The sequence below is a fragment of the Centroberyx affinis genome, unplaced genomic scaffold, assembly GCF_046629955.1.
Source record: "Centroberyx affinis isolate AG114_WGS23_722 - 3 ecotype Tasmania unplaced genomic scaffold, CSIRO-AGI_Caff_v1 ptg000893l_1, whole genome shotgun sequence".
NCBI classification, from domain to species: Eukaryota; Metazoa; Chordata; class Actinopteri; order Beryciformes; family Berycidae; genus Centroberyx; species Centroberyx affinis.
The window spans coordinates 291,549-399,918 of NW_027279481.1; the positions used below are offsets into that span (position 1 = coordinate 291,549).

Below are 108,370 nucleotides of genomic sequence, written 5' to 3' on the forward strand. Positions count from 1 at the left end.
AGTTGCAATTACTGGAAATGTATTGATATGTGTAGGCTAGATTAGAGAAGACACAAAGAGGGTAAATTACATAATGATACAAGATTGTGAAATATAGGAAATAAGTTCCAGGGGTGGAGATGTTTGTAATGGAAAAAAAGGAAGTAAAGGAACAAATTAATAGCAACAGTGATGATGGTTAACAGCAACTTCATGTTTTTTTGACAGCATCCAGACGTCCAGCATTCAGATGTTTATCCAAACATGCTGCATCTCTATTTGCGTAATCTCAGTTGTAAGAAAAATCCTCATAATTCTTACCATCCACTGTTGCCACCAACATGAGACTCAACACTATGCTGCTGGCAGTTACAATAACCTTGTGTCTGATTAAAGCCTTTCAAAATACTGGTGAAGTTATTAACATTTCTCCTGCTTCTTCTCCATTTCCCTCTCTATGGAATTAATCACCCTCATACCCTGGACTTTACATACAATGGTTGCCACATATGTTTTTTTTATAGTAAGCTTTCAGATTTCAGCTCCCTCATTTTTGTAATTACAGTGTAAATATTAAAAGATCTGTACCAAATTACAAGTTGTTATCGAGAGGTTACTAATATTTCAATCAAAGTTGGAAACTGGGCACTAATTTTCAATAATTAATAATTAATTAATAATAAAGTGGGAAAAAACTCAACATTTTAGCCAGAATTACATTACAGAAGAAGCAGCCCTGTCAAGTTTTGTTACTGTCTAAGTACACTATTTAGAGTTACACTATTAGAGTAAGGGAGCTCTAATCAAGAACATTAACCATTTAGTAAGGGTGCCATGTTACCAAATCTCAGAATGGTATTGGCAAATCATAGATTTTTTTTTAGCTTAAACCAAACCCTATATTCGTTGCTCACCATCCTCCCATTCTGATTGCTAATTTATGAGACATTGTTGATTTACATAAACGGTATCTTATGGGTTCGCTGTGGCTTCACATCTTCAGTCACTGAAAAATCTCCCAAATGATCAATATTACTCAGATTTCTTATAAAATAAAAGGGTTATAATTTATAAGTAATCTGAGTTATAAGTCATTTTGATAAATACTAATAAAATAATAATAAACAACAAAAAAGTCCAAAATGTTTAAGATAAGATAAGATAAGATAATCCTTTATTAATCCCACAACGGGGAAATTTATGGTGTCACAGCAGCAAAGGGGATAGTGCAAAAGCAAGTAAAAAAAAAAAGGCATCAGTAAAAAGCAATATATAATAAATAAATAAATAAGTAAACAGTTATTGAAGTCACATTATTGCACATAGGGAAATATTGATATTGCACAGTTGGTATACATTCAATATTGCACATGAGTGAAATTGTCAGTCTCGGTGTGTGTGTGGTCTACTGGGAGCAGTGTTGGTTGTAAAGTCTTACAGCAGTGGGAAGGAAGGACCTGCGGTACCTCTCCTTCACACACCGCGGGTGAAGCAGCCTGTCACTGAAGGAGCTGCCCAGTGCTGGTGGAGGAATTTCAAAATGTTCCTTGAAATTTCCATGTAAGCCTTGGTGAGGGTGCAGGTGGGGAGAGGTGCAGGCATGCAGCCGTCCTGGCAGCCTTTACACGGCCTCCTGGTTTGACTCTGCACAGAAACAAAGCAAGAGTGTGAGCTCTAGCTGGGCTGGCTCTGCTGTTGCTCACCTTTGCTTTGCCAAGACGCTTGCAGATGGGCAGCAGATGTGATCAGTGGCCTTCCCCACTCTCCCTGGCAGCCTAGTGTGGCCCTGGTGCTGAATCTGCACCGCTGTGGATCCCTGGGGACCCCAGTGGTGAAGAGCTTTGTCCCCACCTTCACTCCCTTATCTCCTGGACATGTTTGCTGAGTGAGTGGTGAAGAGAAGGCTGCTGCTCCCACGACTCCTTTGCTACATCTATCAGGCCCTGTAGAGCCAGCTTGAATGGGGACAAGACTGCGGACACCTGTGGCACCTCCTGGACGGCAAAGGATGTAGGGGAGCACGAGGTCCCAGTTATCCACCACCTTCTGCAGCGATCTCTTCAGGGTTTGAACCTTTCTATGAGGCTGTCAGTCTGCGGGTGGTAGACGAAGTTTGGAGGTGATGTAGCTTGCACAGGTTTGCCATTTGCCAGGAGACAAAGAGGGGCCTATTGTTAGTGAGGATATCCATGGGAATCCCCACTTGGTAGAACAGCAGCACCAGATCACGGGCTACCTGGTGCACATAGTCTGAGTGGACCGCCTATAGGTACCAGGATGCGTAGTCCATCAGCACCAGGATGTACTTATGTCCTTTGGCAGACTTCGGGAGCAGGCCCACCAGGTCCACGCTGGCGGGGGATGGTTTGGCACGGTCTTCTGGCACACTGGACACCAATGGCAAAAGTTTTGCACCTGTGTCTCCATCTGTTTCTGCTTCAGGGTCTTCTGTGGTCTCAGGTGGGCCCCGAGGGATGGGAGTGGGCCAGCTCCATGGTGATGTACATTTTGGGCCGAGGCAGCACCAGTAGCTCCTGTTCTATCACCCCATTGCTGTGCCACGTAATATACAGGAGACAGTTTTTTTTTTACCTGTGGGCAATGAAATATCACCTCCATATTGAAAGTGTTTGCCTGTGGGGGGCGTGCGCTCATACTGAGATTTAATTTTTGCTACAAAGATGTAGATAAATATTTAAATGAAAACACTAAATCAAATGATCTAGACTAGCTTATTAGACACAGCATAAATACAACTTTCAATTAATGTAAGTTATAGTTTATACAAAGGGTGATTCATTGAGCAACAGCAAAAAGGGTATGGTTGCAAGGTACCCAAATGGGAGTGGTTATGAAGGGTACTCGTTCTTCAGCAAAAAGTGGTGCAAAAATAATCTTTACCTTACTTTGGGTAGTTAAGCTATTTTCATGGAATGCCAATTTAACATAAATAGCACAAAAAGGAAAAATAAAATGTAACGTGTTCTGCTCTTGTCCGACAGCCTACTAAGAGTTGCTGTTAATTTTTTTGAGCCATGTGAGCAGAGGTTCTATTACAGGCTGTCTGATTAAAGGATGCAGTTTCCATTTAGCAATTTCAGTTGGCATGTCCAGTAGGGATTTATGAAGGTGTCCATTGGAACTGAGAAGTTTCTGTCTTGAGCAGAGAACACTATTGTCACACAGGCCTGAATTAGGTGATACAATACATTACATTTGCAGTATTTTTTTTTTTTTAAATTTGGTTTCAGTTTGCGAGTTTGTGTTCTCCCGAAACAGTTGTCCTCTGCTTGTTTATAATATAATCTAAACTGCCTTGAAGATTGGAGATATCCTAGTTTCGAAAGGTTCTGAACGCAGCATTTTCGTTCGAGTTTAGCAGCATTCGGAAAATCCACAGTTCCGAGGTATTTTGAACGCAGCATGACGCCGCATGTGGTGGCTCATTACATTATCTGGCAACCGGAGTGGCAGCGGACAGAAGAGAGGGGATCCCCGGGATTTTTTCAGCGAATTACGGGTGTAGCTATCTTAAATACTACGTCAAAACAATTGAAAAACTTGGGTGAAGTCGGCCAGGCTGCTCCTATACTCCGTAAGTTCACATATTCAATTAACATATAAACTAATCAAATCTTTTAATTTCCAATTTAATTAAGACGACGACGGGAAGTTTTTTTTTCTCTCCCGACGTTAGCCCAGCTAAAGTAAGCTAGCTAGCATAGCTGTTTTGGCTAACAGCTAATGTGCAAGGTACGGTTTGTGTGTCGCCCTCAGCTACACACATACACACCTACCGAGTACCGACTGCCAAGAACAAACCGCCTCAAAAAGTCGAGGAATAATATAACTCTAACTTCACTATTAAAACTTGTTCCAGGATGCTTCAATAGTAAGATGAATTCTTCATTTTAGTTACCCATAATGAATCTACGAAACTCTTAGGCAAAACTTTCAGATTGTGTATATCATTAAGGTCTGATTATTTGTGAGTGAATCTGAAGCGACTGTCTGGCCAGACTAGTGTCCAGGGAGTTAACGTTAGCAGGCTAACTTAGCTAGCTAGCTAGCCTGTTAACACAAGCGGCTCTCCGACATGGGGTCGGTTTCATTGTCTGTCGTGTATCGCTATTTGGACAAGTATTAGGATTCTAGCTAAATATCATCATTGTAGTTCAAGGTGTGTATGTTCCAACGTTCAATGATTTTTGTATAATCTATGTAACCGCTGGTAACCATAAATGGCTGTTAGCTAGCGTTAGTTAGCTCTTGGTTTTGTAGCTGTACAGATGGACAGGTTGTTGTTGGCAAGCCAAGTTAGCATGAGATAGCTTGTTGTTGTTGATGGGTTAGTTGGAAAGAGGTATTCTGTTGGGCAAAGTTGCATCACTAAAGTTTATGAATATGATAATCGTCTTACTACCGGATATGGCAAAGCCGGCTATTCCTTATTGACTATGGATGAATATGATTATAGCTTAGTGAGCGCTTGATTTCAGAACTTTGTCAGATTAGCTCAACCATGAAAAGCCTTTTTATGGAGGCGTAATGGTGGACGGTGGTGCCTCCGTCAGGGTGTGTGTCTGTCCGTCCACAACCGTATCACCCACCCAAAGCCATAGACAACTCAGCGACGACTTTATATCTCCCGTAATATTAAGGCTCCGGTAATGGTAGTACCAGTTAATTTCTATAATATACCATCTTACCCTCAAATCTTGAGGCATGCTCTGCAACTACTATTGAAGACACCCCTGTGATATTAAATATTCAAATTTACATTTGCTCATTGTGAGCTATGCCTGAATCATTAACCCTTTTAATGACTGTGATGGGATATAGTTAGAGGAAATGTTTCTTAGCTTATCCACTCTACTTCTACAACAAGATGAACATTCATCAGATTGACTGAACTTGGGACACCTTGAGAGGGCTGCATACACCTGTCTTTCAGGTGTATTTAGGCTGAACAGCGGTGTTCATATCCCTTTCTCTGCCAAGCAAGTGCCCTCCATTGAGAGCAAGCAGGCAGTGGGCACCCTCAGCTAGTGATGGGGGACACATGTCGCTTTGCATTTTATGATGGGCTGTGGAGTTGCCGGAGGAGTGGTGCCTCTTGTGAAAAACCCTCCTGAGAGTGATGTGACCAGACAGGCATGACTCCACTGACTTGAGATCCACTCTGCTGTTCTGCTGCATCAGGGTTGCAACTTTTTTTTAAAGATACATCTGTATTTTCTACCACCCGTTAGAGTCGTATTTATTTTTGTGTTTGTAGGTCCCTCTTTATGGAATGTCGTCTATGTATAGCGTTTTTTTTCCAGTTGTGCTGCAGTTGCATTATGTGGATATAGTAGTGTAATCATGATGTTGTGGAATGCAAATGAATTTGAAAGATCAGAAATTAATTTGAAAGAGCAGACAATAATGAAAGTATCCTACTGCACAATTAAGAGGCTTCAGACCCTTTTCATAATTGCATTTTGTTAATGTAATATATATCTAAACTGCAGCAACAAAATATATTGGCACCGTTGCATTTTGTTGTTACTGTGCAGATCCATTAAACACCATCTATGGATCTGAGAGATATTAAAGTGGAGATCCCATTTGTTTCTCACTGCCTTGACAGAACATAGGCCATATACCGATTTTACCAAGATATTCTTTTCCCTGAGAAACAACAAAGGATTTCTTGGATCAGTCTTTTCATTCTCACCTGCTCTAATTCGTCACAGTGAAGACCTAATACAGACCACAATTCTCTGCAGAGTAGTATTATAGCATAGCTCTTATTGTTTCCATCCATCCACATGTCTGGCTGAGGCGTTATCATAATGGCATCTGTGTAGCGCACTGTGGGGCACCATTCAACACTGCAGTCAGGGTCTGTGGTAGACTGTGAGCCCAAGCAGAGTTAAGGCTAGGTCACACTAGCTGATTTTAATGCAGATTCTAAGCCCGACTGGACCGTCCAGACCACCGGGGTGAGTTGGGGCTTGAGGCTGTGATGATTGGGCGAGAATGTGCTGTAGTGTGAACGGGCTTAAGACCGTCTGCCTTGGCTCTCCTGATGAATCCTGAGCCGGAGCCTGACAAGATTTTATTCAAACGTTTTTTATTTAATCAAGCCCAGTTTGGCCAGGCTCATGTAGTGTGAAGCAGTCTGAGACTCGCCAGGACTGAAATCTGAAAGTGGTCCTGGCAACAACCAATGGGAATTGAGCTCAAGGGGGAAGAGAAAAAGAATGAACTGGTAGAGAAGCCTCTTCTAACAGAAACAACAACAACTCCCACTCATGTAGATTGTTCACATCAGTAGAGATTCCCAAGTCCACTTGCTCCACTCTAGATAAGTTGCAATACCGTTTTATTTGGAGAAATATATCTCATATACAATGGTATAAGATGGCAACATGCCTGAATCAATCCAAGTCTCATAAAGAATTTTTCATCAGTGTTATCCTTATAATAATGTCACTTCAGAACACATTTGTAATGTAAATGTAACTTCTCTACCATGAATCAAAAAACGATTGACATGAAGATGAGTGCATCTTCATGTGTGTAACGCCTCATCTTTGCTCTTTTGCGCAGTGTGCATTGTTTCCCAAAGGGACAGAAAGCATTTACTCAAGACCAGTCGTTCGCTCTGAAATTCCTCCATCGGACAAGATTTGAACAGGGTTTGGCAGATTAGTCTCTGCGTTGCTGTAGTGGTCAGCTAAAAGTGGTCGGGTAAGAAATGCAGTTGGGAGATCCATATTTGTCCAGATGAGGAGATACAGAGGGAGAGAGACTTACTGCTACTAGTGTTTTATTCTCGGCTCCAAAAATACATTTGTTATTTATCCTGTGATTTAGTGAGAGAGTTAGTGGTGATACATCCTCTCAGCAACCATATCTTTATAAATCTATGGGCAGCCAAGCAGTGGACAAGTGGTGTAATAATACTGTGTATAAAAAGTGTGTTCAATTAGCAGTGTCAAACTAATACAACTGAAACAGGTTGTATTAGGTCTAGATCTGATTTATAACGGCCTGCTAGCTGCTGATTTCTCAGGGTGGGGTGCTTGTTGTACACCGTCATTGTCAAGAGGTTAACAGGAAATGCTGGCGGAACTGTGAGGTTTTACTTACCCTAACTAGTCGCAAGGCTTCAGTCGCCTCGCTGGGTTTCCTGACAATGAGGTAGGCCTGGGCTAGCGTCAGTGGAGGATTTGTTGTTGTTTTGAGGGATGTGGGACCCGGATCAGTATACTTACATTTTTTAGTGATTGGGCCAATGCAGTGTCCTCAAGAACACTGTTTGTAGGATCTTGGTTTAGGCTCAGTCAGGCGTTTTGTATGTTAGAGGTAGAGCAATGGCTTTCAATAGCTGCTTGATTGTCAAATTAGATGCAAAAGTGAAAGCCACAGCAGCAAGTGAAAAAGGACCCTCATGAAGGCCTAGCTAAATTTCAACATTCTTTTCATGTTGTTGCCTCCCAATTACTGGTAAACAATATTGTGCTTTTCAGCTTGCATAATATTTGGCGGAGAAACATGATATATGGTCAGTTTGTCGTCGTTCTTGTTTTAATTCATGAAACAGGCCTTGCTTTCTTGTCATTTTTGGATAGTTGAGCGACATACACTGATTGCTACATATACTGGCTGATTGAACTAGGCCCATTACCTGTTTCTGAAGGCATGCAAGTAACAGGATGTCATGGCTCTGTTTGGTTGATGTAGTGTCATGTAGTGTTGTCTCCACTGTGAAGACCTAGTTATTAGTTATTTTCAGGATGTCAATATTTTTTGTGCGAATAAGTTTGTGTGTCAGTTTCTGTTTGTAGTGTGCTAAATACCTGAGGACTGTAGTAGTTGTACTGGCCATGGGGTCCCACCCTAAGCCCTCGGGCAATTCTCAAAGGTGGAGGAGAGGAATCCTCCAGTGTTTGATTGACTGAACCATTTCTTGTTTACCCTGTTGGACTTCATATTGACTCAACTATGTGTACCAAGTTTACAGTTTGCCTAACCTCTGTTAGACAGTTTGAGGTGCATGTATGTGTGGATGAGTTTGGTATCTGGTTCAATAAAGCTAACCTCTTGGAAAATTTCAACTACACTACAAACGAATCAACACTATATCAGGCCTGTTCATACCCCTCCCCCATACTCGCCATACTTCATGCTCTCCTCTTGACAGCACCATTAAAACACATATCAAGCATCATGATTGCCTAAGGTCCAACAGCCAGCTAAGCTTAATTGAAACACGTTACTCACTGTGTAGCTATAGTTTGGCTCATGCCCAATGAAACACTGCTGTCTTTTTCAACATGGAGATGTGAGACTGGCCTTGCGTCATTGTATAGGTCTGCATGGTATTCCTTAGGGAAATAGCCACCTGTTGACCAGGTAGGCCATATGGCTAACAATGATATGGCCCTTGAAGAATAAGTAAGAAATGGTGTCGTGGTTAGGAGAGTGCCCTATATATTTATGGAGTCATTACTTTTTATGAGGTAGATAAATTAAAGAATTAATTCTCCCTCACTGTGAAAATATTTTTGCTTCTTGTTTTATGAGCTGTGCGGTCGAGATTGGTCACTATAATAATGACCGCCTGACATCATAAAGCCAAGGCTTATGTGCATGAAAGCCGTTGAACCCATGAGATCCATTGCAAATTAACACACATATTGTGTAATAAGCCTTAATAAATGTGTTATTACAGTAATTCATATGCTATTACGTTGGCAGCCACACCTTTAGATGTTATCATCCATTGCTCCGTTTTTCCAGTCGGTGCATAACAATCGCTTCCAGAGTGTTTTAACTGGCAGTGCTGACATGGCAACTCTGGAACTCTCAGTGCGGCAGGCAGGACAGCCACTTGGATGGATGCAGCATCAAGGCATGTATCCAAGAGGGGACCAACTGTCCCCTGCCTGTCTCCATGCCACATGGCTGTTAGTGTAAATGTGCGTGTTGCATGACAGTATTGTCATGCACAGCCTAAAAAGCATCGTACCTAGAGTTTGTCATTACAGATAAAAGCTGAGGTAACAAACTGGAATGACTGAAAGGGCTTCACTGACTTTTTGGGAGTTTTCAATATCTGGCCTATACCTAAGTGCTAGTTGGCAATTGTTAATTAACATACTGTATGCTAAAGCGTTAGCATGTGCACCAGACAGAGCCATCTACCGGACACAGATATAATTTTGGTGACAATCCTCTCAGCACATATTGGGTAAACTCGTAAAGTCAGATTTGAATATTACTATATTAAAATCTGACAGCGACTATCCAAAATCAGTATGTAGCATGCTTCACTGGATATCCCACCCATTTAACCATTCAACTGCTTATAGTTACTCTGACTTACCAGGATGGTGTGTGTGGGTCTTGTCTCTCTCCCTGGGATTTATTCATGATGATGTAAAAACAAATAAGTATGGAAAAGAGTTGATTTTCTGTGTGAGTCAACTAATTGTCTCAAGAAGTTGCAGCCCTAATCTCAGAAATTGTGTTCAATGACCCTGATAACTGAGTAGAAATTGTTGTGTTGAAGTAACGGGTTGATACTCTGAATTGGTTGATGATTCGAATTATTTGGGTACTCGTTGTCAGGTAAAAAGTAAATCATATAGCTATAGCAGTTAACAATGCAAATTAGTCTGTAGAGAAACTTGTTTAACACCTGTAATGTTTTTTTTTTGGATATGTCTTTAGCATTTACATATTTTACAATTTATCACCTGTTATAACAATGGCACTGCTGAAACTAAATTGACATTGAATTATCATTATCATTAGTGAGCAGAACAAGTGCTTGCATATGCCATCAAAGATTTTGACAACTGTGTATTATTTTTTTTTTTCCCCATGTGTTTATTGATTTTTTTCAATAATAACAAAAAACAATGCACAGCACAACAACACATTGCACATCTGGAGACAAGGGAAAAAGGAAAAAATAATACACATAGCACATCCATACACCTACACTCAGCACACACACGCAACATCAAGCATAGTCCTCGAAAGGCACAGTCAGAGTGATGCGCACAAGGAATGCAAACAAACAAATACACAAAGACAACCAAAAAATGTAAAACAAAAGTTTCTCTTATTCTATACGGGTAACCATTGGTCAAAATGCATAAACAAAAATCACCTTGCAGCCCCCCCCCCCCCCCCCCAGAAACTTGTTTAACACACAGTAAGCAGAACAAGTGCTTGCATATGCCATCAAAGATTTTAACAACTTTGTATTCTTGAAACAGTTTTGTTTTCAAGTTCATTGCATCTACAGCTGTCCTTGTTGCCTTTGTTGCAGATGGTGTTTTGTCATGTGCATTGTCTGAGTGCGCCTACCTAAATTGTAGACGCCTCTTCTATACTTTGAGGTCATACGCACAATGGCTTGGCCTAGATCAAACCCTGCTGATGAAGTTTTCATGAAAGTTGTGATTGCTGACCCAAACTCAAAATAAAAGGCGACTGGCCTAGTTTACCCTGTTGTGTTCTTCAGCAGTACTCAGCTGTGATGTGCTCAGCTCCCGGTTGTCTTGTTTGGTATACTGTACTCCTTTGCACCCTTTGGGCTCTTTGTATTTTCTTCCACTCTAGTCACTTCCTGCTACCGTCCATTTCCAAGAAATGTAATCTGATAGGAGTCTGCGTGTGTCCTGGCCCTCCAGTCTATATGTGGCTATGGGCTTCTGGTTTTACAGGATTTATGCAATAGACATTTGGAAACAATTTGTCTGAAATTGGAGATTATCCCTGTCAAGGATATTTTAAACAATTTAGCTATTCCTTTTTATTATAGCAAGTAAGCTTTTGTGGTTGAAAACATATCCAATGATTTTGTGATTAGAGGCTCAAGAAAACAACTGGAGGAGGTTGACTTGACTTGGCTGCTCAGTGTTTAGGACCTTTTTAATGTAGCTATATAGTGGAAAAGGTCAGCCTTTTCAGTTTTCCCCAATTCTCACTTGTACCTACATTGTTGTTTTGAGTCAGGGGTCAGCAAATGAGCCAGAGGAGATGTGGGGTGAGAGAAAGCCCTGTGCTTATAATTTATATGCTAGTTTGGTATGTGGACTATACATTAGCAAGCATGTCGGTGTGTGTTTGTGTGTTTCCTTTTTAAAATATTTTTTTAATGTGACCGTCTGGCTGTGTGTGTATGCATTCCTGTGTGCTCACGTGCAAAAGTCTGGCTTGCACTTCCTGGGCTTACTGCTGTTGTCGTTGTCACGTTGCTGAGGGAGAATCCAGGTGGAGCCACGCACACACATACACTCTCACTCACACACACACACACACACACACACACACACACACATGCACACAAACAGACACAGAGGCAGTCTGGCATATTCAGGGTTAAAGGCTTCCATTTTGTTAGGTAACACCCTAATGGTCTGATCTGTCAGTGGCGTTAAAATGGCAGGGGCTTAACCCTTGGCGTTCAGGACACAACCAGTAGGGGCACACTCGCTAGGCTGGCCCAGCGGACAGCAGAAGAACTGAGAACGGGGGGGGGGGGTGAGTGAGTGAGGGAGGGGTAGAGGGGAAGGAGGAAGAGTGAGCGAGAGAGAGAGGGAGAAGACAAGGAAGAGTATTTTTCAGTTGGGTACAGTTAGATTATGGCACAGCTAGCAAAACACACGCTCTAAGCCCCTTTCCCTCCCCCAACCGTGGCACCTCCTCAGCTGGGTCCCTGCCCCCACTCTTAGCCTGGTGAGCACAGATTAGGGTAGGTAGTCTATTTTTTCATCTAGATGATATCCCAAAGGGAAAGAACTTGGATGAGTGTACTCTTTGATAGCCTGAATATTTCAATTTGTGCGTAGCCGATGACGTCACCCCTAATACAAACAAAGCAGTAGGAGGAACCTTTATGATTAATAGTAGGTAATCAACTGGAATTTCAGTCACAGTCATCTAGTCATATCCGCCAGTAAGGAATTTGGCAGTTTGAGCGATTAATTCAATCACAAGGTCCAGTCCCATTAGCCACATAAGAAAAGGAGTTGTTGCTTCGTTGTTTTTTATTGGGCAATAATAATCCATAGTTGTATTGCTTTTATTGGACAGTATAATTGTTGTTTCCCCTCACACTGAACCCCGAGGACTCTGTTGAAAAGTCTCAGTATGTTTTAAATGGCTGTTAATGTGTTGGCTGGCTGGGTCCAGTCCCAGTGGGGAGATCATTACAGTGCTGCAGATGAGAGGCTAGTCCGCTACCTGAGGGGATGAGCCTTTACCATTGATCTGCCACTCTCTATGAACTACTGGCCACAATGGGAGACTGACTGAGAACAAAACCCGTAGTGTCAGTCCAGCTCACAGGATTTCCATCTGCTTTCAGGCAAGTCCATCTTGTCCTATAATACTATGGAGTTGGCTGGAAGTTTTTTTTCTGCTTTTATTTCATACACAGGATGGCTGGGCTAGTGTCGCCTGTACGATCCAAACAAGGAAATGCAAATTATTAAATGTATTGATTCATGCAAGCCTTCTATGAGGCTGTTTCAGTGCAGGAAAGTGAACAGCATCTATTGTGGTGTGATTTAGAAATATGAAGAGGTTTATACCCAATGAGACATTGTTGTGCATTTTTACATGAATTTGAATGGGCAATAGATGATACCTTCTCTCACTCGCCCCCCACCTTCCTCTTTCTAGCTAAGATCTTCTCTGCCCTTAGGCCTTATTATTCTGAGGAAAAGGAGGGGGACATGTATCTACTCCTCCTCCATAGTCTCTTGAGAGAACATGCACAGATCAGTAATCACAAGCTGTCCTTTGCTCTCTCTGTCATCCTCTCTTCTCATTTTCCTATCTGTTGGATATAATGCAGTTGTATGTAAAAGTGATGTATCTTTGAGTATCTCTGAGGCTGAATAATTACAGTGGCATACAATAAGCTCTATATTGTAGAACTTCATGCTTGTTCAGTATATCACCAGCATTATGCAAATGTATGGATGTAAATGTCTGGTAATGGCTGTGTACACATGTACCATTGTGTCAGTGCTATCCAGTAAGATGAGAGGTGTGTGTGCTACTGTGTTTCATGCACATTTCCCGGCTCTGTCAAATAGCCTAGTCTTTTAGATCCAGTGTAGTAGTGTGATTCTTCTCCTAATGCAGTTTGCCACTTTCTGTATGTCACCTTTTGCAAACCTGACAAGTGTCAACACCCCCCTCTTCATGTGAAATGGAGCTGACTGTCAACTCTGAGTTGGATTGTCACCCTCCTCCCTTACTAGACCATGGGCTACGTGGGGTAGCGTGAATCAGAGAGCTGTAATGTGACAAGGCTGGCAGGCTTGTTGGTCTGAAATGGATACAAGACTGGGATCAGTGCCTGTCAAGCCTCGTTGAGCATGGAGTGCTGATCCAGGATCATGGACTGGGTCCCCTTCGTCGTTTGTCATTATTAGGTGAAAGGCAAAACTGATCCTAGAACAGCACTGCTACTCTGAGATGGTTGCTCAATCCCAGGCTGCAAGGTTTGGGCTACCACCTCCTTCTAGGCGTCTCCCGGTGGACATGCTGCTGATGGACAAGCCAGACTTATTGGTGAGATTGTTGTGTCAGTTTCAGTAGGTCTTTACAGGCTGGATGGATGGTGCTGGAGCAGCATTGGCTCTGTCAGGAATGCACTGATTGATTCAGGATCCATTCTCGGTTGACTGCCTGCACCTAGAATACGAATTCCCGTTGCTTTCCTAGTAGTTACCTGATCTTTCAAACCAGATAGGTTTTTATTTGAGCCTAACTAAAGGCTACTGGAGAAAAAGTATGCCCATTTCAGTCATTCTGGTTTGAGGCATATTGGTTTTCAAAACCAGTGATCCAACAATCATAGACTTGAGTTCCCAGGACTGTATTTAGGCAGAGAAAGAATAGCTCAGTCTCTATCATAACATGTTTTCATTGCAGGCTCTTTGGACCTGTGTTATATCTGCTTGTCCCTCCTCTGTCTCCTGCCATCACCTATACTCTGAGCTGTCTCTCAGTGCAACACTAGCTCGGCTTCTGACAGCTTGAAGCATTGATGCCATGTTTTTTCTGCCATCCATCCCTCTCATGTGTCACTCTGAATGGCATGGCTTGGATAGACTCCTGTGTTTGGATGGCTAGGCTCAGATAGACTTCCATGTAGCTAAGATGCCTTCTCCAGTTGAGTCTCCTGCATGTTTTTCATTTCCACCTGTCCGATAGCTCTCAGTGTGAGTCTCTTACATCTCTTAGCCCTGGGGTTATGAATGACCCCATATCACAGAACAGGCCTTTGGTGCTCTTGTGGCGCTGAATACAAAATGGGCTCCAATGAGTGGTGGTGCTTCAATGAAGGCTAAGTGAGATGGGAGTGTGATGTAACAATTGAGAATGGGCGCACACATCCCTCTCACTTAAGTGTGTCTCAAGTGTGCACACAACACACATACTCACACAACATGTACACACACACACCAATTCCATTTGGTTTCCTCCCCACTGTTGCTTAGCAGCAGGGCATACAGCACATTGAATGTTGCATTCATGATGCCATCCATCTCTTCTGGGACAACACTAGCCATGCGCCTGGAGACCTGCATACATGCAAGTACACACACACACACACACACTCACACACACACACACACAAACATGGATAGTGCCTAACCAAGGAAAGGTCCCTTGGAGAGGGCTATGGTAGGTGTTATCAGCAGGGAAACTGGCAGCCATTGCAGCTCTAGTGACATATAGATCTGAAGTACCACTGACGCTGCACTGTCCCACAGGCTTACAGTCATTTTGTACCCTGACGGGAGTTCACTGCAACATTGTTACAGCTAGAGCATTCTGCAGTCACCGTTCCCACAGTCATGCTAGGTAAGCTATGGTTTCTGAAGCACTGTGTGTAGTATAGGCGACTGTGCACACACAAATACAGGCGAACGTACGCTCACACACCCACACACAAGCTGGCATCCCTTGCAGATAGATGGCCTTTGTGTCTAGGGATGGTACAGCAGGGCACATCTGTCCTTGTTATGTACCAGTGCAGGGTGTCTCTGAGGCCCCACACACGCACTGGGCTTCCTCACTGTACTATCAGCACCCATGCACACACATACATATGCACACACACACAAGGCTGGATGTTTTGGCTTTGTTGCGGTTGTTTTGTTTTGGATGTGTTGGTTGGTTTAGTTATTGCTATGCTCTACATCTTGCACAGGCTCAGGGACGCCTGTGCCCTATCTTGAGTAAAAATAAAACTTGGCGTAGGCTGAATGAACAGATGTGGATGATCAGGACTAATTCGTACTGCAGCCGGACTGCAGATACTGATTTGGAGAAAATGCTGAAAAGCGGTTTCCATCTGCCCCTTGTATTGCAGTGCTGTGCTTTTCAGATGACAAACTCATATTTGGAGGAGCTTTTGTGTAGATTGTATCCCGGTGGTGAACTACTAGATTAGGTAGGCTTATCAATCTTGGGAGCCCTAATGGATGGCAGAGCAGATGTTTTAAAATGTTTATCGTATTCAAGAATATTGAAATAACGTTAATCTTCATTTAAGAGTATCAAATATCATGAAGGGAGGGTTTTGGATGACTGGCTTTTTAAGTCTCTCAGTGGGTGGTGAGGTTTGACCTCCATAGAAGACAGTAATGTCAATGATGCTTCCAGTCTCCTGTTGTCTGGCAGACATGTGTTTGGAATGTCCGGCGACGGCATCATTTTCTCTTCCTCCCTCCTTCCTCCCTCTCTGTGTGTTGGAGGCGTCTGTGGCCTCCCCGTCTCTCTCCCTTCCCTCTGCCAGTCTGTCTCTCCAGGGGTTAAACCTGCTCCAGCCTTCTCTCAACCGCAGACCAGTTTAAACCGGTTTTCAGGGAAGTGCTTTGTGTCTCTCATGGAATCTTGGGAAGGGTCATGTGGAGCTGTGATGATGTCACAGCGGACTAGAAAGACCTTGAGTCAGCTTTCTGAATCAGAAATACAAGATGGTGTGTTTGTGCATGCATCTTGAATAGACTGTCCATTTCAGTCCAAATGATTAGGCTTTGATATCTGTATTTTAAAATGTGTACTTACATGCTCAGTGGCCACTTTTATTAGGTGCACTCCGTTTTGTCAACACAACAGCCTGAATTCTTCGAGGCATAGATTCAACAAGGAGCTGGAAACATTCCACAGGGTTTTTAGTCCATGTTGACTTGATAGCATAACACAGTTCCTGCAGATTTTTCAGTGGAACATTCATGCTCCGAACATCCTGTTCCACCTCATCCCTAAATGTGCTCTATTAGGTTGAGTTCTGGGGACTGTGCAGGCCATCCGAGTAAACTAAAGTCACTGATATTCCTGGAACCATCTTGAGAAAATGCATGCTTGGTGACATGCCACATTATCCTGCTGGAAGTATCCATTTGAAAAAAAGTTACACTGTGGCCATGAAAGGATGCACCTGGTCAGAAGTCATTTGGTACTACAGGGACCTAATGTGTGCCAAGAAAATATTCCCCACACCTTTACACCACCACCACAGTGTTTCCCCTAGGATTTTTTTCCAGCAGTTGTGCGCATGCGTTTTGCAGGGGTACTGAGGTTTACTGTGCACACACGCACACGCACACGCACACACACACACACACCTGTGTACTAAGACAGTGTCTAAAATCCAAAACTTTAAGATCTGTCTACAAAAATGTATTTTGGTGTCAATTAGATCACTTCCTATGAAACCAATGAAATGGACGAATAGAGAGCATAGTTGGATTTCTCCCTCCTTTAGCAGGCTGTTTCGGGCGAGCTACTTTGTAAAATGTAGGGTAGACACTGTAGTATACAAATATCACATTCAAAGTCAATTAGATAACGCATCTTGCCTATTCTGAAGTTTAGTCGTCAAGGAAATCTTTATGCAGCGAGGTTTAAAAACGTTTTAAAACATAGAACAGCAGAAAAAAATCATGCAAAAATATAAAACAATCATAATACAACATGATTATAAACAGCTATGATGATTCACTATCTGAAGGAGCAAACTGTTCAGGTAAATTGGGAGGTAGGCCTAAAAACGTTGCCAGTGAGTATCTGTTATCCATGTATTGTCTGTTTATCTGAGAAAGGTAACCCCACCACACACCCATCCAGAACACACAGTTCGGAACTTTGATTCAAGTTTTGAGTATGAATCCTACGTTGGTGTAGTTGGTGCAGTTGGTGCAAATGTTTGCTCAATGTTGGTGCGATTTTTTTTTTTGCTGTGTAATAGGTTTTCCCAGAAAGCCAAGTGGGTCTCTCCATCCTGTGCTATTACTGTAACGACTGGGATTTGGGTCAGCATCTGGGGCACTGGCAGTAGGACAGGAGACGCCTGTACACCTCAGGGCTGTCCCTTTTTACAGCTGGAAATACCAGCTAAATGGAACACTGGCTACATTTTCATGTACCCAATACTGTGAATGATCAAATTATGGTGGTAGTTCAATTAAAGTGTTTGCATGATTTGAAATAAATGCCATTTCCCTCAAAAACCTGGGTTTACATGGATTTACTTGGTAGCCGGGTTACGTTACTCGGAGAGGGATGTTATGTAATGAGATCCAGTGATCATCTCAATAGCAGATGAAAAATTTTGAAACATCTTGACTAGGGATGTACAAAAGTGTATTTTTTTCCTGGTTGACTAGTTGGTGGGTTGTCTGAATGACTAATCGACTAGTTGGTGTGTACAAAATGCCAAAATTTAACATAGGCTTATTGGGCTATGGGCAAAATAACTCTTAAAACTCTTAAAAAATAACTATTAATTAATATTACCATAAAAAAATAAGCATGAACTGTGCGTTTTGACTCATATTTTGTCTTGGGAATAAGCAATTTTAAAGAATGCTAGGTCTATGCCTACATAACATGGCAGAAACAACACAACTGTAGGCATTATCTCCACCTCCTGAAGAGGTGGGCCTTTAGTGCTAAATAGATAATCATTGTATACTTTTTGAAAGATGGAAAAAGCTTAGTGCAAGACTATTCAAAATATTTTTTAACATTTCTGCGTACAAAAGACAGTAATAGCCTACAAATAGATATAAGAAACAAGCGCAAATGTGCAAAAAATTAAAGTACTAAAAAAACCCAGAAACAATTGACAGATTTTTTTTCATTCTTTTTTTTGTTCCCATTTTTGCACTTCATGACCACCTTGATGTAAACTATATTATTCTCAATGTTATCTGAAAGCAGAAGATGCTATTTTTTGTTCCCATTGTTGCACTTCATAACCGCCTTGATGTAAACTATATTATTCACAATGTTATCTGTAAGCAGAAGATGCTATCATGTACCCACGCAGCGTGTGGCACATTAGTGTTATCATTTGTCTAATCAGGCACTGTTTGCACAAATGCTGCTGTATCCGGGCAAACCTCTTTTTTGATAAATGTGTAAATTAAAAATGCTGAAATTGGCCTAAGGTCTATGTGTGTTACTTGGGTTATGCTTACATAAATTCTTACTCTGATTGAATTATTCAGACTAAGGTGTTTTTAACAGTTGCTGTAGTCAGTATTGACTTAATCAGGTTAAGAGTGGATTATTAAAGTGCATGTACCCATGTCATATTTGTATAGCCTGCTTTAAGTACCCCATTACACCTAGAACACCCAAACCGTATCCCACTGTCTGTGTGTATGCATAGTTTAAGTGAGTGTTTTTGTGCTTGTTTTCAGTATTTCTTTTTCTGTAACCTTAATGTATTCTTAATTCTGTCTCCCTCCAGGGAGAGAGCAGCCATGTCGGAGGAGGCAGTGCGTCAGACGCGCAGCCAGAAGAGGGCCCTGGAGAGGGATACAGCTCCTGCTGGGTCCCTGGGGGACATGGACAGTAAAAGGGTGAAGTTGGAGAAGGGCGACACAGCTGGAGGTCCCCTGTCCCTGGTGGGATCTGGAGCTGAGGGTGTGAAGGTGAAGAGTGAGCAGGCTGCCAAAGTGGCAGCCAGCATCCTGAAGGCTGGGGAAGTGAAGGCCACCATCAAGGTGGAGGTGCAGAGTGGAGATGAGCCCGTCGACATGAGCACATCCAAGAGGTAAGATGAGGAAAAATATCACAGGGTTTGATTTAGCCATTATCGCCATCTTGTGTATTGAGCTTTTGAGTTAATACTAGGAATGTCTTTGGATGTTCATGTGTAGGGGCAGGCATCTTGTTGGTCAGAAGAGAGACATGATGTTTATGTAAGTTTGCATGGAAAGTGAGTTTGTACTTGCGTCTTCCTTTACCATGGGTCTCAATAGTGCAAGCCAGCCAACCTTATCCACAATAAACCCTTTATAGTCGTAAAAGTATGTCCAACTGGACAAAATCCACCATTATCAGCGTTGACGCACTTAGCACCTAGTTTGTATCTGTGAAAAAAAAGGATGCCAGCAACAGTGTGCTGGAGCAATGCTATTTGGTGATGCTTAATTTGTGTTGATTCGTCATTTGGGTGTAGTGGGGGAATTTCTGGATGGCAGACAAAACTTGAGACAAGCTGACAACTGAAGCAGAGCATTTGTGTACAATTTTTTGTATATGGGTTAGTGTGTGAATACTTGTTTGGATTCGTGCACGCACGCACGCAGCATGCATAGTGTGTGCATAGAGTTGTGTCTACTGGAGTTTTCACCTCTCCACTTTTGCACTAGCTAGTGGTCTGACAGGAGTCACACAGGAAGTCACTGTGTGCTTGTTGGTGGCCTGCCCCCATTTTGAAAAGTTTGAGGCTCCTGAGGCCTGGGCTCCATTTTCTCCCTCGGCAGCACCTGAACTCTGCCTCACACTTCACACAAAATGAAGGCTATGTGTCACAAACTGGTTCCAACTGGCCGTTGCCATGGTTTCCACATTGGAAGGAGCAGTTGGAGGAAGGAGGGGCGAGCAGGGGTGGTGGGTGTGTCACATGACCACGCAGAGAAATGCCTGATGTCATGTGATGTGTTTGGTAGAGTGATAAATACACACACTGAGGTGATGGCAGTAAAAAGGAAAGGGAGAGGTTACTCAAATGAAAGGGTGTGTTGCTGTGTTTGATCTGTGTTGATATATCACAAGTTCACTCAAGTGTCACCTTTGGCCCCTGTTTAACCCTCAGCATGTGTTGTTTGCCCCCCAACTCCCCTTCCCTAGTAGTTACAATGCTTGGTGATGCTTTATAGGACTGTGCACCATTGAAGCAGACTGTCTAATGTGGCTTGGAATGCAGGTTTGCGCCGCATTTTGAATGGAGTAGCCCACCGCAGCCAATAATGTCTGATTCATCATTACTATAGTGGAGTCAGTGTGATAAACATGGAAGCCGAGGCGTGCAGAAACACTGGACCTTACATAACCAGGCTGGTGCGTGTTGTGATGCTTGTGTAAGCTGTTCTCAATCGAGTAGTAGCAAACACCACATCTTGATAAGCCAGTCCATCTCAGTTTGTCAGAGAGGCTGGGATCTGCTGCGATTAGTTTTTCCTTTGTGAAAGATGAGTAATGATGATGATGATGAGAAAGCTATTGATCCCCTCCTAGTGCTACTGGTGTGTCGGATGTAGTTTGTAATATTATGGGCGGAATGTAAACAGAGCCAGGCAGGAAAACTGCTGCCCCCTCAGGCATCAGCTGTGGTTTCAGACAGTAATATTTCTCTAATGGCAGTATTCTAAAAATGGCAGGACATTAGGCTTGTTTCTACATTTGAATGAATAGGCATCAGGGAAGTGCTTTCCAGGAAGTAGTAGCATAATTTTAGTGTTACAGGAATTGATAGTGTTTTTAACAGTTGGGGAAAGTAATAACATTGTGATGCTAGATGTATGTTGTGGTATGTTGAATTTGTCATGTCTTGCATATGAGACAATTCTGACAAATGTAAATGACATGCTTATCACATAGTCAACGCTGTTGAACTGCCTATGCTAGGTTTGTGAGTAGAGTTGTTGGACGGCCCTTGTCTGTTGCTCTGTCCTACCCTCTGCACAAGTCACAAAGCAATGGAGTCTGGAAGGAGAGGATAGGGGAGAAAAGTGTTTAAAGACAGGAGTGTGTAAAAGGAAGAATGGTGGAGGAATAATGGGTGTGAAGAATTGAGTGAGTCAGTTGGAGAATAAAGGATGAACAAGTAAGTAAGGCTGGGGGAGGGGTGAGTGAAGTAGTGACTGAGTGAGTGAGTGACTGAGTGAGTGAGAGAGAGTGTACACAATAGGTTGGCTCCTGGCCATGTATTCCCCTCCCCCACACTGTCACCCTCTCCAGTGTCTCCAGCGGACCTCTGCTCCGCTCAGCTCTGCGACTCTGGTGTCAGCAGCTGGGAGGGAGGGGAGAGTGGAGGCCCAGGCTGTGCCGATCTGGCTAGGCCCTAGGCCTCGCCAGGGAGGTAGGAGAGGGGTGAGGCCCTGCCTGGGTGGTAAACTGGGCCTAAGCCCAACCTTGAAGCCTCTTGCTCGACAGATCCTGAGCAATTATATAACTTTGCTACATTACTTCAATGCATGTATATACATAACTCCAAATATTAGAGACCTGAATTGATTCAAGCCACCAAAGCCAGCACAAAGTGTTAACCCTCAAACCGCTTCCTGTCACATACCATCACATACCTCTCTCACTTTACCTCACCTTCCACCCTGTACCCAGTCCTCCTTACTACTCAGACTTTTCTTTTCTAGCCCCCCAACTTTTAGGACCTCATGGGATCCCTGCTGTGATAGAAGCAGATTTATTCTTACACCGTCATCCCCCCACCCTGTAAAATTACAACCACCCTCCACCTCTTCTCTTCACCATCTCTCCAGATTGATGGTTACATAGCTTACCAGTGCTCATCTTTGTTCTCCTCAGTCTGTAGGAAATGCAACTCTAGTTACTAGTCCTTATTTTATCAAAGGCTTGGAGCTGCTTCTTGCCCTTTAAAAAAGAAAAACTGCCCTTGATTTGCCCTTCGTTTGCATGTAGTTTTAACTCAGACTTTGCTATCTCTGGTGGAAAGGAGGGAGTAGGAGGTCTATATCTCTGTGTTGCCCCTCACTGGAGATATGGAGGTGAAGCGAGCTTGCCTTGCTCCCACTTCCCCTGCCGCCATTACACCACTATTGATCTCTTGGATCTAGTCTTCTTGTGTGTCCCATTACACATTTGCCCTGTCTTGGTCAAGGTAAAATCATTATTGTATAACGCCATCTACTGGATATAAGACAAAACTACAAGTTTGTCCCAGGTGATGGTTGTTGTGATACATCTAACGTGAAATAGAATATAGTGTCACAGTGGGGTTGAATAATAAGATTTATTCCTAATAAAGTTTGCTTTTTCTTTGATTGCTTTTCCCCTCAGTGACATTAAGAGAGAGCGCCAGCCCCCATCGCCAGATGATGTGATTGTGCTATCAGACAATGAGCCATCCAGTCCCCTCATGAATGGCCACTGCTTCACAAAGACTGACACAGATAAACTCATGGTAAGACAACTGAATCTAAACTTCGCACACAACACAATCTTATCACTTATCCAGTCCATGGGCACAGAAGTCTTTATCCCCACGTTATGATGGGTGCTGGGCTAGAAAACAAAACAGAATAAATTGATGGCTGTCACACTCAAATGGTCCTACTGCCATGCAGACGTTTGTTGACAGATTCAATATGAAATATGAAGGCATATGTTTAGACCAGTTCACTCCTGACATTGATTAAAATTGTGCCTGTATTTGCACTCTGATCTGTCCTCAGTTGGATTGGTCAGATCCATCTGTCACAACTCATCTCTCGTCTCTCGTCTCATTGGGAAAAAAAATATTAAAATATTAGGCCTCCTAAACCTCCTCTCGTTGTTGTGATGTGTATAGAAGAGCAGCCCTGAGGAGAGGGAGCGCATCATTAAACAGCTGAAGGAGGAACTGAGGCTCCAAGAGGCCAAGCTGGTGCTGCTGAAGAAACTACGACAGAGCCAGATCCAGAAGGAGAGCACTGTACAAAAGGTACAACACAAATAGAGGAAAGAGATTATTCACTCTTACACATGTATGCTATGGTAACCCATAGATGCAACAGGGATGTGATTTCAAATTTTATGGACACAACTCTCACAAGGATCCATGTTTTCTTGATTTTCTCCCCTTTTTTTGTTGTTGTCCTGATGACATCATTAATGGAAGCACGTAAACATGCTTGCATGCTTGCTCATCCCCCTCAAGCTCAGAAAAACATATTGACTATATACACTCTTTATTTTCCAGTCGACTGGCTCAGTGGCTACTCCTCCTCCTTTGGTGAGAGGTAGCATCCCATCAGGCAAAGGACCCCTCCAGGTAGCTACTGCATTTAACGACAACCACCTAGCATCTCTGCAAACTCTCCTGTACTGTAGTGCCTTGGTTGATACATGATGTAAAACTAGATTCTCTTATTGTGGCAGTGTACAACTCATACAAAGTGGATACTGAGCAACACAAGTCCGGGGCAGTTGAGTTGTACTTTCTGTGGCATTCACAAATTCAAAGTCAACTGCACTGCTTTTGTAGCGTAATGATGTTTGATATGTTTACTGTGTCTTTATATTTGCTAACATTGTTGTGTTTACAGGTGTCGGGCCGTAGCTCAGGCACGGTGATCCCTCCTCCATTGGTGCGGGGTGGACAACATGTCCCGTCCAAACACAACTCCCAGATCGTCATGCCACCCCTGGTCAGAGGAGCCCAGGTTAGTGTCGGGCTTCCGAACCATTCGTATGATGAAGATAATGCTGACATCATGCCAATGAATAACCCACTAATTTAAATAGTTACTACTTGAAGTATTTTAATTTCAAATACTTTTAAATTTGCAAATGTTATTGTTTTATTTCAACTGGTTTAATTTTTTTCTTGATAAACTTTATTGATTTAAAAGAAAGCTCACTGAACTGTTTTATAGAGTAGGCTTACATGTCACAGTTTAGCAGTGATAATGAATTTTGACTAATTCTCACAATCTCTTCTATATCTCCACTGTCCTTTTATCTTTTGCTTCTCCCTTCCTCAATTTTCCCTTTCCACACTTGATCTCTTCGTGCCTCTGGCTCTTTGTCCTCTGTGATGTCTGTTTCTGTGCTCTGGCCTGTGTGCTGCTGTCAGCCCATTGCGGTAACTCCCCAGCAGATAGCCAGTCTGCGTCAGCAGCAGCAGCAGAGCGGTTCGGGCCCCCCTCCACTGTTGCTGGCTCCCAGGGCCTCAGTGCCCAATGTCCAGGTGCAGGGCCAGAGGATCATCCAGCAGGGACTCATCCGTGTGGCCAATGTGGCCAATAACAACGTCATGGTCAACATCCCTCAGGTGAGAACACAGTATGCACGCAAACACTCTGTACACCCATCTGGAGCACCATTTTCATAGTTGCCATCACTCAGGATAGATATGTAGTCTAGCAATTAATATAGCTGTATTATTAATTAATGTAGCTCTATATGGTCAGCCTTATCAAAGGTAAGCTAAGAGAACACCATCTTGTGTAGGCACCGAAGCTGCTTCTCACTATACTGCCTGCTCATCTTTTCTGTGCTTGTGTCCAGGCCTCTCCGACCAACCTTAAGGGCTCTTCAGTGTCATCCAACTCCAGCGTCAATGAGTCCCCCGCCAGTCGGCAAGCAGCCGCCAAGCTTGCGCTGCGTAAGCAGCTGGAGAAGACCCTGCTAGAGATCCCTCCACCCAAACCACCCGCCCCTGAGTTCAACTTCCTGCCTTCAGCAGCCAATAATGAGTTCATCTACTTGTTGGGGTTGGAGGAGGTGGTGCAAAAACTTTTGGAGATGCACGGCAGAGGTAGGTAGATCTTTGCGCTCTGATAAGCTATTCTGGGGATGATGTAGTGCAGTGGTTGACCTAATGGTAGAAACTAAGGGTATACCTCTTGTCTGAAGTTTCTCTTCCCTTTTCTCATCACACAGGTAATCTGGGCCCAGCTGCGGCAATGGCCAACTCCATTCCCAAAGAGCCGTACACCTGCGCCCAGTGTAAGACAGACTTTACCTCCCGTTGGCGACAGGAGAAGGCTGGGACCATCCTCTGTGACCAATGTATGTCGTCCAATCAGAAGAAGGCCCTGAAGGCTGAACACACCAATCGGCTGAAGGCAGCCTTTGTTAAGGCGCTCCAACAAGAGCAGGAGATTGAACAGCGTATCCTCCAGCAGGCTGCCTCTTCATCCTCTTCCCCCATCTCCAAAACCACCTCTTCTTCCTCTCCCTCACTGTCCAAAAGTGAGCAGCAGGTGCTGGTGTCCCATCAGTACAAACAGGTCAGGGCTGCCATGCAACAGCAGCAGCACAGAGGGACACCTGTGGCTCGCCACCACTCCACCATTAAGCAGGTTAGCCTTTACCTTAATGCTATTGGACCAACATTACACTTGAAGTTTAGAACATTTTTTTGGGGAAAAAAGAGATGCTCATGTTTTATTAATAGATATTAGCAGCCAAAAAGTCTGCACGTTAATTAACTTGCTCCACAACACCCTGTATTCCCCCCTCACTTACTCTCTCTGCAGAGTCCTGGTCAGCTGTCACGTAGCATCCAGTCTGCAGTGAGCTCTCGGGGTATGGCCCACTCCTTCTCCTCCTCTCAGCTTCAGAGTGCGGCGACGCTGGTCAGCAGGCCAGGTAAGCATGCTGCAGCACGCCCGCTGCAGCAGGGGGCAAAGGTCAGCGCGGCCGGCAGCAGCAGCAGTAACCAGGGCAACGTGGCTGCCTGGAGGAAGCAGAGCGGTGGGCACACAGGTAGATAAACGTGAGACCAGGCTAGCCTGAGAACGCACTCCGCCAGTTCTTCCCTTCTGTTCCACTTGGAGTAGTCTATCCTAAGGTGGATTCCTCTCTCCCTCAACTTCTCACTTGTTCTTTCTCCCCATTCCCTCAGGCTAGGCTTTTTCTTTTTAGTATTCCTTTCTGGTTCTCCTTGTATCTTTCTGTCTTTTTGATCTGTTTCAGAAATGAAACCCTAAAGTGGTGCAGTTTTTACAGTTTGAGGGGTGAAATGTTTTCCAGTCAGTACATCTCGCTCTACACCAACTCTTCCCTTCTTCCATCTTTGCCTCCTTCCTTCACTTGATGATGGCTCATGATATTGTGTTAGTCAAGGAGTATTGCCTGTTAGAGTGAATCTTTGATCCATTTGAATGCAAAAGCAGAGCTTGACGTTGAGGTCTCCAGTGTATTGACCGCTGATTTATTTGTTTCCTGACAGGTGTGACTATGGCCTATGTGAACCCCAGCCTGTCTGCCCATAAGACCACCTCTGCTGTTGAGCGTCAGCGAGAGTACCTGCTGGACATGATTCCTTCCCGTTCCATCTCCCAGACAGCCAACACATGGAAATAATACAACCTTATTCCCTATTCCCACTGTAACCATCACCCCTCTCATTATTAATAATATCAATAATAGTCATTCTCATTATCAATCTAACAATGGACTCTGCCTCCTGCCAAAATGATGCCGGGGAGAATCTACTTTTTGACCAATGTTTGGGGGCAAAAAAAAGAAAAGAAAAAAAAAAGCCTCTCGACCTCTTCCCTTGCTCTTTCTGCCGCCATCTTCCTTTCCTCGCCTGAGCCGTTCATCCCAGTTTGGAGTTGTGCTGCAACAGCCTGGGTTTCTGGGATACAAGGAATATTTCCTATAGAATTTGGGCAACTTGGGGGCGGTTGGGCTGACATGGACGTATACAATTTAAAACCTCTCCAGTGACATTGCCTCTCCCTCCCAGTATGTCAGTTGAACTTCATGTTTGCACCGAGAGTGAGTTGTCACAAAGTCACTGAGCTCCCCTGCCTCTGGTTTAGGCAGGGAGAAAGTCATAGAAAGTCAAATCATACACCGTAAAAGATTCGCCTTACTTCTTCCCCCTCTCCAGTCTGAGACAGTCAGACTCAGGCACATGTGGTGGCAGAACCGAACTTAACTGAAGACCTCATTGCAGGGATTGTGGTTGAGCTTCGAGGACCATCCACGAAATACTAAGAACTGCTTCAGCTTTGCAAAAATGAATATAATTAAAAAAGAACTGTAAAAATGATCTCTATCCGCACACAGACTGCCTCTTCTCGCTAACCTATAGCGTGTATAGTAGAGAAGTGGATGTGGTGTGTTGGATTATTTTGTATGGCTGAATGTTAGGATTTTGTCTTCTTTCTTCTGTAAGTCATATACTGTGTTTGAGATATTGTGCTCCCTGATATTTTGGAAGTGGCCTCTTGTCGAGGCCTGAATTTACAGGCTAATGTTAACTGTTGAGGTGGTTTTACATCTGCTGGGTTCCGTGTTGTGGCCTACTTTTAAAGACTTTGTTTTTTCTAAAATGAAGAGGAAAAAAACAGATTAAGGTTTCACTCACTGACTAATGTAAAAACACAGACCATATGTTTGGAGGACTATTCTTCTTGAATATTGTAAAAACCTTCCAAAGAACTAGTGGAGCCCAAATGGAATCCCTTCTGCTAGAAGGTTTCTAGTTTATTTGAACCCTCTCTGGATATAAAGATGAATTCATGCTAAGCGGAGGGGGTGTAAGGAATGTCATATTTTATGACATTGTTTTGCTTTTAGTCATAGATTGTGGTGCATTATTTTTCTTCTATAGACAAACTCTGTCTCTGGGTTTATTTATAGGGTCATGTTAGTTAAGATATACGCTTATGCCCTAAGTTTGAATGGATCTCCACTTAAGATTTGTTTTTCTTGTGTGTCCAGTGGCTCCTACGCACCCTTTAATTGGTCTAAAAGAAGCTGGACAGCTTTCAGAATGTAGTTATGCAAAAACCCCTATAGCAACACATGACATGAATTTCTTAGTCTTTCTTTTACATTGAAGTGTGTATGATTTATGTCAGGTCCTTGAAATGAGCTATCTATGCCTTTCATGTGAGCTGTAGTGCATTTTTATCAGGTTGCAGCAGCACAGGATAAGCTAGTGGTGAAATACAATATGTCCTATATGAAACGGTGACAGGCCCCATGCGTATGGAACTTCCTTATTTAAGAACCAAGTACTGTGTTCTTAATTTGAGTTCTGATGTCATTGAGGTGGTCCAGTTGCTTTAACAACGAGTTTCACTCTGACCATACCCACAACGTGTCTGTGGCCTAGTAGAGATAAAGTAGGCAAATTGGAAAGGATAAAATGTTAATGTATTGAATTTAAGTGGTAAATCAAGTTCTTACACAGACACTTTTTAAAAATGTTATTTTCTTCTCAAATTCTGATGTTTTGCCAGCAATATGCATAATAATGCAAACTCAACAGATAAAATCAGTCATACTAACATAGGATGTTGTCTGTTCCAAGTTGTGCATTCTTACAGAGCCTACTGGTACAGATGAGGCCAACCACCATCAACAATTAATTTCTCATTACACCAATCCAGTTTTCATCCCTTTATATTCAAGCAATATTGTTGATTATCACCGGTTTGTATCATCGGTTTGTAACCAGAAACTTGGAGTCTTGCTTCCTTATCACCCCATTCTTGATTCCATAATATGTTCTTAATGTGATAATCTAAACAGATGCAATCTTACAAAGATTTGAGACCTTGTTGAACTGTATTGCGCTCTTCAGACCAGAGCTCACAGAGTGCGATCAGGCTCTGTACTAAAAGGTAGTGCACTGCATTAGGCAATTGGGTGCCATTCGCCCTCTATTCGTTTTCCAAGTCCTGGGGTGTATAGCAATACACCTGGGTTACATTCAGGATGGTGCAACACTGCTGATGGAAATACGAGACTATAAACAAAGTTTAGATTAATTTAAAATGCTCAAGATGTTATGTATTTCTGTTTGAAAGTAGCATTGGAAATATTCCAGGTTGTCTGTACATTCCAGACGGGCTGAAAGTAGCAACCCGTGTCTTGTGGATGCAATATAAGCAACCTGGAATGAGCCCACAATGTTGTGCCCTGCTAAATGTAACCCTGTGCTGTCCTGACTACTGCCTGCTGCTGCTGTTTGACAACAAAAACACCATTCCGTTTCCCTGGGATAGAAGCACTGTTGAATGCAATGCAACCCAAGTGGAAAAGAAAACGATGTACAAGAAATATGTTTGTTTTTGGATTTTTTTTCCTGCTCTATCAAGTAATAATAAAACTAATTTTAACCCCTCTCTCCCCTCTCTCATGCATGTTTGTATTTATTCATGATGTTTAATAGGGCTGAACAATATTGACAATTTAAATTGCAATTCATATCACAGGTTTTTTGTTTTTTTTATAACTTTAAAGTATTTTAAAGAAAAGTGATTTTGAAAAAAAAAAAATGGATGTCACTGCAGAATTTACTGAGTTTGACTACGATGAAAGGTTTTCACCAATACTCTGGTCCATGAATCAATTAAAGATTGCCCGCATCACTAAAATACCTTGTTCAGAAAACCATTTTGGATACCCCTCTCTCTTGAGTAATTAATTGCACAAGTTCAATTTTGATTTTTTTCCCGATTGTTCAGCTGTAATGTTTCAATGTACACTCACTGAGTACTTTATTAGGAACACCTGTACACCTTCATATTCATGCAATTATCCAATCAGACAATCATGTGGCAGCAGTGCAATGCATAAGATTGTGCAGATACAGGTCAGCAGCTTCAGTTAATGTTCACATCAAACATCAGAATGGGGAAAAAATGTGATCTCAGTGACTTTGACCGTGGCATGGTTGTTGGTGCCACACGGGCTGGTTTGAGTATTTCTGAAACTGCTGATCTCCTGGGATTTTCACACACAACAGTCTCTAGAGATTACACAGAATGGTGTGAAAAACAAAAAACATCCAGTGAGCGGCAGTTCTGTGGAGGGAAACGCCTTGTTGATGAGAGAGGTCAGAGGAGAATGACCCGACTGGTTGGAGCTGACAGAAAGGCTTCAGTAACTCAGATAACCTCTTTACAACTGTGGTGAGCAGAAAAGCATCTCAGAATGCAAAACGTTGAAACTTGAGGTGGATGTCACTTTGGTAGCCGGTTTACACTGAGCTAAAAGTTGATACCTACCCAGTATTAGTAAGGTGTTCCTGATAAAGTGCTCGGTGAGTGTATTGTTTTACAGTTGGTAACCTTTGTCTATTGGTAGCCATTTGTAGCAATTACATCTCAACCAGCTGGTGAAGACAATCTCTGTACAAGACCAATGTCTATTGGTCTTTGAGACTCTGGAACACACATGCTTACCTTTGTACATGTAGTCACATTGGAGTATTAAACATGCATCTGCACACTATGACTCTGATCATGAGGTTCAGCCATTTGTACTGTGATTAGAAAAGACAAAATTAGTGAGAATCTATTCTTCATACCACTCTAATTGAATCACTTTGTTTATCTGATGTAGCCCAGCATACCTTCACTATGTTCTGCAAAATACAGAAAAGCTTTAGCAAGTCACAATTTCTGTTTCACCCTCTCTGAAAAAGAGGGTGAAATATTGAAATGCCCATCTTCATATTTTACTACCGATAATAAACATTATCATGACATCATCTTCACAGGGACTGTTGACAGACCTACTATCTAATTTACATATGACATTTGGTGGACACTTTGATCCAAAATGGTACCTTGTTGTTCAACTCACTGAGCTACACAATCACAAATTTAGTTGATCAGGTGATTTTCATTCTACTGGCTGCCATTTAAGTTGATGCATGCATCCTTTCATGTCATGTACCAAACATTTCACAAACAGTAGGCTGTTCTGATTGCACATTCAGGCATATAGCCTAAGTTTTATTGAGTCACAGCTTTGTTATGATCACCGGCCTTTTACAGCCAGGAGTGCTGAGCCACCTCTTGGATGCTGGGCCTGGTACAAGGATTGAAGTGCAGCAAGAAGGAGATGAAGGCTCGACAGGACTCCGGCAACTCCACAACTTCCGGATACTTCACAGGCCTACGTTGGATCTTTGGTAATTTGGCAACATTGGAGTCATCATAAGGCAGACACCCTGTGACCATGGCATAGAGGATGACACCCATGCTCCAAATATCGTGTTTTTTGGGGTTGTATGGAATGCCTCGCAGCACCTCTGGTGGGGCATATGCAGCGGAACCGCAGTATGTCTTGCTCAGTTCAGCGGATCCCATTGCAATCCTTGCAAACCCAAAGTCACTGATTTTCACCTGGTTACCCATCAGCAGCACATTCTCGCACTTGAGGTCTCGGTGGACGATATTGTTTTGGTGCAGATAGCTCATAGCGTTGACCATCTTGGCAAACATGGCTCTGGATTGGTCCACTGGGAATCTGCCGACCTCTTGGATCTTGTAAAGGAGGTCAGTTTCTGCGCACTCCATCACAATGCACAACTTTCTGTCACAGAGCTCTATAAATTCATACACACGGATGATATTTTCGTGTTTCACTGTCTTCAGGATGTCCACTTCCCTGGGTAGAAACCTCTGGACAAAGTCTCGAGGAGCAGTTCTGCGATCCAAGATTTTGATGGCAACTTTGTGGCCATGATTCTGTGAGCTGGCCAGTTTGACTTTAGAGTAAGCTCCCTCGCCTAGCAGTCGCTCAACCTCGTACCCCAACGCAGACAGAACCCTGTTGGTCATATTTTCAAACTGTAGTGTTGCTGAGTTAGGCTATTCTTCAAATTCTGTCTGGATCTAGACCAGTCTGAAGAAAGGTGTGATGTTTCTGCTGCAGAGGACAGTGTGCCACCTCGCATTATGACATCTGACCACAGTCAACATGACCAAGAATGCTCTGACATCATAGATGCCTTACTAGTAAATGACTGACATTCCAAAATAAATGACCATCAATTGGGTATGGAGAGGTATACCACTTTCCATACATAACCCTTAGTGACTCCAATTTTGATATTGTATTTTTAATCATTTTAAGAGCAAAGATTGTGCAAAAATTGCCAGAAATATATTTGTAAGCCAGTCCCACGGTGCCTGTTAGGTGTGCAGCATCAAATGTTGCTGTAGCTGAAGTTCCAGTCCTGTAATCAGGATAACCACATCAATCACCAATGAAGAACAGATCCACTACTGCTACGCTGGGGTAGCTGTCTTCATTAGCATTTCCCAAACTAATAAATTCCACAACTACTACACAAAAAACTGCTCTGCTAGCTCAAGCCAGTTGTAACTAAAACATTTGCCAACAAAAATATAATTTTTTTGTCAGCATTAATTAGTCTCTGCAGTTACAAACACACACTGTGACATGAACACTGGACAAACGAGCTTCACTCAATATAAAGTGAGAGACTGCTGTTTCCTTAGCATTGGGCAAACCTAATTATTCAAAACCCTTTACACAAAAAAAAAACTGCTTTACTAGCTCAATCTAGTTGTAACAAAAATATTTGCCAACAAAAACATTTGTTATGAACACTAGGCAACAAAAACACCATTCCGTTTCTCTGGGATAGAAGCACTGTTCAATGCAATGCAACCTAAGTGGAAAAGAAAACGATGTGCAAGAAATATGTTTGTTTTTGGATTTTTTTTCCCTGCTCTATCAAGTAATAATAAAACTAATTTTAACCTCTCTCTCATGCGTGTTTGTATTTATTCATGATGTTTAATAGGGCTGAATGATATTGACAAAAAATCGAATTAAGATTATTTGACAGAATATTGCAAAGGCGATTTAAACTGCAATTCATATCATCACAAGTTTTTCTAGTCATACATTTTTTAGAAATTTAAAATAGTTTAAAGAAAAGTGATTTTGTAAAGAAAAGAAAATAGATGTCACTGTGCAGAATTTACTGAGTTTGACTACGATGAAAGGTTTCCACCAATACTCTAATTGATTCATGGACCAAAGATTAGCCGCAGCACTAAAATACCTTGTTCAGAAAAATGTTTTGGACACCCCTCACTCTTGAGTAATTAATTGCAGCCTCAGCTATTTGGAGAAGTTCATATTGCAATTTTGTTTTTGTTTTTCTATTAATTGTTCAGTTCTAATGTTTAAACATTGTGTTACAGTTGGTAACCTTTGTCTATTGGTTTTTGAGACTCTGGAAGTGAACACACATGCTCACCTTTGTACATCCAGTCACATTGGAATATTACACAATCATCTGCACACTATACCTCTGATCATGAGGTTCAGCCATTTGTACTGTGATTGGAAAAGACAAAGCTGGTGAGAATTTATACTTCATACCACCCCAATTGAATCACTTTGTTTATCTGATGTAGTCATGCATATCTTCACTATGTTCTGCAAAATACAGAAAAGCTTTAGCAAGTCACAATTTCTGTTTGAAAAAGAGGGTGAAATATTGAAATGCCCATCTTCATATTTTACTACAGATAATAAACATTACATCATCTTCACAGGGACTGTTGACAGGCCTACTATCTAATTTACATATGCCATTTGGTGGACACTTCTATCCAAAGTGGTGCCATCATTGCGTATCATTTTAGCATGGGTGGCCCCAGTGGGATTCAAACCCCCAACCCTGACAGTGTTAGTGCATTGTTCAACTCACTGAGCTACAAGATCACAAATTTAGTTGATCAGGTGATTTTTATTCTACTGGCTGCCATTTAAGTTGATGCATGCATCCTTTCATGTCATGTACCAAACATTTCACAAACAGTAGGCTGTTCTGATTGCACATTCAGGCATATAGCCTAAGTTTTATTGAGTTACAGCTTTGTTATGATCACTGGCCTTTTACAGCCAGGAGTGCTGAGCCACCTCTTGGATGCTGGGCCTGGTACAAGGATTGAAGTGCAGCAAGAAGGAGATGAAGGCTTGACAGGACTCCGGCAACTCCACCACTTCCGGATACTTCACAGGCCTACGTTGGATCTTTAGTAATCTGGCAACATTGGAGTCATCATAAGGCATACACCCTGTGACCATGACATAAAGGATGACACCCATGCTCCAAATATCGTGTTTTTTGGGGTTGTATGGGATGCCTCGCAGCACCTCTGGTGGGGCATATGCAGCGGAACCGCAGTATGTCTTGCTCAGTTCAGTGGATCCCATTGCAATCCTCGCAAACCCAAAGTCACTGATTTTCACCTGGTTACCCATCAGCAGCACATTCTCGCACTTGAGGTCTCGGTGGACGATATTGTTTTGGTGCAGATAGCTCATCGCGTTGACCATCTGAGCAAACATGGCTCTGGATTGGTCCACTGGGAATCTGCCGACCTCTTGGATCTTGTAAAGGAGGTCAGTTTCTGCGCACTCCATCACAATGCACAACTTTCTGTCACAGAGCTCTATAAATTCATACACACGGATGATATTTTCGTGTTTCACTGTCTTCAGGATGTCCACTTCCCTGGGTAGAAACCTCTGGACAAAGTCTCGAGGAGCAGTTCTGCGATCCAAGATTTTGATGGCAACTTTGTGGCCATGATTCTGTGAGCTGGCCAGTTTGACTTTAGAGTAAGCTCCCTCGCCTAGCAGTCGCTCAACCTCGTACCCCAACGCAGACAGAACCCTGTTGGTCATATTTTCAAACTGTAGTGTTGCTGAGTTAGGCTATTCTTCAAATTCTGTCTGGATCTAGACCAGTCTGAAGAAAGGTGTGATGTTTCTGCTGCAGAGGACAGTGTGCCACCTCGCATTATGACATCTGACCACAGTCAACATGACCAAGAATGCTCTGACATCATAGATGCCTTACTAGTAAATGACTGACATTCCAAAATAAATGACCATCAATTGGGTATGGAGAGGTATACCACTTTCCATACATAACCCTTAGTGACTCCAATTTTGATATTGTATTTTTAATCATTTTAAGAGCAAAGATTGTGCAAAAATTGCCAGAAATATATTTGTAAGCCAGTCCCACGGTGCCTGTTAGGTGTGCAGCATCAACTGTTGCTGTAGTTGAAGTTCCAGTCCTGTAATCAGGATAACCACATCAATCACCAATGAAGAACAGATCCACTACTGCTACGCTGGGGTAGCTGTCTTCGTTAGCATTTCCCAAACTAATAAATACTACTACACAAAAAGCTGCTCTGCTAGCTCAATCCAGTTGTAACTAAAACATTTGGCATCAAAAATATATTTTTTTTGTCAGGATTAATTAGTCTCATTAGTGGCTCTGCAGTTACAAACACACACTAAGGCAGAATTTTCCCTGTAAGATATGTCCCTGTGCAAGAAGGTTTGGTGATCTGCTACCACATTGACCAAATCATATTTTTCAGTCAACAATTATTGTTAGTTTATGAGGTTCCATTCAGAAGCCTTCAATCTTTTCTAGCAGCAGTTCTTTTTTTTTTTTTTTGGAAAGGAAGGCACTCCCTAGGTTTAAGCTGCAATGACAATTTAAATCCTCTGGGTGGCAGAGTTCACCAACAGTCCTCCAAGCCCCCTGCACCTGTATCTGCCTCCAATAGGTAGGAAGGAATTCGGCATCCCAACAGGTTGATTCGAATAGCCCAATAGGAAAACAAAGACTTAAATGCTTGTTTTTTATGCAAACACAATGAAAATGTGGTGTTGTAATGAGTGTAATGAGTGGTCATGAACTCTGAGCAAACTGGAGAGAGAGAGGGAGAGATAGAGTGAGAGAGAGAGAGAGAGAGAGAGAGAGAGAGAGAGAGCTTTATAGAAGAATGTGAGCCATTGTGTGTTGCCACGACCCACTTAGGACCTTCATTCCTTGGCAGCCACTGATTCTCACTGTGATACATATTTTGTGTGTGTGTGTGTGTGTGTGTGCGTGTGTGTGTGTGTAGGCCTATGTGTATTTATATGTCCGCATGGAATTGTAAGTTAGTGTGTATTCATGATACAGTAGTACAGTGAATTTTTTTCTTTCATGTTTTTTCTCAGCTGCCCCAAATCCATATCAGATCAGTCAGATAAGTCCATTCATCAAATCCCATTCATATCACCCATCTTTCATCCTTTGTGTTGCACAGACACTACAAATTATTGCCACATACTCAGGTATTACAGGGTTATTATCTCAGTTTTGTTAATGTGTTTCATTTACCTTCCCCCATCAGATAAAGGTGTTGCTGTTGTGTGTTTGTTATTCAGTGAGCAGTCAAGTGTTTCCTCACTCTGGTGCTTGCTCTAGATTCTCCATCAAGGGATCCTTTAGCCACCATGGGGGGAGGAGTATGTGTGCTTGTGCGTGTGTGTTTGAAGGGAGGTGGGGGGTGGGTGGGTGCACCCTGGCTGCCTGAGCGGCGATGATCACGGCAGCCTGAGCCAATCAGCAAGCTAGCACCATGCCTCCCTGATTCTTAATTGGCTGGCTGTCCCGGCGAGCGCAGCTGATACACAGAGCCAGCTGGTTTTATCAGAGAATGAGCCGGGGCCACAGTGAGAAAGAGACAGATAGACAGAGACAGAGACAGAGCGAGAGAGGAGGGGAGAAAAAGAGATACAGAGGCAAGATTCAGAGTCGGGAACAGCCAGTAATTACCTTCCAGGGTCTGAACCAATCAAGAGCAAGAGAGAGAGAGAGATAGAGGGAGAAAGCCCATTTAGATTCCCAGTCTATTCCTGAGCAGAGAGATAGACAGTGTGTGTATTCGGTCAGAGTCAGAGAGAGGGAACAGGAGTGTTTTCTTTGGAGCGGTGCAGCTCATCCTTCTCCTATTTGCCGAATCCTGCTGGGTGAAAACAGACGGACAAGATGAACCACAGCCCAGCTGAAGCAGACTCTGAAACCATCGAACCACTGCGTTACCTCAGGTAGGCACCTGAGAGCAGGACCTCAGATCTACTATGATGGGTTTCTGTTGCATCTCTCTCTCTCATGGTTTCAATTCTATTCTATTCTATTCTATTCTATTCTATTCTATTCTACTCTATTCTACTCTGCTGTGTTCTTTTCTTTTCTACTCTATTCTACTCTGTTCTGATCTGTTCTGTTATGTTTGGTTCTACCCTATTCCATTCTGTTCTGACCTGTTCTGTTCTCTTCTGTTTTGCTCTATTCTGTTCTGTTCTACTCTACTCTTGTTCTGTTCCGTTCTGTCCTGTCCTACTCTATTCTTCTCTATTCTGTTCTGTTCTGTTCTGTTCGACTCTATTCTTCTCTATTCTGATCTGTCCTGTTCTATTTCTGTTCTGTTCCATTCTGTGGATTTAAAATCACACTAGTTCACAAGACTGCGCGCAAATCAATACACAGTAGGAGAGAGAGAGAGAGGTGGCGGCAGGGAGAGACAGAGGGGCACGCACCGGTCTTCTCGCTGGAGGTTGTGCTGGTGTAAAGACAGACACACAGTGACACTAGATCAGACTTTTCAGGCAGCATATACTGCACATATGAAGTTGTACTTTTTGTGCAACAGCTATCATAACCTGTGGAATGTAACTCAGTGACCGCTGCCTCCTCTATTCACCACACTGTCTGTTTAAACCTGAGCATGTTTGTGAATGAAAGAGAGAAGAGAGGAGTAAGATGCGGATGCCTGAAAGAGATATCAAATATTTAAGTTGAATAGCTTGACAGATCCCACTTAATTGGCAATGTTGATGATAATGATGATGAGGATGATGATGATGATGGCCATAAAAATACCTTGGTCTATCCCCAGGAATTCCTATCATTCTTTGCCAGTTTTCGAAGTCTTCCCCTGCTCTTTTCCCCTCCAGTGAAGCCGCAAATTGAATTACAAATATAGGCTGTGTTATTGAATCAGCGAGGCCCATGTTTAATTTGGCATTATCAGGACCCAGGCTGCTGACTATACCCCAAGCCTCATCTGACTATCTTGTAGATCAGACGTTTAATCAGTTTGTTATGCATGCAAGGGTTAGTGTGGTGTACCTGCTCCTGGCTGTCTCTGGAGCACCACAGGGTTTCAGACAGAGGGAGAGAAACAGAGAGAGAACGTATGGGGAGTGGGGGTGAATTTAAGGGATGCTTGTATGTGCAGCTGTGTCCTCATATACATGCACTAAAATAAGGTAAGCAGTTTTCCCTCTCATGGACACAGACAGGCAGACAGACAGACAGACAGACAGACAGACAGAACACACACACACACACACACACACACACACACACGCACACACACACACACACACACACACACACACACACACACACACAGTAGACACATAAAACCCCCCATACTGACAGTGAAGGGTGTTAAATTATATAGTGTGAGCTGCCATATAATGGCAAGATTACAGGTTTGGACGCAGGGAGGATTTCTCTTTCTGTCCTTAATCCAAATGGGAAGTCTTGTCACTCACAGGAAGCAGCATTGATGAGTAGTCTAGTTCCATCATTGCACTTCAAATTGAATGATGTGCTTAAAATGTTCAGCATGTAGCCAATTCTCTGGTTGATAATTTAAATATATAACTGATTCTGTAAGCCCTGTTTATTGGATGGATTTTGTATTATGGATGTACATACCTGAAGGTATGCGCATATGTCTCCATGAATCATATCAGTTACTCACATGAAGAGCCTTAGCTATGCCTCATCTATTTACAGCAAACAATTCTACACTCACAGTCGTGCTTGGTCATTTAACCGTGCCAATCTCCTGATACCCATCATTGTCTCCGTGTCATTGCCATGTTTATCTGTGTATGTACCTATGTATTAAATTTATTCCAGACGCTCCTTTTTGTGCTCTTCTCCATACAGTATATAATTACACTCATTACACGGACTGCTTTTACATTCCTCTCCATGTGCCCTCGATGTCTGAGCAGCTGAGGCGGGCAGATTAACTATCACCCGAGAGGCTTCGCCCCAGTCTCCAAGCTCTGTGATCTCCACAGCTTGATTGGGAATGGCTATTAAATAGAATAACCCTGGCAGTCAATTAAGGCACACAGCTACATACATATATCACAGGGATAACAGATTATGGAGCTTCTACCACCACAGGTGTGTGTGCGTGCATATACATGTGTGCGCACATCCTTGCATATGTGTGTGTATGTGCGGGCACATGTGCATGCTGGTGTATGTGTGTACATCTGATTCCTTCAAATAATTATCCTATGGTTCATTTTTGAAGCAATAATTCACTCAAGAATGAACTGATGTATACATTTTTAGCCATGGTTTACATCAATGTACTTGCCAGCTCATATGCAATCGTCATAGCAACAGGTTTAACCAAGAGCATGGTGACAATTCTGCGAACATGGGAAGATTAGATGGAGATAATTCTGAACCTTGCACTGTAAGCTCTATGCTTGATATAAAAGATGTATTTATGGGAGATAACACTGGCTCCTAGAAACCAATTGATAAAGCTGGTCAGGGATCTGATACAATTATTATAGAACTTAAAAATGTAAAAAATGCATTTGCCAGAAGTAAGCAGAATCCAATTTAGCTAATGCATGAAATTCTCAATAGGTGGCAACCCTGCTGGCTCAGTTTGATAATGTGCAGGCTGTGTGGTTCTGACTGTAGCAGGGTCAAAACTCATCCCATGCACCACTCACTTCTTACACTGCTGTCTGTCTACACTTGAAGATTAAACATAGCAGACTATGAGCTGTCCTTGACACACACACACACACACACACACACACACACACACACACACACACACACACACACACACACACACACACACACACACACACACCAATAGGTAAAAAGGAAAGAAGCAGTGTTTGTGTAAAATATCACAAGCACTGCACTCTCATGACTTTGTGCTTTCGGTCTGGTTTCTGCTATGATGAAGGTAACAGAGTGTGTTGTGAACTTTCCTTTCCCTGGTGATTGGGTTGGGATGAGTTTTTGGGCTGTTACTCTGCTGGATCTTCTGTCTTGTTGCATTAGCGTTCACTCGGATGTATGTGTCACCCAAATTTTGGATGGCCTCTGGGTAGAGCAGACAAAAACACACGTACCAGTGACAGATTGCTGGATGAAGTGCAGGATAACTAGGGAAAGAAAACGCTGCCAGCATACTTTATAGTCCAACAAATATAGTAGTTTCCACAAAATAGATCTGATGGTTGGACTAGCTGTTATCTCTCCCCTTTCCCCATCCGGCCCTTCTCTCTTCTCATAATCAGCTTTTTCTCCAGAGCTTTTTCTTCTTTTGAATGAAATGAATGAGAGCAGTACATAGGAGAATACAGACGTGTTTGTCCCAGAAATTTGTTTGTGGGGAGCAAAAACCTCTAAAGAAGCATTTTGATTGCATGACATAAATATTCAATTACAAATGATATTTGTTTGTTTTGAGTCCAGTGTTTTCGATGGAAAAGCATTAGCATACAATAACTGCACCAGTTCCTGAGAGTATATACCAGGGTTGAGGTCAATTCATTCTTAATTGATTCAATTTAAAATGTAAGGGTAACTGCCATTCAGTAGTTAATTACAGAGCATTTACGCTCAATTATATATCTCTAATAACAATTAAACAAAACAAAACAAAATCCACTCCCTGATTGGTTATGTGTGCCATCACCCAACATCCAATAACTACGAATTAAGAACCATAATTAAGAACCATAATATCCCAACGAAGAACAAGAAAAGGTTCTTGAAAGGTTCTTTGTGGAACCAGAAATGGTTCTTCCATGGCATCACTCTGTATAACCATTTTCAGTTCCAGTTCGCGCCTTTATTTTTCCTGTGTGTATTTTAGTGCAGACCCCGCCCAGCCACTCCAGCCGGTGTGGCGGCTTGTTACCTGCGTACTGTAAGGAGATAAGCTGTAAATGTCAGCAGCGGTTCGGAGCTAAAGGTCAATGCTCTTTAGACACTCTGCTGTTAATTCTTTGTGACCAGAGACATGTTCCTATCTCACCATCACTGGCTGTACTATTGTATCTATTCTTTGCTGCCAACTAACCTCCATGGTCTGCTAAGGGGGAGGGGGGTTGAAAATACCTTGGTACATAAAGAAAAATAGGCTTGTATTGTATCTTTCTATGGGCTCATTGCCATCATTTTTTCACAGCTACCTTGAATTTAGAAATGTTATTCATTGGCAATTTTACCAAGACTGACTCATTATATCATGCTGGATGTAACATCTGCTAGCACAATATGTCATGTTAATTTTACAGTTGATGCTCTGCTAAGTGTAATTAACCTAAGTGAGACACCATTCTCCTTTTTGATCTTTCCTATCTCGTTTATTCCCTCCCTCCGTCTCTCCCGACGCTGATGGCTGTCCCGTGTCTTTTCTCCATCTCCCACCCCTTTTTTGCCCATGACACTTTTCCGCCTCCTGTCTGTCTATCCATTTGCTGGTCTGACTACCTGTCTGTCTGTCCGGTTGGCAGCCTGTCAAGCTGTCGGACTCTTTCTGCTCTGTCTACATTTGTCCTTCCCTGGCTGCGATGCACGGGGCTTATTGTTATTCGTTGGGCTCGTCTCCCTCCTTCCAGCTCCCTGCCACCAATTCCCATGTTGGCAGCTCCATTTGCCTGTGTGACAGCTGAGGCATTTATTTATAGGCCAAATGTAATGATGGGGGCAGAGAGGTAGAGAAGCAGAGAGGGAGAATGGAGGAGAGCGAGGACAAGGAGCGAGATGATTTGCTACCAGGAAATGGTTCGGCCATAATTTTCCTCCGCCATTAAAGCCGGATTAGCCGTAAGAGCTCTCCATTTACCATGTTTGAAGGGGGAGCGTGTGAGGGAGAGAGGGGTGAAGGGGTCGAGGTGAGGCGGGGTGAGGACTGGATCAATTGAATTATGGGATCTAAGAATGCGGAGTGTGATCCTTGTTTCATATGTGGCATGGTATGGCTGTGAAGTGGCAGATAAAAACAAACTTGCACGTGGTAACTTAAGCACGCATGCAGGCAGACTTACTGTGGGATGGATTACAGTACAATAGGTGAGTGGACAAGACATTCGCTCACACACACACACAAAGACACACACTGCATGTGTCTATCGTAGCGGAGCAGTTAGTCAGGTCAGTGTCCTTGGATCCCTGGAGGGCCTTGGCTGAGCGGTGAGCTTTTGTTTTACCTGTTTGTGCTTGTTTTTGTCAGGTCCTGTTTCTTTTACTGACCACTCCAACGTAGAAAAGCTGTGCTGACTCAGGCTTAAATTAGTCTCCAGGCAGCAGCTTGTCCAGGCATTGTTAATGTAAAACACAAGGGGGCAATTGGAGAGCAGCTGAGGCAGGATTGTGCCTTTATTAGGTCCCCACTGTGAGTCTTTTTGGGGATTTTAGGGGAAAAGGGAGAGAAAACAATATTCTCCCTCAGCCACCGCCCCCCTTGTTAATTTGCTTCATGCTCATGCTAAGAACGGTGGATTTTAGTGCAACTTCTCAAAGCTAATCTTGTTTTACCAGTTGGAATTAACAGTCATGAGGGCAGAGTCTAAACCAAATGACCAGGGAAAAGGCGAGACATTTGCTGCAGAGTGAGTTTGTTTTGTTTGTCTTGACCCAGGGTATTACAGTAAGATTTTGTTATGACAAGCTGTATACAAGGCCTGAAATAATTTAATCCTTTCAACTTGATGACCTGCACAGCACCAGCAGCAGTAGCACAATGCGTGTTTGTGTGTATGCATATGTGTGTCTGTGTGTGTGTGTGTGCGTGCGTGTGTGTTTGTGTGTGTGTGAGAGAGAGAAAGAGACCAACCTGTGACTTCTACTTTGCTGATATAATAGCTGATCATGTGTGCTGAAAATTTGACAGCTGAAATTGGGACCGAAAACATCAATTATTTATGCTGTTTTATTTCACCAGTCCATGTGTGTGTGTGTGTGTGTGTGTGTGTGTGTGTGCGTGTGTGTGTGTGTGTGTGTGCATGTGTTATGGTAGTGATACTTTGTTTACATAAACCAAGGTTGTTTGATTTTTCTTTTTTACCTTCTTTCTTGCCTCTTATTGAGTGTTATATGTATGGCTTACATGTTTTTGCTCTATCCATTTATTCTTTTTACTTTGTATCTTTATATGTCTTTGCTGTGCTTTTTGTTTTTTCTCTATGGTGATGTACTCTATTCCATATAAAATTCTCTTATAAAACAAAATAAATAATAGTTTTTAATTGATAATGCTGAATGAGCGTGCTGAGACCCAGCGGGATACTTTGATGTGTAATCTGGACTCTAATCAGCTTCTCATCTCCTTCACACCTCTAATGACTCTTAGCTTTACAATGAGCTAGAGAGACAGAGAGAGCGAGAGATTGAGAGAAAGAGAGAGAGACAGAGAGAGAGAGCGAGAGAGAGAGTGAGTGAGTGGGTGTTAGCGTGTGTAAGTGCGCGCACACATGCACGTGTGTGCTGGGCCTGCAGGCAAGCTTTGATGGTTAGGCTTTCGTGAAGAAATAGCAGCTAGATGCTCCTTGTCCTTGGAAATTGAATGTGATTGAGATGACCTTCAGAAAATACCCTCTCCTCCGCCTCCCTCATCTTCCTGTTCTTTCTCCTCCTCTTCTCCACTCTCATCTCCCCTCTGAAACACTGGGCTCGTCATCAGGCTTTCTCCTATTAAGAACAAAGGGAACAGAAGAGGTTACAACGCTCTGTGGACTCTGCACTCCTATGAGGCGTCTCCTAACCAAAACAGAACCCATGCATTATTCTTTCAGGCTCCTCACCATCGGCAGTAATTGAGATAGAATTGTACAGTGGTGCTAAAAATAACTTCAACATTATTAAGCTGCAGCAGCAGGTGAGATGAGACATTTGTTTTTTCTTTTTTTGGCAGAATGAGAACTGAGGTGGTACGGTGGGAATCTGCTTTCACGTTAAGTGGAATGAATGTGAATGCGAAGCTGTGCACAGTAAAAGCACATTTAGTACACCGGCTGCACTGGCTGTGTGTTTGGCTGTGTGTGTGTGTGTGTGTGTGTGTGTGTGTGTGTGTGTGATTGATTTGGCAGGATTGGGGTGAGCAGAATATCGATGCTGTCTCTTTGATGGCGGCTGAATGCGCTGGGAGCTTAGGATCTCTTGAAAACCCTTGCTTTTTATTTTCCCTGCCTCCAGGCCACTCACTCTGGTAAATCCTCATCAAAGAGATGGGCGTAGTGACACACACACACACACACACACACACAGACTGACACATACACACACACACACACACACACACAAACACACATACGTACGTACGTACATACATACAAGCAGCAGGATCACTGCTTTAGACAGACTACCCCAGGCCAAAAAGACATCTGATTAACTGAGTGACTGTGAGTGTGTGTGTGCTTGTGTGTGTATATGTGTGTGTGTGTGTGCGTGTGTTCTTATGTTCCCTGATAATATTTACACAGTCTTTAGTGTCTGCAAAGAGGATACAGTGTCATTTTGTGTGTGTTTGTTCGAAATTTTGCCCACCGAGCCAAATTTGGAAAGCTGAGAGGCACGAGGGAGGGAGAAACAAAAAGACTTAGAGAGAGAAAAAGAGAAAGGGATTGTGGAAGTGTGTGCTTGTGCTACTTACTGTATCCCTGTGTGTGTGTGTGTGTGTGTGTGTGTGTGTGTGTGTGTAGATGAGGGTGGTTATACGCAGTTGGGGGTTTAATAAGTAGCTATTGTGATTGCCCCCCTGTCGTCCTCGCTCTTCTATTTCCATGACAACAGTGAGGGTCAAATTTCAACATGGACAGTCAAGGAACACTTCAGCTGGCCCCCGAGTTATTTTTGGGATGGCTCTCTAAAACATTTAGACCTTGGATTTATCGCAGCCAATAATTCGGGCTCATCTGTAAGCTCTCCTGTTCTTCAAAAAAACCTTTGTGTTTGAATTCTGATGAAAACATTTTTAGTGGAATTTAGCTGCAAAGACGGCACACAGCTTGCCATTTCATACAATTTGCTGGTTTATTGTTTTGCTCAAGAGAAAATCATTTTGTTTTTTTATGTACCTGCATCATTGCTTCTCTAAAGCCAGCATGAGCTCTAGTCTTGTCTTGCATTATTAATTTAAAGTGTAGGTGGGGGTGAGAAATTGATTGTTGTGATTGTCTATTGGTTTTGCTCTCAAGCCCTGGCTGAGATTTGTACCCGTGGGACTTAAGGAAATCAGTAAGTGTGCCCGAGCTTGTATTCAATAGTGGTTTTAACACACAGCAATCCATTAAATCTCTTCTACCCAAACAATACTGACAGAATACTCAATCAGGGAGATTTATGTGGCTTAAAGATTTATTTATGTCCAGATTCTTGCAATGGTCCCATCAGTGAATAGCGACTGATAAAGAAAGAGAAAGGCAGCTTAAATCATTTCCTCAGTGGCAATTTATTTCCTTATGTCCTTGTAAGAGGTGATGAATAGACTATATAGTAGACTTTTACTCTCCATCTATCTCTAGCCAGTGTCTTTGCCACCAGTTTATCACCAAAATAGGCATTCTGACTTGTCCACATATCTCGGCCTCGCCTACAACAGTCTCACTGGAGCTTTTGAAAAGCCTCCCCAAATTGGTCACACATATTTGAATTCTCCCCATCCAAATGAACCCCGCAGCTGGAGCCCGGTGCTGTGGGCGACACTTGCCACCTCGCTGACAGGGGTCAAAGCCTTGTGAAGGAACAAGACCGGAATGAAGTCTTCTCATGGTGACAGAATGGGAGCGATGTCCATCAGCCACTTGCCTCAGTACGTCTCCTCCGCAAGAAAATGAGAAATCAATGTGGAGAGAGAGCGATAGAGAGAAAGATGCAGATAGAAAGACACCAACAGACAGAAAGAGAGGGAGAGAGAGAGAGAGAGAGAGAGAGACACAAACAGAGAGAGAGAAAGAAGGGGCCTCTTCAGCGGGAAGAGGAAGAGAGGAGGCGGTGAGAACCAGTAAAAGCATAATAAGATCCAGAGGGGGTGATAGCTCAGCACTCACTTTTCTGTCAGCTATTATCAGTTGTCACTCACATCTGTTTTGTAGCCATGAGTCGCCATAGAAACCAACGGCAGCTATACCCCGGCAAGGGATGCCGACTGACTAACGGACTGTCTGTTATGTGTATATGTGATGTGTTTGTTAAAGATATTAGAAGGGATGTGACGCTGATTTGAGTAGATATACTGATTTATTCAGATTGATCTAGTCATTAAAATAACCTCAATCACAATATATGTATGCGTGTGAGAGAAAGAGTGTTTGTAGTGAAATTGTACTCTGTGTATGCCAATAAATTATTGAAAATGAAATTGAATTTGCGAGGGAGACAGAATAAAGAGAATATAAAAGCGTATAGGACTATAATATCCATTGGAGTTGACTTGATATAGGTGCATGCCCTCAATTTACTTTATTTGCTTTGCTGCTTATCTTCTCACTCTAGTATCTCAACTGTTTATCTCTGCATATGTGTATTTTTGTGTCTGCATGTGTCTGCATTCGTGTCGGTGTATTTGTGAGTGTTAGAATGGAAACTGAGTGTGTATGTGTGTATATGTCTGTGTGGATATGTGTGGGCAGGCAGTGTGCGTGCCGCTAGAGGCAGTCTGGAAGGCTTTCCCAATTTTCAGTAATTGGGTTCACGCACACGCTCTGCTGAGTCTTGATTGTCGTTCTGTTCTGTTCCCGTCCGAGGAATACTGTCACTGATTTTTGATTATGTAAATGGCTGTCTTGTCTTTTTTATGGCTCTCTGTTGTTGTTTGTCGAAGAACACACTGGCTGCCAACACTGTTAAACACACCTCCTCTCTGTTCACTGATGGATTACACAAATACTGATAACAGTTTGCGTCTGAGCTTCATTTTAATACCCCAGCCCAACACATTCGTCTTTTGTGCGCAAACAGTGTGTAAACACGGTGTTTTCAGCCAGTCTCTGCCAGTCTCTGCCTAGCACACAGTTTTGAAAGATGTGAAAAAGTGGGGTGGGGAGCGAGAACGAATCACTCATCTCTGCTTGGAGGCGCTAACGTCTGATTCAAAAGCATTTGATGCTGCAGAAGACAAATACCTGCCTTGACATCACTGACTGAGGTGTGGCAAAAGTTGTGGGAAAACAAAGTTTCAGCCCATAGAGACAATTTTCTGCCCCTTGAAGTGGATATAGGACTTAATTTGAAAAATGATGAAATTAAGTACAGGATTAATGCTATTATATTATCATTATCATCATCATTAGTCATTATTGTCATTATTATAAGAAAGATGTATTGAACACTGATAGCCAGTGGACAGTGGAGGCACAGCAACACACACACACACACACACACACACACACACACACACACACACACACACACACGGATACATGGGAGGGGATGGGATTAATTTTCTGAAATGTTGGTTAATTGATGATTAATTTCTTATTACATGCTTTGGCAATATTGTTTGTTTGTAAACAATCATGCCAATAAAGCACATAGAATTGAATTGAAATTGTATTGAACACTGTCTATTCTATTCTACTTGCTATTCTAAAACACATCCTCTCAAACCTAGGCTAAGAACTACCTCTTTTTCTTCCACCTATAATGAAACGCTCAGTGGAGCTGCTGGGAAATTCTTGCCTCCTGGATGCTTTGATGGACAGTTGCTAAGGCCAGATCCCACAGTGGCCAGTGAGGCAGCGGGGAGGGTGATGCTGAGAGACCGACATCAACCTGGCGAGCCAGACAGAAGATGAACAGACATTCGAAAAAATCTTTGGTCATAGAGAGCCAATCACGCCCCTGGAGAGAGGAGGAGGGGGAAGGAGAGACAAGGAGAAACAGAGAGAGAAAAATGTCAGAAAAAGAAAATGTCAGAGCCAGAAAGACAGAAGCTATACGGTTACACCTGTCATTTCAAAGTAATTTTTGAGATCTGATTCTAAAGTTTGAATTGTATGAGCTCACATCTCTGAATGTGTACACTTGGTCTGAAAATGATGCCTCATGTGGCTGTGTTTATTTAAATATGTGTCTGCATTGCTCGCTCTCCCAGTGCAAAATTCGATTTTTAAGCATCCAGACTTGTCACTCAGTGCATCCTGGCATGATTGGATGAAACATTGAAACAAGCAATGTAATCATAACCAGAGAGAGAGACGAAGAGAGAGAGAGAGAGAGACTCAACATGAGGCTCTCCAGCTTTTGCTTTTCTGTCAACTCACTGTAGGTAATCAGTAAATATGAAGCCCAGGGGTTTCCAATGGCTACGGGAGACTAAAGAGATGAATTTGATGGCACTAAAATTGTCAACACAGAAGGTATTTCTCAGGAGGCTTTATGTAATGCAGACTAGATAACATTATAGATGGACTTTTCAAAGTTTTCTGTGCAGGAAACTTTGGAGTGGGGGTAAGAGGGTAGAGATGTGAGAGAAAAGGAAAAACCTGCAATCCCACTATATTTATGTTACGTAATCTCAGAGTTAAGTGGAAAACTGCTTTCACATTTCACTTCTTGTAATCACCATTAAGTCTCCCTCTCCTCTTCCTCTTTTTCTCTCTCTGTCTCTCACTATAAAGTAATTAGAAGTTGCACTGGAAATATTTCTAAGGAGGCTTTATATAAAGCTGCCAAACACGGCCGATATCCAGTTATATCTTTCAATATTTTTCTGTCTGTGGAGAGGAGGAAGAGAGAGGCACAAACAGAGATTATGTAATCTCACACTTGAAAGCGAAAAACTACTTTCACATTTCAATTTTTAGTGTAGTCATAAAATGATCAGAAGTTGAAAGCCACAAACTTTGGCTAAGAGATAATACATAAAGGACTAAGGTTTGTAGAAATACCACTTACTCTTAGCATTTCTTCCACCAAAAGTTCTAAAATTGGACTTATTCAAGAAATGAAAGCACAGCTAGTGGTTGCACTTTAACACTTACAGAGTTTTATAATGCTAGGTATCCACGAATTAAATGGCACTTATCACTCTGACTGGAGCTTTACTCCATCGATGTATTAAAAAATAACATAAAGGCCTCTCTGAAATCATAGATACAGCTGCACAGGCTGCATGCATATAGTAACCATATGTAGCTTCTGTCATCCCCATGATGACCGTCAGTTTTTGGGGGCAATGCAGTGTGTTAGAGTGCTCACATTACTGTGTTGCGGTAACTAAATTAATGTGTTAGTTTTTCAAATCTTGTAATCCGTTATTAGTAACTTGAAACTCGAAAAATTGAATGCAGTTACTTTTATTTTCCTATTGTTCATTTTTATTAATGCAAATAAAAAAAAGTGAAAGTCCTGCAGCATCTCTCGCAGACAACATGATGCTAATTGAAAAATATTTAAGTATGCGCGATATAAACGAGACTGGTTTAGTCTTGTGTTGTATTTTAAAACAATGATCAATGCCATATTGCTCCAGCATGTTTTTGAAGAGTTACTTTTAATGAAGAGTAACTTTGTAATGTAACTATTTGTGCTTTTTAAGGTAAGTAACAAAGTAAAGCAATTACCCAACACTCATAAACTCTATTGGCTCGGGTTCGGACTGCTTACCCTGTGTGGTAGCTAGAGAAGCAGTGTTTAGACATTATTTTTTACTTAGCCATGGTGCTGAAATGGAAAATCATGACTGCGTGTGTGTATGTGTGTGTTCACACATGCGTTTGTGTTTATATACCCACTGTAACCAAGCCTCAGTGAAATGGTCGATAGACTGCTAGAGCGGATCTGTGAACCGGGAGCTTTAACTTTAGCCTCCTGGCCTCTTCTGCTGCAGTTATAGCTACATCCATTAGCTCCAGTCCTACTCACTAATCCTTCAGTTCACACATAACACTGATACACACATACACGCATGCATAAACACACAAAAACACATAAATACATGGATTTTCACACACTCCTACTCAAATACACAAATGTCTTCACTTGAATCAGTAACCACTGCATCGATAACTTTCATCTCTTTCTTTAGCTTCTGTTTTCAAGCTATATCTCCTTTAGCTTCTGGTTTGTTTATTCCTGCATTTGCTTCAGCCAGGGGATTGGCACAAATTTGGCAGCAACAGTTACATCCCAGCTTTGATCAGTTGTTTTAAATTTAGGACTGTTATGAACACGTGTGGACCCAAACTCAGGACATGGACAGGGTGGTGTTGGTAAGGAAAAGGTTTTATTGTAAGGGAGGATTTGGATGAGGGGCTGATGGCAGGGAATGGGAATCCGGTGGCAGCAGGGGTGAGTGATGATAGGGAGGAGCGGGGCTTGGCGTGAACGTGGGATGAGGGGAAGCGTGGCAGGCAGGGGTAGCTTGGAGGCTAGGAGGTTGCTGGCAGGCAAGCAGGGAGGGAGACAAGCAGGAAGACAGGCAGGCGGTGATGATCCACTGAGGTTGAAACAACAATCTGGCGAAGAACGGTTGAAGAGCCGGGGTAGATATACTGCAGGCAGATGAGCTGATGAGAGGCAGGTGAGCAGACTGGGAGAGGTGATGAGCCGATTGCAGACAGGTGTGCAGGATGAGCAGAGCCGGGAGCCAGGAGAACAAGGAATACACACACAAACAAAACATTGACAGAGAGAGAGACAGACAGGGGAGCACTGGGAACACAGGGAGGGGGAAACACAAGGAAACACTAGGGAATCTTCTGGGGGTACAGCCACGGCCGTAACAAGGACCATTTGATGGTGACTCATTTTCTGTTTTATTTCATTTCAGCTGGCACATCTGTGTGAATAAACATCACACACCACAAACCCTTAAGTAGTAGACATCAGTAGATCTGGTATTCATTGCTCACAGGTGGTGAATGGAGCCAGAGATAGTTTCTTCTAGGATGATGATGCTTTATCAACAAACTGTCATTCATAGTCCTCATTCTGTGTCAAGATTTCCCTCTGCGACTGGGGGCTTCAATATGCATCCACTAATTAAAATTTTACATTTTAGGAATTTGGCTGACACTCTTATCCAGAGTGACTTAGAGAGCAGCGGAATAAACTTCATTTACTAGAACGCCAATAGCAACCAATAGTAAAGAGTGCAAGGATTAGAGACACAGGAAGAAGTGCCAAGAGAGAAGCATAACTTCTTTTTTATGTAAAGAGCGAATAAAGGTTAGTAGAGGAGGAATATGGGAGAGAAGATATGAGTCAGGGGGGAGAGGGGGCAAGTGAGGCACTTCTTGAAGAGATGATGAAAGAAACTTCCTGAGGACAGAGGTCACTTTTGCTCCGTCATTAGCATTATTTCCTCCATGGTCACGCTCAAGGTCGGTGTAATAAGATGAGCCAGACATTGCTGGGATTTAATAATGGTAATCACGTGCTTAGTTATGCATAAAAAATTCAAAATACACGGCGCTGTCCTTGCCTTCCCTGTTTATATTTGTTTCAGTGTGGGTGAGATAATAGCTGGGGTATAGAAAAACAACTTCTGACATCATCTGAGGGGTCAGTGTCTTTTGCCTGTGTATAAACTTGTTGTGGAAAGTAAGGCTTCAATTAAAGGCTCAAAGGATCATCCTTACGTACCTCTTCACCTCTGGAAAGTGCTTGGCATGCAACAGCTTTGCCGTCGACGAGTAGTGAAACAAACCGGTGGGGTAAAACAGAAGCGTTGGTGTTGATTGTGGTGGTTCATGAGTCATATGTGTCTGACCTGTGGAGGGAAGAGCGTCGGAGCCGGGCTCTCTGTGGGGGCTCTCCATCAAGATCCCACCTCTGCAGAGTGAGGTGCACAATCCTGCAGCTCCTTCTGCTCCTCCTCCTGCTGTTTCACCTCCGAATCATCATGGAGGGAGGTGAGGAGGATTAACTGTATACACTCACATGTACACACTCACATGTGCGGCACAGAGACAAAGACAAAGACAAAGACACAGACACACACACACACACACACACACACACACACACACACACACACACACACAAACCCACCAACCATCACATACACCCTGCCTTGCCCCCCAAGCTTGTGACATTCTGGTCTTAATGTATGGGAAATGCCACATGTGCATACATTATAGCTAAGCCTGTCAGGCTGTTTGTGTGAATGCAGTTAGCAGTCTGTTAGGGGGAGAGGAGGAAGAGTGTGTAAAAGCCAGCGGTAGCCTGAGGTTAAGGTTGAACACAAGGACCTTCAGCAGACAAACTCTTCTGTCAGTAAGGAAGAAGCTGAGGCTGAACAGAAGCTGGCATTTAACACGTATTTCTGAAGTCCTAAGGCTGTTACAAGCAGGGGGGGGTGTCAATAATGTAACACCGTGCCTTTGTGGCTGGATAATTGGCACTTGACTTTGGGAACAGTTTCCTGATTGTGTGATTGACTCACGTTACACTCTCCATCTCAAGCCTCAGCTGAGTCTTTTCTGTCTCATCTTCATCCAGGTTAACTATCAGACCCGTCATAGCTCATCAGAGACATCAGAGTCTCTCTCTCTCTCTCTCTCTCTCTCTCTCTCTCTCTCTCTCTCTCTCTCTCTCTCTCCCCAACCTTGTTTTTTACTCTTTCATCTTCATTGTTTTTACATAATGTGTCTCTGGAGAATATTCTATCTCTCTCATCTCTCTGTCACCAGCCTTGTTCTCTTTGCAACTCTCACCCATTTCTCCCTGCCACCTGCCACCCTAGCGGCACGCACACACATACAAACACACACACACACACACACACAAATATATGCATGCATGCATGCACACATGCCAGTAGCTGTGAAAGGTCGGCCGAATGCCAGTTTAGATGCGATAGGTCCCTGGTCCCTCTCATGGTCCCCCCCTACTGCTGCACTCATCAATTATACACTGCCTACACTTTGTGTGTCTCTATGTGTGTGTGTGTGTGTGTGTATGTGTGTGTGTGTGTGTGCAGGCGTGCAGGTGCACTCATGTACGCATGTGTGTGGATTTGTGTCAGAGAGAAAGCCCCACTGGGTGTGAAGACTTTTGGCGGAGGCCGAGGGTGGGAGACGCAGGGAGACTGTGGCATTGTGGGTTTGAGGCTGTGTTTACTCATTAATATGCTCTTGGCTGTTAGTGGGCTGTATGTTCTGTATCTTACTGCCTCTCTGCTGACCCAGTTACCCTTCCCTAATGGAGCATTCTTCAAAGACTGCCCAGAGAAGGAGAACTGTCTGACTCATGAGAGAGTTAGGACTGGATCCCGCTCTTACACACTCACACACATACAATGCAAAGGCAGGCACTCACTTTTGCAAATGTGCATATACAAACACACACAAGACGGTGAGAAATAAAGCGAGTGAGGTGTTTATGCGAGGGGAGTTCAAGGTACGCCTTCGAGGCTTTTCAGCAGCAGCAGCATCAGCCGCAGAAGCATCGCTCTCTTTTGTGTCGTCCCCTGGCTTTGCCTCAGGATTCTCTCATTTTGCTCTTTATTGGAGATTGCTACGAAATAAAGCCATAAAGCAGGAGAGTGGGGAGGAGATAAATCCTTTTATACAGAGGAAACTAGCTGTGATGAGGCCCTGCGCTCTCCTGCAGGGGCCATGGAGCTTGTGATGAGGACACTTGCTGAAGCGATAATAATAATGATCAAAGAATTACGAATGAAATTACCATGCCAAGGTTTTATCTTCAGTTTCACCCGGACTAAACAGCAAACCAGGTGGTTCCTCTTCTTCATTTCCCTCTCTTTTTTGAGACTGTGTTTTTGTACGCTTTGAGTTTCACTGTAGAATAGAATAGAATAGAACACAGTAGACAAAGAAAGATGTGACAAGTCAGATGACAGTGATGAGTTTAGACTTCATGATGCGGGGCATGCAGACCTGTTGGTGGGCCCTCTGTAAGTCTTCCATGTGACAGCTGAACCCGCCTCACTGCTCCGCTGTGGGAGAAACTGGCAGGGGATAAGAAGCTGCCACAGCTGATACCAGAGAGAGAGAGAGAGAGAGAGAGAGAGAGAGAGAGAGAGAGAGAGAGAGAGAGAGAGAGAGAGAGCGATGCAAGAGTTACAAGAGACGTGCCTTGTGGTTTCATAACATCTCCACCCCTCCAGCATGTTCAGGTTCAGAAAAACAGCCATTTATAGCTTTTTGTTTTTGCCTCAGTAGAAAGCAGTGTTGTGTGTTTCATCTTGGGACGTCACAGCAGATTAAAGCCTTGGATCAGTTGAATTAGTAAATGTTTCTCCTGTACCGTTCAGGAGTGATAGCTCAAAGTTTGTTCTATTTAGTTTCTTGGGTGTTTATGTGCACACACATAGACAGATGCAAAAACAGAGACACACACACACACACTGAGTGAGCTGCCGAGCATAGAAGCACCTTATTGGTTGAATGAAGAGGTTCCCTCCGAGGTTAACGCAACCTTTAGCTCAAGTCAGGAGATGGAGCAGTGAAAGGCTTGAAGACAGAGGTGAGATGAACAGCGGCTCCCTTGCAAGTCCAGGCAAAGTTCAATGGATGGAAAATGACTTCTGACTGACTTTCACTGACTTCTGAAGGTAGAGTGTAGATTTTTAATGAGTGTTCCTAGGGGAGAGACTGGCGAGACTGACAGCATAGCAGTATAAAACCACTTCTAATTATGTAAAGTGGATTGGATTGGATGCCGTGGGTGTGTAAATAGGCATGCAAATTTGCAATTTGAAAAATTTTAGCGGTCGCATTAACCTGAGTGCAAAAATGTTCAGTTTTAAACTTGAAGATCCTCTGAGAGTGCAAGAGAGGGAGAATCTAATCAGCTGTTCCTTTGCCCAAGGCCTGTCTCTCCACCAAATTTCATACAAATCCATTCATACGTTTTTGAGATATCCTGCTGACAGATAGACAAAAACATAACTTCGACAGAGGTAAAAAACAATTCGATTGAACATGCTCAGACTTGCCAGAATATGTTCCCTCTAAATGTTATTTGAATCTTAACTGTCATGTTTAAACCCTAGTTACTTCTTATGAAATGACTGGTAAGAATTAAATGCAAAAATATCTGCAAAACCCACACATACCAGTCAATTGCAATGGCTTCCACTAAGGGGAAATGTCTGATGTTAAAGGCATTGGTTTGAGAAGCCAGGTGTTTTGCTTGATCAGTAGGTGAATGAATGTTATTTAAATCACACAATCAATGACTCAAACCTGATTTTACCTATACAGCACTTTTTTTATATTGCAATGCAAAACATTTCAAGTTGTAAAAGTATAGTTTTAACAAGATTATGCATTTTGGCAAATGGCAGTTTTGGCAGAATTGTTTCTATGCACAGGCATTTTCTTGCCAAACATAGATTCTGCAGTAATCTGCAGCATGTCTGTACATCTGGGTTAGTAACTAGTTATCAGCCTACATGTGTTTGTGAATACATGCATGCATGTAAGCTATGTAAGAGAGACAACAGTGATGAAGAATAGTGGAACATTTGTATCTTTGTAGATTATTCTAAGCGTATATTGTGTCTTTGTCTTCTCTATGTCTTCTTTATACAATGAAATCTGAAGGAAGGCTGAGGAGCCAGTGTTTCTAAGGAGATGTTTTTCATGAAGGAGTCTATGCTTCAGGTTCAACTCAATTTTTTATGGTCTGTGTATTCTGTGCCTTCCTCTTATTTTCAATTTTCTTTCCTCCTTCACATTTTTCTGTCTGATATCTTCCCCAGCAGTCTGTTGCCTCATGCCTGCTAGTTAACCAGCCATGACATCTGGAGCCAAGTGGGTAGAAGCTGCCTCATGGGATTACAGGCCGGTGTGAAATACAGCAAACACCATGGGATTCACTTTTAATTGGTTTCAGTGGTACGAGTTATCAGCCCCCAGCCAACATTAGCCACATGGCTGTGTAATGTTAGATCTCTCACGCTGATGAAAACACCATCTCTTGAAGACATAGTAAATTATCGTGCTATTAGTTTGTAGCCAGGGAGCAAAGTATTTGTTTAGCTCCATATAGCAGCATGGAGGAGTTGGCTTGAGTAGCTCTGAGTCGTCTTCTTAATGGCAGGGTTTTATTAGCGTGATTTGTGTCTTTGTCTCCTCTGCAGAGCCGGTGGCAGAGGTGTTAATTATGCTTGAGGTATTGTGTCACTTTCTTCTCCTCTCCTCCGCCCCTCCTCCTTATTCCCCCTCTCTGCTGCATCTCCACTTCTCTCCTCCATCCTTCACTTAGTTTTTTACATTGCCATGGTAATCCAGCCCTCTCTCTCTACATCGCTGCCAGACTGCAGTTTTTCTCACTTTTCGCCTTTATTGCAGTGCTGCACAACTACATCGCGGGTTGACAAAATAATAGAAACACCACAGGAAAAATGACTTTTGCTTTGTAGCAACTAAAGCACGTTTACAAAGGCAGCTAGACAAGTGAGTCATATTAAATTGAATGACAATAAGCAGCATCCGTCGGCTTTAAAAGAGGTCTGACAATCATCACTTTTATATGTGAGTTTTCAAAGCAATATGAGGCAACTAGAGTTACAATGACGGCAAATTTCAGTCACAAAACCTGCTAATTTATTTAATGTGGAAAGGAGAACAGTCTCAAAAATTATGCCAACATATGCCAAACATGGACAAACCGCATCAGCAAGCTCACCAACAGGGATAGATGGACACTTAATGGGATAGCTGCTAAACGCCACAGAACTACGGCCTCAAAAATGACCATATAATTGAATAAAGCTCTCTGTCTGCTGTATTCTATTCAATTTTATTCTCTTCACAAAGCTGGTGTTTATGGCAGGGCTGCGATTTGCAAATGCTTGTGTCTAAGACCAACTCACAAAGACACATAACATGATGTAAGCAGCATAAAACCTGGACCTCTGAGCAAAAGAAAAAAAAGTAATATGGTCTGATTCATCGTGTTTTACCCTTTTTTCTGCGTCTGGGTGGGTTTATGTTTTGAGAAAGCCAAAGGATGCACAATATTTGTTGCAGCTGTTAAACATAGCAGGGGATCTGTAATAGTGAGCAGCCATCTTGTGGGAGTCATTAGTTCCGATGATTTCTCTTTGTGGTTGTATAACAGCCAAGCAATATAAGACCATTTTGCAGGTGCACACACTGTTCTGCCTTGATATCCCCATATTCCCGGATGATAATGCTTCCATATAGTCTCACAAACCAGACGAGTCCTGCAAGTTTATCACACTTCAAGACAAGTCTAGCATCCCTCCCTGATGAGAGGCTAGGAATGAGGCATCCATAAAGTGGACGGTCCCACACTGATGATGTCAAAAGCCTTCTATAGCTCACCAGATCTAAAAATCATTAAACCTTTATTATGGGACGTTCTGCAGAGTGTTTAGTAGGTTTCCACCCCCATTCCTCAAAGAACTGGAGGCTTTCCTTCTTGAGAAATAATCCAATATCTCACTACGCACCTTCCAATAAGACTGAAGTTGTTCTGACGGCAAAGAGTGGCACGTCTACATACTGATATTCATATATATCATATATTGTTAGGTATTTTCATAATTTTGTCCGACCCCTGTATTTTCCCCACTGCTCTAATTGCAAGTCTTCATTATTTGACAATGAAAAACACCCTAAGAAAGAGCTTTTGTAGATAAAATGACAGTGTTTTATTCAGTATCAGTCTGCAATTAGAGCATCACATGATATAATGTCTTTTTCCCCAGAAAGTTTGCATTCCTGCTGTGTTTAGTAAACACTAAAGTCTCCACAGTGGACTGATTGTGACGCTTCTGGTTGCTGGTCTAGGGTCAGATGTGGTTCAGCTGAGGTCGTTGTGTGGCCAAGGGACCAGCTATAAGCCTTGAGATGCACACACAAACACTTCTGCTGCCCTCCTCTACCATTGGGAGTCCAGGGAGGAAAGAAGGTGAACAAAAAAGACAGGGATGGGTTACGCCTCGGAGTTGCCAAGGAATAACACAGTCTTCTACTCTTGGCCACTAAGCGCCTTCACTTGAACAGCTGGGGATTGAGTGCCTTGACTTTTGAACTTTTGAAGGAGGGAACTGGGGTTTTTGCTCATGTTTCCCACAGAGATTTCCACTGTTGGTTTGGGGAATTGAACTGGCAGGCTTCTGGTCACAAGGCTGCATCTCTAACCATTCATGCTCAGTAGTTGAAATGGAACAGATGTGGACAATTCAGTTTGGTCCCACTTTATTTGGATAGTCCAATGTTGACACTCAACTCCCTATTAAGTGACTATAATGTGTCGCTAAAAAGTTTCAAGTGATACTCATTACTGTGTGAAAAGCAGATATTCTGATCAAAAGTGGTGAACAGAGCGACCGACCAACCAACAGATATCGCGATCCTTAGAACCCCTGCTGTCGTGGGGCTAAAAAGTGGAAAGAGAAGGAGAGAAGTCAGAGACACAGAGAGGCTCGCCTCATATAAAGCCTGATCCAGTCAGAATCTCTCTCCAAAGACAAGCTGCTCCTCCTAAACCAGAGGGCAGCTGATATATTGTTGTTATTAAGCTTCAGGTCAGCCAGTTACACAGGCAGGTCATCAGTCTGCTGTGTCCAGGCCAGTGGCCATATATATTGCGTTAGCTATCCTGCTCTGCCTCCTGGAGGACGGGACCTGGCTCAGTGGAAATGAATGGGTTGTGACAAGAGACGCCCTGTAATTTGTTTTGCTGATGGCTCCTAGCTTCGGGCTGAGGGATGGGCTTAAAGCAGGGTGCTGAGACAGCGGGTATAAATGGATGATCCGGATAACTTGGTGAAATGATTAAAGCCCAATGAGGGGGCATGGGTTGATATAACCTGTGGGCATGTGTGTGTGTGTGTGTGTGTGTGTACGCGTATGTCTTGTTCACTTTATGTCTATTTGCGCATAGATTCATCTGTGTATGTGTGTGTATATGTGTGTGTGTGTGTGTGTGTGTGTGTGAGTGCATACGTGTGTGGGTGCTCCTCTACCCACATAAGAGTCCTCCTGTGTTGCATTAGGCATCCGAGCAGACGGGCAATGGGTAAATTTCAGGCAGAGTGGCCACGTGGCATCTATAAATGAGGGATAAGTAGACCTGACTCACTGACTGAACATTATTTATTAGCTCATCTGAACACACACGCAGGTAATAAACGAGGAAATGAGCTCGCCAGCACCTGTGGCCTAAGGTAAATGAGATCCGTGTCCATCATTTATAGGTCTACAGGTGCATGATGAAATGATTTATGAAAGTGAACTGCAGGCGGCACCGGTTGGGAGCATCTATAGGAGGTCTGTCTCATCGTACCGGATGTAGGGAACATGAGCAGACGGCTAAATGAATCAACCCTGATTTGAAAGAAGGATGTTACGGGAGACAGTCGTGTGGATGTGATTGTGGATCTCTCGCTCTCACACACACACACACACACACGTACACACACACACTACATGCAGTCATCCTAAATTATAGCCCAAGGAGACATGAAACAAAGTCAGTCATGCCATTATGATTAGATAAGAATTGAGCAGCATGAAGGTGCCCATGCTGGCCAGTTAGAATGGGACCATATGGAGCCACTAGGCCGGCCCCTATCTGCCAGCTGTGACTGTTTATGAGACACTCCTGCTGCTTCAGCACCTGATCCTGCTACCAAAGCCATCACGTTACACACACACACACACACACACACACACACACACACACACACACACACACACACACACACACACACACAAATACACATACACGTGTACATGCACACAAACCACATATTTTTTCCATGGTGATGATGTGGACATCAGGAGCCAGAATCAGGTCAGTTAGTCAATCAGTCAGTCAGTCAGTTGACTACAGCAACAGTTGATGCTGCACTGGTGCTGCATGTCTTTATTTGATGACCTGATTGTTGTTTTGTTTGCGTTTTGGCTTGTTTATTCTTTTATGGCAAAAATAGTGAGCACCCATGGTTGGTGTCTTTCAGAAAGTCCTTCTTTGATGCTGGCAGCTCTCAGTACATGTTCCCTTGGGTGCCTCTCAGAGTGGCAAACTCATTTAGATTTGTTTGGCGGTGGCAGAATTAGTTTTTAGTTACTTTCTGAGCAACAGTAGTTTAATTAGTTTGTAGGAAATTTAATAAACAGACACACACACACACGCACACACACACACACACACACACAAAGCTGGATATATCTGTTCTACTCTGAACAGTTTCTACACCATCCCTCACTCCTCTCTCCATCCCCCTCTTACCACCCCGCTCTCTCCTTTCTTGTCAAATTTATTCCTCCTCTTTACTTCTCTTTACATCGTATCTCAGCTGCGTGCTGCAATACTTCCTGCATCCACACTCCAGGAGGCTTGACTGATGATGAAAGGTGTCCTGAGATGACATGGATTCATGCATGCTGAATTACACACTCACACGCCTGGAAATACCAATAATAATCTGGTTAAAATGGCAGGGGGAAGCCAACCATCAGCAACTACTGTATATGAGCAATAATGCTAATAGCACATAAACTGTCCATGATAAGCCAGGTAGAGCATGGTGGTGCTCTTAGTTGCAGCCTTAACAACCATAAAGCTTTAACAGAGGAAAGACCACCTCATCTCCTCTCTAAGTGATGCTCAGTTGTAATATTCTATTTCACCAGTGAGACAGCAAAATTATGACCAAAGCCTTTTAGCTGGAACAAGGCTGAGTGCCCATAATGGGATTATCTTCAAGCTAATGATGAAAGTAAGGTTTGATATGAGAAACGATGGCTCCTCCGCCTTACCCCCTCTACTTATATAGATGTATTTAGTTACATTTATATTCTGAAGGTTTGCTCAGCCTCCTCTGAGGGCATTCCTCAGGTCCCCAACCTGTTCAGAAATATAAAACAAGAGCTCAAGTGAAGCAGGGTGAGTCATCTCCCATGTGCTACTTCTCTCTCTCTCTCTCTCTCTCTCTCTCTCTCTCTCCCTCTCTTTCACACTTCTCCGCCTGTCATCACTCTGATTTAGCGGAGTGTGAACCTTCATCAGAGCAGCAGCGATGGAGAGACGGAGGGTGATAGAATAGGAGGGGAGGGAGTGCCTGTGGTAGATAGAATGAGAAAATAGAAGAGGTAAAATCAGGTGAGAAATAAGGCGAGATCGATAAAAGTAGAGATGAAAGGACGGAACAATAGAGGGAAACCAATAGCGGGTTGGGTGATGCAGAGGGGACAAAGGAACAGAGGAAAGTAGATTTAAAAAAGGGTGCAGTGTCCCTTACTGCCATTTTGTACCTTGTGGCAACTCTGGCCATGGAAAACACATTTGAAATTGGAAATAAAGCACCAAGCTTGTCAGTAAAAGTTTATTTTACAGTTTTTCCTCAATTGATTTGACACATTTCTCCAAACTCATGCTTGCAAAACAGTAAACACAGCCACCACAACACTCATTTTGCAAAGCCCAACTCCACTGCAAAATGAAGTGCTTCTTTCCTTTCAGATCACATCTTTATAAAAACCAAATACTGACATCAAAACTACATACATCATCTATTGATAAGATAATGCGTTCAGACATATTCACACAAGAATACTGATGATGAAACATGTTTATCAGAAATTTCCACAATGCTTTTCCATCATATGATTTTACGGAATTGTATAATTTGTTGATGAAACATTTTCCTTACAGTAAGCAAAACACTTTTGAAAATACTATAATATGTAATATTTCACAATTTGACAGGAAAGGGATTTGTCAATTTTAGTGATGTCATAGGCAGAAGTGTTAATGAACATGATGAATCACAATTTGCTTTTACAGTAAAAGAAACCACAAACAAGTTTACTATTGTAACCAATGACTTTATTCCTCATCAACCTTTTCATTTCTGTCAGGCCAGAGGATTTATGGTATATAGTTTTGTAATTTGTGTCAAAAATGTATTAGACAATTAGTTAAAGGTACTGTTCACTGTATCAGGAATCACTCACATCCTAGCTTTAACCATTTATCGCAAATAGAGATGGCAATACAGTTTGACTTGGTGGTATGGTGCTACTCTTGGGGATGATCTCTGCTACAGTAATATAGCATAACCATACTAATACGTAGCACATGATAAATAAGATGCAGGGAGCATGCAAATAATCCCCCGGCAATAGAGACCCTCTAGGGTGCAGAACCAAAGCAGGTGGAGGCTGGGGTGGAGGAGGCTCTTGTAAATACCAGCAAGCACACAACAGCAACGCACTTATCAGCAATGCACTCATCAGCGCACAGACTGAATGTGAGTGTGAAGGCCTTTAAATAGACGACCAAATCAGTGGTGTGAGATGTGATAGGTGTGGCAGCAGTCAGCTGAGGCAGCATAGCATGACCTGGAGTGTCCCTGCTAGAACTAGGTCATTTTTACAAAATTATCAAGGGTTTAGATGGCTGTGTGAACTGTTTTGAAAGCATGGACCTTTAGATTGGACAAATGTGTCAAATCAATTAAAGAAACTGTAATAAAAAAGGGTGAATGGGAAAAGGGTGAATGAGGGAAGAAATGTTAGGCAAGTGAGGGGGACCAGAGAGCAAGAACACGGCTCCAGGCGCTGCAGGTCGGGTCCATTCCTTCAAAGTTCCCCCCTGGTCATTTCCTTCCTTAACAGTTCCTCTTATATAAGGTTTCAGTTACACAATCATAATTTCCAAGCACAAAGCATCCATTCAAAGGTCAGTCTTGCTGGGGGGCCAGCCTCTTACCACAGCGGAGAGTGAAGAGTCACTGTGTCAGGGGAGACGACTGCTGCTCCGAGCTAGAGAGACTGACAGGCATAAATAAGCAGGTAACCAGGTCAACTACAAGCTGCTTCAGGTGTGTGTCATCCCCAGGGGTGAAGAAGGGGTGGCTTCCTTCTTAGCAGTATGTTATGTTTGATGTGATTCTTAATTTCCTTCATGTGCCTGAATCATCATTAACATTTAACAGTCAGAGGCACTGCATAACAGAGAGAGACATAGAAGGACATACAAAGAGAGAGAGAAGTGGAGGGATATTAGGAGAGAAAGTGAATGGCAGAGGACTGAAGGAGAGGGAGCAGAGAGGAGGGCTGAGGACCTAATAAGTGGTGGATACTCTGTTATTTCTCTGTCCTCTCCCAGGCAGGAGCCTGACTAATTGTTTCCAACCAGCACTTTAACAGACCAGAACAATTCCACTCACAAACATGGGCTTCCACTTTTGGGAACGGTTTAGTTAATCACACAACGGTAAATCTGGAACGGGCAGCAGGAAAGAAGGAAGGAAGGAACAAAAGAACGAAGGGACAGAGGATGGGAGGTAGGAAGAAACATGCTAATAAAACCATTCATAGGAAATACTCCTCCTCCTTTATTTTTGTATATGTTAAGGTATTTCAGTAGTTTGACACAGGAAAAAAAACAGTTTCCCCCCTCCTACTCACCCACCCACATGCCAGTCTAAGCAAAATGAAAGAAGAAGAAGAAGAAGAAGAAGAAGAAGAAGAAGAAGAAGAAGAAGAAGAAGAAGAAGAAGAATCTACTGCATTGTTTTTACAGGTCATTAGGTCTAATATCCTACTGGCATCACCACAAATGGCAAAATACTGATTGAAATCACCAAAGAATTGTAGTCTCTACCTCATCTGGGAGCAACAAAGCTTTTATGACCGGGTTTGGTGTTCCAATATTATTAACAGGGAATTTAATCCTCTCTGTGTTGCATTATTGTTAGAGAGAGTCATTAGTGTTGCCTAACCATTGTAGTCTAGTGTTTGAATTTGTGCCTTTATGTTTTTGTTCAATTAATGTCAGGGGTATTTGTGATTTGTTTGAACACAAAGCTATTTTTCTGTACTGTTCTACAGGAGACACATGCTTGCTCTTGCAATTCAGTTTTTTGGACAAATCAATGGGGTCACGATATTTGGTTCTATTATGGCCACAACAGCCACTCTGCTGGAGTGGCAGATCTTAATGGCAGCCTTTCATCAGTAAGAAATCTTACAACTACGGAAGATGGACAATCTTAACTGTAAATCTAACCAGTGAGCATTTGGAGAGCATTTATGCATCAAATTATAAATAAAAATTGTGTTTCATTAGTTTCTAATGTGATGATTGATAGATTCCCCCCTCCAAAGGGCCCAAGCTCTGTAAATCCAGATTTTGATCATCTTTGTGCTGGTCTTGGTCTGTAGGTTTAGATAAAAAAAAAAAAAAAAAAGTTCAACTGGTCTAGCAAGGACATGCCAAGGCAATGAAGGACTGACTTTTGGTTAGTCTGTACTTGTTTAGATAATCAGGTCAGTAAAGTCACCATTGATAATCAGGTCAGTAAAGTCACCACTGATCCCGCCATTCTCGCTGATCACAAAATGAGTTATTTATCTATCAATCTCAATATCTCTGGAGGTGATAAGCCAAACAAAGGCTATTGCAAATGAAATAAACTTTTAAAGCGATTATCCAGGAACACTGGAGGAAAGCTCAAGTACTTTAAGTCTTATGGGAAATATTGTGAATTTATGAAGTTCAAAGTAGGACAATCAGAAAAGTAAAGAAATTGCTGCATTAAGGAGAATAAAAGAGGACAAGCTTGAGGAAATAGTTTATCTCTCCTCTTCTAAAAAGGATTTGGATGGATAAGGAAAAGTCAAGCTCTTTTCTTTGCAAATAGAACTTCAATCAGATATATAAAGAAAAAGAAAAAGCTGCTTTTATATGTTCAAGACTTCGATGGTTAAAGGAAAGGGAGAAAGATACAAAGTATTTTTACAAAGAAGGCCGGATTTACCTGTCTTCACAAACTCAGAACCCTAAAGATATTTCAAATCATTTTTCAAAATTTTACCATGCAGCAAAGCTTGATCCACTAGTGATATGTCTGCCTTTCTTAATCTGGTCAGACTAAATATGCCTTTTTTTTTGTTATTATAGGTATTTAAACATCCCTTTATGTATTTATTATGTGTCCTGTTGTATTGTTTGTAAACAAAAAACAAAAAACAAAAACACAACCCCAAAAAACAAAAACACAGTTATTAATTTCGTTGGCCCGGGCTGAACCCGCAGCCATCAGCCAGCCAATCAGATTTGCGCGCTTCCTTGTTTCCTCACTGATCTGATTTAGTTCCACGAACAACAGTTCCGCATGGCAAGTGCAAAATGGACGAGAAGTTGATTAAAGCCATTCAATCCCTCAGTTATTTTAATCAAGCTCCTTATCTCTGGAGCAGATCACGCTGGATAGGCGGAAGGAGGGAAAGTGGGAAGGAGGGGGTGGAAAAACAGCTATTTCTGTCTTATTGTTAGAAAGACAGAAGCCTATTCTATTCAGCTCTGACTGTCGTGGAAGTATTATTCCTCGCCTCTCCATAAATAGATGATTGAGACACAGGGATGCTCCACAATAACCAGACTACATACGGTATTAGTCACTTGAACATATTGATGCTCCTTAACAGTGTTTGGTGACAATGTTCGTTAGCAGGCTCTGTGGGACGGATTCAGGACCTTTGTGTGCTGCTCTTTTCTACTTTCATCACAGTTCTGCTGCTCCCATAATCATCTGCTGAGCTTTGTGGGAAGTGTGTGTGTGTGTGTGTGTGAGTCATGTAGTTTGAGGAGGTGCTCATGTGCCATTTGGGTATTTATATGCATATTCTGTGTGGGTACAGTATATCTGACAGTATCCTACTGATGTTGTAAAGGAGAGCGCTGCTGTGTGTGTGTTTGTCTCACTACTTACTCAAGTACTGTGTGTGCGCTTTGTGTGTTTGTATTTATGTGTATGTGTGCCTTTGAGTTTGTCTATCCCCTCAAAGTGTGTGTGCATGTATAACTGTATGACCATAATAACAATCAGTAATCATAAACAATATCAGTAATCATAATCATAAGCATAATCAGCAATCATAACCAGAGTACAAGTTGTACGTTCTATTTATGGGAGAGAGAGAGAGAGAGAGAGAGGGAGAGAGAGAGAGAGAGAGAGAGGGAGAGAGACCATATGCCCACATGAATGATGGACTAAACTCAAATGTTTAGACATTAGCTCACTTCACTGGCACTGTCTATACAAACTATACAAACTACCAACAACATACTGTATGTTGGTACATTTTCTGCATCTATATATTGATGTTTTTGTAATTTAAATGTAATTTTTGTACTTTCTTTCATACTGAACATATTTCACATTCTACTACTGCTGCTATTTTGCACACCCTCCTACTGCTGTCTATCTAAACTGTCACATTTCCATCCCTAAATATCTACTTAATATCTTCTAGTGCTGAAATTGTTTGTTAAATATGTTTCCATAACCACCATTTTCTCTATTGTTATTCATGTTCTTTGTTTCTCTGCTGTATCCTTTTACAATTTGCAGCTGCAGTGGGCCAGTCTCCCCACAGGGATCATTAAAGTTTCATCTTACCTTATCTCATGTGTAAAGGTAAACAGACTCATTAAGGGAGATGTGATCACAGTTGAGCACCGCTGCAGCAGAGGTGACACACCGCAGGCACACGCAAGGCACAGCATGGGGAAATTAACTCTCCCTTCTGGGAAAGGCTACAGGGACCCCCAGCCTGCTACTGTCTCATCTGAGTGGTTGGGCGGCTGCTGTTGCAACAGACGCTCGTAGATGCACATAGATACAAACATAATTTTTTTTTCTTTTTTTTTTTTCAGCACATACGCCCACAAGTATGACAAGTGTCAGGGATATGAATGCTTCCATAATTGCTTTACTGTGGCGTTCTGGAGGATTCTCTGGGTTTTTTCCACATCTAAAATTGCAAGAATGTATACATATAATTGGTTTCATGGGATTTCCAAGTACTTATAAACATATTTGATGCTTCAGTAGTTTCAGGTGAATAGATTCTTGATTTTAAGAATTATAATAAGCATCATAAGAGCTGGTGATTGGGAAGAGATAACGTGACATGAAGCAGCCATGTATCATCGGTCTCACTGACTGTCCTGTAAACGCTCGGTGCTGCTCCCTTGTGGTCAGCTGGAAAGCCCATAATGTCTTTTCTGTGGGTAACGAAAAGAATAAATAGTAATGGCCAGTTCAACAGCAGTATCATTACAGGGTAAGAACAACCATCAGGACGGAGCTCAATGTTCCCAACCCACCTACAAGAGCACCATGAACCTGTGTGTTTTTTTACACACATGATATTGAATTGCCCTCTCCGTATTAAAGGAGAGCAAACCAAATAGCCCATCCACAGGGCGGAATCAATTCAGCTCAATGGAAACCGTACGGAGCGCTGGTGCTGCTGGGAGCAGACAGCGAATAGAAAGCGAACCCTGTGGACCGAGGTGAACTTTCCAAAGATCAACTTGTCACAGTGAGTCAGGAAAGATCCCCGAGGCGAGCCGTGGGTGACAGCTGCTGCTGCTCCACTGGCACAGGTAAATGCCAGCAGCCCTGCTCAGATACACTGGCTTGCTGACACACACACAGGCACACACACACACACACACACACACACACACACACCTCTGCTTTAAAAGAAATACCAGCAAGCTCAGCATTAGTCACCCTGTCACCATATAGAGAATGGAGAGGATTGGCACAGAAACAATGGATTCAGAATGAATGTGCCCCCCCCCCCCCCCCCCCCCCCCAGACTCACACACATACACACACACGCACACACACACACACACACACACACACACACACACACTCACATATGCTGTGACACAGGATTATCACAATGACCCTCCTCGAGACCTTCACTGTAATTGCTGAGCGTTCAAGTAACAGAAATAGTGTGTGTAATGTTTTGTGTGTGTACTCTTTTTCTTAGAAAGGGAGAAAGTTAAAAAGCATTTGTGAGACAGTGATACAAGGCAGCATTAATACTGTCTCTAGCTTCGAGCACAAAACTCTCTGTGGAAAATAGATTCAAATTATTCCATGAACAATGATGATCTCAGTTCTATCTCAACTACTAGATTGAACCAATCTGCCTAGAGCAAATCTGTTGTGCAGTTTATCTTATCTTTTCTGTAGGTTCACTGTTGTGCTGTGTGTATTTAGTTAATGAGAAATGACAAAATGCTGACTATGCAACATTTGAATAGAACGATATATATTGGATACAGAGGTTCCTCTATGCCAAGGTGTGGTGTGCTGTCTTTGCTCTTTGCTGGATCCTTAGGTGGCTTTTGATGACAAGACATGGCGTAACTAGAAGAAAAAACACACACAGACATGCAGATAGCCAAACAAACACACACACACACACACACACACACACACAGCTCTTTAAAGATCTTTGTTTGAGAGGTAAAGATTTGAAGCAGAGCCGAGAGACCCTGCTGATGCAGTGCTGATTTGATGCGGTGTATTAATCTTGTGTATCGATCCTCCTCTTTTTCTGCCTCATTGGTGTGCAATAATCTCAAGACTGACCTTTATGAGTAGGTAGACGTAAATATCTAATAACATCTTAACTGCCCTTTCAATATCATTTACCTGCTGCATAATTCCTTTTTTGTTTTCAGAGATTCCTTTTCATTCTCTTAGAGGTTTTATAGCACAGCAAATTTGAAAAGAATGAATACATCCAATCTTGTTTTGTTGCAGCCCTCATAACAATTTCTTGTGATATTTTATTTATCATCCAGTGTTTCTTAATGAGCTGCAGTACTGAGGAGCGCCACTAGGTGTCTCTAGTGTAATGGGGATGTACTGCAACTCAAGCAGCTCTCCGAGAAGAAAGAAGGCTGTTTATCATTTCCACTTGGACTGTTGCTGCTGCTCATACTCTAAATAAGAGGTGACAGCATTGTGGCTGCGGCCCTGTCACCTGTCCAATGCTAGGGTGCCTTAAGCTTGTTTGTCACACACACACACACACACACACACACACACACGCACACACACATGCTAAAAGAAGCATCAGCAGGCTCTAATACAGCAGTATTAGTCACACTGTCACCATGCAGAGAACGGGGAGAGGCAGCACAGAAACAACACATGTGAACGATAGATACAATAACTCACACACATGCACACAAGGTTGAACACACACACACACCCTCTGTTATGTGTGAGCTACTGTAAAGGCCACAGTTGAGTCTGTCTCTCAGACGATCTGCTTTGGGTTTCATGACCGCACTTCCCAAAAGCCATTAAGGCTTGTAGAGAGTAGACCTAGACCTTGACATGTACCTGTTTGAGAAACACTTACTGGAAGCGCTCAACCGCAGTTGTTGCTCTGGCAAAAACAAAATATGTGACACAGAACCTCTTAAGCGTGTGTGCATGTAAGCAGACCGACTTAGCTGTGTCGTAAATACCTTTTTTTAGTGCTTTATGGATTACTGTGTAGTTCATACCACAACTCTATTATGTATAATTTCGGTGCCACGTAAATACTAAAAGCCACCTCATAAATGCCTGGTATACCACTCAGTGTTGGCCTACTGTGAGCTCTGCAATACGTTCACACACTGGAGTGGCAGAAATGACTTTTTGATTTGCACTATTATTTAAATTTTGTGCTTTGGAGTTTGACTCACCTGCTGCAGTGCATGAATTATCTGTTAAGCCTTTTGATGAGGCTTAACACATACTGTATGATAACAGCAATTATGGCGAGGATGATGTTTACATTGATGATGAGTGTGATGGGTGAATATGATGCCTCTCTTACTAAGCACATACTGTATCTTGTCCTGTGTCCTACAGTAAAGTGGAGGCGGCAGCTATTGAGACAGAGCTACTGAGGGACTACAGGTTTGGACAGCAGCAGCTGGTAGAGATTTGGGGACATGCCTGCGCCATCGCCATCACTAAGGTCCGTACGCCTTCCAGCTTTCATATCTGCTCCTGTTCCTATTCTCCTCCCTCTCCTCTCTCCCAAAAAACTGTGGTTATTGTTAGTGAGTGGCTGTTCTTTTAGTTAGAGAGTGGATGAATTAGTTCTTTGTTTCTTTTTTCTTTCTTTTTTCTTTCAGTTTCTTTCTTTCTTTCTTTCTTTCTTTAGTTCTAGAACAATGCAAAACAGAACATGAGGCAAACTCTTTCTCTTTCCCTCTTCTCTTTTTAACAATAATTTTTTCCACCCTTTCATCTATCCATGCGATCACTGTAACTACAGACTGAGAGAGACAAATAACATCGTTCCAGTAGGTTTTTATTAGGGTCGTAATGTTTTGCTTTTATTGTTAAACGGACCTTTGCTTGGAGGAACTGTCACGCTTAGGAGCCTCGTTTCCTCAGACCATTAAACCAGCGGCACCGCTGAGCAGCGGTCACTATTTACTGTGAAATATCTGCTGTATCTGCTGTGTGTGCAATGTCTTGGCCCAGTCCAGGGGCCCATATATCTGTGTGTGTGTGTGTGTGCGTGTGTGTGTGTCTGATCAGTAGCAGTACCTCTACTAGCTGTGTTAGCAATGTCTTGTCTGATTTAGTCTGCTGTGCTGATTCTGTTCTATTCTATTCTGCTCTACTGTGCTTTGCTTTGTAGTTCTATTCTGCTGTTTTCTGTTCTGTCTCATTTTCTGAATTCTGCCACTGTTCTGTTGTATTCTGTTCTCTGTTCTGTTCTCTGTTATTTTATATTCTGTTCTCTTCTCTTATTTTATATCCTGTTCTGTTCTGTTCTGTCATTGTGTTGCAGTGAAACAGAAAAATTCCTCTGTACACAAATTGTATTGATCGCTTGAAAATGTCACCCGAAGCTTTGTATGATTGTACAAGAGGGCAAACAATCACAGCTGCTGCTAGGCTTGCACTTTCCCAATTTGCATTAACTACCACCCAAAATGTCTGATTATTATATGAAGGAAATGTTAGAACTTTCTCTGACTTGTACTCCTTTTACGCCTCCATGCAGCACACCTGAGCTGTTCCTCCTCACACCAGTCCAGAACCACAGCTCTTCTTCTGTGGTGCGGTTGTGGTTGCATTCTGCAGCGCTCTGGACTGTGTCAGTGGAGGTCTGTTAGGAACACATGTGGTTCCCTTTGACCAGACCACTGGCTTGGTTTAACGCCACACTAGTTTCCTCAGCGGGCCCTCGGCAGGCTGTGATGAATAGGAGTCTGAGCTACCAGACACATGAACCCTGCTGTCAAGAGGAGGGATGGAGAGACAGAGAGGGAGAGAGACAAAGACTAACAGAGAGAGAGGGAGAGAGAGAGACAGAAGCAAAAACAGATATGTGTGATTTACAGGAAAAGGAGAGCAAAAGAGAGTGGGAGAGAAATAAAAAATAAGTCTAGGCAAAGAGACAGACAGAGAGAGGAAGAGAGAAATAGATACAGAAAGAGAGGGGGCGAGAGAGACAGACAGAGAGAGAGAGAGAGAGAGAGAGAGAGAGAGAGAGAGAGAGAGAGAGAGAGAGCAACAGACAAATACAGAGAGAGAGAGGGAGACAGAGATTGGGACAGACATGTACAGATAGGGGAGAGAGAGAGAGAGAGAGAGAGAGAGAGAGAGAGAGAGAGAGAGACAGACAGACAGACAGACAGACAGACAGATACAGTGAGAGAATCATTAAAATTCATGGCAAGAAAGACACAAACATTGCTGTTGACACTGCAAACAAAATGAGATTGAAGATGCAACACATGTCCTATCACACTGCCCAATATCACCCTGTTAGAGATGTGTATTTCCCAATCTTTTGTCATAGAATCAATGACAAATCATGTCTACTTATGTCATTATATAAGTATGAATATAAATATTTCATTGTTTTTGTGTGTGATATAGCTGAAAATATTGCATGCATGTATGAACTTATTATATGAACTCATTTTATATTAATTCTTACTAATATATACGACTGGCAACACAAGCATACTGGTCATGTTAATAAAGCCATTCTGACTCTGAGTAGGTGAGAGACAGACAAATACAGAGAGAGACAGTTAAAAGAGAGAGGGAGAGAATAAAAAAGAAAGAAGGATAATGACAAGGCAGAGTGGCAGAGAGTCTGTGTGCTCTCCATCAGAGTGTGTGATTAAACCCACCACATCCACTTCCCCTCTATTATCATCAGCCACCACTGGCCCCTTGCCTGGCCCTCCACCGCGGGCCCCGACAGCATAGCCTTACTAGACAAACACAGGCTGGACGTCCCGGGACCAGCCAGCAGCGTGCTACCGGTTACCGGCTGCCCGCATGACATCACCGCTATTTAAGGAAAATTACAGTAGAAGGAGATGCAGACAGTCTGATTTCACTGCTGGTCTAGCGCTGGCTTCCAAATACACCACACAAACATGCATACATGCACATGCACATGTGCTCACACACACACACGCACGCACGCACGCACACACACACACACACACACACACACACACACACCCTTCTGGTTGCCAGAGAGATTATAGGTTCTCAGAAAGTAATCCCTCCGCTGTTCCAAAACCCCAGCAGCAACAGCCACACAGGCCCAGACTGTGTTATATGTGTTTCTGTGTTTTTCTCCCGTCCTGATAGTGTTTGCAGCAGTTCACTGGATGTAGCTTTGGCTTGGCTTGTGAAGACTGAGGCTTTTCAACACCTGAGTGGAGACAGCAAGTTTCTGCTTCCATGCAGCGGTGAACTATGGATTACAGAAGTCCCTGGGTTCCAGTTTGGTCTTCTAGGGACTCGTTCAATCTCTGTCAGCAGCCTCATAATGAACTGAGGGACACGGGTGTATGTACTTGTATTAATAGGCACCGGTTTTGTGTGTGTGTAAGAGTGTAAGTGAGCGTATTTGTGTTTTTAGGATCCTGATAATATTTACTCAGGCTCAGTGTGTGTTTCAGGCTGATTAGAGTTGAGAGCGCATGTCTCATTACCATATTTTCAAGGAGTTTTTACCTTAGAGACCATATTACAATCAAGGCAGCCATATTTCGTATGTTTCCTGTGTGTGTGTGTGTGGCACTAGACCCTGCACACTCATAGCCTTTCTCTTAATTGGGCTCCCTTTCAAAGCTGTTCCCCAGTGGACTTAGCTTGACACTGTCATTTCCCCAAACTGGAAGTTAGTGAGGAGCGGACACCAGCATCGATGGGCCAGTTGATTTAGAAAAAACAATTAATGAAAGTGAGAAAGTTGCAAAAATGATTGATAAAATGACCAATATTCTCAGTATACACTACCCTATACACTGACAATGATGGCTATGTTGTTTCTCAAGTTTATGTACAAATTTTGTATTTCTGGATTGGAGCTTTTTAGTTTTATCTCCCAAAATTGCTCACACTGCCCAGATGATGTCATCCACTCACTCCAGACTGTTTTTGGAGATCTTTGTTCAAGGGAATTCAACAACACAAACCTGAAAACCATAAGTAACATGTCTGTTTATTGCTGAATGCATTCCCACACTCCTTTATGGCTAAGAGACATCAATCACTAAACGCCACATAAAGCCACTTGAGGCCTTTCACACCGCTGTCTGTAAAGCATTCTCATCTTAACTGGGAGAGCTGCGTTCCACGCTGTGCCATCTGAACTCCCTGCAGCCCCCTCTGTATCGTGGCCCCTCGTGCCACATGGTGCTCCTGTTGGCTGTGGCATGTGACTTTAATGCCAGACCACCACCTGTCATGATGCAAGGTCCTCTACAGAAAACTAAGCAGTCCAAAAAGATCCACAGGAAGACAGATAAAGAGAGACAACCAGAGCAAAGACCTGAAGAGACGCGGTGTCAAACCATCTGGATCTTAACTTCTAAGAACCTCCTGTACTGTAAAAATATCCATCTTGACAAGTCAGTCTGTAGTTCTGAGTCTTAAAATCTTTGTTTCCTTGAAAAAATCTCCCAATGTGGTAAGATAATTGTGTTTGTTTCCAATACACTTTGATCTGTTTTGAGAATTGCATTGAAAGAAGTGACAAAATCCTGGAATAAGGTGTATGACTCCATTTATATTAAGATAATGTCACTTAATTCAAGAAACAATCTTGAAAGAAGTGGAGTTGCATTGGAAACGACAAACTATCTAATCTCTATTTGCTCATTTCTTAATGAAAAAAGAAGGACTTCCAAGGCACTCAAGACATAAAAAAAAGCCTTTATTCCATGGCTAGTTCAATAGAAAATACTAAAAACATTTTGTCCCTGCTGTGGCCTTCACCGGGGAGTAGCACAATAAACTGCATGAAGCGCAAAATCATGCTACTCCCCGGTGAAGGCCACAGCATGGACAAAATGTTTTTAATACATTATTTTGAACTAGCCATGAAATAAAGGTTTTTATTTTTGCCTGATGAAACTTTTTTCATCAAGCAACAATCCCAAACCCAAGAGCACCTTCAACAAATGTCTCCACAGACCGAACCCCAGTGGAAGCACTCTGTATTCTCTCTTTTTAAGACCCAACACTAGACGAAATTACTTGTTTACTTGTTGAAAATAGATATTTTTGCAAATTATCAAGCCTGTGTTGCCACTGAGATTAGAAAATACTTCAAAAAGCACCAGAGCACGGCTGGAATTGATCCGGCCTGCATCCAATTTAAGTGTCCCATCTGCAGTGCAGCTCTAAAATGGTTTCCTCAGCCGCGTGAAATGGCTCCAGCACCGACATCGCTGATCCTCCCTACCCGCCTCGACATTTAGAGCAGAGGTTATCAACACTAATGGACTTTAGTGTGTTGTGTGTGTGTGTGTGTGTTTGTGTTAAAAAGAAAGAGGGGAAGCGAGGAAGACAGAAAAAGAGAGAGCGAGAGCGAGAGAAAGGCCCGAGTAGAAACAAAGGAGAAAAGATAAGAAGAGAGAAAACAAAACAAATGTAGTTTGCTTTTCATGAAGAAAATTACATGGAGAAAAGACTAAAATCCAGTCTGCCTCTCTGTTTATTTGCTCCTGCCGCTCCTTTTATTTGCAGCCAGGTGACTCACAGTCTTATCAGAGAAGGCTGGTCATTAATGGTGGGTTGGAGTAATTAGAGTAAGCATGTCCCTCTATAGGGAGCAGGTCAGCACAGGCAGTCTCACATTAATGCCACACATATACACACATGCACAAAGGGTGCTCCTGTAAATGAGCTCAAGTGTCATTAACATCGGGTTGCACAGTGTGAAACTCACTAAGAGACTGCTTCAGACTCATTAGATAAGAAAATGAAGCACGTCGCCCTCTTTCTCGTTCTTGTTCTACTTTCTCTCTCTCTGTCTTCGTTTCTGCCTCTCGCTCTCTCTTCCTCTCAATTGTTCCCTATCTCGCTCTGCCATTATTACCATCAACCCTGTGCTCCTAAACAGCCATAACCATTTCTTCTCCATCCCATTGAGTCTGTGTGATGTTTTCCCGGCTGAGCTGTTATGATGGAGATAACGGCTGCTGTGTGTTCTCCTGGATTCATCGCTCTAATTAATGTTCTCTTGTTATACCCAATTACACTATGTGGGGAATGGCCTATTTCTCCATCTGAAGTTTCCCCTGTCGTGAATACATTAATGGAAATGTATAGGTAAATGTGTTCTTACCCAGTGGCAGAATAGTCAGAATTTCAAGCTCATCTTCAAAACCGGGAGGCATATGCCGAGGCCAAGGATCGACAGTGAATGACTTCATCTCTCTTTTAGAGCAGCACAAGCAGTGAACTGTGTTGAAGATAGGCTTGAAATGGATTTTTTTTCCCAATATGCTCTGCAGTCATAATCTATTCCTTCATGGCTGTGAAAGCAAATTGGGGTAATTGGTCTTATATGACTTGTGTTTCGACACATTTATTGGGCTCTAATTGGACTACAGAAAGGATTTCCACAGTACAATTCACGACCTACATGCATCCATCTCAGCTGTTCTAGTTTCTGAAATGAAAGGTAATATCATGACCTTTAGTTGTTCATTATTGTACCATCTATAACTCTGTAGAAATAAAAATAAACAAAAAACCTCAGCAAACAATAAATACTGTGGCATCGGGGTTCTTTTGTGCTTCAAAGAGTCTGTGGAAAATGAGGCCAGACACCTTTGGGGCTTCCAGTGATGATCATGACTCAGCTCTAGCATGCGCACACACACACACACACACACACAGCCTCTGTTTAGGTGTTGGTGAAGGAAGATTAGCCACTCAGGTTGACAGTTCCTCAGGCGAATACCTGTCTCATTTAAGAAGGTGCAAGGTGATTTACAAGGGAATGTGCGGCCAATAAATGAGGGAGATGCCAGTAGCCTAGTGCGGCCGGGGCCTCGGTGGAAAGTGTGTTATATATACGGAAGCATCCCATGGCGAGGACGCTGGTATTTTTTCCACTGCTGCCAGGGATATTTTAATTAGATTGGACCTTTTCTCACAGACAGAACAGACAATGGCACCGGTGCCATTCCCACCCCAGTCTGGCGTGCCTGGCATGCTGTACTCAGGCACTCTGAGCATGATGGAGTGGGAGAGGCACAGATCGGATGACCTGTGCTGAAAAAGAAGGCTCTAAGGGATAAATACTGAATACTGATGACTATCTTCGCCCTGCTTTTGCCTCACTATTGTTCTCTATCAATAACCTGTGCTATTTTTCCTCTATCTCTCTTCTATCTCGCTCTTATTGATCCTTTCCATCAGTCATAATCTCTGTCTAACCCTCTGTCTCTCCCTGCAGGCCTACCCGCTCAGCTCCATGGGGAAGAAGCAGCCGACGGTGCTGGTGATCTGTGGTCCGGATCAAAATGGCGCGATTGGCCTGGTGTGTGCCCGACACCTGCGCATATTTGTAAGTAGACAACCGTACTGTGCATTTAAGTCATAAGTGGAACTTGAATGGGTGCCATGGGTGACTGGCACCCATGGCCAACAATGTAGAGAATCCCTTTGAAGTTAGTAATATTGGTAAAAATTGCTCATAAATAAGCATAATATCAACAATCCTAGACTATTTTCTGTCACTAATTCACTCTAATAACCTTTATAAAGACAGTCACTGACAAATCTGCAAAGAGTAAATCTAGAAAAAGGAATTTGTAGGGTCGATGCAAGATTTGGAAAAAAATTTTTTGCTGTGACATTGAGGCACTTATGTGACTTAATTTGAATTGGTAAATAAATACACCAAATGTTCCTCATGTTGTTTTGACAGTTGGGCATTTTCTGCAGCAGAATAGTCGTGAATTTTAATTGTAATTTCAGTATGCTGATGCGTTATTATGTTTGCCCTTTTAGACCTATAACATGGCTGGGTAGACAGAGATCACAACTATAACTTGCACCCATATGCATGAAGGGCAAGCTCAGGACAAAGGTATAGCCTGCTGCTCACACAGACAGACATTTGGACAACATCACAGTAGAAACAAATTCTTGCAAAGTTTCATTTGCGTGGAGAGTTAACAGGGGATCCCCTATAGAGGCCCTCTGTGTTTTACAGAATTTAATCTCAGCTCCTGTAAATGGCTCTGAGCAGTTATCCCATTACCTTCTCTGCGAGGGCACTGAGACAGTCATGACATCATGCTATTGTTACTCTCGTTAAAGCCGTCTGCATCTTATAGTTGGCAGCCATGATATGATGTCATGACCACGATGTCTGCCCGTCAGGCCACATGCTGTAGACTGATGTTTCTGACAAATTTCTTCAGCAGAGAGGATTCATCCTTTGCAAATACATCACAGATCATGACCCTTACTGAAGGAGTATCGTTTTAGACTGAACGATTCATTTCAATGCATGGGAGGACCGACTGATTCTACGTCTCTATCGGAAAGGAAATGTTGGATGTGTGTTTGGGGATCTTTGGTTTAGAAAGGAATGCATCTTATGCACTTTACCATATGTGTCTGACATGCTAGATTTACAGTGCATTGATAGCTCTGATTAAAACCATGTTTGATGGAACCTGTTTAAGATGTCTGATGGCTCTCTGTGGAGTCTCCGTCTCCCTCTCGCCTGCACTCTCGCTCTCTCTCTCTCTCTTTCTCTTTGTCTCTCTCTCTCTCTCTCATGACCAAGGGCAAGGCCAGAGGTCAGCTTTCAGGCAGATATATTTTACACCGGCATTCCAGGAATGCATAAGACGCTTCTCCATAACTTAGATCCACAGGAAACGAATCATCGGGCAATGAATCCCTGACCACTGCGTTATCCTTCTGTTTCTCCTTGCACTTCTTCCCCCAGACAGACGAACCGTTGTGGTTGAGAGGTTCTTAAAGGTGACAGCACACTGCAGTCGGTGGATTGGGACCACACTTGTATGAGGCTGCCCTGCCTAGAAACCTGAGTATTTACTTTGGACTATGAAGCGTTCTCTCGGTGTAAGAGTATATGTTTTTCATTGGTGCGATATGATCCCTGTCAGTGCAAAAGTACAGCAGGAAGACATGCAAGCATACACGTGAGACGCACACACACTCACACACACACACTCACTCACTCACTCACACACACACACGCAGGCACACGCACAGCCTTGAGCCGCTGATCCAGAGCTGTGAATGTGATTAGACAGAGCATAGAAATGAATGATCAGTTGCAGGCTAACAGGCCAGCTTGCTTCTCACGTCACTCCAAGCCATCCGTGTTCACAGAACCAGCGTGTGTGTGAGTGGATCTGCCACGCGTCTCTGATTCTTTCCACTGCTAGGTACGTGGAAAAGTAGCACACACAGATATTCCCCAGTCAAAGCTCATCTTGGATGAGAACGAAAAACAATGCCTATACACATTAGTTCCAGTCTATTATTCATATTAGAGCAACTGGACATGATGTTCTGTTGGGCTACCTACATGTTGCTCTATGGACAAATACTGCATGGAAACTTATGTTTCAAAGGTTAGTCAAGCTGTGAATGGCATGAATTAAAATAAACCCCCTGCCTGAGGAAGAGTACAGACTTGAAACATGTTGCCTAGTGTGCATTAAGCCAGTGATAAGTGTTCCACAGCTTTCTAACGCAAAATGTCCTTACTTTCTGCATTACAAGTGGTTTCCCTCCTCTCATTAGTTTGCCAAATAACCCCCCTCCATGATCCTGTACTATAATCTTTTACAGGCTTTGTTTGGATGTTCTGAAACACAGTGACTCTCAATGTGCTGTGCCTAAAAACAGAACACTAACATCGCTAGGACACTGTCATCCCTCAGGGAGAGGAAGTGTAACAGTGTTAGATCTGAGCATCAACAGGAAAAAAGGCCATGACCCGTCTGTAACCCGCGTTCGCTTCTCTCTCATGGCTCATTTCTGCTCTGTTCATGCTCAATGACACTAACAATCATTTCGGGCACATCCGTAGGTCGGCTCGGTTTGCCTCAGGTCGATGATGTAACTGCCGCTGAGGTCAAGGGCATGCCGAGGTCACTGATACCCCCGAGGCGGACAGACGCACGGTGGATGTTGTTTGGCTCGGCTGCTCGCTGTGTGTTCTTTGGCGGTCACCCTGGAGATGAAGTCAGGTGATCAGTGGCCGTGGAGCTCTGATTGGTTTAGAGTCCCCAAGGAAGCAGCAGTCTGTCTGTACTGACAGATCACTTCCTTCGGCAGACGCCAGCCACATTTCAAAGAACAAAGCCTGATTTCTGTTTCTCCTGTGATATCACTGAAATGGTTTTTGGCCTTAGTGTGGGAAAGAACCAGGTGAAACTCAAATGCGTTGTCTGGTAATCTGCTTATTAATTACCACTCAAACAGCAGCCAAATTTAGCCAGAAATAATGCTAAATGAATAGGAGACATTGGCCAGTTTTGAAGAGGCAATGTGTGATCCATTTTGAATCAGGGACAGAAGCCTTCAGCACACTGATGATGAAGGTTTGCATCTCTGCTGTATGCACCGTGAGTGGCGACAATGCAGTTTGAACACTGCTACACTGTCTTTTTGAAAATCTGTGTTATGTAAATACTTCAACCTCTCCCCACACATTTAGTCATCATGGATTCTGTTTTTAAAATAAGGAGAATAGGAACTTTCTCCATGATCAATATACTGTACCTTTTTTCCACCCAGTTTGACAGGAGCATCAACCACCTACTTACATACACACACACACACACACTCAACCCACCGGGGGTCCTACGTTTTTAGATTTACCTCGAGGCTGTGTAAAGGTCATGGATCATGGGTGGTCGCTGTTTAGCATCACAGGCCTTTCAGACTGCAGGTGTCTGGATTTCTACTCTTCTCAGCATCCCGTTTATAAGGGGAGTATTCATTGAGGGAGCAGGCCGGAAAAAAAACACTTGTGTGATATGGATGGATGGATTACTTGCCATTAACTTCAGGCTAAATGTACATTGATGCAACATCCACTCGATCAAGTTAGCGCTGGCTGTAATCGCTGGCCGCAGCCATGATATTACGTAACCTGTTTTCTATTTTTGTCTTTTTTCTATCTCTCTCTCTGTTGTTTCTTTCTATCGCTCTATCTCTCTCTCTCTCTCTGCTGTCCAGGAGTACGAGCCCACTATCTACTACCCTAAGCGCTCCTCTCACAGTCTCCACCAGGACTTCACAGTTCAGTGTGAGAAGATGGACATCCCCTTCCTCTCCTATCTCCCCACAGAGGTCAGCAGCATCAAAACACAAGAACACTTTTTGCACGGGCCTCAGTGGTGTTGCATGCTGTAGAATCTGAGGTTGGATTAACTAAATGGCCACAATTACTCTTTAAATTTGAGCTGACATAATTAGATTTGATCTTGAGGACTCAAATTAAAAGACATTTTTAAAAAGTACCACAGTTTGTTTTAACTATGCACTGTCAATACTTTTTTAACAGTGCAATCAAATGATGCATGAATGTACGTCATTTAAGTGATTTAGTCTCATATTCAAATCTTCAAGCCTTTAAATCTTATTTTTTGAAAAACCAATGTGGAAAAATTCTGCCAATGAGGTGATATAACTCCACCTGTTTCAATGCAGTTTTACTTGTTTCAGGAATTTTCTAGAAATGAGTGTCAATATCTTGAAACAAGTCAGAATAAGGCAGATCACTGCTATCAAGAAAATGACACTTGAGTCTACAACATTCTTGATACAAATTGATTTCCATTGGAAACAAGTGAAATTGTCTAACCCCATTGGCAGATGTTTTCACTTAAAATCAAAATCACGATTTCAGGACTCAATAATAGACTAAATGACTTGTTAAGAAGTATTTATTTTGCAATGTGCAGTCTCATTAAGTTGAATCATTTAGGAACAAAACTTGTTTATTCATACTGAGGTCTGTTATGTTCAGGTGCAGCTGATAAACGATGCCTACAACATAGTGATTGATGCCATCCTGGGGCCGGAGACAGACCTCGCCAATGTTAAGGAGCCCTACTCTGGTATTCTGGTCACCCTCAAGCAAGTCAAGATCCCCATTGCTAGCGTGGACGTGCCCTCAGGTAAATGCTGATACTAAGTGGCCGTATCTGGCTCAGGACTCAGAAGTGCTACATGATAAATGAGCTTTCAGGCAGCTCCCGAGGAGATCTGGCTCCCGAGCTGGACTTTTCCAAGTCTGGAGGCACACGTGAGGGATAAATCTTATGCTACAGTCAGCATAGTGTGAGCTCATCATACCACAAATACACTACCCACTGTTGTGAGCATAACAAGCCTTAATTTGTGAGGGGGGTCTGGCTGCAGACCTCCACTGTCAGGCCAATATCCGCTGTGAGGACAGCTCCACGCTCAGGTCTCTTCTTTGTCAGTTATTTTGAACTCTCTATGCTCCCAGTACCCTCTCAAGCTGAAGTTCCCTGAAACTCGCCACATTTCCAGGCTTGCCGCCGAAGCGCATTTTCTTTTCAAAATAAAAGCCCCGCGAGGCTGCCACAAAAAAACACGGTTGTGAGTGGTGAAATCTCCCTAATTAATGATTTAGCAAAATGTTTAAGGTGACAACGTAGGCTATTTCATGACTGTCTTATGATTTGGGGATAGTGCTAACCAGGAGAGATGAAATATCAGAACAATAGAAGTTGCAGGAGATAGCTCATCCTTCCCCTCCGTTTCTAGCTGATGTTTTCTATACTATGTTCTCGATGTTTTCATTAATTTTGTTTACTGCTTGTTTTCATTCATTCATGCATACGCTTAATTATTCACACGTACAAAAAAAAAATATGCAAAAACAGCCCATTAGACACTAGGGATGTGCGCGATTAGTCGACTAGTCGTTTAAACGTTTCTACCCTCGCTAATCGGCACCAGAAATACTAGTCGGTTAAACTAATAATTAATAATGTACAACGCCGATTAGCTGTTGCGTCTAAGATGTTACGGAGCCACCTGCCACTAGCCGGAGCTGCAGCCCCAGCAGGCGGTTACGCCTGGATGTAAAGGTGGAAAGTGGGACCGGACAGACATGACATCTCGTAAAACCAGCACGGTTTGGCAGTATTTTGATCTAGAAAAGGAAAAGAAGGTTGTAAACCTGTATCCCACCTAATGAAGATCTACTTGTGTGGTGGTGCGGGAAGACGCGACGCTTTCCAAAAATATGTCGGCTTGCAAGTCACTATCTCTGTGTGCCTGCAACATCTGTGCCAGCTGAGAGAGTTTTTTCAGCTGCTGGACTTATTGTTAACAGACTGAGGTCTCGCGTTTCACCCAAATGTTTCGTCAGTCGAGTAAGTAGGCCTACCACGTTGTGTATGTGTGTACCTGCTGTTTGAAGCTGATTGCCAACGGCACGCCGTTGTTGAATAGCCTAATAATCTAATGTCACATCGATCATTAACGGTTTCAAATGGCTCTTAAATACATGCAATATTTTTTGGACAACATTTTAACCTTATAGATTAAATTGTACTAATTTTTGACTGTTTTCTGAGTATTTTCTTACTTTTAGACTAGTCGACTAGTCTGAATTAAAATTTTCATTTAATCGACAGGGAAATTAGTCGTTAGGAACATCCCTATTAGACACATAATTTCAAACAAAAACATTGATTAACCGACCTACAACAACGTCGGATTGAGCCATTAAAATTAGCTGACAGAAAAAGGTAGTAGTGGCACTGTCCTGACAGCGGAGGTAAAGAGCGATTAAAAAAAACGACGATGAAGAAGAACGTTGGGCTGCGTCATTAGAATGAGAGAAGAAGAGACCTGAGCGTGGAGCTGGCCTGACTCCTTGGCCTGACAGCGGAGGTTAGCCTGACAGTGGAGGTCTGCAGCCAGACCTTTTTGTAATTTGTAGCTGTCACCAACACCCGATAGCTTTTTTCTTACGCCAACTTGGTTCTTGATCAGTAACTAATGTAATCTACTGTTGAACATCCATTTGGCTTGTTACTCAGCCTCCTATCACACACACACTTTCTCCATGGCTCATGCTGGAATGCAATTTCCCTAGCAGGTGGCTCATCTGCAAAACATCAAGCTTGCTTTCAACATAAAAGGCATGAAATCACGATGCTCCTCTTTTTAAGTGTCTGTGTCTCTTTTTCTCTATTCGTCTTCCTCTCGCTCCCTGCCTCCTCTCGTGTCTCAGGTTGGGACGTAGAAGAGGCGAGTCAGGACGGGATAAACCCAGACGTTCTCATCTCCCTTACAGCGCCAAAGAAGTGCGCCACCAGCTTCTCGGGGAAGCATTTCTTGGCCGGACGCTTCCTGCCCTACGACATCCAGAAAAAATACGAGCTGAACCTCCCAGAGTACCCCGGCACAGACTGTCTTATAGAATTGTAACACATGCAAAACACATGACCCAATCTGGCCGCTCCTCATTTTGAATACATATGGTTGATCTATTCTCATGTTTTGTATTTTATAGATTGTTACCGTGATTTAATGTTAACGTGCTATCTCTCAATTGTGTAGAGCAGGTTGCACCTTAGCCAAAATTTGCTCTGTTATAAAGCTACAGTAGAAGGATCATATTTAGAAACTGTGGTTTGAGTCGTGTCTTTTAGGGAATGGTTCGAGGAGTTTTTGTGTCAGTCTTCTTGTAAGCTGTAGCATTCTACTTTTTTCTGATTACTTTGCAAAATCCAGAAACGTCTTTTTCCACAGCCAGCGAAAAAGGATGAGTTGTTTGGAAGATGTGTTTTCTATGGTACCAACCACTTGAACGCTATTTTTCAAAACGTTTTTTATTTTATGTTCATGTTCTTATGCTTTTATGTTCTTACATTTTATTTCTTATTGAAGCTTTTTTAGGTGAGTTGGTTTGTGACTTTCCATTTTCTGTTTATATCTGTTTGTTTGGTCAGTCTGCACTGCTGCATTTCTTTTGTTGTCAGTCCATTAGCTGATACAGTAGGCCCAGACGGTTCTCTTTGTCCAATAAAAAGATCCCATTCAACAGGTGGCTCGATTTCTGATGTTTTATTTTTCTTCACATAAAGAAACACAGATATGATGTGGCACATATCAAAAGGAAGAGCTCGTCATCTCACTATATTCAAAATAGTGTCATGATTCTCTTTCATTCTTCTTCTTTACATTCTTTTAGCTTATATCATCAGGTGTACTAACATGTGTGGGAAGGTTATGATAAATAATATGAAACTTTATTGATCCTCATGGGGAAATTCTGTTTTCGCTCGGCTCCCTGGGGTGATGGGGTCAGCTACACCACAGCGCAGCTGGAGCTGGTAGCAAATCAGTGTCTCGATGAAAGACTTGAACCCAGGTCATTCTATTAAACGAGTCTCTCTCTAATCACTAGGCCTCCTAGCTGTCTTACACACACACATCACATGTAATTTTAGAGGGGCTACTCATGTCTCAAATGAGCGCACACTGTTGCTTTTGTTTATTGGTTCCCAACTGGATTTGATTTGGTAATGAAAGCCATAAACAGGTGTGATAGGGCTATAATCAGTTCTAGAGGAAGGCCTCTCATCATTTAGCTAAGGGTTTAAATATGTTAATAATAGGCTCATTGAGAATGACTGTGAGTGAATTTGCAGTGCTGTTTATGGATGAGGTAATGTGTATTTATACTAACGGGAGCCTCTTCTGAATACTAATGCCCGATGTGTGTGTGTGTGTGCGCTGTGCACACATGTGTGAGTGGGTGTAAGAAGTCAGTGAAATGGAATGCTGATCCCCTCAGCGCACGGCGGTGTTAAACCTGTCAGGACCAAACTGACGAGGGTTACAGCAATATGTCGGAGCACTCACCGGTCCTGTCCTTCACTCCTTTCCTATTCCTTTCAGGACACTAAGACTTGTCACCATTCATTCATTTGTTCTTTTCATAAAAGGCTGTGAGTAACGAGCTTGGGAAATGTTGGTGGCACGTAGAATTGAATGATCATGACTGACAGCAGCAGTCGTAATATCCAGTGATTCCTGCATGGAGGAGAAATGTGCTCAGAGGGTTTCGGGGGTTCAGTGACACAGCGTGAAGCAGAGACGCAGGCAGTTTCAAATCCTCTGCTTTCTATGTACAAAAGACTTCACACTAAAAGCTTAAAGTTTAACAGCTTAACTGGAACCAAAAGGGTTCCAGTTCTTTTCCATAATGTTAAATGTCCATTTTGGGGAAAAAAAGTCATTGCATATGTATTATTCAAAAAGTGTTTTGTCAAAAGTGTATGTTAAAAACAACTTAATTTACCATTTACCAGCCATTTATTTAGCCTGAGTACAACAGATGGCATTTTCAAGAGGTGGATTCAGTCTGAAAATAAATTCTTTAAATAGTCCCCTGCCGTATCACTTTCTTAAATTTTGAGTCTAAATGTGCTTTCACCACGGACTTGTGAAAGCGCTAAATCCAATTAACGTCTTTAATTTTGCAAGGATTTTACGAGCCTTGTTCCTAAACTGTAATGATTCAGACGGTGCAAATGAGCCTCAGTGCATTGCACCTCATAAGTGTGTCTCGTGTCTGTGTTTTGAAGAGTTTTTCCTGAATGGCATGCCATATGACGCCACTTCCACTCTTTGGCAGCGCATCGCCCTGCAATCAGCGACTGTTAAAAAGTTACAAAACTGAACCAGAAGTCGAACCAGAGGGAGCGCAGCATCTGGCGCTGTCTTGTGCCGGTGAGAGAGTATGAGGAAGACGGATACAGAGAGAGAGAGAGAGAAAGAGTGAGACGGAGAGAGAGACACACAAAGAGAGAGAGGGGGGAGGCCCAAGTGACGCAACAAAGGACATAACATTATATGAGAGAGCTCGAAACTCTGAGGATGATTAAGACTGTAGCTAGAATAGCCTTGAGTTATTATGATGAATGGCATGACAGAAACATAATTTATGTCTCTCTAACCAGTTTCATATATTTGGAACTATCAAAAATAAATACCACTGTAAATGGGCTCGGGTCTTGTTTGAGCAGCCGTCAGTCAAAGTACATTAGGTTTCTGAGGTGGAGTGGAAAAGCTGCAACAATTCATGTGGTTTTGATAATGCAGAGCTCCTGCTGATCCATCATTTCAGCACTCAGCGTCCTCAAGTGTCATGCAGTCACACAGACATACACAGAAAAAGAGATACAGCCTTATCGATGGAAACACGGGTAGACACAGACTCACACACACACATAAACACACACCTGTTCTGAGGGTAAATTTAACTACCTTGGAGAAAACAATGTATTACAAAGTGCGGAAAGATGGAAATATTATTGCAAAGAAGTCAGAACTTATGAAATATTCCCTGGTGGAATTACTGGAAAACACCCTTTTATTTGAAGTAATATCACCCACAAACACCCGCCCCTACTCATACCCACACACACTTTCTTCACTCTCTCTCTCTCTCTCTCTCTCTCTGTTTCTTTCTCTCTACCCCCCTCCATACCATTACCTTTTTTTGGAAGCTGATATGGGGGACCCAGATGTTGCACTGTATTGGCCAATGGCGAGCAGAGAGGGGCTGGATTGGTGTGCACTCACGATGCCCCTTCTTTTAAAACTCCTGTGCTCCTGTCCAACTCAACAACTCTCATCTGAGCAAGAGCAGCGACAAGGCTCTCCTCTACCAGCAGCATCACTCGCACCTGAGGACCCCATCGGCCGACTCTCAGAGCTACCTGCGAGTTCGAAGACTCAACAATTTTCCAACTTATGTCTATGCCATAGAGGATCAGAGAAAAAGAGAGATCATCTGTAATTGAGAGAGTGGCACCATGTGGGACTTAACTAAGGTGGTAGTCCTGCTATCTTTCCTGGCTTCAGTGGCTCTGGCTCAAGGTAAGTGAAGATAGTTTTTGACTGTTCAACTGTTGTTATTACCAATTTCAAAAGTGGATGCCATGATGACACATTCACAGAAAGTTGATATAAATCTGTAGAACTGCCAACAAAAATATTGCTGAAAGAAAGTCAACACTGGAAATCACTAAGATCAATTTTGTGCCTCTGAAAGCAATATCTTTATTCCATTGAGTGATCAACTTTCAACTCATTTGTATCTGCCTTGTCATTTCTAATAATAAAAATGATTAAAAAAAAAAAACCCAAACAAACAAACAAAAACAAAACAAACATAGTATGACAACTCACACATGCTGACCATTAAGTGACATAACTGCAGACTTTTCGAAGTTGACGACATTTCCCAGAGGATGTCAGTGTCGGACTGGTGGAGAACTGTCTGGTGGTGAGGTCATATGATAAGGGTAGTATTTGTGTGTGTGTGTGTGTGTATGTGTGTGTGTGTGTGTGTGTGTGTGTCTTGGTTTATAGACCACCACAGTAGTTGTTAATCCCTAATGTTAAGTCACCAGCACGTTCCACTTCCAGGCTAATCAACAACATCTGGCTGCAGTGCAGTGGAGGTTAAAAGCTCTTAACTCAGTGATTACACTGCTTGCTGTCTGCCTGTATGTTTAACCTAAGGGTGTAGTATTCCACTTTTTTTAAAGTAGAAAAAGCCCTGCCTCAACCACATTTTGAGCTGATAATGAAAAGCGGGTCGTGCGGCACACACTTCGTTTCCATAACGACTAGCTGCAGTAGCTGCCACTATCAGCCATCAGTAGGCCTTATGTCCCAAACTCCCACAGCACAGCCAGTGCGCTCCATGCTGACTCTTTAAAATCAGAGTAACAGCTAATCCCAATTTGTCCGAGACACTTTCTCGATTTTCATTCTGGTTGCTGATATTGTGGTAAACTGCTAGCTACCCACCCTGCATGATACCCTGCCTCGTCTTCGTCCTGATAATAGCGGTCTGGATCATGAGCGCCCCTCTTGCTCTCACCCTTAGAAAGCACTCCGCTCTGCCTGAAAGAAGCTAGTCGCAGTGCTTTTTCTAAAGCCGCCGCTATCCGTCTACGGCTGTTCCCCATTAACGTGAACGTAAAAAAGGAGCAGGCAGTTTGAAAAAAAGCAGAATAGTGTGAATACACCCTAAACTTGTTGGACTCAGAGACCTGCAGACAGAGCAACAGATGTCTTACTGAGGCTGTATGCCGTTTAGTGAGAAGTATATCATACACATTGGGTGTATGTAAGGAAAGTTAGTGTAACAGTGGTAATTCAAATTGACTCTCAGAGTATTATGTGCTGCCTTGGGTGCATGCAGAGCCACACACTCCCTTAAAATGTATCGTAAAATTTCATATTTTCTAACGCACTCCTTTAGCAGTTTGACCACACCTTACAGTAAGGTGGTTTTGCATGTGTCCTTATTTCACCCTCAAACCCAGTGGCAGCAGTCCCCAAAATATAAAACCCAGTCACCTTGGAAAATAGCAATAATGACGAATCAAGTGACCCACTTCCCCACATGCTGGGTTTGTGCTCAGTGAGAAAAAGGAATGAAGGAAGGGAGAGGGAGCACAGGTGAAATTACTTTACCTTCCTCGTTTCCCCTGTCCAATCAGCCAATATGTCACTCTTTACTTTTCTGATTGCCCTCTTTGCTGCATTCTGTCCATCACTACGTAATCAAGTCTCTCCTTCTGCCCCTGTTTGTCTCTGTTTATCTTTGTCTGTTTGTTTCCGTTTCCCCCTCTCTATCTCCCTCTTCCAGTAACTTCCCCTCTCCTCCCAAGTTTTTTGTCCTTTTCCCCACTTTTCTCCATTCTGTCTCTCCCTCACTCCATCAAACTCCCTCTTTCCGCTTTCTCCACCTCTTTGCTTCTGCCTCACTCCATCAAACTCCTTCTTCCCCCTTTCTCCACCTATTTCTCTCTCCCCCACTCCATCAAATTCTCTCTTCGCCTTGTTCTCCGTCACTCTCTCCATCCCCCTCAGAGTTTACAGATTTATGAGCTGTTTTCCTATTTGAAGGCGGCAGCTGTTGCTGAATGCCCTGTGTAACTCAGAAGGGGAACAGTGAGGCATTACCGCTGCTCAGGCTAAGTCCCGCTCTGCTTAGCCAGGCTGTTCGACTCAAATGGGCTGTAATGCTGTGGGAGTACCAGTGCACTATCAACCTGTGCCACTGGGGATAATTAATTCGTCTTTTTCTCTAGCTTACTCGAAAAGCAGTTGCTACTTTGCCTCCATTTATACGGATGTTCATTCTCTTCTATTCTATCCTATTCTCCCATAGCCGTTGTTGTATGATTGCCAGGCCAAGACACAGGCAGACGGTGTGTGTGAGGAGCTGGAGGGCCTTAGTGAGTCAGACAGGAGGGCCAGTTCTCCAGATGCTGACCACAGTCTGGTCCAGTCGCTGCACACAGGCCTGCCTGTCTATCCTGCCGACTTTAACGACTGAGACAGGGATTATAAGGGATCAAAGTAAAAGGCGCAAATTCCCATAAATGACAACATCAAGGCCGATCAAATCTCTCTCTCTCTCTCTCTCTCTCTCCCTCTCTCTCTCTGTTCTGTGTGTGTGAGTAGATGCACATATGTGGATGTGTGAGGAAAAAAGTGGAGTACAATTATTTAGTGTAATGCTATATCAGCTGCTTTGAGCTATTTCCAGCTCCTGGCGCTGTACCTTTGCAGAGGTGCAGAAGTTCAAGCAAGGACTTCCAGACGTTTTTTAATGGGGAAATTCAATGCCGCCCAGTTGTATCTTTAATAGCATCAATGAGGAAATACAGTGTGGTGTGAAGACCTTCTGGTGAGAACACAAAGCCAGTGTTATACCTTTATTTTTTTAATCCTCATGGTTGATTTTCATCATTAGTTAATGTCAGGAGCAAAATTGCTGATTTTAATGGGGTACACATGCTCTAGGAATCAATCTTTTTTTGTAGATGTGAGAGATGAAAAGAGAGAGAGAGAGAGAGGGAAAGACAGAGAGAGAAGAGAGAGAGAGCACACCTCAACTAAAAAGCTAGCCAAACACATAAACAACTTCCACATGACTACATGGCAATCAAATGATCACGTACACACGCACAACTCTGTCTTACTCTCTACTCACACACACACACACACACACACACACACACACACACACACACACACATCACATCCCTTAATTCATATGAGAGGAGCAGACTTGAATTTTCATCCCACTGGTTCGCGCTAATCCTTTAGCCTCTGATTTAGAACAAATACCTCCTTATTACCTAAATTTCAAAAGGGCTAGACTTCTGTGACAGATGTTTCCAGTTGCATTAACACTTCACAGCACACTCCTGCTATTGCACTTAAGTACAGGGCCGGGTCATGGCAAGACAAGCTGCATCAACAAATACAACTTCGCTCTTATAGCGAGCCTCACTGTCCAATATGTTACATAATATAGGGAGAGGGGGTGTTTTCTCCTTCTTGTAAGGATGTGGAATATCGTAAACAAGGTCCAGACCTGCTGGTTTATGCCTGTCTTTCTGCCAACGTACATCTGGCACAACGATACCTCTCTAATCTGTCTGAAACCATTCTGGGTGCAACTTCATAAAGTCCTGTGTTTCCCCCTCCCTCTCTTCTGCAGCTTTTTATTAGCCTCTGGCAAAGGCAGCATGTGCTTACTCTTGGAAAACTCCCGCTTCGCTTAGAAAGTGATGGAGAGAGAAAGACTGCCCTTTGGAAAGGGCACTGGTGATTATTAATAGATGATTTGCCTTTGTGTAGCCTGGCTGTAACTGAAGCACACAAGCTGTATTTCAGAATGAAGCACTGTGACGTAAATCATGTTAAATCCAAGCCTACACCTTGAATAGCGCTGTGTCTAAAATAGGGATTGCAGTTGTCACAACACTATCAGGTGCAAACTCAGGGTGGGTATAGACAGACAATCCCTGCAGTGTGGGATAAATGCTAATCCGAAACTGAGATTTCAAAGGATGACACTGGCATAGCTTGGTATTCAGGTTTATTAAGAGGCCCAGACTCATGCCATATGTCTATATGTAGAACCTAGCTGTTAACAAGCCCAGAGACGCAGTTAGTTCTTTTTGCTAATGTATTGTTTCCATCGCCTCTGCTATATTTTGCCACTTTACTGTATCTTGTTACCCTGCCCTTGGTTTATGAGGGTCATGGTGAGGTTCACTAAGGATTTATTGTAGCCCTTGAGTGTGGGAGTTCATGTCAAAGGTGAAACTGTACGAGAAAATTGATATGTCTTTTTAAAGACAATGTGCATTCCACTATCCCCACAGAATTGCACTAGAGTTTCAGACAGTGTAGTGAAGGAAAGAGAGGAGAGAGATGTGTGGCAGGGCCAATTTAAACCAAACCAATTTTAATGGGTTTCCCACACAAGCACACCAATCTATTCAACCAGCAGGACACCTGAGGATGGATTTGTCTAAACAAGAAAGAAGAAATCATAAGTTCTAACTTTGTTCCCTCTGGCTTGAAAAACAGTGTTTGAACTTGCTTCTTGATGAGGTAAAATCAGTCACGTACCAGCTGCATGAAGTAGTGCACAGTAAAATCTCCAGCTTTTAAAATTCATAAAGTGTTAACATGCCATTCAAAAGAACTATAAGGTCTGTGAGTCTGCAGTGGGAACCAGGCCCATAACTGAAGTCACCACCCAAACATCTGCAGTCTACTGTAGCTGATTTGTGTTCCTTTATTAACCTTCTAATACCATTAGTCACCTCGTAAATGACCCTAATAATGTTTTACTGTTTCGTTTTCATTATCAAACATCTTGAAGTGATAATCACAAGCCAAATGGTTCGGCTGTGAAATCCCCAGTCCTTTGTCTTGGTGTGAGGGCGGAAGACTTGTTATGTAACAAGAGAAGAAAACTAAAAACTGCTTTTTGATTTCCTAAAAAAAAAAAAAAAAGTTGGATCCACTTCAGAGTAGGTGCTGGAATGTAATTATCCACAAGACGTCTGGGACTCCATGCAACAGTAGCTCCGAAGCCTCTGAAGTGATTGGGAGCCTCTTGACATTGGGTGCTATTTAAATCAATGTTAATTAAGTGGCACAGCCGGGTTGTTTGTGTCCCAACTTTCTCTTAACAAAGTTTGTTAAAGTTTCTCCTCATAGAATTCATGAGATCACGCTATCACACTGAAAAAGCCACACTGTAAACTGTTGTACTTCAATTCGATTTAGTGTGTTATCAACAGAAATTTTCTGTTGTGCAATAATGTGGTAGAAAAAAGCTTTTGTTTAACTGTAAATCATAATCAGCAGGGAAACAATACCAAGGAGACAAAAGGAGAAACGGGCAAAAACTATTTGGTTGGATTTGTACCGTTACAGAACCTGCATGAGCCACATCTGCCCAGCAGAAACAGTGTGGAAACATTTGTTTCTGTTTATCCAGCCATTCCAATGTATCATAGCTGATATGAAAAGCTATCAATGGTTTTTCAAGCCAGGGGCATAAAAATCCACCATGAAGGTCTGCTGATTGTCCATTCCTATAAACAAACACCTGTTGGATCAGCCTTTAACTGAAACTTATGTAATGCATTTTTGTATAGTCTATCTTTGTTTTGTTGAGCAGCCATCCCGCTTTGCAAAATCTATCATAGAAGTTAAGGATTGAAAATAAATGGGTTTGGCGTAACAATAAAGAGGTGCAGTGAGCCGTAAAACCAGCAGGGACTGGGATCGATGCTCGCCTCGGTGCTGGGAGTCTCTGATCGTAAACTCAGCGGTGTCCCTCCTAAAGTACTAAGTGCTCGCACAGACACACGCACATATAGAGAGGCTGTTTAAGCTACTTTTTCCTCAAAATATTTCTGTCATGGGCCATGACGTTTATTTTTTCCGCACAGCCCGAGTTAAACTCCAGGATGAAATGTCAAGCAAACAGCTGACGGTTTTGAAAACATTAAAAGCTGGTACTGTAGGAAAATGATTCATTATACTTCAAAGCATGGGAGAAAACATAACACATGCCTAATAAATTGAAAAGTTAACAATGAGTGTCAGGGTGAATGTCTTTCTCAGTCCAAGAAAGGTCATGGTTGCTTTCATCTTATATTTGCTGTTGTGCTGATGCCTTTTAAAGTGGATGTGTGAAAAAAGGGAGAGTGTGTGTGTGTAAGTGTGTATGTATGTGTGTGTGTGTGTGTGTGTGTGTGTGTGTGTGTGTGCTGATACTGTTGAGAAATAGTGGCCCCTATGACGCCTGGCACAGCCTCAAATGGGGAGAGTATGTAATCACAGAGGGGGGATGCCTTGCTGTGCGTCTAATGACAGGATCACATACACAGAGAGTGTAAAGGACAGAGAGAGAGAAAGAGAGAGAGAGAGAGAGAGAGAGAGAGAAAGACAGATGGAGAAAGACAGAGGCGGAGGAGATGAAAGCTGGATGGGAGGCAGACAGTAGGAATGAGGATCTGCTGTTGTCAAAATGTTGCGCCAGACAGCATTGACCCGTGGAAAGAAGATATAAGAGTGACATGCTGTGTGTGTGTGTGTGTGTGTGTGTGCATGCATACGTGTGTTTGTGTGCAGATGCATGTGTCAAAAGGATCATAAAAATGAATTGGGTAAGAAATGGGTGTGCAAGTTGCGTGCAGGTATGTGTGTTGTGCGTTGCATGTGTGTGTGTGTGTGTGTGCTCTGTGACAGGAGACGGAGCAGGCTAAAGTGAAGACTTGGCTGTGTTTGCTGGCTCAGCCGCAGCTTAACAGATGACTCTGCATGCACTGATTTGTCTCAGCTGGGGCTTGATTAGCGGCCGCTTGCTGACGGATCCAAGAGGAGGAGGAAGGACGGGAGGAGGAGAAGCAGGGGAGAGGACGGCGAGGTGAAGGATGAAAAGAAGTATGGCAATTAACAAGGAGGGAGGAGAGGAGGAGGAGGTGGGGGAAGAGGGACAGGATGACCCAGAGGAGGGAGGTGAAGAGGCAAGAGGAGTAGCAGACAGCGGGAGCAAGAGGAGGGGAAGAGACGGGGAAGGAGCGAGAAGAGGGAGGAGGAACAGCAGGCAGAGGAGGAGGAGAAGGAGCAAGAGAGGGAGCAGAGGGGGAAGGAAGAGGAGATGGAAGTAGTGGAGTGAGGTGGATGAAAGGGTCTAAGAGGAGGAGGGTGCCGTGCGAAAGGAAAGGATGAAGGAGAGTATTCTGATCATATAAAAGTTGCAGACAATATACTGAGACATCGGCATGCTAACTCACACAGGATGGGACTTCTTTGACATGGCTCAAAAAAACTAAAAGTAAAAACCTATACTGCTTCTATTTGTCTGTCTGTCTGTCTGTCTGTCTGTTTGCCTGTGTGCCTAACTGCCTGGCTCTCCCTGCCTCTCCATTTCTTTGTCCACTCTTTTAATAGAAGACCTTGGCCCAGTGATTGTTTCAGCACAGATGAACAGCGCATAAAAAAGGATAGAAGGCTTAAGGAAAAAAATGAATAAGAGAATGAAAGGGATGGAGAGAATAAAGAGTAAAGAATGGAGAAAAAGCGTCAGCAGTACTTTTCCATGCGGACCGAGGCTTTGTAATGAGAGTGTCTCACTTCAAGCTGAAAGCCCCGGTGCCTTGATCAAAGAGCAGAACGTGCTCAGACTGCTGCACAATATAATGTGTGTGCATTGTCACTGTGTATGTGTGTGTGTATGCGTGTGTGGTTTTGTATGTGGAATGTATTATAATTTGGGTTCAAGTGTCAACAACTGTTCGCATCAGACTCAACTGCACTCATATTCATGGATGCATCACACACACACACACACACACACACACTGGATAACATGGGCTTTCCCTGTGCACCCACGTCCTTGGGATATTATACATAAAGTAAACAGACACTGAGGCAAAACAGTGGAATGTGCTGTAGACAAGACTCAGAAACAAACTATAAAACATTTGGGAATGAACCATCATTCATTCTCCGTTCCAAACCCAGGCGTTCCCTGTACTATAATTGAACTGAAACTCTCAAAAACAAGCTTTTCAGAGAGAAGGGGGAGAAATAGATTCAGGGATTTGGACTGGAGATTGAGTGCGCTGGTGTCATCTGTGTGCTCATCTCTGTGTTTTACCTCCTGTTGTTTTCCTCACTGTGTGCAGGTCCAGTCTGGAACAGCACTCTGCTCAGGACCTGGAGCCAGACAGACAGGAACAGGAAAGTGGCCCACAACAGGTTAACTGACACACAGACTACAGGTACCGTATCCATCAGTCATTCATGTCTGATTTATCTGTGGATTACGCCACACTCTGATAACCTGTAGTTTAATTATATAGTCTATAACATTTATATGACCATGCTGTATCACTCAGAGATAAACCAGCATTATTCAAACAGTTTCAGATTTATGAAATGCTTCAGCGCAAGGTGCGAATCCACAACAGTATGAACCAGAGCCTGCGGCTGTAAGACAATGCAATGATATTTTAATTAACTTCAAGTTGGCTATATCACAAGGCCAAAGTGTTTTATTATAACTGACTTTCCATATGGATAATTTGGGCCCACATCCTTTCAAAGAACATAATGTGTATTAAATTAGGGAACCCAGTGACACAGAAATGTGGGAACATTAAATGTAGTTGAGAGCAGTTCACTCTGATTGACTATTCATTGCATTCTGTCACAGTTAATATCTGAGCCAACACACACTGTGTTGTAGCCACAGGCAAAGGGAATTAGAATTAAATGTCTGTCGTCTTGAGTTGAAAAGCATGGGCTTTTGATGATTTAACAACTGTTTTTAATTGAACAAGCAGCGCCAGTATTAGTCAGTATCCAGATTGCCGGCTACAGCACATATCTCTGAAAGCAAACCCTCCATCTCTACACACCACCTCACCCTATATCCCCCCAAGGGCATCATTTATTAGAGTGAAGCAATGCATTTGCTCAGTGAAAAAAAGATACTCTGTCAGTATGGTGCTAATCCATTGCTACACAGTTATTTCCTCACATCCCTCCTGTGGAACCGCTGTGAGGTGAGAACATGTGGCAGACAAAAAGCTAGACAATGTGCCTCATCTGTCAAGCCAGGGGGTTTGGAAAGAACCTGGATAATGCAGACCTCCCTGGGGTGCATGAACTCAGTCTCAAATGGCAGTAGCAGACCTCCTCTTAAACTTTGTAACCCTTCCCCGCTCTTTCACCATTTTCTTCCTTCTTTCTCCCTCTTGGTCCTGACCGATGCCTCCCCTCCATGTTTTTTTTCTTCTCTTTTTCCTTCTTCTCCATTCTGTCTCTTGCCCCTGATGAATAATCCCCCTACTCCTGTGGTTTTCACACATGTCTCCCCTCCATGCACCTCCAGGCGTGACAGAGTGGACATCATGGTTCAACATCGACCATCCTGGGGGGAATGGAGACTACGAGCGCCTGGAGGCCATCCGTTTCTACTACAGAGAGAGAGTCTGTGCCCGGCCCACGGCCATGGAGGCCCGCACTACCGACTGGGTGGCAGCAGCGGACACTGGGGAAGTGGTCCACTCCAGCCTGGAGAAGGGCTTCTGGTGCATCAACAAGGAGCAGCCCTACGGACGCATCTGCTCCAACTACCATGTCCGCTTCCAGTGTCCCCCAGGTAGCGCTGACCACAGCTCAGGGCGGCACACATTGTCACTTTACAGATGTGAATATTCATATAGAAATGCAGACAAACACACACAGGATTTTCACATGCAGGCTTATGTGCACTGGGCACAGTGAAGAGTCAACAGTGATAAACCCTCTAAAGCCATTTATCTTCTGCTATGTTTGTATATTTCCTGCCGTGAAATGAGTTCACTCATCAAAGTGACAATGAAACAGCATTTTGAAAGCATCCTGCTTCCTTAATGTGATAATGCGGGACATAAAGCAGGGTGGGGTCATTCAAAAGTGTAAACCAGTGAGATATCACTTAGGGAGAAAAAGGCAATTTCATTTGATTTATTTGAAAGTCCCCACTGAAGATTTTTTTGTTTTCCAGGAAGTTAAAATAATGAGATTTTAATTTTTTGCATAAATGGTCAAATAGGTGTATGGTATGATGGTTTGAATTAGCTAAAAAAGCCACTGTCCATTGTGTGTGTTCAGTCCAGGCTTATTGGACTGACTGGAATGAGTGGGGTCCCTGTTCCACCACGCTTTGTAACGACGTCGGCATCCAGGTCCGCCAGAGGACGTGTGTGAGCACCCAGCCCCTCCCTCTGCTGTTGGTACCGGCCTGCCAGGGGCATCATTCAGAGAGGAGGGAGTGTGCCACCGCTCCATGCACAGGTGAGGCTCCAACGTGCCAGAAAACTACCGTACGTTATGCACTGTGATGACATCACACATGTATATAATGAGCAGCAGGGTGCCGTAGTGAGAAGGGAGACCGTCCTTCAACCAGCCTTCAACCTTCCATCTCTCTGCCTCATCTGTTTTTCTGTTTTCCCCATGTCATTATCATTGTCCATGTTCTTGTCACTGTTTTCTTGTTCACTATTGCACGCTCAGCCGTCCCGGTGGGTGATCCCTCGTTGTCTCCCACCTAAGGTTTCTTCCATTTTTTTTCCTAACAAGGTTTTCTTGGAAGTTTTTCCTTGTATGCACTGAGGGTCTAAGGCTGGTGGTGCCGGGTAGGTTGGTTATGTAGAATAGGTAGGCTGTTAAGTCTTGCTAAAATCTGCTTTTCTGTGTCTTGTGCATTTCCTGGTGTTTGTCCTATATTACTCTGTTCTATTGTTGATCAGTTAGATCTAGTTAGGCTCATTCTTTGTAAAGTCCTTTGAGATATGCATGTGATAAAGGGCTATATATAAATAAACAAACTTGAACTAGAGGACCAAGGTTCAAGCCCCTATGTGGACAGGCATCTTTCCTGCTGAAGTGTCCTTGAGCAAGACACTGAATCCAGCTCCAGCTGTTTTGTAGCTGACCCTGCACTCTCTTCACCTGCCTGTAGAGGGTTCAAGCGAAAAAATAATTTCCCTATGGGGATCAATAAAGTATCACATTATTATATAGACATATGAAACACAGCTGGTATAGCACTTTTGTTCGTCTATAGAATTGAATATCCTTATTTGTATCAATTTACAGTCAAATAAACAGTTTTGTTGAAGACCAAATTCAAACTTGAATGAAATTTTGCCATAAAACACTGTTAACCGCTGAGACTAGACTGGTATTTCAACTTCTCTTGGCAATGACAGCCCCTTCATTACGACATCAAAGCTAGTCTTTCAAGGTCATCATCATATTGGGACAATCAGAGTAATTTATCCACTGCCAAAAAGATCTGTCATGAAATACCAGGACCCCCATTAATAATATCTGTCATTCTCATTGACTGCACATTTGATGTGAGTAGAGCTCCAGGGCCTTTGATCAGCGGAGGGCTGTCACCTAACGTCTCTCTGCCTGTCCCACTTGGGGAGAAGAGCAAATACATGACAACCAGGTCACACTCTTCACACTGAGCTTCACTGTCAAGTCCCCACTAGGCATGACAGGTCCACACATCTAGCTGCTCTCTTGTTCTTTCCGATTCGTTTATTCATTAATTAGAATTACAGAAACAAACGTAATAGTGTTTTTAGAGTGAATAAATTCTAATACTTGGTGATGATTCTGGCAGTGAAAAGGTACTTTCCTTTTCCCTTTCTTGGCTTGCCTTGGCACTTTGGGAAAAACATTTGGTATCTAAAAGTCATTATTCAATATTTCAAAACACCCTCAAAAACTGTTTTTGTAAGCAAAGGTCTTCAGATGGGTCATACATTTAACAGTAACCCATAATGTGCTTTAACTTTATGCTAGCAATTATTTTGCCATGGTAAGTAAGTGCCATTTTTGTCTAATGGGATGTATCTCATTTTGGGATTAAATTTCAAACTCATATTGTCCTCTCCTGTCTCCCTGTGTGATTAGCCAAATGGAGTCCATGGGGTCGGTGGGGGACCTGCTCAGTGACCTGTGGCGGAGGTCGTAGGATTAGGAGGAGGACCTGTATGAGGACTTCGGAGACAGTGCAGTGTATTGGACGACCTGTGGAAATACAGAAGTGTGGGAAGAGCCCATGCCCAGGTACTGTAGAAGGTGCACAGATGATATGAAGAGATATGAATTCAAACTGATGTTGAAAATAATATATTGTGGTCATTGTAAATGATACATAGTAACGTATTTTTCTCTATCTGCCTGTGTTCATGTATCTCTCTCCCTTTCTCTCTCTCTCTATCTCACAACAGCCAAATGTCAGCATGTGTGCACTGAGGGCCGTCCCAGCGAGGACTGCAGCCGCTGTGTGTGTGATGGCCACGTGCTGCAAGGAGAAGTCTACAGTGTGACTGGCGTTCCTGTGGCGGGGGCCAGGGTGGCGCTGGCCAACCGGCCCAAGATCATCCGCGCCCGTACGGATGCCAACGGCCAGTTCAGGCTCCCGGGAGTCTGCTCCTCCAGCTCCACCTTGCTCTCCATCAGGAAGGAGAGGTTTGCCCCGGCCGTCGCCTCCACATCCAGTAACACCACAGGGTTATCCTGGGTACGGGCTGTCCTCAAGTCAGCTGGTGAGTCTCAGTGAGGACGAAGGAGCGTGGGCATGAACTATAGTTATTAAAAGCTAAAAGATAGAAGGTTCACTTGTAAGTTGTTTTCCCTTGAGCTGATTTTGTTGAACCCAAGTGACCATAAAAATAAAGCAGTTTCAAGGTCTATTATAGTTAAGTGTACAGGTGATTTATTTAATGTACAGGTTAGCTATAATAGAGAAGTCAGAGTGAGCACACGCACATCTCTTTTCCAGGTGCTGAGTCGAAATAGTTACTTCATGCAAATTCAAAAAGACTCGCAACACTGTGGCAGCTCCCAATATTTTGCTTACTTTATTCTACATTAAAAAAATATACAATGTTTCGAGCCCTCACAGGCTCTTCGTCAGGTAGGTTTTGCAATGAATCAGACAGGTTCAGGTGTTCCTCATTTACAGAATGGATGTAAGTCCCACCCATAGGTGTGATCATGGAAAACACAATGAAATCTCTACAAAGAAAGAAAAATTAGAAAAAAAATATAGAAAAAAATATATATATAACCCGGAAATCCTGATTAACCATCGTTAGAAAAAAACTCAATTAATTTATATTTGAGTATAATTCACCTAAGTAGGTAGCATACTATACATACATATCAAAAAGCATTCACAGTATAAAGATGGGCCTATTTATTTATATACATGTGGCCTGTTAGTTCTATATTGGAAAGTTCTAAGGGGTACTACAATCTCATGATTCACTGGTCATAGATGTAAGTTTTTTCCCCTCCCCCCGAAAAAGGAAAACAACAACAACAACAACAACAACGACAGCAATATATATATATGAAGAAATTATCTCATTAAGTTATCGAAAAAGTGAATCAAAAAGGAAGAATAGTGGCCTAATATCAAAAAATATTAGGCCTTTTTTTATATTAGGCCACTATTCTTCCTTTTTGATTGAACTTAACCTACCTGACGAAGAGCCCGTGAGGGCTCGAAACGTTGTATATTTTTTTAATGTAGAATAAAGTAAGCAAAATATTGGGAGCTGCCACAGTGTTGCGAGTCTTTTTGAATTTGCAGGTTAGCTATAATGTCAGTGATTCCCATGAGAATGAGTATCCTGACGCTCATTAACACAGTCCTACAGAGCCAGGAAGGCATCCAATCATATCATCCAATCATCTATATTCCCAGACTGTAGGAAACAAAATGACAAATTGTCACAACAACAATATAGAATGATATTGGAAGAGCAGTTACACACACTTGGTTTTATGGAAAGCAACTGAACAAAGGGGTTTTCACCTGTGTGGCATTTGAAACTGTAATTCCCTCACCAATACTTTTTCATAAGCATGGAGACCAATGTGAGATTAAAGTGTAAGGCTTGATTGAGTTTTATGGGGTCTGAAGACTCTGCGGTGCCATTCATAACAATGAGAGTGAAGTATTGAGGATTTGCTTCCATCTGTTTTCTACAGAAAAGCCATACATTGTGAAGCACCCCGAGGACAAAGTGCGTTACGAGGGAGGCCGGGTGCTGCTGTGCTGCAAGGCAACAGGATCACCCACACCCGACAAATATTACTGGTGAGATGACTGTTTTTTAGATTTGCAGAGCACAGAAAATCCCAGACGTTCTACCTTCCAGAAATCTATTTCTGGAATTTTTTTTATTAAATGTATCTAAAATAGGTATTTGATTACTTTTGAATATTGTTTAATTTGCATTTGGCTGTAGTTAAAAGATTTCATTTAAATCAAGATACTTTTGTAAGCTGTGTTTTTATTATAAAATACTCAAACTACAGTAATTTCTAGAATACACCAGATGTTTTCTAAAAAATAAAATAGGCAGTATCCAATTCAGATTCATCCACTTTTTTTTCTGCTAATGGTCATTTCTATTTTGCCAGCTGCACCACATCACACATAATTACCTCCGCCAAGGAGGTTATGTTTTCGGTGCCATTTGTTTGTTTGTTTGTCTGTTAGCAGAATTACGAAACTACTGGCCCAATTTTCATGAAACTTCATGGAAGGGTGTAACATGGGCTAAGGAAGAACCCATTAAATTTTGGAGTGGATCCGGATCCGACTCACGAACAAGCAATAATAGCACGAACCTTGGCGGAGGTCTGCGCTCTCCGAGTGCCTTTCTAGTTAGGATAGAAACTATGTATGTGCCCCTGTGTCTTTGTTCTGTTTTTAATTTTGATGAAGGCCATGAGGCTGAAACAGCAATTTTAATGAAAACCCAGTGAAAGAGATTTTTATGCGCCCGAACAAGAGCTGCACTTTTTCTTTGCCTTAACATTTGTATTTTGAAAATACAAATTACAGATAGTTAATTGAATACAATTCTTTACACCAGGTACTGTAATTTATTTTGATACATTGGATGAGCATATATTTGCAATTTGTACCAAGATACATTTTATTTGTGTCTATCTCTGCTAACATTTAAATTGACTTTCTCTCTCTTTGTCTCTATTTGTCTTCATCTCCAACCCTCCAGGTATCACAATGGGACTCTGCTGGACAGGAAGGTGTATAAGTATGAAGAGGACCTTGTACTGAGAGACCTGAAGTCTGAGCAGTCAGGACAGTACCACTGCAAAGCCAGCAGCCATGCAGGCAGCATCAAGTCCTCTCCAGCCTTCCTTACTGTAATTGGTATGTATTGGATCTCATACTACCAGTGTAGTTAGTGATGTTTCCACCATCAAGTTAACCAAGTTATGTAGTTGAAGAAGTGTAGGAATTGTCTCATTCATATATTGATGACACATATCAGTCCTAGAAACCTTAAAAACAGGAGAACCAGTGATCTGATTTTGTTGAAGCTGGGAGTTCTCAGGATCAATAAGACATACAAATTTCACTTTCAGTAGATGGCACACATGTAAGTTGTAATGTAATGCAAATTGTAATGTATCATAATCAGCCATGAGGGATAAATAATTAATTATGATAGCTCACTATGTTATGACTATAGCTCACAGGGTCTACATGGTTGTCAGCCCAGTGCATTTGACAGTGATATATTTAGTGAAAATCCTACACAGGTTAAGTTTAAAGTAAAACCACTCACAAAAAAGCGAACAGGCGCAATGCATTTCCTAATAGAAAGTAATATAAAGCTGCCATGGAGATTAAATATACTCTTTCTAGTAATGCCAACCCTAAGCTCCAACTAAGTGATCCATGAACCAAGTCTATGCATTGACAGGATTGAAACAAAACCACAGTGTCCTACAACTGAGTGAGTGAGAAAAAAGTCGGTTAATGGGCTATCTGTTTCATTGAGAGAAAAAACAACACTATACATGAGGAAAACGGGAAAATAAAATAGCAGGGCTCACAGAATCTGGCTGCACTAGGAGCAAGTTTTTATTATATTTACTTTGGTTGAAAGCGCTCCTTTCTAAACACAGATTCTTTACTGTGAGAGATGGCCCCAGACACTGTAAAACCTCAAGCCCAATCTCTCCAGAACACCCAGTATTGAAGTGAAATCCAAGATTGTCAATAAATTCTGTTTCCTTTTTTCTCTCTCTCTCCTGGTCGAGTCAGACAGCTATGCATTTCCACATCCGTGTGGGAGATTGCTCATATTCCCCAGGTGCTTGTTAGCCAAGATACAGATCAACAGAAAAGGTCTGAATGGGAGTGTGCTAAAGTAATCTGTCCCAGGCTTCTTCAGAAGAACCCCTGCACCCCCTGAAGTCATTATAGCATGAGATATCTCCCCCTGTGAAAAGGACGACAACACCTGAGAGCAGAATGACAAACCCGCCTCATTCCTAGGGGAGAGTGCAGTTTCTTTTCACATTTTTACATTGTACTCAAGTGTTCAGTTTAATTTGACTTCCTGTGAAAGCTTGTTGTTGTTGTCTGTTCATGCAGGTGACTTAGAGCTAAATATTTTACTTTCAAAGGAAGTTCAAACTGTTCTTGGTAAAGCCATCAGCCGTACAGTAATGACATTTCATGCAAATCAGACGGATCCATCTGTCTGCAATTATCGATTTATTTGGGAGATGGGGAGTCTAACAAGAATACTGGACTGTAAACTCGACCATGATATCATGCACATTAATTATTTTGCCAATACCTGGGTGAACAATAATCCTTTCTTTCCAGTTCCCATCTGGATGGTTGGTAAATAAATGTTCTCTTCAATTTCATGTCTAATTATCCCATCATGGACATTTCACAGTCCAACTTGGCCGGTCACAGGTATTCTCAGGCCATGCAGACATTGTGTGCGTGAGAGAGACGGGGAGAAAGAGAGAGTGACAGAGAGAGAAAGAGAAGAGAAAAGAGAAAATACTCAGGTTTACAGTAATACAGTTCACAAGTCGTTGTTTATTCTGGGTCCTTGTCTTATTCAAAGTTCATGCTGCAATATGTGATTACATAGCAGCCTGTGATTAATTTTATGATTAAAATCCTATAGGCTTGAGAGCTTTTCATTCAGTTAGGGTATCTGAAATAGGACTTTTCCAATCAGCGTGTGTACAAAACAGCATATCTGCATTCCTTTGTACACAACCAAAGCAAAAATTGTCAAGATGGGAGTTTGGGGAATTGTTATACAGGCATAAAGCAACATACTATATTGTGCACATATCAAATCATAAAACACATTGTAAACTTATGTTCTGTAAGTGTCAACATCAACACTAACTTGTAATGTATTGTGTAATCCACAGCAAAAGGAACACCAGCATGTAATTCCACCCCTGAGACCCATCTCATCAGACTGCCGATGGACTGCGTTCAACCTGGGACTGATTCCAAGTACTACAATGCTGGCCGTTGCCTCCACAACAAATGCGCTGGCTCCCTGGACTTCGATATGCGCTGCAGGGATGGAGTTGGGTCCTGCTGTGGCGTCCAAAACATGGAAAGTCGAACAATTGACTGCGGGAGCTACAGCCTTCCTGTCCGGGCCGTGACAGAGTGCAGCTGTCAGAAGTGTATGGAGCCTACTGTGCAAGTTCGCGGCAGAGTGGTCACAGCTGACAATAATGAGCCTCTGCGTTTTGGGCACATCTACATTGGTAAAGAGAGAGTGGGCACCACCGGATACCAAGGAGGTTTCACGTTACAAATTACACCGGACACGCAGAGATTAGTGGTGAATTTTGTCGACCCCACGCAGAAGTTTATTGACACTCCTAAAGTGTTCATCTTTGACAAGAGGGGGGGATCCATCTACCATGATGTGAAAGTGATGAGAAAGCAGACGCCAATTGATATCAACGCAGCGGAGACCAACACTATTGAGTTAGGGGAAATTAAAGGAGAGGACCCCATAGGTCAGTTAGTTATTCCTCCCAATTCCTTCCATAAGGAAAATGGAGAGATCTATGAAGGAACTGTGAAAGCCAGCGTCACATTCATTGACCCTAGAAATATCACCACAGCTGCTGCAGCTCCTGGCGACCTCAACTTTGTGGATGATGAGGGTGATATGCTCCCTTTGAGGACCTATGGCATGTTCTCTGTGGACTTCAGGGATGAGACCAACAAGGATGTCCTTGGAGCTGGAGCAGTCCAGGTCCTTCTTGACACACAGCATGTCAAAATGCAGGAGCACATCCCCAAAATGAAGCTGTGGTCGTTAAATCCAGACACAGGAGTCTGGGAGGAGGAGAGTGACTTTACCTACAGCCAGACAACTTCTGGTGGCCATGGGAGGAGCAAACGAGAGGAGCGCACATTCCTCATAGGCAACATGGAGATCAGAGAACGCAGGCTCTTCAATCTGGATGTGCCTGAAAACCGACGCTGCTATGTCAAAGTCCGGGCCTACATGAGTGACAAGTTCCTTTCTACCGAGCAGCTGGAAGGTGTTGTGATCAGCTTGATAAACCTGGAACCCAAGCCTGGCTACTCCTCTAATCCCAGGGCATGGGGCCGCTTTGACAGTGTCATAACTGGACATAACGGGGCCTGTTTACCAGCTTTCTGTGACGCCCAGAGGCCTGATGCTTACACAGCCTATGTCACAGCAATCATGGGTGGGGAAGAATTGGAGGCTGCTCCTTCCTCCCCCAAGATGAATCCAAACATCATTGGAGTGTCTCAGCCATATCTGGATAAAATAGACTACCAGCGCTCCGACCATGAGGATCCAGCCCTGAAGAAAACAGCCTTTAGAATCAACTTGGCAAAGCCTAACTCTAATAATCTGGATGAGACCAATGGGCCAATATATCCGTATCAGAGTTTAATAGCCTGTGAAAATGCCCCTGTTGATGCAAATCATTTCAGATTCTTCAGAGTTGAAAAGGACAAGTACGAATACAATGTTGTTCCATTCCAGGAGAATGATTTGACGACCTGGACAGGAGACTACCTCTCCTGGTGGCCTAATCCCCAGGAGTTCAGGGCATGCTTCATCAAGGTGAAGATCCACGGGCAGAAGGAAGTGATGGTCAGGTCAAAGAACAAGGGAGGAACGCACCGTGAGACAAAAGGCAAACTTTATGGCATTAGAGATATACGCAGCACCCGTGACATGAGAGAGGCCAACACCTCAGCGGCCTGCGTAGAGTTCAAATGCAGCGGGATGTTGTTCGATCAAGCTGCAGTGGACAGATCCCTCATATCAGTGCTTCCACAGGGGAACTGCCGTAGGGTCGGCACCAACAGCCTCCTACAAGAATATCTCATTAAACATCCTCCAGTTGCTCAAAACAACGAGTCCCACGCATTCACCATGTTAGCCCCCGTTGATCCTCTGGGACACAACTACGGCATCTACACAGTCACAGACCAGAATCCCAGGGTTGCCAAGGAGATCGCAATTGGGCGCTGCTTTGACGGCACCTCAGATGGTTTCTCCAGGGAGATGAAGACGGAGTCTGGAGTGGCACTGACCTTCAGCTGCCCAGAAAGGAAAATTAGCAGGGAAAGCCTCTTCCAGCGTCTGCAGACTAACCCGGGCCAGACGCTGTCTCAAATGGCCAGGGACATGAGGGAGTCGGAGGGTCTGCAGGTGCAGAGATCATCCACCCAGGTGGTGGCCTATCCTTCAGAGCAGCGGGGCAGGACCCAGAACCGCAGAGTCAGCTCCAGCACAACCAGGAGGAGAGTATCCATGCGCACACAACAACGTCAATAGACATGCTGAGAGGTAGGTTGAGATAAGAGAAGGTGTGGCGTATGTGTGTTTTTGTGTGCATGTTTGTAAAATCATTAACAATACTCTTACTACTACTTAACAATAATCTTTTCTTTTCATTTCTAGGTCTTGGGTTGACATTGATAAGATGGCATCAAGTCAAGGAAGTAAAAGTCATTCTTGGTCAGTCTGTTGATGATGAGTATGGACTCCCTCCTGACTATGAAAATCGCAAAACTGAGGCAGACAGCAATTCAGCAAAACCACCAAGCGTGATTGAATTGAAGATATTCATTAGTCTAAGACTTACTTGAAGGGTTTGGCAATACATAATCATATTCATTTCTTCCTTCTACAAGACATGCATCACTAGCTTGTATTAATGCAGTGATGGACATTTATTTAATTGGCTTTAGTAAGATTGTATGAATGAAAAGACTGAATCGACTTTTGAGAATGTAACTTTTATAGTTCTGATTTGTGGCATTCCACATTCCCCATGGTGGGTGTTTTTGCTGACATCTCTCAATGCTTGAGTTGAATCCAAACCTACAGTGACTGTAAAAGCCACCTCAGGCCCCAAACACTTCATAATTGGTCATTTGCTTTCCATTGAACTCATACTTCCCCTTCAAGATCAGAGAGAAGCAAACATGAGGTCCTTGTTGTCTGCAGCAGACACTGAGCCCTTTTTCTAGAAACTGGGAAACTCTCTCCACCAAGGGGAGGCATATTTAAGAGAGACACATTGGGTGCAGTGGGGTGAGGCATGTTGCCCGTGGAACAGAGGACGTTTTTCAGTCATGCTTCTAAACTTTTTTTTTTTTTCATTGGTTTGCCACATTGCCAACTGTGATTCAGCCAAACGTCCTCCCACACCTACTTAGAATGTGCGAGACCAAGGCCTTTGCCAAGACAAGCATCCCTTAACAAAACGGATTTCACCAGTAGACATAAACATATCCTGCGGTAGGTAACCTAAAAGCAGGACAGTAGATTCTAAGGTATGACACAATTTCCTGATGTCCTCTGCACATTCCACATTAGCACCATTCCCCAGTATCTCTCTCTCTCTCTCCACTCAGAAATTATAACAGAAGCCAATTCAGAGGCTAAATTTACTTTGTTGTTGTTGGGTGTGGTGGTGGAAGGCTGTCTGTCTTTGTATCTTGAAGTGCAATAACTATGTACAATTTTAACTTGAGAATCCTTGAAGATCATTGCATGTGACAAACTAATATAGTACAGCAAGGGTGCTGGTGAACGAGGCAGGCTACTCCCTTAGTAAATGTGGCAGGGAGTGTGGTTACAGGTCTTTGTATGGGATTTTGTATAGGTTTTATTTGAATTTGAGTGATTTTCACCAAATAATTTAACTGCTATGTAATCATTCTTCAACGCCATCCACGCTGCATCAATTCTAATAACCTTTTCATATTTTGCTGCATGACTCAGTAGATTTTACAATTATAAATAGTAATAAACCACACACACATGGTAATCTTTTCAACTTCAGAGAGCAATCTTATTAGTGGGAGTTAAATTCTCAGTTGAGCCTTGCCTTCATTGACCAAAACCACTGCATGATTCTTATACTGTCGCTTGGATTAAGAGCAGACACACCTCTGAATTTACTGGACCAATTTCCACAGATCTTCCTAGTGTGACAGTATGTTTCTGGTATTTTTGTCTCAGTGAACTTTATGTATACACTTTTTCAAAAACCAATAAGAAAAAGGGTATTTCCCCACTGTCTGCAAGCTTTAGATCAGTGATTTGTCATTAAAATAGTGAGTGGGGGGGACATTCAAAGAGGACTGTTTTAATTGGAGTTGGTAATAGGAAGAAACTTCACCCACTGATAATAGGTTCAAACATGTTTATCTCCAAAATGGGCACTTGTGGGTCCCTTCAGACCCATGGGGGAAGAGCTCCTCGAGCTGAACTAATCCA

The 108,370-nt window shown here is 42.8% G+C and overlaps 5 protein-coding genes across 6 annotated transcripts; 3 read left to right on the forward strand and 2 right to left on the reverse strand.

Moving 5' to 3' along the window:
- The first annotated feature begins 3,439 nt into the window (after positions 1–3,439).
- gatad2ab (GATA zinc finger domain containing 2Ab) lies at positions 3,440–29,144 on the forward strand. Of its 2 annotated transcripts, XM_071521518.1 has the most exons (12): positions 3,440–3,574; positions 18,773–19,078; positions 22,348–22,471; positions 22,859–22,990; positions 23,249–23,320; positions 23,428–23,472; positions 23,592–23,711; positions 24,125–24,322; positions 24,559–24,808; positions 24,934–25,355; positions 25,533–25,761; positions 26,228–29,144. In XM_071521518.1, the coding sequence occupies exons 2-12, from the start codon at positions 18,786–18,788 to the stop codon at positions 26,359–26,361; spliced, it is 2,019 nt and encodes a 672-aa protein (XP_071377619.1). In that variant the 5' UTR covers positions 3,440–3,574; positions 18,773–18,785; the 3' UTR covers positions 26,362–29,144. The 2 variants fall into 2 exon arrangements, with proteins under 2 accessions (XP_071377619.1, XP_071377620.1); XM_071521519.1 differs by lacking the exon at positions 23,428–23,472 and having other exon boundaries at positions 23,595–23,711.
- A 1,653-nt stretch (positions 29,145–30,797) lies between these two features.
- LOC139645732 (testis-specific serine/threonine-protein kinase 6-like) lies at positions 30,798–31,592 on the reverse strand. Its single transcript, XM_071521535.1, has one exon. It carries the CDS (start codon positions 31,590–31,592, stop codon positions 30,798–30,800), a length of 795 nt encoding a protein of 264 aa, XP_071377636.1.
- A 2,098-nt stretch (positions 31,593–33,690) lies between these two features.
- On the reverse strand, positions 33,691–34,485 carry LOC139645731 (testis-specific serine/threonine-protein kinase 6-like). Its single transcript, XM_071521534.1, has one exon. The coding sequence runs from the start codon at positions 34,483–34,485 to the stop codon at positions 33,691–33,693; it is 795 nt and encodes a 264-aa protein (XP_071377635.1).
- A 1,620-nt stretch (positions 34,486–36,105) lies between these two features.
- Positions 36,106–83,849, forward strand: yjefn3 (YjeF N-terminal domain containing 3). The gene is made up of 7 exons (XM_071521500.1): positions 36,106–36,117; positions 36,632–36,699; positions 69,369–69,477; positions 76,243–76,353; positions 80,022–80,135; positions 80,815–80,965; positions 83,062–83,849. Exons 1-7 carry the CDS (start codon positions 36,106–36,108, stop codon positions 83,256–83,258), a joined length of 762 nt encoding a protein of 253 aa, XP_071377601.1. The 3' UTR covers positions 83,259–83,849.
- Positions 83,850–86,656: 2,807 nt separating this feature from the next.
- Positions 86,657–106,417, forward strand: cilp2 (cartilage intermediate layer protein 2). Its single transcript, XM_071521537.1, has 9 exons — positions 86,657–86,720; positions 94,874–94,969; positions 96,085–96,354; positions 96,849–97,031; positions 98,670–98,825; positions 98,990–99,307; positions 100,761–100,869; positions 101,798–101,955; positions 103,998–106,417. Exons 1-9 carry the CDS (start codon positions 86,657–86,659, stop codon positions 106,415–106,417), a joined length of 3,774 nt encoding a protein of 1,257 aa, XP_071377638.1.
- Positions 106,418–108,370: the final 1,953 nt, after the last annotated feature.

Excerpts from the sequence above, each read along its gene's own strand:
- LOC139645732 (XM_071521535.1), bottom strand. The coding sequence starts at position 31,592 with ATGACCAACAGGGTTCTGTCTGCGTTGGGGTACGAGGTTGAGCGACTG.
- LOC139645731 (XM_071521534.1), bottom strand. The coding sequence starts at position 34,485 with ATGACCAACAGGGTTCTGTCTGCGTTGGGGTACGAGGTTGAGCGACTG.
- yjefn3 (XM_071521500.1), top strand. Across the intron at positions 69,478-76,242 it reads GCGCCATCGCCATCACTAAG|GCCTACCCGCTCAGCTCCAT; the intron begins GTCCGTACGCCT and ends CTCTCCCTGCAG. Across the intron at positions 80,966-83,061 it reads TAGCGTGGACGTGCCCTCAG|GTTGGGACGTAGAAGAGGCG; the intron begins GTAAATGCTGAT and ends CTCGTGTCTCAG.
- cilp2 (XM_071521537.1), top strand. The coding sequence starts at position 86,657 with ATGTGGGACTTAACTAAGGTGGTAGTCCTGCTATCTTTCCTGGCTTCA. Across the intron at positions 99,308-100,760 it reads GGCTGTCCTCAAGTCAGCTG|AAAAGCCATACATTGTGAAG; the intron begins GTGAGTCTCAGT and ends TGTTTTCTACAG. Across the intron at positions 101,956-103,997 it reads AGCCTTCCTTACTGTAATTG|CAAAAGGAACACCAGCATGT; the intron begins GTATGTATTGGA and ends TGTAATCCACAG.
- gatad2ab (XM_071521518.1), top strand. The coding sequence starts at position 18,786 with ATGTCGGAGGAGGCAGTGCGTCAGACGCGCAGCCAGAAGAGGGCCCTG. Across the intron at positions 25,356-25,532 it reads ACCACTCCACCATTAAGCAG|AGTCCTGGTCAGCTGTCACG; the intron begins GTTAGCCTTTAC and ends CTCTCTCTGCAG. Across the intron at positions 25,762-26,227 it reads GCAGAGCGGTGGGCACACAG|GTGTGACTATGGCCTATGTG; the intron begins GTAGATAAACGT and ends GTTTCCTGACAG.